The sequence below is a fragment of the Rhinolophus ferrumequinum genome, chromosome 17 (assembly GCF_004115265.2).
Source record: "Rhinolophus ferrumequinum isolate MPI-CBG mRhiFer1 chromosome 17, mRhiFer1_v1.p, whole genome shotgun sequence".
NCBI lineage: Eukaryota > Metazoa > Chordata > Mammalia > Chiroptera > Rhinolophidae > Rhinolophus > Rhinolophus ferrumequinum.
In genome coordinates, this window is record NC_046300.1 from 11,487,190 (window position 1) to 11,630,017 (window position 142,828).

Below are 142,828 nucleotides of genomic sequence, written 5' to 3' on the forward strand. Positions count from 1 at the left end.
TCCAGTCGCCGTTTTCAATCTTTAGTTGCAGGGGGCGCAGCCCACCATCCCATGCGGGAATTGAACTGACAACCTTGTGGTTAAAAGCTCGCGCTCTAACCAACTGAGCCATCCGGGCTTAGCGGCAGCTCGTTGTCTTCAATCTAGTTGTGGAGGGCGCAGCTCACTGGCCCCTGGGGGAATCAAACCGGCAACCCTGTCGTTCAGAGCTTGTACCCTAACCAACTGAGCCATCTGGACACCCTGACAGTCACTCCTATCCTGGCCTGACCACACCTGACTTGGGCGTCTGCAGGCTGCTGGGTTGGGCTGTCCTTGATGGGTCCCGGGATGGTACTGAGTAGCACAAAGCTTTGAAGGAGCCTTGCAGGCAGATCTGAGCCTTTGCCAGCCAATTCTGGCTTCTCTTTAGCAGTTTGGCATCCCTCTCCCGTTCCTGCAGCAAGACTACCTCCTTGCAAATTTGCAGGAAGTGGAAGCCAGAGGTCAGCTCAGGCAATGGCTTTGGAGACATCTCGTGCCGACTGATGCCATCTACTTCACCCTACTTACTGCCTCTGTGTCTAAACCTACTAGTCGTATTGTCTTTGCTCGCTCCCTTGTTTTGGTGACATTCGTTCTGCCCTTGATCTTCCTCCTCTTGGCTGAGCCCTGGCAATGGCAACACGTTCTCATCCCCATGTTCTCTTTGTCTGCAGGAATGACTGTGGCCTGTGAAATCCTTACACTTAACCATTTTTGGGACCGAGGGCAGCTCTGTCTGTTGTCTGTCTTATTGATCCAAGAATAGAACTGTCTCTTCTTGGCTGGATTTCGAGGGTGGGGGGACACAAGAAGGACCTTGTATAACTTCTTCACACTCAGGAGAGAGGATACCCTTCAATGAGATGTCAGGTGAAGGCCTTTAGAATTGTGTGCTCCTCACATGGAAATGCAGGATTCCCATCCAAAGCCAGAAGGGTGGCGGCATCTGGCTTCAGTGATAGTTTTGACCATCCCTCCTCCAAATGGGAGGAGATGGCCGCAAGTGGGAAGCCAGTCTCCATTTTAGGCTCTGTGGGACCGTCAACCATTATGAAAACCAAGCCATTCCCACCCAACATTTATTGTTGCACACGTTTGTAGTCGTGAGGGGAACTTCTGGCTGCAGTGTGGGCAGGAAGCCATGTGGCCACAGGGGTGCAGGGCACACACAGGATGCCACAACTAGCAGGTTCTTGTCCAGATGACACATGGGCCAGAGGACTCCTCAGCCACACTCCAGGGAGGGCCGGGTGGGAATGGTGTTGGTAGTGATAACAATATTAATGGTGATACAAATAACCAGCATGTTACAAAATACAAAAGGCAGCAGTTAAGAGTCTGTGCTTTCACTTCCCCATCAACCAGACCTGAGTTCAAACCCTGCTGTGTGACAAGGCAAGGGGTTAGGTGTCTGAATGTTAGGTCTCAGAGACCTTGACAGACAGAGCCATGTCTGCAAGAAAACAAAATGTCTGTTGGCCTGCACCTGCAGACAGAGCCAAACCTGCGATAACAGAAAACACCACAAAACAGCTACTGGCTTACAGGCAGTAGCAACATTTTCTGTTCAAACAATGCTATCCCGTCAGCCCCAATAAAAGCCTCCCCACCCCGTTCTTCAGGGCTGCAAGTCTCCTTTAGGCAGCCCGGACTATACCAGTCTTTACTCAGTCTGATATACTTTTCTCTCTTACAATAAAAACTTTCTTAACTTGCCTGACTATGCGTGTTCCTATACCGGCCGACCTATCACAAGGTACCTACTCTCAGTTTCCTTATCTGTGAAATAGGCACAGGAGTTCCCACCTTGCTGGGTTGATGAGTGTCCATCTCTGAGCCTGGTTCTAACAGTTGGCACATAGGCGGGCAGCCAAGGGCAGCTCCCATAGCCCATAGAGGTGGGTGGGTAGGGCGGGTGGCAGTCTCCATTGAATTGCTCCAGCCATCTGGGACCACTGCACTTCAGTGGGGACTATGACATAGCTGTGCTCCCCAGACTAGAACTCCATCTCACGACCGCATCTGTCTGAGGCAGAGACACTCATTCACCTTGAGGAGCTGGCAACTAAGAGGCAGACACTGGGGGAGGGGACTGCATCTTTAGAGAGATGCTTGAATGGCAATGCTTAACCCAAAGGATTTTGACAGCAAGGGTGGGCCTTCAGGCACTGTCGAGGTGGTGGCAGCGGGTGACCTTTCGGGGCATGAGCTGTCAGTCAAGTTCCCAAAAGCTTTGCTGGGGGGTGGGCGGTTACCTTCCTCTGATAGGTCACGAGAGGGGGCGGAGTCACTTGAAAGTATGCGAATTTCTTGCCTTTGATTGGCCAAGGGGGCCTTTGGAGGAGGAGTCTGACGGCTGAGCTCCACCCCGCACCTTCCAGGGTATGAGCTCTCAGGGCTCCTTCTTACTGAGCAGCAGTGCCGATCGGTCTATGCACGCTCCTCTCCCCACGCAGGCTCTAGAGCAGCGTTCTCCAGCCGGCGGGGAGCCGGAACAGCCTCTGAGCCCAGGGCCTGGGCTGGCCTCGCCCGGGCAGGCCTCTGCCCCCGGCCGCCCCGGCTGGGTGGGTGCGGTGCGGGCGGATGGGGCCGCCCTGGGTCCCTGGCAGTCAGAGCAGGGAGTCTTCGGCCTGGAAGCTGGAGGAGCGACGCCCACTGGGGCTGCCGCGGGTCAGCATGGAGACCTGTGTGCTGTATGTGGCCCCGTTGCTGCCTCCTGACGGGTGCTGGTATTTGCGGCCCCGGCCCAAGATGCCCTTCAGGTTCCAGCGCCGCCACTTCCGCCGCAGCTCTGCCTGCACCTGGGAGAAGGGAGGGTGGTCAAGCCTCCTCCACTGCTTATTGGGCTGCTCTCGATTTAGGGTGCTGAGCCTCCAGTTATATCCTGTTGGAGAGTCTAAATTGAGAGACTGGGATGCTCCCTTGGGGGGTGCAGAGTTGGGTGGGCACATGGGCCAGGGTCAAACCAAGGCCTTGGAGTAAGGGGAGGTGAGTGGCAGAGAGGATCTGAGAACGCAGTCCAGGGATGGACAGGGATACCGCCTAGGGGTGGCTGTAGCCCCATTTTTCTGATCCTTGCTCTCCAGCTCACTTGAACTCATCCAAGTGGGTTTCTGTGCTTTGTCACCAGGCCTTCGCCATCACTCAACCTTCACTTGCTACCCCTCGCATCTGCACTCACTCTGCACACAGACACTTAACGTAGGCACTTCTCAAACTGATGGACACATGAATCCCCTGTGGGGATTCTAAGTCAGCAGGTTTGGGGTGGGCCCAGAAATCAGCATTTTTAACAAGGTCCTAGGTGCCACCACCAGTTTTCTAGTCTGAGGAGTAGCAAGGTTTAACCCATCTTTTTTTTTTAAATTTATTGGGGTGACAATTGTTAGTAAAATTACATAGATTTCGGGTGTACAGTTCTGTATTACATCATCTATAAATCCCATTGTGTGTTCATCACCCAGAGTCAGTTCTCCTTCCATCACTAGGTTTAACCCATCCTTAATCTGCACATATCCCATCAGTGTTTCTGGGTCCTGGGCCTACCATGTTCTGTTCCCTGGCCCCCAAGGTCTGGGAGGGGCTTACCTACCTCACCATTGAGAAAGCAGTAGAGGATGGCCACCACAAAACCCTGGGGAGAAAGGGAGCAGGAGAGGTGAGGTAGACAGACCCCAGGAACTCCCAGCCTTGTCCCACCCCTGGCCCGGGCACCTGTGTACCCCTGGTTAAGCAAAGGGCGAAGCACACAACACGTGCTTAATCAATACTTATTACAGTAAAAGGACTGGAATCCAGTGGCAAGGCGCTAAGGCCCAAGGTTGAATTCCCTTAAATCCCAGAGAAGAATGCAGCTTAAGTCAAGAGTTCATACCTGGAAAGACCCCACGACGAGCTCAAAGACGATTTTCACGTCAGCCTTGAAGTTGTTGGGGAAGAAGGCAAACATGGTGTAGTGTACTCCAAACAGGGGGATCAACAGAAGGGTGGACTTGGTCAGCCTCCTGGAGACAGGGAGGGGCAGGCCGTGGGTAGGTGTGTCTACATATGAGGACACAATAGGGCCTGGTACAGGGACGGCTGGGGCGCAAAAGACGGGGACGATGACCAAGACCTGTTAGTATGGACTGACTTTTGGCTCCTGCAACTATTGCATCCGTATCTGGTCCTGTTCCATGTCTGCAGTGCTTAGGCCCTCGTGCCCCCTGCCCCTCCCAGAATAGAGGCCTCTCTATTCTCACCCTTCTGGAGTAGAGAGTATAAAGGAGGGCCAGTGCTGAAACCTGAGGATGATGCATAATCATGGTATTTCAGGCTCTGTGGCAGCTAATGGGAGAGCTTCTCAGGCTGGTTCCCCTCTCCTGGTCTCAGTTTCCCCAATCTGTACAATGGGGGTAAATGTATATTCTACATGGTCAAATTACAGAAATTGGGCCCCCTGTAAACTTAGAAATGCTTTGGATGCTACAAAGTGCAATGCATCCATGAGAGACCAATTTTCTGCTGGGAATGAGGATATTTGGGAAGGAAGTCTTTGTAATTGGGGTCCTGACCACATATGCCCAAAGGCACTTGGGAGGATGGTGGGCACTCAAGTTTGTGCTTGGTCATCAGGGATGACCCAGGGTCAACTAGTACAGCCCTCTGTCTTTGGCTTCTCTGCAGCACTCACTTCTTCAGGAGGTGCTACCTTTTTGGGGATTTCATCCCTCTCTGTCCCCACCAGCTCCCCACACCAATACACACACTTCCAGCATGCTCCTTGTGTGCAGGAGCATCATCAGCAGTCAGCCTTGTGTGCAGGGTCCACATTTACTCTGAATGCCTGGCCCTTTTCCTGTGGAGGAGGGCTCATCCTGCTTCAGGCCTCCCAGCCACCTGACCTCATAGGTGGTCAAGGCAGTGTGAGCCCATGGTTCCCTGGCTGAGGGAGGTTGGAGGGGTGGGGGGTAGGGTGTATCTGCTTTTATCAGTCCTGCCTTGGCAGTCAGTCCAGGGAAGCCTAGCCCTGGGCCTGAGGTCTCACAGCAAACTGGGGGCAGGGAAACTGGACTTGCCCCACCCATTCCTTCCTGGACCTGGTTCCCTGCCATGCTAAGATCCTGAGAACTGCCCACCCCTCCTTGGCTGCAAACCTATTCCACGTGCCCGAGGCTGACAGATGGAAGCTTTCTTTAAATTGAAGGCTTATCAGGAGGTGGAGAGTGGGAGCTGACAGCCCCTCCTCGGGAGCTCCATCTCCTACTCCCTACCCCCCACCCCTCTGCCTGCTGACAGCTGTTCAGTTTCCATCTCACCCACATGGACCTGGCAATGACCAGTTTTGTTTGCCTCAGATTCAAGCCCTTTTAAGCAGTCGTATGTTGGGAAAAATAAGGCCCTACAGGCAAAGTAGGGGGTCAGGGTGCAGAAGCCTGATGTGCTCCCCCTTGGCAGACTGCGGCCCCTTGCAGAGACTTCCGTTCTGAAATTGGAAGGGAAGCTCTGCCTATACACCCAGCAGGAGAGAATGCCGTCATACCAGGAATGTGAGTCTTACTCTCATCAGAGAGATCACAGGATTCTAGAATAGAATCCTAAATCCAGCAGCTCGTGACATTCTAGCCAGGAACCTTAAAACTGGAGAAGCTAGGCCAAGTAGAACATTCTAGAATCCCAGGACTAGAAGGCCCTTGGGGGATGCCCCAGGCTTGTCCTGTTGTGCAGCACTACTAATCTCCAGTTCTCACCTTCCCACAGCCACCTTTTTCCTGTTTCTTTTGTTCTATCTTCAAGCCTGCTAGTCTCATGAGAGCCTGTTTCTCCAGACCTCCCAAACACAGGAAACAGCCCTCACACCCTCCTAAGCCAGGAGCATGACTGCTGTCCCATGCATACTATGCCCTCCTCATGCCATGGTGTCTTCCCTTGGAGGAAGGGAATGCATGTCAGTTTCATCACCTGTAAAATGGGGACAATTTATAGGGGACCGTGTGGATGAAATGAGATGAGGCACGGTAACCCCTTAGCACAGACCTGGCATATAAACTGCAGATGCTGTTATTATTATTGGGGTGTCCTAAACCCTGAACATGGCTGTCTTTTGGTAGACTAGGGGCTCCCTCAGGGCATTCATCTACTTGCATTTATTGCGTTCCTTTTCTGTGCCAGGCACATGCCAGGAACTGGGCACCTGGTGTGAACAAGACACATGTTATCTACTGTCTTCTCAAGCTCCCTGGCTTAGCAACAGATGTGGACCCGGATCAGATCACCTGCTAGGTAAGTAACTGCAGGAGAAGCAAACGTGGGACTCATGAGCCTGGGGAAGGTGGGACGGGGGCAGGGGACACTCTTGGACTGAGCCAGGCCATGAGGTGGAGGCGGGCAAGAACAAGACTGCTTTTCGGTAACTGGAGCGGGACTTCAAGAGCATGTAGAATAATATGAGGGCCGGGGATAGGTCAGGGCACTGGGCCCACACTCACGAATATGGGCTGCTGTTACTCTTCCCAACATCTGGGGGCTGCAGTTTCTGAACCAGGATTCGGATGATGCGAACAAACAGGATGAAGTTCACCTGGCGGGTGGGGGCCAAGGTCAGGAGGTCAGAGAGGGGAGGCCAGGGTGTCCAGCCCCCTGGGCTGATGGCCTGTCTTTTTCTCTAGGGCCCTGATGCTCCTCTATCTTACCTCTCCCCTAGCTCTTCCCCCGTTGGGCAAGTCATCTGGGAATTCTACTTCATAGCCCTAACGACTAGGCCTCCCAATCCATCTTCTGGACTCTAGAGGAGGAACTGGTGGGAGAAGGGACAGGGACGATCCCACATTAGGCCCTGGGAAACCTAGATTTCAGTTCTGACCTAGGTACGAATTTCCTGTGTGACCTGAGATAAGTTGACTACCCAGTGTAGCCTCAGTTTCCTCATCTCTAGTGGTGGGAGCAGGCCTTACCAAGATGGAGGTGAGGATGGGGGCCCTGAGGATCCACCACAGTAAGGAGGAGTTGATGATGTCCCAGCATCTGGGTAGGGCACGGTAGGGGAGAAAGAGAGAGGTTGCCCTTAGCCACAGAGAGTCAGCACTTCTCTAGTTGTCCCCAGCTCTGCCCCCAAACCCTTTCAGAGACCATGGGTCCAGAGTCTGTTGCTCCCAGGCCCCCCTCATCCCACGCAGGGGATCTGCCCCCAGTGATGGCAGCCAGGAGGAGGGGGCAGGGTGACGGCTCACCCGTGATCCTCAAAATAGATCCTGATGATGGTCCACGCCATAATGAATATGCTGGGCAACCCTGTCAGGGCCAAAGGAGAGGGGAAGAGAGGAGAGGGCACGGGAGGAAAGGATAGAGGGCATGAGGGAGAGATTAAGGAGAAAGAAGCAGACAGAGGGAGGGAGAGAGAAAAGGGCGGGTTACCAGTGCTGCCCCAGATGGTTGCATAGGTTGTTCACCGCTCCACTGAAGGGGTGAAACTATGCCTAAGGGGCTGTGTCCCCCTAAAGGGAGAGTCTTTTTCTAATTTTGACAGAGGCAGTTTATAGACTAGCAGTGGCCCTGTGTGTTTCAAGGGCTGAAGGGGCAATACAAGGATGTTCATAGAATCTGTCGGTCCCACAGCTCAGCCCTGGTGCAGCTGCAGCCTGAGGGCACCTGCCCTGGGCCACACATTTGGGGGACTTTTATCAACCTTTGGCCGAGAAGCTTGCAGGCAAGACCTAAGCAAAACCTAAGACTGCAGGCTGGGTAGGCATCCGCCCCCTGGTGAGCTCTTTGGGCCTTACCCCCTCTGTGCCCAGCCTGGTAGCCCTCCCCGGTACCATACCCCAGCCGATGAGTATGTACCCCCAGAAGTACTTCCGCTCGGAGAAGAAGGAGACCACAAGCAGGGTGTGTAGGTAGAGGCCCTCCACCAGCAGCCAGAAGAAGTTGGCCATGACACAGTACTGGAATAAGACCACGGCTGCCTTACAGCCCACCTGCAGGGGGAGGACGAGAGAGGGAGCTCACTGGGGCTAGCAGGGGTCCCTGCCCACCCACTTCTCTGTCTGGGGTGACAAACACAGCAGCTGTACAGCCAGCTGAATCTGTGTTACTTTTGCATCATCTCCTTAAAAATGTATTCAGTGGGTTTTCAATTATCCCTGATTTTTGATCATCTAATGTTTTGGAATAAGCTTGTGGTTTTAATGATCCATCCATCAATTTATCATTGATTCATCTTCCTGTATACATATGTATCCACCCACCTACCCATCCAACCATCCACCTACCCACCTATCCATTTATCCATTTATTTACCCATCCACCCACTAGACATCTATCCATACCATCCATCACCTGTTCATCTTCCCATCTATCAGTCCATCCACACACTTACCTATCTGTCTCTCCACTCATCTATCTGTCCACCTACTGACATCCACGAGCGACCCACACACCTAGCCATCTATCCATCCATATACTTATCCACCCATCCATCCCCGACCCATTATCTATCCAATTTTTCTTACTTTATCCATCTATCCTTCCATTTACTCAGCCATCCATCTACCTACCCATCTACTTAAACCGCCACCCCACTCCCACCACCTATTCATTCATCTTCTTCCAATTAGGATTGCAGGTGTCTGGAAGACGTATGAGGCAGAAGTCTTGCTTGCATTTGCAAGAGTCCCTTTAAGGTGTGGGCTGTGGGCTGTGGAGTGGGGCCCAGATGGAAGCGTTGAGGGGAGATGGGGACTGAGAAGAGGGAAGTAGATAGGGAAAGGAGAAATGAAGAAAAAGAGGAGGGGGGGGATGGCCATTCCTCCTGGGGGCCAGAGGAGCTAGTGGAAGAATGGGTTCCCCAGGCAGGTGAGGACAAAGGAGGAGTCAAGGAGACCCCTGGGTAGGACAATCAGGGGCTATGGGTGGCCCACCTGGCATGATTAGGTCTTCTGGGCTCTCTAGGTCCTCGCTCAGAAACAGTGTCCCATTTCAAATCAAGCAGAGCTTAAAGCCACTTCCTCCAGGAAGCCCTCTAGCTTCCACTCCTCCCAGTACCCAGTTCCCACCCCTCTTTCCTGCATCCTTGGCTTTGAGACATCCTCAGAGAGCAGCCTATGGTTGAAAAGTCCTTCTTTAGGTCACTCTTCAGTCCCTCCTGCTCCAGGCTTGCCTGTTTCCCCCACCCTCCCACATTCGCTTTACAATGAGAATAACTCAGCTATTTAATAGGACAATTATCTGTGCTTCTCCGAGCCTTCCAAAAGCTTCACAGGGCTGGTAATGAACCGGGAAGCCAGTCTCCACAATTATCCTTAATGAGTGCTCTGGAGGCTGCAGGCTGCTCCCCAAGTTCTGCCGCTCACCCTGCGTGTGTCTGGATCCTCTGAGGAGCTCTGGGAATGGCCTGGCTGGCTCCCCTGGGTGTTCCCTTCTCCGTGTTGAGATTCCTGAGATTCTACCATCCTAAGTTCACTCTTTGGGGAGAAGGTACTACTGGCCCTGAAATCATGCACTATTTCTGCCATCTCTCATGAAGCAAGGAGTTACTGACCCCCAGGAATGGCTGGGAGCCAGGGCTAGCCTGGAGCTCTCTGTCCTAGCTCGGGGACACTCAGGGAAGGGGTCCTGAGCTCAGAATCACCTGGAGATGGACCCCTGAGTGACAGCAATGAATTCTTAGATGCTTTCTTAATTTCCCTTCCTGAGGAAGTCCCAGAACTTACTGGTGGCTGGGGAATAGGAGGGCTGTGTGTGTTTGGACTGGCTCCAGATGGCAAGGGGAAAGTGGGAAGGGTGGCATGGTGAGCAGAGCCCTGGGTCTGCAGATGGCAGATAGCAGAGCTGAGGCAGGGAATTTCCTAGGGTCACATGGAGACTTAGCAACAGAGGTGGGACGGGGGGCTGTCGGCTCTGGACATGAAATGTCCCATTTCCCACCAAGGAGAGGCGTTTCTCATTGGCAGGAGCAGGTGTGTGAACTCCCAGATGGCCAAGCACCATCTCCTGTTGTGGGGAGGGGAGTAGGATTTGAGGATCTGCCAGGCGGGGCCAGTTCGGGGGAGGGGGCTGGCTATCCTTGGAGAGAAGAAGAGAGAAAAGAAGAGAGGGAGAGAAGAGGAGGGAAGGGGGGAGAAAGGGGGAGAGAGAAAGAGCGGAGGAGAAAGGAAGAAGAGGAGGAAAGAAGAGGGCATGGAGGGGCAAGAAGGAGAGGAGATTCAGGGAGAGAAGATGAAGGAGAGACAGAGGGAGGTGGGCCTAGGCAGGGTCCTCACGGAGCCTTCAGAGCAGTTGTCCGACTCCGTGTCGTCAAAGAGGATCAAATCCTTGATGAAGACGGAGACAGCCCTCAGGATGAAGGACATGAAGAGGTGCATATGGATATAGTTCCGTGTGCAGTGCAGCTTCCTGTGTGAAGTGGGCAGAGCTAGGAGGTCAAAGGGGCCTCGGACCCCCACCCCAACCAACGTCGCCCAGTGCACTGAGTGAGGGCTGGGCAGACAGGCAGACGGGGCATGTGGCCTCCGAGGGCAGGCGCTGCCCCAAAGGGGGACCCTATCCCAGGTATCCCATCCCCAGGGGCAGCCTGGCCTCCAAGTGCCTCAGCTTCCAGGTGCACAGGCCCCACCCTCTGGTACCCCATCCCCAGGTGCAAGGCCATCATGTGGGGGATTAGGCTATGGCAGGTGGAACACCGAGTCACCTGCTATCTCTAGGGGAGGCTGGCCTGGTAGGGGGGCTGGAGCAGGGACTGCACTCCCAGGTGGTGACAGAGCAGGTGGGCAGAGCATGCCTCAGTCAGACTGGGCTCAAGCATGGGAGTGACCTGGCTAGGTTTTCTCTGAGGCTTGTTGCTGGGGCTGGACCTTACCTGAACAGGCTCAAGATGGCCATGGCGACCAGAAGGGTGGCGAGGGACAAACTGTAGCCAGTGGTGTAGCCAATCTTCACAGAACTGTAGAACATTTTCAGCTGCTGCTAGAGGGAGGTGGGTGAGCATCTTGGGTGGTGTGGGGGGAACTCACCTAAGGGTAGTGGCAGGGTGGGGTGCCCTACACACCTGCTTGCCCATCCCTGCCGTGGCAGACGAGGGGCTGTGCTGCCGCCTTCAGGCCCCAGGCCCCCTGCCCCCCTAGTTTTCAAGACGGGACAGAACTGCTTCCCAGGGTGGGGTTGAATTCCTTCCCTCGCTCTGCTCCTTCAGGGGAAATGTCAGTGAGGGAAAAAGCAAAGACCTTACACGTTCCATTTGTCCATTCATTCTTCAATCATGTGTCCGTGTGGGGAGGGAGAAGGTAAAGAAGACACTGTGGGGGTGCTTTCCCATTTTGGGGGAATCTCGGGGCTGAGTCAGCAGTATAAGGGCAGGACAAGCTGGATCCCAAAGGCTTCTTGTTGGCACCCTCTTGGTGCCCTCCCCAGGGAACACACACACACACACGCAGAGCCATAGTCCCTGGACAGGCCCCTCCTTCCTCTCTGCCTCCCCTGCCCCCAACCCCCAGTAGAGGCAAGTGGTGAAGAGGGATTTAGGGGTTCAAATCCTGCCTGATGATCTGGTGCGCCTTGACGGCCTCTGAGCAAATTGCTGCTCTCTTGGGAGGAGTGAAAGACTGAGAAGGGTGTCTGGGGTGGGACAGGTATCATCACAGACAGACACACACATACACACATGTGCGTTCACATACCAAAGCAGCGAGGGCCCCTGGCTGAGGACTCCATTACACTCTAGCCTCTCCATCAGGACCCCTGCCTGGCTCCTGGCCCCACATCCTTCCAGCGACCACCTGTGTGTCACCTGCTCGGGGCACATCCCTGTCCTGGGACTGAGAATGGTGGTCCTCTCCTGTCCCCGTTCCTGACTGGCTGGTGGGGATCCGAGGTGGGTTCCTTCCAGGATCTGCACCTCGGTTTCCCCTATGCACATGATAGGGGGGATGGTATCTGTCTGCCTTGCCATCTCCAGGGCTGGAGCCAGGCTCCCATGAGGCAGTGGGGTGGCCTGGCTGGGGATGAGCCCCCAGAAATACAGGCCTGGAGAGGGAAGAGGAATGTGGAGGGCAGAACCCAGGATTCCTGGCTCCCACACAGATGGCAGCCTCACCCCTGGGCAGGAGAGAGTGGAAGGAGCCTAGCAAGCCAAGGCACTCGGGTGGGGTGGGTGGGGGTGCTTTGAGGCCCACCTCATCCAAACCTGACTCCTTATCATCGAAGCCACAGGCGTCAGGGTAGGGGCCAGGCTCCAGGTGTGTCCAGCCCTCCTCAGTGCAGCTTCGGCTCACGTTGCGGTCTGGGTGGAGGGCAAGGGTGAAGAGGGGAGGTTGAGGTATGGAGTCTGGCTGTCTAGGCTCAGTCCGACTCCCACCGACTCTGTTGTGTCAGGCTCCAGCTGCCCAACCTACACCCCGGGGGAACCAGGGGCAGGGAAAAGCCCCTCCAGGACTTCCAGGGGACCCTCTGACACAGGTGACAGTCACAGCAAACATTCCTGGGCTCAGCCCCCCTGTCCCTTGTCATGACTGAACCTGAACCTAGGTGCCATGTAAACTCTGATCCTTGTCACAGATAGCTTGGATCCTTGGCTCAGAATGATCCCTGACCCTTTCCATGAGCTAAATGTTGGCCCTTGTCATGGCCACAGGAGCTGGTCTGGCAGACGGTTTCTTTGTCCTGAGGGTAAAGACAGCAGTCCTCTGGCTGGGGTGAGGGGACAAGGCCTGCCCAGTCCTCCTGGGTCAGCCTGCCTGGGCCTATCGGCCCGGGTTTTCTCCCACACCTGGTGGGGTTCAGATGTGCTGCTGGAGAGGGACCAAAGGTGTGGCAGGAGGTGCATGGGGTTGGAGGACACATGATAAGGGTGCAGCTCTGTAATCCTCATAAATGGAGAAGCAGGGAGTTCCTGGCAGAGAAACCTGTCAAGGTAAAGGCGTGTACGAGGGGACTCAAGCAGCACAGCGTCGCAGGATCTTGGGGCTGAACCACACTGAGGCTGGGGCTCCAGGGCACAGGACCATTGAGGGGGCATGTAAGGTCAGGGGTACCAGTGGGACTGCCCACTATCCAGCCCGGGGGAGGTGTCCTCTTCCCTGAGAGACAGAGGTGGAGTTAAATAGAAAATGGGTGAGCCAGAGTAGACCTCCCCAACTCCACCATCCCGGGGATGCGTGAAAAAGGCACTGAGCCCAGGGAAAAGCTGGCCTGTTAGGCTCATTGGGATGAGAGGAAGGTGGGAGGGAGGGAGAAGAAGAACAGAGGAGGAGAAGCAGGAGGGGGAGGAAAGGAGAATAGGTAGGACGGGGAGTAAAGGGATCGAGGAATAAGGAGGGGGAAGGAGAGAAAAGTAGGGGACAAGGTGAGGAGATGAGGAAGATCTGAGGAAGAAGATGGGTCCTGATATCCTTGCCCTCTGGTTTCTTTCTCACAGCACCACCACCAGCACCACCAGCACCACCACTGTCATCACCAGCACCATCAGGACCATTGTCGCCACCATCAGCAGCATAACCAGCATCAGCGTCAGCACCATGATCAGCTTCATCCCACGTTTTGAGAACTTTTCACATGTCGGTGCTGTATAGAGCACTTTAGGCACCGTTGTCTTACTGAACCCCCTCAACCGTCCGATAAGGAAGGGTCATCTTTCAGGCTGGGCGGCCTCTTTGAAGAGCCCTAGGACTGTGGCCCAGGCCTCACAGGGAAGTGCTCTTGAAGAGATCTCAAAGGCAGTCACCATGGAAGCCCGAGAAGCAGCCAGGAGTCTCTCCTCATTCTCGGCCTGGGAACCATCAGACCTCGTGTGTGCAGGGAAGATATGGAGGGTGTGCGCCAGGAAGCGGCGAGGGACTTGAACCCCACGTTCTACCAACCTCCTCCTGCTCACCATGGCTGAAAAAGAAGTCATGGCCCACCACTCCAGTCTCCATGTGAAAAGCACCACTCCGTGACCAGAGGTAGAAATCAGGGAGTCATTCTCCCTACTCTCCCCTCTCTCCCCCTATGGTCACCAGTCCTGTCCCAGCCTTTCTGTCTTCACCACCACCACCATCTCACCTCCCCTGACTTTAGGTAGGAACTTTCTGATGGGTCTCCCTGCTCTCCTGCCTCCTCCAACCCGCTCCCCACCCTGAGATAGCTGGAGGGATTGTCCCAAAACCTAGACCTGACCATGGCGCTCTCCTGCTGAAATCCTGTCAGTGGCACCCCGTCCCGGCCAGCCAGGGCAGACGTCTTAGGCTGGCATCAGTCCTCTTTCTGGCTTCAGATGCAGGGGGCGGGATGAGGGGTGGAGGTGTCCTATAGACCCAGTTAACAGAGGCTGCTGAGTCTTCTCAACCAAAATAACTATCCTGTTTTTTGTTCTAAAAAAAGTCTCTTCAACTATTTGAAGGTAAAAACACCGCAGATGAAAGACATGCAGACCACGAATTAAAGGACTAGGCCCTGCGAACATTTTGGGGACTTGATGAGCAATCCCTCGTCAAGCTAACCCTGATTTTGACCCTGCCTGAGAGAACGGCTTCTTTCAAACAGAAGGTCACACAATCCTTACCTTCTACAAGGTTTCTTCAGCTTTCCCTGTAGACCCAGGTCCCTTCCAACCTTTCCAGGGAGAACACTCCTTCCCTAGCCCTGGTATCCAAGGAGCCGGGATTGGCATCGCCCCTCCCCTGCACTTTCCTCACTCGCAATCTTCCCTCTTTGGAATTTAACGTCAGTTGCTCACAATTTCATCTAGTTGCCCAGGAAAACACACCCTCTTTACATTTTCAGCTCCTAACCCAGTATCTTATTTCTCGCCATCATTTTCAGAGACTAGGACCGCCAAGTAGAGTTGTGCAGGCTGTTCACTGCACAAGGGCATCTGGCTGATGGATGATGGGGGCTACATTTTATTATATTCAGCTTGCCACTAGGTGGGTCCTGGTGAGAGGCTGACTCCGCCTGGGGAAGGGCTGGCTGCCGGTTTCTTATCTGCACAAAGACCCCGTGTGGGCCCCAGTGAGGCTGATATCCTCAGGATTAAGCAGATGGTAGGCTGGAGTCCAGGTTCTCAAGTGAAGGAGCGGCCTTGACAATTCCAGCAGGACCAGAAGGAAGAGCCAGCGGGAGGAATGGAATTAGCAGAGCATCAAGATGGGATGCAATTAGCAAGCACTTCAGGATCGAAGAGAAGGCTGGTTGCTAGGTTCTGCGGATGGGACTCTATGAGAGCGGGCGGAGTAACTCATCTCCTACCTGCCCAGGTGCTGGGTTCCCCTGGAGGTGTCCTGGGCTAGGTGGGCTCTACACTGGAAAATGACACACCTGTGACTGCTCCCAGATTCCTTAGGCAGGGCATCAGGGTCTCTCCTTCACAGCTGAGCTCACAACACCGAACACTGGGGGGCAAAACTGGCCTGCCCCAAAGAAACTGTTTGGTCTACCTCCCGTGCCGTGCCCACTTTATAAACAGGGAAACTGAGGTCCAGAAAGGAAAAGGCCACCTGGACTGCGAGATGCCCAAGAGTCGTTCTGCTCTCCCTCTGAATCCGCATCTAGGTCCTGCCCTTCTCCCAGTTGCCCCCATTCCAGCTCGCCCCCTCCCCAGGTCTTCCCCATCCCAGCCTTGTTTCCATCTCAACCCTCCTCATCCCACAGGTGTTGATTGTCTCTTTCAATGGTCCCCCCACCAGGATCCTTCGCAGTGGATCCTTCCCCCACTCCAAGTCTCCAGCTGCCCATCTGCGAACACCTGCCTACATTGCGCCCGCCAGCCCTTCTTCTCCCTCCCAGCACTGCTGACCCTTTATGACACGTGTGTTTGTTGTCTTGCTAAATGTCTCTCCAACTAGAATGTTAGCTCCCTGTGGGCAGACAGTGAGGCTGTTTTATCCCCCACCCCTGCTACCTTGTGTTTGTCTAGCCGAGTGCCTGTCACACTAATATGTATTGAATAAACATTCACTGAATGAAAGAATGGCTGGCCACATCGTGCTGTAAGCCTCTTAAATTACTCAGTAGCAAGAAGGCCCACTTCCTCAAGCAGCTCCCCCTTTACTTTTCTTTTGTGCCTTATATATGAACATTCATTTAAGTAGACATGACAAGGTGTGTAAGCAAAGCCATGCAGTGGCTTCCTGGAGCCCGAGAGGTCACCAGCCCCAGGAAGGGAAAGACTGAATCATGAGCAGGCCAAAACAACGGGAACAAGGGAACCATAATTTAATCAAGTATCTGTCCATCTATTATTAATTGCTGAGCAAATATTTAGTGAGCCCTTCCCACTTGCTTATCTTTATGTGAAGAGCTAAGCAAATCCCACAAGTCCTTCAATGCCAGTGCATCCTCTTCCAGGAAGCCTCCCTGATTCCCCTGTGACCACTTTTCTTTGCCTTCTCACTTTCTTGAGAGATGAATCCCCACTCTAGGTGGGGTGCCACCCAGCTCCCTCATTTCAACCCAGGCTCTTACCTTGAATGGGGGAGAGGTTGAAGGGGCAGGCCAAGACGACCACCTGGCCCCGAGGGGTGGCCGGCCAGCAGGTGAGGTTGTCCCACATCTTGCTGCAGCCTGTGGGGTAAACGCAGAGGACACATGGGTCAGCATGGTGCCTCCAGCCTCGGGGCCTGAGCTTCCCTCTTCTGCGAGGGGAGGCACAGCCCTGCCCAGACTATACAGGGCCTGTCCTGACAGGGAGTGGGAGGAGGGCTAACTACAGCTCCAGGGTCCTCAGTGAGGACGGCGCGCCCCCGGAGGTGTTTGAACAGCAGTGGGGGTTTCATTTGTTGGAGACTGGGGGACTCACCCTGCATTTGACTAGCAGCAGGGGTCAGGTCCTGCATGGTCCTACACATTGATGAACTGTGCAGCTTCTGCTAGACTTCCAAATCAGCCAATAGGCCTTTGTGTTAGTGAAAACCTTTGGTAACAACCAGAGCCTGGACTCTCACTCCATTTCACTTATAAACACAGGGTACTTATGGTACAGGTTTAACATCATACACAGAGTTTTCCCGGAGTGTAGCTACTGAGTAAAGGGAAAGAAGGCTGGGCTTTGTTCTGTTCTGAACTTTACCAAGAGTTGTTTAATGTTCTGGAAAATCACATAACCTACAGCAGTGCTGCCCGTGATACGCGAGTCAGTGATGCATCGTGTAGACCAATCTGTAATTACAGCTCTCCCATCCCCTGAATTTGTGACTATATCAACCTTCATATTATGTCTTCTTATCTTTTAGGGTGTTCGGGCCTGAGTAGGTAGAGTATTTTATTATAAATCACTTTCTTTTCCATTACAACTAGAACGTCGTTTTAAAAAAAAACGAATGTGTGTGTCCTGAATGCATGTTCATTTTATAACAGTACAGGAGGTACTAGAAACTATATTTTATAAAAAGGAAGTGTTTACAGTGCGGTGGTGGATACACTGGGGTTCAGCTAGTTCTTGAAGAGTCTTCATAAAACTCACAAGGCAACACACATGCCCCCAACTCAGCCAAACTGTGAACTGTGATGGGCACGGTACAGGTCAGGGGGTGAGTTTGAGAAAACCCTGCGTCACAGGCTGTGTTCTCCATCATGTGCCTACTAGCCTGAGGGTCTGGCAGGTGAAGGGTGCACAGTGGGGTCTCTAGGGGTCTGCTTTAATAGGCAGATGCATAGGCCGTGGTTTCGTCAGTTCAGGATCGGGGTGCCCCTCGGGGACTAGGGTTCCTCTGGGTCCCCTCCCCTGAGGGAGGTTTAATTGTCTCTTTGCAACCCTGCCAGTCCCATAGATTTGCTCGGAAAATCCAACCCCTGAGCCAAAGTCAACGACAGCTCTGCCAAACCCAGCCCAGCCCAGGTCCGAAGGTTCATGAGTTCCCAAGAAGGGGGCCTGGGAAGAGGAGGTGGAGGATGTCCCCACTTGAGGAAGAGCTTCAGGACTCTGAATGCTGGAGGGGTCAGGCAGTGAGGAGGGGTACCTTCCAGGACTGCAGCAGCCAGGTGGTACCTGCTGCTGGAGGCTAAGAACACCTGGATCCCTAGGGCTTGGCCGAAGAGCACAGCCCGCCTTCCTTCGGGATCCCAACACGTCTGCCTCACCCTGTCCTGAGGCTTCTGTGGCCTCACTCTGGCTCCCCGTCCCTCCTCCATTTCTGTGCCAGCCTCTCTGGAGGCCACGGAAGGACCCTTCAGGCCAGTCAAATCCTGCTAGTGGTTCAAGACTGTTAATAATACCAGCCAACACGTACGTAGCTTTTTATGTGGGAGGCACTGTTCCACCCTCTTTCCGCAAATAACTTATTGAACACTTCCATTTTATGGATGCGTTCCTCAGCCATAGAGCAATTAGGTCACCAGTGCAGGGGAGAGTGGTGCAGTCTGTTCACATGCTCCCTCTCCAGCAAAGCCAGCACTCCGGTTCTGAAGTGCTCAGTGCTGATTCCCTGGGGATTTTGCTCTGCTGGGCTTTGTTTAGCCCTCTCTGACAGCGTTGGACACACCCTGCTTTGCAGGCCGATAGTTGTTGTCTGGGTCTTCGCCAGATTTTGGCTCTCTGGGTCTTTAGCTGCAGCACAGGTCAGGGAGTGGATTTGGAGCTGGTCTCTGGCCCTGAACTCAGCTTCTGAGCACAAAGGAGAGGGAGACCGGGCCCTGCCCTTGGGGAGGCCACACTTGGCCTCAAGGAATCACCAGGGCTGGACTGTGACCTGTGCCGGGGTACAGCGGGTAGGGCAGGGGAGTCAGGGAAGAGAGGCCAGCAGGGAATGTGGTCAGAGGAGCTTCCTGCAGGGGGCAGCGGGGTTGGGAAGCTAAGAAGGAGGTGACAGCCAAGAAAATGCTCTTTTCAAGAGGACAGGAGGGCCTCTTGTCCTGGGCTGTGCCCTGGGAGTATTCTCCATGTGCCTGACCCATGGAGACCTCACAGGTCCCACCACATGTGTCATCAGGCCCACGGAGACAAGGGCCCAGGCTGGCTGTGTGTGCCCACGGGGGCTGCCACCTCAACAGGAAAGAAAGCTCCACCTGGAGCCTGGGTCGGGGGTGATGAGACAGAGTGGAAGCCTCTGCTGGGTCATTTTTATAGACGTGTGTGTCCAGAGAGAGACACACTCTGACAACCCTCCCAGGCAAACAGAACCCCAGACACACATGCAAACATACACACATGTATGCTTACTTGGACACGGAAAGACCAGACACAAGCAAATACAGGCACAGACAGATACACGCACAACTCACAGACACACATGCATAGATATGACTGGGTGTATTGTAGATATTCTCACACACACACACACACACACACACACACACACACACACACACACACCCAAAACTCAGAGACACAGCCTACCAGGCAGACCTATCCAGGCATGTTCGGGCTTACACAGACACACATCCCGACACACAGACAGAGTCAGACATGGAGCTGTGGACCCCAGGGGTACAGACTCGGAACCAGACAGACATGGGCCAGGAGCACACACCTGGAAGTGCATGAACATGCGCAGAGCCCCACACAAGTCCTGGGCAGACGGACCCACTGCCCCTGACTCATGCCGGCCCTCCTCTGGATCTCAGGCCAGCTGCCCGGTGACAAAGTGTTGGCACCTGACAGACACCCTGTGCCAGCAATAACCTCATCGGGATCACGAGGGTGGCCTGCCCTGGGGTCCAGGGAGGGACGCAGCGCGGCCTAGGTTCTGGGGTTGGGGCCTCTCTGAGCAGCCTACGATCCCGGATGCCCCTGCTGGGACCTGTCAAGGCCTGTCTGCAGCCGGGTCCTGCCTCCCTGCCCTGGTGGGGTGGGGCGGGGTGCATAGGCAGTGGGCAGGTCCAGCTACCCTTTGACCCAGGCCTCAGCCTCAGTGCCCCAGGAGACAGGAGGCTGTCCCTCCTTGAGAGCCGGGGGAGGCGAGGCTACACACTCACTTAGGTGCAGGAGACAGAGAGCTGGGCACCAGAGCCAAGAAGGAAGGACCCGGGAGGGGTTACATAACTCAGCCTCCGAGGTGGCAGGGGCCTGGAGAGCCAGGAAGACGTTAAAGATGCTCCTTGCTCTTGAGCAAGGTTGTTATGTAACTTGAAGCTCGGCCTCAGGAAGGTGACCTGGGAGGGAGCCCCAGAGCAGGTACTTCACTCTCCAGCCCTCCCCCACCCTCTCAGTGAGCCTGGAACCCCAAACCCACCCCCCGACGCCCCAGGGCAGTCTGTCTCTGTGCCTCCCACCTTCCCAGCTCTCAGCTTCTCCAAATCCTGCCCACCCTTCCTAACCTGGCTCCTTTTGAAGGAAGCCCTTTGTATGTCCTCCCTTCTCAGCCCAGGGCGACTGAGCCAAGTGCAGCGCATTGTGGGGGGTGGGGGGGAGGAGAGGGCGGAGTGAAGAGTAGAGGGTGCTGTCATCTGATCCAATGGCCCTGCTGGGTGCTGGGTCTGGGCAGCTGGCAGCGTCGACCTGAAGGTGCCCTTGGCACCACCCTTCACACTGCCAGGCTGGAGCTCCCTCAGACCCCCTGAGGAGGAGTAGCTGGGGGCCCCCATGTGTTCAGCCTCTGAGTCTGACCTTGACTGGCCTAATCAGCAAGATAATGAGCTGATGGCTCCTCTGACCTGCCGAGGGTGGGTTGGGATAGAGAAATTGGTGTGTGTGCCTAAGGGCCCGTGTGTGTGGTGTCACCTCTGGGTGTCAGAGCCTAGGGTTGAGAGGAAGAAGCTGGGCCTCAGTCGTCCCCAGCCCTGTGGTGAGTATTCCAAACCTGTGCAAACTAGCTTACTGCCCCTTCTTGCTCTAGACTGCCAAGGTGGCTTGGAGTCTCCATATGGTCCCCAAATGTCTTCTGCTCTCCCTCTGAGATGCTAACAGTACAATGGCTTAATCCCAGAGTATGGTGTGCTGGGGCCACTTGTCCCCATCTCAGCTGCAACTAAGTCAGGGGCTGAGAAACCTGACCTAGGAGCGCTCCCACCAGAGCTACTCCAACCCTTCTTTGGGCTGGGCCGGGAGGCCACACTGTCAGAGGCCCCCACCATGCAGTGTCCTGGGCCTCCTACCTTGGGTGGGCTGGCAGCCATGGACATCGTCCCCCCCTTTCCTGGAGAAGAGGGGTAGGGACCCCCAAAGACAGAGTTGGCTCCACTAACTTTTGAGAACCCCAATTTACAATGCTCTCCTCTGGGAGCTGGGAGCTGCCCAGACCTGGGGTGGATGATGGGAACATGGAGGTGTGTTAGCGCCTTCCTTCTTCCATCTGGCTCCCCAACTTCTCCCAGCGTCCTCTCCTCACCGCCCAGAAGCAGCTTGGTGCTATCCCTCTCCAACAATGTGGACTGAATAGGATGTGGGCTCACACCATGTGTGGTGGGACTCCTTGGGGGTCTGCAGTGCCCGTCTTCCCACCATGGGGGCCTCACCTTCTATGTCGTCCTCCAGCTGGGCATCCTCCAGGCACTGCTTGCGCTCCGCCTCGATCATCTGTACATAGTCGCACACCTCCCACTGCAGCTCATATGCCCAGCCGCTCTGGGGGACAGAGACAGGAAGGGGACCCATCAGCTTCGTCCACGACCCACCTCTTGTCCACAAACTCCAGGAACATGGGCCAAGCAAGGCCCGGTCGCTGGACTGCTCCAAGTTCCAGACTGAACCCCAATCCCAACCGCAGACTGAATCCCGAGCCTCACTCCAGACTGAAGCCTGACCTTGACCTGGATATGTCCCCAAAATGGGTCCATCATCCCCAAAGCTTGATCTGCTTGAGGATCCTGTCACGGCTTCTTGGTGGCTCCCCCAACCACGGCTGTAACAACTGCGGCTGTAACAACTTGGACTCTGTGGGTAACATGACCTGGACAGAGGAGAGAGGGTCCCTGGAACCCCGAGCTGTCCATGGAGACTCTGCCATTCTCCAGCTGGGTGGGAGGGCTGGAGTCCTCTGTCCCTGCCTCAGTCTCCATGGACAGGTGGGGCCCAGATATTGCTGCCTCGTTACAGGAGGTGGACCCTGGCCTCTAGTGGCTGGGGCCAGGCCTGGGTGGAATACTGGAGTCCGGCTGCATCTTCCAGCCTCTGTCCCCTCTCTAGGAGCCTATGCTCACTCCCCTGGGTCACCAGCTGGGAAGGGCACACCAGCCCTCCTTGCCCAGACCTCAATGGCTTCCTTCTTAGCTTCTAAATAATTCAAGCTAAGTCAGATCTATTGAGGGGGGACATTTAAGGAAGTAAGAAAAACCCCTCTAGGAATGGCTCGCCATCCGGCCAGGCCTCCTCTGTGTCTGGGAGGAGAAGGGATGTGTGTGGGGGAGAAGGGATGGGAAAACCCAAGCTTCTCCCCTCGCCTCTCCTGCACCCATCAATGGTGGGGCAGACCTGTGTGTCGGGGACATTGGCTCTGGGGCCAACATGTGAGTGATGGATGAATGCCCAGTAGTGATGGATGCCCAGGGACAGCCAGAAAATTCAGGTCTTGGGAGCCGTTGGGTGCGGAAGGGCAAGTGAAGGGCTCCATGGAGGAACTGCTGGGCTGGTGGCAGCTTCTGACTGTCACGCTGGTTTTAGGGAAATGGCTGTCACCCTGAGAAACTCCATACCAGTTTCCTCATCTCTGCTTAGGGAGGAGAATGTCACAGTCCCCAACAGGGCTGTGGGGAAGAGTCCAGCAAGATTGCACCAGAATCAGAGATTCTCAGTGTCTCTTCCAATTTGTCCTTCCCACCATGGGACAAGGACCTCACCTTCCTGGACCTCAGTTTCCCTGTAGGCTAAATGGGTCTTAGTCATCTTCCCTGTTGACTCAATGGGTTTTAGCAGTGGGGGTGTGGGGAGACGTAGTGGTCTAGTTTTCCCTCAGTTCCTTCCTTTGGCGGGGGGGGGGGTCCCTCTCTGGCCTGTAGGCACCAAGGGTGTGACTCTGACCATTGTTCTCAGTGAGTTGACCCCACTGAGAAATAAGTGCCCAGGTACCAGTGAACTCTCCATTGCTGTAGAGGGAGTTGGGGGTGGGGGGGTCCAAGCTGAAGCTGGACAACTCAGTGCCCGAGAAGCCACAGAGCTGAGTCCCTTTATTGCAGGCTTTGATGGAGCCTCATTGTCACAGAGGTCCCCAGCTTTCCCAGCTAAGCACCACAGCTGACCAAACCCAGGTCTGAGAGAAGGCCTCCTTGTCCAAAATGTCTTTCAGACTCTCCAGCACCCAGACCTCACTCACCTATGTGCCATAGGCCTGGAAGTCACTCAGTGAATGTGGTTTCCATCTTGGACCGTTAATTTTACCAGCCAATTGGGGGTAAATACATTAGCTGGCAAATCATTTAAAACTTGGCAGTAACATGGATCTATTATGGAGCAGGATGCAGTTATTTGTATAACTGTTTAAAAGACAAGATATAAGACTTCAAGGGAACGTGCTGTAGGCCCTCTTTGGGTCATGTCCTTCCTCTTTTGCCCATAAGGGTTCCCAAGAATGAAACACTTGACATCTCTGTCTTAAGGGATGTGGCCAGCTCTTTCCGCTCAGGCATGGGAAGAGGGGTGGCCAGATGGGTCCCAGATGTGTCCTCTGGAAGAGGACCCTGGGGACTGGCCGTGCCGGCTTGTGTCCCACCACCTCACTTGCTTGGAGCATGCTTCTCTCCAAGGTACCTTCTCAGCCCCGTTGTCCTTCAGCAACAGGGTGCAGTCAGCCTTCTGGCCCCTCCGCAGCCTCGCCTGCCTCTTCTGCCCATTCTAACCTCTTATCATCCCACAACATGAAAGCAGGATGGATGGCAGTGGATATTGGTTGTTGCTCCTTTCTACGATCCATTACCCTCCTCTAGTGCCGTGTACTCATCTCTACCTGGGAAACCACCTCCTTCCCCACTCCTAGTACATGACTCCTGACGAACCCTCTTCTAGGGGATCAACATGTGACAGGCCTGAGCCGGTCAGAGCAGCCCTGGCCACAGTGTCTGTCGGCACATGGCCCAAGTCAGGCTACTCAGAGCCAGGAGGCTCATTCCTGGGACTCTAGCTTAAGCAATTAGGCAAGTGGATTTGTTCTTTCCCACTGGCCTCGAAATCTTAAGGGATTCAGGGGTTGGAGCTATTGCCACCATCTTGTTGCCAAGTGGAACACAATGATAAGACCACATTAACTGAAGGCAGACTAGAGAGATGGAGAATCTCTTGACATTATCTGAGCCCTGGCATGCAGCCATGCCTGAAACCAGTCCTGCTTCCAGCAACATGACTCAATACCTTTCTCTGTGGCTTAAGCTAGGTGAGTTTTCTGTCCTTGTAACCAGAAAAGTCCAGACTTGTGCTCTGAGGACAGGACAACGGATGTCCTCACTGGCTGGGCCCGCTTACCCCAGGGCTGTGGCCATACTATTTGCCCAGACATATTTCTTTTCCAATCACGGAAGGCATCGCAGGATTCATGACAACTTCTGCCTGCCACTCTCTGAGGGTGGAAGGGTGTTGGGTCAACTTCTCTTGCCGGCTCTGCTCCCCCAGCAGCACAGCCATGGAGCCCTTCCCGACAGGCAGTTTGCAGAGCTGGGAGCAAGAGTCCCCAGGAGCCTGGGATATCTCTGAATAAAGTGGGGGTGGTACGGAAGATGAGCTCTGTCTTCACCACAATTTAGTTGAGTGCTGGGCCCCATCTGGAGAAGGGTAGAGGAAATAGAAACCCAAAGAGAGACCTGAGGTCATCCAGCAAATGCACATTCCCAGAAGAAACTGCAGTCCGGACTGCTAGTCTGGACTCCATCAATCCTTCTCCACTGCTTTGCCTCGGGCCATCTGGTCAACCATTGCCCTTTGGGGGACGGGGCCAGGGCAGCTCCCTGTAGTCTTATCACTGAGGAATTCAGGCAGACTTCGGACTTCCTCTTCCACTTATTTCTCTGTTCTAAACATCCTTATTATCCCTCTGGACTCCAGACACACAAAGTTGGAAAACTCCCAGCCAGATTTCTGATCCATGGAAGAGTTCCAGGGTAGGATATAGCTGGGGTGTGGACTTCACAGAGAATGGGTAGTAGAGGTGGGTGGACCTCGGAGGATGTGTAAGAGATGGACAATTAGAGGTGGAGTAAGAGCATTCCAGAAAGCAGTAGCGGTGTGTACAGAAGCATGGAGGCATGAAAATGCCTAATGCATTCAAGGTTGCAGGAAGTCTGGTATGGCTGCCACCTGGGCCCCTGGAGGCATCGGGAAACAAGCTGGGAGATACAGACAAGGGCCAGGCCTCCCCAGTTCCCGGACGGGTGCAGCAGCTTTCAGCCCCACCACCTTCCCCTTGAGGGACCTTTGTACAGTGTGATCCCCATTCTCGTTCTCCTGCTTCAAATCTCTCCTGGTCCCCACGGCCTAGGAGTCAAAGCCCACACTTCAAAATCAGCATTCAAGACCCTTCCTAATCTCACCACTGCCCACCGTCTCTCAACTTGTCTCCTGACGCCCCATGTGGAGAGGAAAACGCAGGGCTTTCTTCCAAGCCCTCACCAATTTCTGTGCTGAGCTGAGCTCCAAGCGAGCCTAAAGTCAGCCTGACCTGCCAGTTGGTTTGAGGCTAGAGTTTCAGGACATACTGGGTCCCCAACACCTCCTCTATGACAGGAGATCCTGAATCCAGTAGAAGGGACCTAGGCAAGAGTGAAGATGCCTGCAGCATCTCTTTAATCCTGGTCCTCTGTGTCCCCTGCCGTGGTATTTGCCGGAGCAGGGAGGTGACCAGACAGTGAGGTGGCAGGAGAACCCTGAGTCTCTGATTGGGGGCAGGGATTAACCAAAATTTGTTAATTCCACCTGCTCAGCTGTGCTCCCTCTTCTCTATGCCCAGGGTGAGGGGCTTGGGAGAAAGCCCCGCACTCTCCTCTCCACGTGGGGCTCCTGAGATTTGGGGCAAAGGCTGGGGTTGTGGGTGCGGAGAGTGAAGATGCGGGAACTTGAAGCGGGGAGATGGTAGGGTCTCGGAAATACAGGGTGGGCCCACCTCCTGTGTTGTGGCCACACCCAATCGCCTCAAGGGGAGCCTGAGACCACAGCTACTGGCCTCAAAGCAGAAGCCCCAGCCTCATCCAGGGCCAGAGAACTCTGGCAGGTGGAACGGAGGGAGACAGAGCAGTGTGCTGGGGGCGCAGGAGTCCCTCCCAGGGGCAGCTGGTCTCAGAGGCATCGAAAATGCAGCTGGATTGGGTGAAATAGGAGAAAGAACTCCCTGCCTGAAAATTACCAAGCACTGGGAGCTACCATAGGGGATCGGGCTTTTGAGGTTTGTCCAAAGAGGGCTCTTTTTTCCTGCCCAGGATGGTTGGAGGAGGCCAGGGATTGGGGAATAACTGGAAGGGGGCTGAGAAGTAGTCCCACGTACCATTCCCCCATTACCATCTCAGCTTATGATTTCTCTAAGCCCTCCTGAATTGAAATCATGGGGCAGTGAAGAGTCACTGGGGGAAACTGAGGACCCAGAGAGAAAGCAGCGTGATCAAAGGCACACAGAACCACCGCCCGCTTCCCAAGCTCCCCCCTCACTTTGGCTTTTGTGTTGCAATTGGCAAGGACATGGATAGCCTGCATCAGAGGAGGCAGATGGGCGAGGAAAGAAGGATTAAGAGAAAAGGGCAGGGGACCAGGAAGGTAAGGTAGATCACGGAATCCAGAAGTCTCAGAAAAGAAGAGAAACATGCTTTGCAAAGGACAGGAACCAAGTTGAAAGGAGACCTCATCTGACTGGAAAGGGGCACAGGCACACTTTGTGGGGGGAGGTCATCGGAATGTGGAATCGCTTGGTCTAGGTAGTGGCTACCTGGGTGTAGACATGTGTGACCATTTCCCGAGCTGCCACTTCATATTTATGCATTGAACTAGTTAAAAACTGTCTCTAAATTCCCAGGGCAGCATGTGGCATGCCATAGCCACTTTGGAAGAAGCAGCTCTTCTTAATGAGATGGCAGAGCCTAGTTAAGTCCACAGATTCTGGACTCAAACTGCCACTTCCTGGATGGGTGACCTTGGGCGAGTCACGCCACCGCATCTATAAAACAGGGACGACAGCAACACCTACTTCTAGGGTTGTATCGAGGCTAACGTGTAAAGTATACTAGGGGACTACTAAGAAGTGTCAGCAGTAACTGCCAAAGCCCGCCCAGCCCCTCTCGCCAGGCTGATCTAACTGTCACCACCGGACCAGCCCCATTCTTAGTACCCAGGCAGCTGTGCCCACCAGAGGAGAGGCCTCGAGACTCACAGTTCTCCTCGCCCCTTCCTACGCTCATTTCTCTGCACCACCCTGTAGTTTTACATCCTTTCGCCAATAATCCGAATCTTCCCGTCTGCAAATTCATATTTTGCCAACCACGCCACCCCTTAGGGAAGCCTGAGCTCTGGGTAGGAGAAGGGTGGAATGAGAATTTGTGTGTGGGGGGAGGGGGGCAGTGAGGCAGAAGGGGAGACAGGGAGGCAGGTATGGCTGGGGGCAAGACAGAACTTTCCACAGCTCACAGTGGTACCACGACAAGGGCTCCTGCTATTTGAGAACGCAAGCAAAGAGACGTTCAGCTTGGGGTTGGGGTGGAGCCGGGTCTCATCTAAGGGCCCTTCTTGCAAGGTTTACTTAGGGACACAGAGTCTTTCAGGGTTTCTTTGCAGAGGCTCACGGTGGGAACGGCCAGTGAAGTGGGGACACCAGGGATTCAGGTTTAAATCCTGTCCCTTGATAGTCATCCTGGGCACCCCTGGGGAAAGAGGACTCAGGTTACAGACACGATGTCTGTGGGTGACGTTGGTGTTGGGGTCACCTATGGAGGGCTGGGCGCCAGTACAGAGAACCACGAGACTGGGAGTCCTCCAGACACAGCGGTTGGTTGGTGACCACGTTCCTTTCTCTGGGAACCCATCGTGCAGGAAGAACTTGTTTTTAAGATAGCGAGAGGCACTTCCTGAGAGATATGGACCCTTATATCATGAGCCACATCAGAGGGGGTGCATACAAAGATGGGACCCTGGCCAGGAAAGCTCAGCTCGATGCTCACGCACACTGCCCAAGGTCCCCCCGCTTCTCACCCAGCTCAGTCTACCGTCCCTTCACGACACAGGCAGGAAAGCTCCTTGCGGTGAAACCAAAGCCCCTGAAAATATCACCATGTGTCTTGTGATGCTGGATTCAAGGCTGCTTGGGGAGATTTGAATATTAGATGTTAAGGAAACCTATTAATTTTGTTAGTTATCAGTTATATAGGAAAATGTATGTTGGTTCTAGAGATGCATCTTAAAATGATTTGGGATAAGAGGTCATGATGTCTGTCATTTATCTTAAAAACTTCAGCCAATGAAAGCAAATGAGGCAAATATTAATTGTTAAAGGCTAGTAAGGGTCAAACCGAGGAATTGGGAGGGAGGAGTGCTAGAAATTCCTGTACTGCCATTTTGCTCATGTCACTGCAAGCAATGGGTATTTCCATGTTCATTATACTATTCTCTACTTTTGTTTGCATGTCTGAAAAATTTCAAAATAAAAGTTAAAAAAAAAAAAGCAACCATCATGTGGTGGAGAGGTTAAACTGTGTCTCTTTTTCTTTTTCTGAAATTTGCCTAAGATATGTGAGGGTTTGCATACACTGCACATTTTCCCAGGTGCAGTGAGAACTGCTTTGTGTTGGGATGTCACACAAGGGAGGGTGGAGTCTGGGAGGTTGAGCAGAAGGGGCAAAGAGAAATGGACGGGGCTTTGTCTATCCCCTGGCCCCATTCCTGCATCCACAGCCAGAAGGGCCCCAGTGAGAGGCCCGGGCGTGTGGCAGCCTCGGCCCAGGTTGGGTTGCCATGGACGCTGCCCGCTGTGACAGGGGGCACACTACCTACCACCGGCCCTCCCTGAGTGGACCCATCGCCTACCTGGGCCTGGAGCCTCACTTACCCCCCAAATTATCTGGCCACCTCATGAGGACAGCCCCATCCCCAGGTCTCCTGCCTGCCCTGGGAACCCCTGGGCAGGTGGGGGCAAGAAAGGGCTGAGAAGGAGACCACGAGGTTCCCAAGCTGGAGATCAAGAGGAAGGAACGACCTGTCACACAGTTCACTCAGCAGTTTCATCTCTCTCAGGTCTCACAGAAGTCCTGACAGAACACCAAGTCCGGTGCAGAGTTGTGAGCCTCAGGGGAAGATTAGGCCCCACTCAGGGTGGAGCTGCCTGTAGCCTAGGCCTCTTCCCATTTCTCCTGCACATTGGGCCAAGGGTTTTCACCCTCCCTTTTGTGATGAGAAACTGAGGCCCTTCCAAAGAAATTAAACATGTTCTCAAGGTCAACTGGCCGTTGCTGTGGAGTGGGGTGAGGACGAGGTCTCCTGGCCCCAGTTCAGGCTCCTCATGGAAGCTCCAGAAACGTCAGGGAAGGCTGAGATTCAAGCCACCAGGGTGGGAGGGTGGAAACCTCCAATGGGAGCTCGCTCTTCCAGAACAGTCCCCTAGAAGCCGTGCTCAGGCTTTACTGAGGTTGTCACTTCACTGGAGGAGGCCTGACCCAGCTGCAGCCATGTTTCCTAAAGCCCACAGGGTGGCCTACTGGGGGCCAAGAGGGCCTGGCAACTGTGGACAGACAGTCTCCGGAGAGGCTGGAAGGAGATGGCGGAGGCAGGATGCCTATGGCAAGGTGAGGCCTTCAGGGGCAGGTGGCCAGCAACCCACTTCACAGAGGAGTTAGAGGAGCCAGGCCTCCCCCACCCCTGGGCCACTAGCCTCTGTAGGGAGCTGGGGGCTTCCTCTTCCTTCTGAGGTCTGGCCCATTGGTCCTACCAACAGAGGCTGTTTTATAGTCTCAGCTAGAAGGTTGCCCATTTGGTCAAATTCTTCAGGGCATTGCCCTGCTTCCTCCAGGGAGTCTTCCCTGACTGCTCCTTTCAGCGTCTCAGTTCTGGGAGCCCACAACCACCTGGGCTCTTCTTCCTGGGTCACTGGCTCTGCTCTTCTCCACCAGGCTGAGAAACTTCCCAGGGCAGGGCTTGGGTCTGTTCCTCCTCTGTGATACCCTTCCCCCCACTGTTAGGTTGGGCATTCTCCTAATCAGTTTTGCTACAAGTGAGGAGCCTGTGCCTGCTGTCCAGGGGGTACAGGCAGTGGAGGGCTGGACGGGTGGCCTTGGGGAGGACTTCCTCTTCTGAGACACTAGAGGTTTTCTTTCCTCTTTTTTGCTTCTGTGTTCAGAGATTTCCCCTTCCCAGGCTGAGGTCAGGGCACCATAAACAGGAGTGATAAGGCCTTGGGCCTTCAAACTGAACTTTGCAGCTGCCATTTTATGGTTCTGATAACGTTCTCTCCCCCCCACCCCCTTCAAGTCCGGCTGGAGCAGGATTGCCTGATGTCCATTCAGTGCAGGAACAAGTGGCTGGTGAGAAGTAGAGAGGGAACTGGGGCCCTTCCTTCCAACCTGCCCTCACCCAGTCCTTGCTGAGTCCCTTCTCCTCCCTCTGTGGGCCCAGCCCTGAACTCCGCGATGGGGCACCTGGGAGGGGAAGAGACTTCAGCTCTTGATCCCGTTGGGATGGTTAGAAAAGCCCAGGCTGGGATGTGAGTAGGGCTGAAGGGCGGGGTCAGAGGTGGGAGGGCCGAGGGAAAAGGAGCAATCAGGGAAGGCTGCCTGCAGGAGGAGCTAGAGTTGGTTACAAAGTGAATAAGATGCATTTGGAGGAGCCAGACTTGGATTGTTGCAGAAGGTGAGGCAGATGTGATGTAGCATGAAGGGAAGCCTCACCAAAACCACTCCTCACCTGGGCTAGAGGCCTCCAGGGATGGGGGAATAGGGTACCAGTGATGGTCCCAAGATCCCTGGCACATCCAAGGAGAATTTGAGAGGTCGGAATCTAGGGTTGGGTGAGCCAGAGGATTGTTGTTGAGGCCTGGAAGCTCCATGACACTCAGGGCTGTAAGTGGTGCCAGAGCTGTGGCCTCAGGGCCCGAACTTCGTGAGGCTTTGAGTGCTCCGGAGGTGGGTCTCATGGCTAGCAGTGGGACGAGGGGGAGCTCTTGTCAACTGACATAAGGTCTGCTCCCAGGACAGGCAATGAGCTCCCCATCCTCAAGGTGTGTAAGACATTAGGTACATGGAAACCTGCCCTGGTGGTAGTAAGGGAGGTAACATGGGACAGCCAATATGGAGCTGGTGCCGGATCTGGTACCCACTTAGGTTTTAGACCCCGCCGAAGCAGCAACCCCAGATTCCTCAAGTCCTGGGGTCAGGGCAGAGAGAAGAGCAACCTCAGTCTAGGTCTGATTGGTAGGGGACAGGAGTGGCTCTGGTGTCGTTAGGCCTCACTTTGCCCATCTGGAAAATGGGCTTGGGTAGATTCAGTGAGTCTTGAGGTCTTCCCTGATCTTAGAGGGAGATGATCCACGTGTCTCCTGCCTCAACCATGATTTGCCCTGTAACCCAGGTGAGCCATCCACAGACACACACCCCCCCCACACATGGGGCACGCTGGCCCAGGTCTGGGGCATACACATACCCATGTGGGAATGAAGCAAAAATGGGAGGAAGAGGAAGGACACTGCTTGTTGGCTGTTTGATCCCTGCTCAGCTTTCCCCATGCACATGGCTGGCTCTTGCTGATAAACACCACCCCCAACCCCTCACTGCCCACCACCTTACACCCTGGGCTCCCTACCTTTCACCTCTGCTCAGTGAGAGGGCACAGGAAGGGTCTGCTTGTCACCCACCTAATCCCCAATATCCCTTTCCAGATCCCGGGGTCCCCAGCGCTGGATCTGCGGCTGAGCCGTCACTCCCCACGTAACACACAACGCCCCACAGACACCTCCTAACCGGCACAGCACCCAATGACGACCCTCACAGCCTCCCTCCCACTGTCTGCCAGACCTTCCATTTCATTCGATCACAGTTCCCGACCCTGCATCCACTAATCTCCCCACCCCACGCACACCGCAACCACAACACGGAAGGCAAGTGTGGAGCCCGCTCGCAACCGCAGCCCTTCCACCAGTGTCCTAGATAACAGCGCCGAGCGGGCTCCGAGCTGTGCGGGGAGGGACTACGCGCAACCGAGACCCCTCCCCTAGGGTCTATATCCGGTCCCAGGCGGAGCCCGGAGGCAAGACCCGGTGCTCTGTGCTCTTATTCGCCTCACGTAGACGTGCGCACAGACGGCTGAGCTCTCGCCGCCCCCACTCCACCCCCAGCAGCCGGGACTCTGGGTGGCCCGGCGGACACTCACCGCGGGGCGGAGGGCGCAGGCAAGGGCGCCGGCCAGCAGGCAGAGCCAGCGGGCGGGCGGCGGGCTCCGCGGGCTCATGGTCCGCCCTGAGCCCGCGCCGGCTGGCACCACGCCGGTAAGGGGCGGCCAGGCGGCACACCGCACGGCCGAAGGCGGGAAGCCTGGCAGAGTGGCGCTGCCGCGGTGGCCCCAGAGCTAAGAGGCGCCGTTCGGGGCTGGGGGCGGGCCCCGGGGGCTCGTCTGACCGGCGGCGGTCACAGCCAATGGGTCTTCAGAGGCGGGGCCACAGCGCAGGTGTAGGCGGGGCTGGGGGGGCACCCGGCGAGTGGGGAGTCCCTGGGTTCCCTCCGCCCATCCCGTACGTTAGTCCTCAGCCTCCAGGCATTGACAAGCCTTCGCGCCCTCGGACTGCATCCCGGGAGTCTCGACACCCTAACACGTCTCTTTCCTCCCTGCTGGGCTCACGACGTTTCCAAGCGCCTGGCTTCCGTCTCCCACTCCCGCACGCCCCCTCAGCCCTGCCCCAGGGCGCTCTGCACGTCCACCTTCGGAGCCACCGTCTTCAGGAGGCCTCCCGGTGCGCCTCGGAAGGCTGGTGACGCCGGGCAGGACCATGAGACAGGACATGACATTTATCCCCCAGGCGGAGGGCTGCGGGCTAAGCCGCCTGCATAGTGTCCTAGGCTGCAAGCGACCCGGACTAGGTGGGGCCCGTGTGCGCTCCATTTTCAGTCGTCCCAACTCATTCCTCGTGCTGGACAGGCCGGGCGAGGCAAGCAAGGGCGCGAGTGGGTCCCAACTGTGGGTTCCTCGGTGCCTCACCTGGGCCCAGGAACCTGGCATGGCGCCCTCGGCACCGGCTGGGCTCCCTGATCCTTCACGACCTGGAGGGTCACGCTCCAGGGAAGACTTGAGTCCGCGCCCTCTCGCATCTTCCTGGGGCACCTCCCGAGGGAGGCTGGGCCGAAGTTCCAGCGCCCCCACGCGGAGAGGGGAGGTCTGTTCTCAGCGCGCCGGCCAAGCTCTGCGCATTCTCCTAAAACCAGGGGCCTCCCGCCTGCCTTGTTTTACAGCCCGGGAAAACTGAGGTCCAGAGAAAGGTCCGGACCCGGGCCGCCTCTGGTGCCCCGCTTCCAAGGCTTGGCGGGTCGGCCGCCGGGTGACATCGGGCATAGGCCTTTCCCCAGATATGGGAACTGTGAGATGCCTCTGCCCTGGCCATTCTGAGGTTTGGACCCAATCCCTCAGGGAGGAAGTGTTTGAAGAATCCACCTCCTCAGCTATCCCCACTGCTGGGGGCTAGGTTAGGCTCAGGAGCCAGGGGTCCTGGCTTCCCCTTGTGACTCTGACAGTACTCCTCAGGCATCCATTCTCCAGCAGAGCAGTGGAATCTTTCGGGAGTCACCTCTGCTGGCGCAGTATCCCAGCAGTCCTACATGTGAATGGCAGCTCCATGGGCTTTGGTTCTCATAAACTCTTGCCCCACTCCTCCTGCATGCGCTTGAGTGCACATACACACACACACACTACCTAGCCCCTTGCAAAATGCTGATGTCCCACCGTTAGTACTTGTCCCCCTGTCCTGTTGAAGTTCTGCTCTCTCTGAGGACTGCGACCTTGGGTACTTGAGAGCTGGGGTGGGGGTGAGGACAGAGGAATAGGAGGGAGCCAGACCCAGCCAGACCCCGCTTTGCCAAGTGACCCTCTGGGGGGGGAGGGAATCTCAAGGCTCTCAGTGGGGGCAGGTAGTTAAAGAAGAAATGTTCCCTTCATCCCTCTGTCACCTCCTTGTTACGGAGGGTGGTCCACAAGAAACCCCCTTCTTAGCTCAGGGCTGCACGGGTGGGATGGAGGTACTGAGAATGACTGGCAGGGCTTCTTGATGCCCTTGCAGTACCCAGGCTCCCAGAAAGGAAGTGGTGACCAACGGAGAAGAGTTTTGGTGCAGATTCTTTGCAATGAAAATTGCTTCTTTGTTCTGCCACAATTGTTCTCCTGGGAGACCCACCCTTCCTTACCTAGCAAAAGCCACAAAACAAATTCAGAAATGAAAGGAGAGAAAAAAGAAAACAGCAAAAACAAACAAAACCCTACAAAAATTCAACCAAGGCTAAACTGGACCATGTTTCAACTAAGTGTCCAGTACTGTGTACGGAGGCACGGGGGTGTGTGGGGGGGTGGGGGCTGGGGTGGGGGATCAGCCATGGCCCAGTCTCGGGGAGTCCTGTGGGATCTGATGAGGGAGCCGTCCTTTTCACCTGTCTGATGAGCTGGGAAGGCTTCTTGGTGCGGGGAGGAATATAAGAAGCAGGACTTGGGGGAGCAGGCTACCAAGGGGGTGGGACTGGGCTCTCTGTTTGCCACCCCTTCCCCCTGTCCAAAGCCCGAGTCCTTCTGCTCTTGATTGCCTGTGTCCTCTTGCATGGATTCCCCCCAGCGCTATTCTGTTCTGAGGTCTCTCCTCCTGGATCCCTGGAACCTGTCTCTCGTCTCTGGCTCAAGCCCACCTCACTTCCAGATGCAGGAATCACAAGGGTGCAGAAGGTGGGGGGAAAGAGAGAGAGGCAGAGTCACTTGCTGTCCCCCATGAGGACAGGCACGACAGGCACAGTGGGGAGAGCATCCGTAGTTACTCATTTGGAGCCTGCCTGGCTTGCTGGCTGCCTGCCTCATTCCTGCAGTGGGTGCCACCCTTGCCTCCCCCAGTCTTTCACGCACCTCCCTGAGTCATGCACTCATTGCTTCAAGGCTCCCAGCTCAAGAACTCAATGGTGGCAGCCAGGTTCTTCGGGAGAGTAGGAGGAGTGTCTGGAGACCACAGTGTGGGCTTGGCCTACATGGCGGGGGCCAGGCAAAGTCACAGCTCCAGGATTTCCCTTCCAGAGCTATGCATATTGCTGTGTGGAGGCAGACAAGCTTTGCCCTCTGGGCCTCCGAGTTGAAGGGACCTGCACCTTTAGGTTTTTATCCATCGAGTAGGGATGGCAGCTCCAGGAATAGGAACTGCTCACCGTCTCCCCAAGCTGCTGCTTCTTGAGAGCCAGTTTTTCCTGTGAGGAGACACATCTCAACTCCAAGCTTAGCGCCCAGGTTTGGTGGAGGACAGGAGAGACCCAGGCAGGTAGTTAAAGAAGAAATGTTCCTTTCATCCCTCTGTCACAGCATGCAGTGAATAGCATTCCTTCATTCCTCATGTGTCACCACGTACACTGGCCTGGCCCTGTGATGGGTACTGAGGATGTCACAGTGACTTAGACATGGGCTACCCCTCCAGGGGAACCTCGTACTGCTTGAGTGGAAGGGGCACTTGAGGGGGAGAATATCTTCTGGTCGCGCTGCAGCTGCTCCTAGGAAGAAAACAGATGGGGAAAATAGGCAGAGGGACCAGCTCTGAAATGGCCTCCACTTTCCCTTGGTTCTGGAGGCTATAAGTTAGAGCTCTGGAGGGTGGGGGAGAAGGAAAGGGTCAGTGCCAAGTCTAGGTGTGTCAGTTCAGGTCCACCAGTGAGCAGATGCTATGATAGAGTTAAGATTGCGGAAGTTTATCGGATGTTATGGGAACCCTGTGAAAGATGAAGGAGGAGAAAGCAGGATGGGGCAGGGAGAACTCAGATTTGATGCAGCTCTGACAGAGCCTCTGCCAACCTGACAGTGAGCTCCAGACCAAAGATGGCACATAGACGCCTTAGGAACCCTTTTGCGCTCAGTCAGTGGCTGGGGCTGTCTGACAGAGCAGGGCCTCAGCTCAAATGCTGTGTGGGTCCTGAAGGTGTTCCCTCTAGAGGCTGTCAGCTCACTGCATTCCTCACTGCAAAGCGGCAAGTTCTTTCCTGAGGGGTGGTCCACGTGATGCATGTCTATGGCTACCACAGAGGGGAAACTGAGGCATGGAAAGTAAAGGGAGTGGGGGAGCTCCTGCTCCAGGAGACAGTAAGAGAAGACTAAGGTCCCACCTTTGGGGAGCATCAATGCTGGGCACAGCGAGAGATGACTTGATAAGGAACTCCTTTCCTCAAAAGTCCAGGACTCAGTTCTGTCCTGGGGGTCAGAAGTCTGTCATTGTGCAGCTTGGTATAGGGGTCACGGTGCAGTGAGTCCTGGAGACTCTAGAGGGGAGGACCCTTCCCCCATTTATGCTCCAACAGCAGCCACAGTCTCTTGGTCAAGTGCTTGTGGCAGCCTCTCTCTCTCTCTCTCTCTCTCTCTCTGCCTACATATAAGGGCATGTGGGTATGTGTCCTTGTGTATGAGCATAAGTCAGTACAGACACATCTGCTTCCAGCTGGGGTCTGAGAGCCGGGCTTGGCCAATGTGTGTTGGGAAGAAGTGAGTTAGGGGCAAGGTGCTGGGTGACCAGGGCCAGAGACAGGCTGCATCTCAGAGAGGATGCCCAGGACCACAGACAACACCAGCCATCTCTCGGAGCTCATTCCTGGGGCACTGGACTCCCGGGGGGTGGGGGATTCTCTCTCACCCAGGGAGAGCTCACACTAATGCCCTAGGAGATCTAAGTTCAAAAGCTCACCTTCTCCTCAGCTCCCAGCCCTGGGTTTCTATGCATCAGTGTGTACTTGACCCTGGGGAGAGATTCTGGAAAAGGACAATAATGGGGTGGGACAAAACAGACACAGAATTTAGGTAACATAATTGATGCCGTCAGAGATTAGTATGTGTATTAAAAATGTAAGGCTATTAACTGAAAAAAAAAAAAAAAGAAAGTCCCTATGTAAGTCCCAAAAAACTAGAAGAAGGAAAAGTAAAACAAAGAAAACTCCAGCAATCCAATAAAAGACTGTATGTATGGGGGGTGAGGGCATTAGAGACAATAATACATGATAAATATAAACAAAATCAGACATCAGGAACAATTACAAACATTAATCATTAAAGTCAATGTAAATGAAGGAGAATTTAAGGTGGGAAATTTAAGAGGAATAGTTCATATATTAGAACATTCATTCTGTCGAGAAGATGTAATAATCCCAAACATCTATGCATCTAATGAGATAGCCTCAAGATATTTAAAAAGGATATATATATGTATATATGTATATATATCCTTTTTAAATATCTATCTATCTATCTATCTATCTAGATAGATAGAGAGACAAAGACAGAGACAAAGAGACAGAGAGACAGAGAGAGAGGAATTGTCAAATCTACAGTCACAGTGGAAGAGTTGAACACCCTTCCCTCCTTCCCTCCGGAATTCCATTCAGCCATCAAAATAAATAAACTAGAGCGACATCACCCAGCAGCGATATATATCTCAACATATGGTATTGAGCAACAAAAGCAGGTTGCAAAATGATATGTAGAGTACACTGCTACCTATACAGAACTTAAAATCTGCAAACAATTTATGTATCTGATGGATACACAAATGTGTAGCAAAGTCTAAAAAATGTCCTGGAAGGATAAACACCCAAATCATGTTTTTTCTTCTGCAGAGAGTGAAGATGGAATAAGGGAAGTGTATTCGTTTTTTATTGCCATGTAAGAAATCACCACAAACACGGTGGCTTAAAACAACAACCATTTTTTATCATCTCACACTTTCTGTAGGTCAAAAGTCCAGACATGGGTTTGCTGGGTCCTCTGCTGAAATCAAGGTGTTGGCTGGGGCTGGGATCTCTTCCAAGTTCATCTAAATTATTGGTAGGATTCAATTCTTTGCAGCTGTAGGACTGAGGTCCCCATTTTTTCGCTGGTAATTGGCTGAGAGGTCACTCAGCTTCTAGAGCTGTCCTTAGGTCCTAGCCACATGAATCTCTCCATGGGCAGTTCATAACATAGATGTTTGCTTTATTTATTTATTTTGGCCAGGCCATCAAGAGAGCATCTGCTGCGGCTTTGGACTTCTCTGACTTCTATCTCTGAACTATAGACCCTTTTGAAAAAGGGCTCACCTGATTAGGTCAGGCCCACCCGCACTCAGTGAGAGGGATTATACAGAGTTATACAGGGTGTGCACACAAGGCGCCCGGAATCTTGGGTGCCATTTTAGAATTCTGCCAACTGCAGGAGGGCCCTCAATTGCACTGAATATTTTATTTCTCTAAAAAAGTCTACAGGAAATATGGCATTATGTTAAGGTCTAATAAAACTGGGTGAAGTATAGATTGGGTTTGATTTTCTTATTCTTTTCTCCTGTATGTTTGGAAATATTTCACACACGATATACAATTAATAACAACCAAAAGCACCAAAAAGCACTCTTGTAAGTAACTGTTGTATTAAAGACATCACAATTGAAATCGTAATTTTTTCAGAAACAAACAACAATGAACACTAAAACCTGAGAGTTATAGACATTATAGTAATTAGATGAAACTTTGTAGCTTTAGTTACACATAGTATGAACAAGAAAGACTGAAAATTAGTGAAATATGTTTACAACTAAATATACTAGAAAAGAAACAACAAAATAAATCTAAAGAAAGAAGGAAGAAATTAGTAGAGATAAAAGCAGAAAGTAATGAACTAGAAATAAAATATTGAATTAGTGAATGAAATAAATAAACTTGCCCCTCGAGCAGTAAATAAACAAAGGTTTAGCAAGCCTGATCAAGAATAGTGGAAACATATAAGACAAGGGACATAGTTCCAAGACTAGAGAATATTAAAAACTCAGATAATACTATCTTTATACCAATAAAGGTAATGATCTAGGTGAAATAGATGCTTTTCTAGAGAAATATAAATTATTATATTTATCCCTAATAAAAGATACCAGGCCTGAATAGTTTTACAGGAGAATGCTATTAATATAACCTTTAAGGGACAGAGAATTCCTATATAATCAAACTGCTCTAGAGTAGCATAGACGGAATGTTTCCCAAGATATTCTACGAAGTATCATAATACTGATATTAAAACAAGGCAGGGAGAGCACAGGTAAAGAAAACTGTAATTCCATTCTATAATTCCATGGATATTAATAAATAAGTAATTTTAGGAAGTAATTTAGTACACAATTTAATTTAATGTTTAATTCACGTTCATACACAAACATAGGAGGAAGAATTGAGACAAGGGAGACAAACCATGGCTGCTGTGGTGGGGAGGTTTGGGGCAGGTCTGTTATCAGCTGACACGCCTCAGACAGGACGCCGCCAGCCACTGCCTGGTCACTTGAGCCCAGGAGATGTGTCTGCAGAGGCAGGTCTCACCTGCCAGGTGGGAGTTGAGACAGAAAGAGAGGACCCTGGCTGGTAACATGGAGGTTGCTCTTGATAAATCAGATTTCCCAGAAAGGGACAGGCCCCAAGTCTGGGCAGCCATGGGCAGAGAAGGTGGAGCCCCGCCCAGCACTGCGATATGCCAGGTACAGCCATTATCCTCGTCCTTACAGGGCAGGGCTGAGAGCATCCAGATGACTTCATTTTCCATATCAGCAGGACCTAAGATCTAAGCTGGGGCCTTCGTAGTGGCCACTGTGTGACTTTCCAGAGTGGAAGATGGGATCCAGGACTGACCTGGGCTTATGGCTTGAAGATTGGACAGAGAGCAAGAGACCTGGGCTAGAAGGGGACAGCCTATCTTTGGTCCGTCTTCTGATCCCTACCCCAGGCGTCTGGAGTCCTCTGGCCTGACTATCCACAGGCAGACAGCCATACTCCTTGAATGCTTTATCACCTTTATTGCTCTATTTCTCAGAGTCCCGTGCCCAGGCTCTGCTCGCTGATCTCTCTGAGCGTGTGTCCACCCTCCCTGTGGAGACAGGCTAGTTCAGGGTCCTGAGGCCCTCCTGAGAGTGGCACAGACCCTGATGGCAGCCCGTCTGCTGCAAAGCAGGCTGGTGTACCGCCACTGTCCAGGGACTGTGGTCTGCAGTCTGGGGTTTGGTGCAGCCAGCCTCTGCCTCACTGGACCAGAAGCCCTCGGCTTCCTTCCCAGCCTTCCCTTTCACTTGGGTGGGAATCTTAGTTCCCAAACTCTTCAAATAAGACAAGAGATATGGCTTGTCTTATTTTCTAGAATTAAAATTAATATTGACCTTACACTGTCCTTACACCAGATGGGCAGAAAATATAACTTCTGCCTGTCTTGGGTTCCTGGGTAGTTTGTGCTGGGCAAGTCTTAAGGACCCCCTTCCTTCTGTCCTCCCCTTGGTCTTTGGACCATATTGGTTGGTGCCAAGACCTTCATGAGCCCAGCCTGCATGGTGCTGAGAATCTTGGGGGCACTGGGGGCCTCATGTCCAGGGGCCTCCTAGTGTATAGTCTATGAGACAGGGAACAGTTGGGAGCAGCAAAGAATCTAACGCTGCTCAAGGAAGTCCTCCCTTCTCCCCCTGCAGAGTCAGCTGCCAGGCTTGACACTTAAAAACAAAGGCCTGGACAAGACAGTGGGGCCACTTCCGCTTCCCTTCTCGCTGCTACCCTCTGTGGTGAGAAATCACTGCCCAAGAGAAACATCATGTCCTGGGAGAAGAACAGCGAAGACCATCTCACGCTCTCATTGCCAAGGTAGGCCCTACCAGCCACCCCCGGCCCACGCCCACCCCTCCTCCCTAGCTGGGGCAGAACTGCCTTAGGCTGAGGTGGTACCTGCTCTGAGGAGGAAGGGTAGCCCCCATAACACCTCTTTTTTGCCTTTGGAGGAAACTGGTGTGGGGGGGCAGGGGTGTCGCTCTCAGCCAGGAGAGAGCAGGCCCAGGAGGCTGGGGGTGGGGGTGGGGAGCAGCGACTGGAGGAATCAAACTGGAGCTGCCTGGCAACCCAGTTGCAGAGAAAACCAGCTGGGTGGGACCACCTGCGCCAGGCTGGGAATCCGACCAGGAAGAAGCCTGCTCTAAAGAAGAGAGGCGGGGGAAGCCGGCTGAGGAGGGAGAGATGGAGGAGGAGGGATGAGGAAGGGAGGGAGGGTAGGGAGGGTGGGTGGAAGAAGGAGAGTTGGGAGGGAGGAAAGGAACAAGCGAGACAGAAGGGGAAGGGACTGGAGGCAGGAGGAAACCAAATGCTGGGGCAAGGAGGGAGTCTTCTCTTGCAGGCCCATCCCATGCCCTCCCCCCACGCTTTCTTCTCTCAGGTCATCTTGATCTCATCCTTTACTGCTCACCTGCTCACCCCGTGCTTCCTCATAAGCTCTGATTTCTCCCTGGCCCTCAAGTCTCCAATCTCAGCAGCTAGGTTGTGTACTCGTATTGTTTTTTAATTTATTAAGAAGAGCTTCAAGACATAGAAAGTGGGTAAAATAATATAATAAACTCCCATGTACCCATTGTTTAGTTTGTTTCCTGTGCCCCCACCCAACCGTGATCATTTTCAATCAAATCACAGATCTATCATTTTTATCTCTCTCTATCAATATCTCTAAGAATAAGGATTCAGTAAAAATCCCCCACGATACTGTAATCGCACAATACCTTTTCTACACCTAAAAACGCCCCCAAATTCCTCAATAGCATTAAATAGTCAGTCATTATTTAATTCTCATTCTTTGCCTTATAGATGATTTTATTTTATTTTTTACCAGTTGTTTGTTTAAATAAGGTTCACACATTACAATTTAACATAGAGGCCTCCTCCATCCCTCTGCCCAGGCTTTTCCTTGCAAGTTCTCTGTTGAAGAAACTGCGTTGGTCCTGGCCACTAGCTTCCTACAGAGTTTGCTGATTGCTCCCATGTGGTGTTATTTAACCTCTTTTTCCGAGACTGATTATTTTAAAACACACTGAAAACATAAGTGAGATCCTGTGCTTCCTTAGTGGGAGTGCCTGCAGACCTGCGCAAGCCCCCATTGCCTCCCCCTTGACCTCTCCTCTTGGCTTGTCCGCTTCTTCCCTCCAGGCCCACTGACCCCTCTGCTATTCCAAGACCTCATTCCTAGCCCCCTCTTGCTTGCGGGTCTTTGCTCTGGCTGCTCCCTCTGCTCGGAAGACCCTTCCTCAGCTCTCCCCACCGCTCCTTCCCTCTTTCTGCAATGCCCCTTCTCCTACTTGACCCTGCAAACTGCTCACTCCCCTCCAGCTCCTGGGCCTCCTCACTCTGTCTACACTTTTTCCCTATTGCACGTGTCACCTTCTAAGAGACCATGTACTGCTCCTTCACTTCGTTGTGAATTTACCTTGCTGCATGTATTATCTGTCTCCCCTGCTAGAATGGAAGCTCCATGGGGGCTTTTCAGGTGTTTTATTCCCAGCGCATCTCAGATCCTTCAAACGGTGCCGGCACAGGGTAAGTCCTCTTTTATATTTATTGAATGAACACAGGAATGACTGATGCTTCCTAAAACCCAGAGCTGATGCTGCCCGCCCTTGGTCCCCAGGTTTCTCATGCCGCCCCCTCACCGGCTCTGTGGGAAAACCCTCCTGGCCCCTCTGTAGCCTGACCTGGGAGGCTTCTCCCGCTCCCATCCAAGCCTGGGCTCTGCCTCACTGAACACCAGCTCTTTCTGCCTCCGTGCCTTTGCCTGGGCTGTTCCCACTGCCAGGAATGCCTGCTGCACACATCTCTCAGGGGAGACTTTGAATCCCGCCTCTGGGGAGACTTCCGGGGGTCTCTGCTGGGGATGATAGGCACAGCGCGGGTGTCAGGGAAGGGTGGATAAACAAGAGAAATGGAGTCCCTCCAGGAGGCCTTTCCCTCTCTGACCTATCTCTGACTCAAGGCTAAGTCTGACCCTGGACCAAAGGCTCGTCCCTAACCTGGTCCCTGGACTCTATCCAGGGTTACCCATGATCATAGACTGATCCCTGACCCCTAACTCTGATCACAGGCCGCATCCATTCTAACCTCTGCTGCTGGTCACGGGCCTCAGCCCAGAGCGACCTGTGACCCCAGAATGACACCTACCTCTGATCACAGACTGCAGCCCAGCCTGACATCTGACCCCAGACTGACCCCTGGTCCTGGTTCCAGCCCCAATACGCACTGCCTGCCATGCGGAGTGAGACAGTGTGTGGCTGGCTCCTGGCAGGCAGTCTGAGTCTCTGGAGGGAGCCAGGGCCTCAAGGCTGGGAGCCTCTGGGGCACCTGGAGGCAGTTCTCACATCTGCCCTTCCTCTACCTATTTCTCCTTTCTGGCTCCTAACCCAGTGGGTGCTGCCAACCTGGTAAGAGACTTCGTGGCCAGGCACCAGGGGAGAAGAACTGGCCAGACCAGCCCACGCCTCTGTTTGCATAGGTCTGGGTAAAAATAGCCTCAGCTCTGCAAGCCTCTCTCACTTCCTTCCTATCCTGGATCCTGCTCAGGCTCGAGTCACTTGCCAACTGTTCTTGCCCATAGGCTCCTTCTGGCCTGAGATGGGACGGGGCCCAGCAAGATGGGGGCAGGGACCCAGACAGCTTCAGCAGCGCTGCTGCCGCCCAAGTAAATCCTGACCCTTGCTGCCACCTCTGGGAAGCCATCCTGGATTGGCTGCTGGCTCTCTTGCCTCATGGTGGCTCTAGTTATCTGCCGTTTCTGTGTTCAGGAATCTGGAAGCAACTTGGCAGGACAGTTCTGCCTTGAGATCTCTCCTGAGTTTGCGGTCAGATGTCAGCTGCAGTCAGTGGAAGGCTTGACTGGGGCTGGAGGATCCATTTTCAAGGTGACTCACTTGAACGTGAGTGGCGATTGGCAGGAGCCCTCAGTTGCTCTCCACCTAGACCCCTCCAAAAGGCTGCCTGAGTGTTCTTATAGCATGGTGGCTGGCTTCCCCAGAGTAAGGGATCTCAGAAACCAAGGTGGAAGTGTGATAAAACAAAATCTGACTGAGTAAATTTGGAGATCTAATTGGCTTTGTTAAGAGACTCACGAATTGGGCAACAATCCCATCTAGCAACGAGGAGGGTGGCTGTAAGGGGTTGTACAAAATGGAAGGTTTTTATAGGGAAAAGGGTGGGGCAAGGGAGCTATAACAAAAGAAAAGAGAGAATTATTTTTAGACCAGGACATCTTTTCTGGGGGAAGGAAATGGCAAGAGTTTTTATAATGCAGATTGCCTCTTCTTTCTATGGGAGATGGAGAGGGCCCGCATGACAGATTACCTTACTGATGGTGCTTGACCAGAAAATTCCAGATCAGTTGATTCAGATTACATTTCTAGGGAAGGTGGAAATAGCAATTAGGTTAGGTATTGCATCTAGGTTTAGTATCATGGGCTTTAGCACAAGTGACGCCATTTTGGGCCTGTAGGTTTTTCTTCAACAGAAACTACAGTGTCTCTTCTGACTAGTCTTAGAACTCACACACTGTCACTTTTCCCACTTATTGGACATACAGGCTACTCTCCTGATTCAGTGAAGGAGGAGGCTACACAATGGTGTGAATATGAGGAGGTGAAGATCTTTGTCCCCATGTCCCAAGGTGGCTCACCACCACTTCTGCTTTCCAGTCAGTGGGAAGGGTAAAGGGGAAGGAGAAGGCACACTCCTTCCTGGTAATTAGGAAGTGCCTTGGAAGTTGCATAGTCACCTCTTTTCATATCCCACTTGCCAAAACTTAGTCACATGGCCACGCACAGCTAAACATGCAGCTGGGAAATGTAGCCCATACTAGGGGCGATCAGGTTCCCCGCTTAAACATTCTATTACTCTGTGTCTTCGTTTGGGTCCCCCTGAGCAGAAGCTGGGAGAGGAACCTGGGTGCAGACAGTTTATTTGGGAGGTGATCCTAGTGGGTTGGAGGAAGCGGGTAGGGAGTGTGCTGTCAAAGTCTCTGCTTTAGGGGAGGAGGCTCAACTCAGCACGGGCCTCCCGGAGTGGCCCATGCTGGGGGTGGGAAGCTGGGGCATTTAGCCACAGGTCTCACCCTGGGAAACGAACTCCCCTGCACTTCCTGTCTGCACCCCCAAACGCCACCCGGCTCCTTAGGCAATGGGCTCACTCTAGTGCCTGCCCTGGAGTCCACTTCTCAACCCTATCTCACCAGCCCTGAGTGGCAGCCAACATGGGCCATCTCTAGGAAACCCCTGGAACTTGGTCTATATCACTCCCAGATCCCTAGCTGGGAAACTGAGGCCTGCCTGGTGGGCTGCTGACCACCACCTAGGAGCCCAGACTAGGAGGCCACAAGCCGGGGCCCCTCAGGCCTGCATTTGCCATCCCATCCTGCCAGGAACCCTCTTTGCCAAGTTCCATGCTTGGCACAATGGAAATGTCAGAAGGTGAAACCATAAATACAAGTTTTAAAAAAAAAAAAGTAGAAAGAAGAGAAGAGATGGCTGCCCAGATCTGGCCCCAGCACACTCATTTCTGGGACTTCCTGGCCCAACTCTGCCAGGGGTTGAATGAGGACCCTGCCTGACTCGAGGCCACTCCTTTCCTCTTCCCTGGAGGTCTCTCCTTGGCAGAAGTTTGGACCTTTTTGCTTCCATGGACCTTCTGGTAAAGCCTGTGGATTCTGGTTAGGATGATGTTTTTAAATGCATAAAAAATACAGTGTGAAGGATTACCAAGGAAATCAATGGAAATACAGCTTTCAAAACGTTAAAACAAATTTGTGTCATAGTGATGCATATACTTCTTAATTCATGTGTCAAATAACAAGATCGAGTGGCAGTCTGAATAACTAGGGTGACTTTAAAGAAGTGATAAGAATAAATGACATTTTGAGACAGCTCCACCAATGGGAATGTGAGAAGAAACTAGCTAGGATTTCTGTTGGTGACAAAGGCACAGCTTCTGCTGACACCACTGTGTTTTGTTGCCTACTTTCATAGTGGGAGAAAATGCTAAACTTCAGTTAAAACTTAATGGGAAGAATAGGGACGGCCGAGTGGCTCAGTTGGTTAGAGCCTGAGCTCTGGACAACAGGGTTGCCGGTTCAATTCCCACATGGGCCAGTGAGCTGTGCCCTCCACAACTAGATTGAAGACAACGAGCTGACGCTGAGCTGCTGGAAGGGCGGCCGGGTGGCTCAGTTGGTTAGAGCGCAGGCTCTCAACTACAAGGTTGCCGGTTCAATTCCCAAATGGGATGGTGGGCTGTGCCCCCTGCAACTAAAGATTGAAAACGGCAACTGGACTTGGAGCTGAGCTGCGCCCTCCACAACTCGATTGAGGGAACAACGACTTGGAACTCATGGGCCCTGGAGAAACACACTATTCCCCAATAAAATTAAAAAAAAAAAATTAAAATAAAAGAACTCATCCATCCTTCTTTCACATGCTCCCCCAGCTTCTAAGTTTCCCCACAGCCTGGCTCTCCACCTTACTGCCTTGTTGGGGAGGGAAGTCTTTCCAAAACACACAATGGATTGTGCCACTCCCCTGCCCCCCACCTTCAAGGGCTCCCATTGCCTGAAGAAGTTCCTTAGACTGACATCCCAGTCCCCGAGCTCTTGAAGACGCAGCAAAGCACTTTAAAATGGCAGCAACGCAATCTAGCTTCTTGGCTTGAGTTCCAGCTCTACCTTTGAGTAGCTGTGTGACTTTGGGAAGGGTTCTTAACTTCTCTGCATCTCAACTTCCTCATCTGAACAATAGGGATAAGAATAATCCCCCAATTCTGGGGTTTGTGGGAATTAAATGAAGTCGCACATGTAAAACACTTGGCATAGTGCTTGGCACATAGTAAGTGCTCAATAAAAGGTGCCCGTTAGTATTTGCTTCACCCCCCTCCACACACACACATCTACTGCTGCCCAATATTTTGTCATCTGACAGCCACTCTCAGCTATATTAATGATCCAAATTTCTAGCAAGACTTCCCGGTACAGCCCTCTAATTAGTTACCTGTTGATGTATAACAAATGATCACAAACTTAGCAGCTTATAACAATGAACCTTTTATATCTCACAGTTCCTGTGCGTCAGGAATCTGAGCAAGGTTTGGCTGGGTCTCTACTTCAGGGTCTCATGAAGCTGCCAGCAAGTTGTCAGACAAGGCTGCGGTCTTTTCTGAGGCTCAAGGAGGGAAAGGTCTGCTCCAAACTCACCTAACAACCCAATTGTTGACAGTATTAAGTTCCTTGTGGCTGTAAGACTGAGGACCTCATTTTCTTGCTCACGGCTGGAGGCCCTTCGTGCTATTAGCTGGAGGCTGCCTGGTTCCTTGCTGTGTGGGGTGCTCCAACGTGGCTGCTTGCTCCCTCAAAGTCAAGAAGGGAGAGCGACTATGGCAAGACAGGCACTACTACCGTGTTTCCCCGAAAATAAGACCTAGCCAGACAATCAGCTCTAATGCGTCTTTTGGAGCCAAAATTAATATAAGACCTGGTCTTTAATAATAATATAATATAATATAATATAATATAATATAATATAATATAATATAATATAATATAATATAATATAATATAATATAATATAATATAATATCGGGTCTTTCATTAAGTTTTCCTCCAAAAGACACATTGGAGCTGATTGTCTGGCTAGGTCTTATTTTCGGGGAAACACAGTATCTTATGTAACTTGTGTACATAATCATGTGTACATAGTCACACATATCCTATCACCTTTGCCATATTCCACTGGTTAGAAGCAAGTCACAGGTCCCACTCAAGGGGAGGGAATCATACAGGTGTCAACACCAGGAGGCAGGGACCTTGGGGACCCCCTGTCCACCATGGGCCCCAAATCTCTGTCTCTGCTCACGCTTCTCCTTCTGCCTGGAAGTCTCTCTTTCTATGTTCCCACCCTCCCACCCTCCTTCCCGTGTTTCCTGAGCACCCCCTCCATGCCAGCCCCGGGCTGGGTTCTGGGGCCACCAGAATGAATAGGACAGTCCTGCTCATGGGGTTTTCCCTTTCAAGAAGCTCCCCCTCACCACCCATACTTCTCAGCTCATACATGTGACGCTCGTTCCATTGTCGTGTATAATGTTGTAATTACACATTGTTCATGTAAACACTCTGTCTTGCTGGGTTCGGATTTCTTCTGGGGTCTTGGCCTCTGCCCTTGGCCTCTGACAAGGTCAGGGCAGAGTCTGGGTTAGGATCAGGGCTTGGTCTCAGGCCAGCCATGAGAAGAGAGCTCTGAGGACATGCGAGGAAGGGATTGGGCTTTGTTTTTTCCCCTCAGGTTGATCAATGAGAACTGATTGATTTGTTTTCAGAAACTAGTACGGATCTTTTCAGAGGCAGTATTGCGTCCAAAGCTGTTGAGACTGGGTTCTGTTCATGAGATACAATGATGGCTAACTGTGCTGGGCTCTGGAGATAACAACTGACAGCAGGAGCTTATTTTTCATACTTAGCAAAGCCTCTCTGCTTAGCTGGGGAATTGCTAGTTATCGGGGGCTGCTCAATCCCACTCCCTTTTTGGTTTACAAAACGGGGTGCATGATTCCTGCTGGACCAGGCCTGCAGAGGTGAGGGCTGTGTCTGAGCATGAGCCTCACTCCTTAAGATGGAATTCCAGGAACTTCCTGTGAGAAGGGGGCAGCTGGCCCAGTTTCCTCATGGCATGAGAATAAGTAGAGTGTGAGTATGGCAGCTACCCTCCAGGGCAGGGAACAGAATGGAATAGGTGTTAAGGAGAGCCTGGGCCAGGCCCTGGGCTCTGTGTATGCATGTGCGTACCCATTATATTGATGAGAAAGTTGAGGCCAGGACAGAGGAAGGGACCTGGGGAAGGTCACATAGTGAGTCAGGGCCCTTCCTTCACTGCTGCTCTGTGATGTCACGGTCCTTAGACGTTACGTGTGCACTTTGCTTTTTAGCATGTTCCTGGGGAAGTGAGATGTGGCTGAGAGATCCAGATGGCCCCAGGACTGAGGAGCTCAGTTACCTTCTGAAGTTTCTGAAGGCTTGGGGGAGGGCTGGAGGCTTTAGGCTTCAGGAAGCCACCTGGTGGTTTGGAATAGGGTTTGACCCCCTAACCCCTGCTCTATGGCGACACAGGACAGAGCAGTAGATACTCAGGGAGCCAACAGGTGACAGAGCTGTTAGAGCCAAGAGGCAGTTCCAGAGCTGGACAGCCCAAGAAATGGTCTGCCCACCTTGGAGGAAGCTAGAACACAAAAATGGACACAGAAGATCCCCAGGCTACACAGAGTGCGGCTGGGTTGAAATTGGTGTTCTTTTACCACTTCTGGTGATCTCTCTGGAGGCCCAGGGACCCAGGATTCATCCAGAAGCCCCTGAGTCCCACAGGAAGGCATGCCCTGGTGGCTGCTGAAGTTCTGGGTCATCGAATGTTTTGGTTAACGGAGAGCTATTGCTTACATGATAGGTGGATTTGAGCCCCACGAAATCCTGCTGCCCTGGAGGAGAACTAAACCCTTTCCATGGAGGTGGCCAGGCCCCCCAGCACCTGGAGCACCACCGTCTCCTGCCCTGGTGAGGTGTGGCAGGGCGCTGATGTGTTGGGAGTCACCAGCTCCTGTCCTCTCAGGGCTATGGATACAGGCCTGGAGTGTCCACGGTGGGCAAACGGCACACATTCCACCTCAGGGGGCGGTGGTGACCAGTCCCACCCACTTCACTCACATGAAACCCAAAGGGGCATAACTGCTTTTCCGTGGAGCCAGAGGGAGCTGGCTGGAAGCAGCAGGAGTGATTTAGGTGTATCACGGGGTGATGTGTAATTTTTGCTGCCACAGACCCATCCGGAAGGGATGAGAGGCAAACCCACCTCCCAGGAACCTAGTTCCAAGGCCTAGGTGCTACTCACTGCCAGGGAAGAATCAAGAGTCTCTTTGTCTTCCAGAGTAGGAGGCTGCCTGCAAGGGAGGGGTTACCCTTCAGGTCCCTCTAACCAGACTGGGGAGGGGGAGGTCCGGAAACTGGATGAGACCATTCTTCAGGAACAGGGAGACTTTGCTTGGAGGGTCAGAGTGAGGGTGGGTGAAGGAAGTGTTGAATTCCTGGGGTCTGAGAACAGGTTGAGGAAGTGGGTTGGCCCCGGGGCACAAGGCCAGTGGGTATATGTGAAGATCAGAAGAGAACAGCTCAGGCTTCAACTTTTCCCTCATCCATGGAACTTGGGTGTCCCAGGGATTTGGTGATTCAAGGGGGAGGGACCTTGTCAAGGGGGAGGGACCTTGGAAATCCATGACGAGTGCCCACCCAGATCACCTTCATCAGGTGGAACAGCCATCTCTGCGGCTGTAAGTGTGGTTCTGAGAGCTCACAGCTTCCCCCTTCTCTGGAGAATTAGCTTCCACCAGTGGGAGCCACATCACTCGGGGGGTTACAGCCCCCACCCCATGGGCAGCTCAGAGCCAAAGACCAACCACACAGGGCTAACACAAGCCTGGCTCCTTGCATTAAAGTGGGACTGAATGTGGTGCAATTTCTGCTCCCGAGCTCCCATGGGATCAGGCTGAGCTGGGTGCCCCCGCCCCCGGCTCACCCCACAAGAACCTGTCCTTACTTAGCTCCTCCCTTGCCCATCCCCCCGCCCCCTTCTCCTGAGTCCCTCTCTCAGCAAGCCTCAGGCTCTGCTTCCTGACCTGACACTGACCGGTATAAAACTTCTCAGCCATCTTAGTGGGTGAGTTTGAGTCAGAAAACTAGTGAGTGTGAATTTGAAGAAAAAAAGAGCTATGAAATTGTCAGCATGTCATGGAGCAATTTATGGCTGTCTCAGATGGTAGGGGCAGTGACAGAGGCGACTTTCCAACCCGAGGGTAGTCTGGTTGATCATGGAGATGGTGACTATTTCTTGGGGTAGGGCAGTTGAGATCCTTAAAAAGGAGGCTTTCCAGTGTGTTCTTCACCCCTGGGCATAGAGTGGGGCACTGCTGGTCACAGGCTGCAGGGGACCACAGGCCATGCCCCATGGATGACCATGCAGAATAGCCCAGATGTTAACTTCCAGAACTGGAAAGTGGTCACACCAAGGCTCACTTTGCTGGAACTGACATTTTAACAGGCAAAAATAAGGAGATAGTTGCCCTTCTACTCACAACGTGGGTATTCCAAATATCAAGAGACGTGATTACCAAACACAGTAAACGAAAACAAAAACAAAAATCCCTCACAAATTACAAGGAGAATAAAGATAACCTTTTGGGATCTTTCTCATGCAGAATAATTCCCTGGAGATTCGTCCAAATTGTTGAGTGTACCAAGGTTCATTTTTTTTTTCTTTTTAATCGCTGAGTAGCATTTGAAAGTATGTATGTACCCCTTGTTTATTTATTTATTTGTTGAAGAATATTAGGGTTGTTTTCCAGTTTGGGACAATTATGAATAAAGCATTTATGTACAAGTTTTTCTGTGAACATAAAATTTCATCTCCCTGGGATAAATGTCCAACACTGCAATTGCTGGGTCTTCCAGTAGCTGAAGGTTTAGTATTATAGGAAGCTGCCAAACTGTTTCCCAGTGCGACCACACCCTTTTGCATCCCCACCAGCAATGCAGGAGTGATCCGGTTTCTCTGTATTTGGTGTTGTGACTATTTATTATTTCAGTCCCTGTCTTGCCTGTGGATGTCCAATTGCTCCTGCATCATTTGTTGAAATGATTTGTTTGTTCCTTTTCTCTGTTGAATTGCTTTTGCACCTTTGTCAAAAATTGGTTGGATAAGTGTGTGTGTCTATTTCTGGAATCTCTGTTCTCTTCCTTTGATCTATGTGGCCGTCTGTCTCAATGCCACACTGTCTTGATTACAGTATTAAGCCTTGCCATTGGGTAGAGTGATTCCTTTCCCGTATCGTCTTCTTTTTCAAAATTATTTTAGCTATTCTAGGTCCTGTACCTTTCTATATGAATTTTAGAATAAGCTTGTCTATGTCTTATGATGAAACACTTGCTGGGAATTTTGATAGGAATTACATGAAACCTATTTTTACTATGTTGAATTTTCCATTTCTGAACTCCATATGTCTCTCCATTTATTTTGGTTTTCTTTAATTTCTTTCATCAGCATTTACAAAATTTTCAGGATATATCCAGTGCATGTTTTGTTAGCGCTATACCTACATATTTTGTTTTCTTTGGAATGACTAAATGGTATTGTAATTTTAATTTCAGTTTCTACATGCTCGTTGTTAGGATATAGAAATACAATTGATTTTTTTTTTAATTTATCTCATGTCCTATGATCCTGCTTAACTCACTTGTTAGTTCAAGGAGTTTTATTGTAGATTGCTTGGGATTTTATACATACCGTGTTTCCCCGAAAATAAGACCTAACCGGAAAATAAGCCCTACCATGATTTTTCAGGATGCTTGTAATATAATATAAGCCCTGCTGTATTTCCCCGAAAATAAGACCGGGTCTTATATTAATTTTTGCTCCAAAAGATGCTTTAGAGCTTATTTTATATTACGAGCATCCTGAAAAATCATGGTAGGGCTTATTTTCCGGTTAGGTCTTATTTTCGGGGAAACACGGTAGATAATGGCATTTCATTGTAAACAGGGGCAGTTTTATTTCTTTCTTTCCGATTGATATGCTTTTATTTCTTATTCTTCCCTTACTGCAATGGCTAGAGACATCCTTATCTAGTTCCTAATCTTAGAAGGGAAGCATTCAGTCTTTCACCATTAAGTCTAAAGTTAGCTTGTTGTGGGCATTCTTTATCAAGTTGAGGAAGTTCTCCTTGATTCCTAGTTTTCAGCGAGTTTTATCATGATTGGGTGTTGGATTTTGTCAAAAACCTTTTCTGTGTCAATTGTTATATGATTTTTTTTTCTTTAGCTGATTCATCAGATGGATTACATTGTTTGATTTATGAATGTGGAAACCATTTTGCATACTTGGAATAAATCACAGTTGATCTTGGTGCATAATTATTTCTGTGCATTGCTGGATTAAATTTGCTAATATTTTGTTGAGGATTTTTATGCTTATGAGAGACATCGGTTTGTAATTTTCTTTTCTCATGATATCTTTTCTAATAAGGTAATACCAGCTTCACAAGGTGAATTGGGAAGTATTCCCTCCTTGTCTGTATTCTGGAGAGATTGTATAAAATTGATGTTAATTAAAAAAAAAGTATTTGGTAGAATTCTCCAGCGAAACCATGTGGGCCTGGATGTTTCCTTTTTAGGAGCTCATAAATTACAAATTCAATTTCTTTAATGGTTAGGGCTGTTTGAATTATCCACTTCATCTAGGTTGCGTTTTGGTAATTTGTGGTTTTTAAGGAATTTGTCCATTTCTTCTAAGTAATTGAATTTAAGAGGATAAAGTTGTTTTTAATATTTCATTTCTGGTACTGGTGATTTGTGTCTTCTCTCTTTTTATCTTTGTCAGTTTTGTTAGAGGTTTATCTTAAAATGTTTTTTTTTTTCAGACAACCAGCTTTTTGTTTGATTTTTCTCTAGTTTTCTTTCCTTCAATTGATTTCTGTTCTTATCTTTATTATTTCCCTCCTGCTTGCTTTGGGTTTATCTTGCTTTTTTTTTCTTTTTTTTTAAGTTTCTTCAGATGGATGCTAAAATTACTGAATTGAGACTTTTTCTTTTTTTTTTCTAATGTAAGCATTTAGTATTATGTTTCCCTCTCATTTATGTTTTAGCTGAATCCTACATATTTTGTTAGTTGTATTTTCAGTGTAATTCAGTTCTCTCTATATATATTGAAAATCGTCCTTTGAGATGTCCTATTTGACCCATGGACTATTTAGAAGTGTGTTGTTTACAAGTGTTTGGAGAATTTCCTGTTATCTTTCTGCTATTGATTTCTAGTTTGATTTTATTATGGTCAGTGAACATAATTGCTAGGATTGTAATTCTTTTAAATTTGTTAAGGTTTGTTCTATGGCCCAGGATATCATCATCCTTCTTGGTGAAGGTACCACGGGTGCTTACGAACAATGTATATTCTGCTATTAAGTAGGGTGTTCTATGTATGTCAGTTAGATCCTGTTGGTTGTTTGTGTTGCTCATTTCTTTTATATCCTTGCTGATTTTCTGCTGAGTTGTTTTATCAATTGCTGCGACTGGGTTGCTGAATCTCCTAACTCTGCTTGTGGATTTTTCCATTTCTCATTTCAGCTATCTCAGTTTTTCTGTATTTTGAGGCTCTGTTATTTGGTGTGTATGCGTTTAGGATTGTTATGTATTCCTGATGGATTGACCCTTTTATCATTACATAATGTCCCTCTTTATCTTTAGTAGTTTTTTTGCCTTGAAGTGTACCGTATCTGATATTAATGTAGCCACTCCTGATGTTTTTGGATCAATGTTTGTGCTGTGTATCTTTTTCTACCCTTATACTTTTAACCTACCCATGTCTTTGTATCTGAAGTGAGTTTTTTGCAGATAGCATATTTTTGCATCATCTTTTTAATCTACTCTGTCAGTCTCTCTCTTTTTATTTCTGTATTTGTATTAATCAATGATTTACTATTTTATTATGTTTTCTTTATTTCTCATTATTTTTTTTTCTTAGCTTCTTATGGGTTATTTGAACATTTTTAAGGATCCCATCTTTATTTATTTATCATGTTTTTGAATACATTGCTTTGCCTAGTTTTCTTAGTGGTTGCTCTAGAGACAATTTTCTTTCAGTACTTGAAAAATGTTATGCTACTTCCACTGTATAGTTGTGGTTTCAAATGAGAAGTCCGCTGTCATTTGATTTGGTGTTCTTCCATAAGTAATGTATTGTTTTTCTCTGGCTCCTTTTAAGATTTTTCCTTTGTCTTTAGCTTTCAGAGGATTAATTGTAATGTATCTTGGCATAGATTTGTTTGGATTGAGCCCAGTTAGAGTATGTTGAATCTGTAAGTTTACATCTTTCACTGACTTTGGGAAGTCTTCAGCCATTTTTTATTCAAATACATTTTAAGTTCCCCTGTCCCCCATTCAATATTATGAATGTTATGCCTTTTGTTATTGTTCCATAGATACCTTTCTTTCCTCTAGTCTGTTCTTTCTGTCTTGTTAGGATTGGGTAAATTCTATTGATCTATCCTCCATTTCACTCATTTTGTTTCCTTTCATCCACTCCACTATTGAGCCTCTTCAGCAAATGTTTCCAGTTATTGTATTTTTTCAGTTCTATAATTTTCAGTTGTTTTAAAAAAATAACTTCTATTTCTTTGAGGAGATTTTTACCTTTTCTTTTGTTTCAAGAGAATTCACAATGACAAACTGAAGCACTTTTTTTTATTGACGGCTACACTAAAATCCTTGCTAGATAATTCTGATTTGTCTCCATGTTGGCATGTTTATTGTGTTTCTCATTCATGTGATTTTCTTGGTTGCTTGTATGATGATTGATTTTTAATTGTATCTTGGATATTTTGGAGATTATATCATGAGACTCTGGATGTTTAAAAAAACTAAAAATAAAAATTTAATGTTTTCAGCAGTTCCTCTGTTTAGTTGTAGCACAAGGGAGAGCTGGGTGAGTGTTATGTTCTGTTTCCTACTGGGCCTGGACAACATCATCCTGGCAAAAGTGGGGCCCTACTCGCTGTCGATAGATGGGGTGGAAGTTCAGTTTCCCCTCAGCCCCACTGACATCTAAGTAAAAGTGAGGCACCAACTCGTACTGCCTTGTTGCCTCTGAGTAGGGGTTTAGACTCCAGCTCCCCATGAGGCCTCACTGCTACCAGGGATTGGGGAAGAGGGGTCTGACCCGCATCACTTCATTGCCGCAAGGTGGCTGCAGAAGCTCAGCTCCCCACTGGGCCCTGGTGGCACCTGGGATGGTGGTGCAGGAGTGCTGACTGCATTGCACTGACTCATCCAGTCTCACCGCTGCTGGGTGCAGGTGGGGTTCAGCTCCTACCAGGCCTCAATGACACCAGGAATGGAGAGAAAGTGGAGTGATGACCAACCCCAATTTGCAGTGCCTTGTTGGGTTTCACTGATTCCAGGTGGGGGTGGACGCTGAGTTCAGTGCTGGACCTGGCTGACACCACCTTTTGGTGGGGAGCATTGGGGTACTGCCTGCTTCTGCCAGGTACGGAATGGAACTCACCAACACTACTGGCAGGAAAATGTGTTTCGCTTACTTGAGTGAGGGCGGTGGGTAGAAGATCACTTCCCCACACCCACCCCACATGGCTTTGCTCAAACTTCCAGGGACGGGATGTGGTTTTCCCTTTGGTATTTGGCTGGAGTAGGAAAAGCATTACCCACGTTTTCTGTTGTGAGACCACCATTTTTTCGGTCCTTTGGCTGGAGAGAATAGGTTTTTCTTGGAGCTTTTATGTCTGTGCCTATTCGTAGTCTGGGTTGGAACCGTTGGCAATACCCTGTCCAGGATACATGGGAGGCCAGGAGGAACCCAGGGGGCTCACCGGGGTTTCCCTCAAGTCCAAAGGTCTCCAGGCCATCTGTGCTCTTCTTTCCACCTTTCAGAATCTTCTTAAGCTGGTTGGTTGTATTATGTCCTGGGATTTTTAGTCCTGAGGCGGAGGACCAGGGAGAATAGGGCAATTCCACCTTGGTGAAACTGGAAAACTGCATGGTTGTCTGGTTAGTGCAAACGAGCTCAGTCTGAGACACTCTTCTCCAAAGTAACTTCTTATTGCTTGCTAAAATAATCTGTGAGGGATGTCAGCGTCACTTGAGCAAAACTAGAAAAACACACACTTCTCTCAACTACACTGATGGCTCTCAGCAGTATATGTGAGAACAGGTTCTGAGTCATACATTACTCTGAAAAGGAACCTCTTATTTAGAGTTAGAACAAGATAAAGCCACGCAGTGTTTGTGAAAACTAGAACCAAGTCACACAGTGTTCTCAAAAGCATTCAAATTCTTACTCTATCATCTACCTCCGCTTCCTCAGCTTTAAAGTGGGGATGACAACTGCAGCTTCTCCTGGCATTGTTGAGATGTATTCATTTAATTACAAATAATTTTTTTGAGTACTTGCTCTATGCCAGGGACTGTTCTAGGAGTTGAGTAATAGAGTAGTGAGCAGAATGGATGACATCTCCTCTACACAGGAGACAATGAAAGGAAAACCCATCACACAGAGTCCAGTTCACCGTTACTGTGAGAAGTAAAACCAGAGATCCCGACATTCTGTTAAAGGATAGTTTCCAAAAACTGGTAAAATCATGACTCTCCTACAGATATAAAAATGATTTTATTTTAAAGATGAAAGATTTTATTTTGCTCGTTAATAAGAAAACTGGTAAAAATGTCACAACTAGCTCAAAGGAGAATCCAAAGAACAGACCCATTTATAGATAGATTAGGAATATTGAAATAACTGTACAAATGGATGCAAAACTGACTTTTCCAAGAGAGAGAGGAAGGTCGTCCCTCCTCCGCGCAGAATTTCCTTAAATGTCTCTAGGCCAGAATGAATTTGCATTGCTATCAGTTAGCTACAGTTTACAGAGTTGCAAATTAGTTCCCAATAAAATCAGGATTAGGTAACTGGAAACTAGTATGCTGTAAACAATGCGTAGTTTTTCACTGACGCTCAAATTGTTCAGTTTTAGTGGCCAAGGGGATTTCCCATATAAAGTCAAAGGACTTCTTTCATTGTAAACCAAAAGATGCGTGATGGGAAGGAGCAGGACTCAGCAAGGAGGTGGCCTGATCCAGGACTGGTGGAGGGCCTTTTGGGAAGTAAGTCCACTGCAAAGTTTGTACCTCACGGCTGTTGTCTGGTGGCGGGGGACTCTCTGTGGCCATAGGTGACTTCCCAGAGAAGAGGTAGCTTTGGAATGTTAGCAGCCCACACGGCACTGGGGGTTGGGTGCACCCACCCTGACAAAGGGAATCTGGCCAGGGCACCATAGCATGCAAGTTAGGGCTGCCACCTGCACTTTTCTTTATAGATATCCCAGCCAATGTGAGTTCGGAATCTTTTACATCAGTTTCATAGTTTGAGAATGAGAGCTGTCTGATTCGTGCTATTTGGTTTTGGAGCCCACACCAGACCAATCAACTGCGGCCTGGAGGCCAGGTCAGGGTCACCAAGGTGACCGAGTCCATTATGCTTATGCAGATGGTAGTGGGAGTGGCAAGCATTCTGCCAAGTTGCACAAGCCCTCAGAGGCACCATTCATGTTCTAATCCACGGAGTTGTGCCCCAGAGATGCCCTTCGCACAGAATACAATGTGTAAGGTACTCGTGGTGTATGTGTTGCTGAGACTTTAGTGGGAGGGAGTGGAGGGGTTCCAGAACATGCCATCCCAAAATATGCCTCTTTGGCATATGGATTATTTTGAGCCAAAGGCCACTGAGAACCAGCAGATGCAGGAAAAGCTCTAGGAACAGGGCACAAGTTCTCCTTTTGTAAAGGAAATTTACATTTATTGTTAAGGAAATTTCCATTTGTCAAGATGTCTCCCTCTCCCCTACCAGAAAGTGGACTCTCAATAAGTCTTATCAATGAGAAGGTGCAACTTAAATCTGCATAGCCACCCTTGTTACCAGACTCTTTCTGGTCCCCTACCCATAACTTGCCTCCCCCACGCAGAAGCCCCCAACCCCTTTTCCTTTAGCCGAAGGTGGTATATAAGCCTGAGTTCTAAACACCCCTTTGAGTTACTCCTCTCTGGCTGCTCCCATGTGTTACATGCCCCATGCACATGTTAATACACTTCTGTTCATTTTTTCTGTTGTTAATCTGTCATTTGTTACATAGCCCCAGCTGAGGCTCCAGAAGGGTAGAGGGAAAAAGACTTTTTTCTTCCCCTATGGGGATGAAGGGCATTTCCCAGAAAGTGGGTCTGTGGGGAGCAGCCGGAGGGAGAACTATCTACCCAAAGCGTGGACCTGCCCGCGGGTGTGAAGTGGGGCAGGGGACACAAGGCTGGACTCGTCACAGGATCCAGGGCACAGAGGGCTTTGTATTTCTCATTCAGAATTTTCATCCACCAACTTTCATCCAAGTAGAGGAGTTGGCAAGGAAAAGCGAAATGGGGACACGATGACAAAGGGGGCTCTTACTTCAGTGCCTCCACCCAAATCTGACCTCTCGGGTGAGGCCATGCTTCACGTGCTTCTGAATTACATCTTTCCCCTCAAAACCTACCTGTCCTGTGTCCCCCTCTCTTGACTCTTCTGTCTTCTGCACAAGAGCTGGCTAGCTTGGTAACGAATCAACACAGTGATTTTTTAATAACGGGTGGAAACCTTGGCAAGCATTTGTCTCAAAGTGCCTTTGCTAGAAGGAGAGATTCTAATCGTGAGTCCCGAGCGCTTTGGGGACAAGGTTTCCAGAGAGACTTGGGGAACCTGTTGCATTCCATTGGTTGGGCTGTGGGGTGCTCCTCTGCTCTGAGGATGGCTCCTTCATCCTTGTCAGTTGTCTGTAGTGGAAACCCCAGTCATGGGTCATGTGGCAGCATCACCACCAGGTGGCAGTAGCACCATGTTCCTATGACCTCAGGACATTTACACCCCCCCAGCCCGGTCAGTTTACTGACAGTAAATAAAAGGAGGGGTGTGTAAAGGCATGGAACCTGGGCTTTGGAGCCACCCAGATAAAAATGGGAATTACTGCTCTGCCACTTAGCAGCTCCAGGCCTTGGGGAAGGCGCTGGATTTGTGCTTCAGTTTACTCCCTGAGAGAACTAATTGTGTCACTGAAACAGATTTTAAACAAAGCCCCAAATCTTCCAGAATCATAATTTATTAAGGGCTTATTACGTTTCAGGCATGCTTTAAGACCTTTACATAAATTAACTAGTTTACTCTTTAGAAAAGCCTATGGAGCACATGCTGTTATTGTCCTCATGTTCTGAATGAGAAAACTGAGGCACAGAGAAGTTCAGTAACTTGTCTAATGTCACACAGCACCGCTAGGACTTGAACCCAGGTAGACTGGCTTCAGAGCCCTAACTACTATACTATACTCCTCTAACACCAACATACATTCTAATCAACTTCCGTGTTACTGTCAGTAGCCACAGCTTGTGGCAGAGACTAAGTGTTGGGAAGGCAGTAAAATTAGAAGAAATACAAAGAGAGAAGATTCTTGATCAGGTCACCAAAATCTTTATCAATTTTTCGAATTCATTTCCTATGGACTAAGTAAGACTGTTGGGAAAGTCTTCCACAGACATTAATGTATATTGCATCTGGGAGAAACAGCTCTTACCGCCCTCTGCAAATTCCTCCTACACTGAATAGAGGGGTTCCTGCATCCTGCCTTCTTAGAGTGTGTGGAGATTATGCAAGGAAGGCATTGCTGGTTCTCTTCTGGGTCCATTACTCCCTTTGGTGCCCATCCCGGGTGTCTCAAACTCATCTCCTAATCCCACCTGCCCGCTAGCTGAGTCTGGGCTGCTCATCTACCTTCTTTGTCTCTCTTCCCTCATCAGGAAAATGGCGATAAAAGTGCCTGCTTCATGAGGCTATTGCAACGATTAGAGGAGTTGACAAACGAAAGTCTAATGCATTTAGGAAGTGTTAAGCATACAGTTCTGTGAACAGTTCCTGATCCATAGCAAGGGCTTGATAAGAGTGGGCTTTTACTGTTTTTGTGCAGAGCACACTGTGTGTGTGTGTGTGTGTGTGTGTGTGTGTGTGTGTGTGTAATCTGGTCTGGGTGACACCACCAGTGCTGTCTGAGGAGAATGCTGCCTGCAGATGGCAGCGGTGTCCTCCTCATCTGACTTCTGAAACCTTAGCCAGAGGCTGGCTCTAAGCTTCCCTCGGATGCCCAGCAAACGTTTTCCTTCTGCTACCACTGACTGCAGGGTGGCAATGCTCCCCGGCTGTCGCAGGCTCTGGGGCCGGTAGCCTCCCTTGCTTCTGTCCTCCCTGTCATGCTCACAGCCTTTTGGTTCACCCCCAGGAAGTGAGGTGCAATTAGGGCTGCCAGATTTAAGAAATAAAAATACAGGACACCTAGTTAAATTTGAAATTTGGGTAAACGATGAGCGGTTTTTAGTATAAATATGGCCCGAGTATTGTATTTTATTGTATTTATATCCCTTGGGCCCCCACGCCTGTCTGAAGTCTCTGTCATATTCCTCATCTCCCTGCAGGTTCCACTGGTGGGTGGGTCGAGGAGCAGGGCCATTTCCAGGGAACCCCCCCAGGGGCCACCTCTCTTGCTGTCCACGTGACTTCCAGAGGTGCTCCCTTCCTCCGTCCTGGGAACTTCCTCTCCTCTGGAGCAGGGAAAGCTGGCTCTGACCTATCGCAGGTCTTCGAAGTTTCTAGGTTATCTGTACATTTTATACCAAATCCTTCAGTTTCTTACAACTCAAAATTGACTTTTGACATTTGAAAGCTAAGCCAAGGTTTTGACTCTCATGGCCTCCCATTCCGTCCCCACGGGAGGTCATAGCTGTTGGGGCTGAGAAAGTAACAGGACGCGTGAGGAAACACAGCTAACATTTCCACCTATTCCCCAGCAACACACCGGAGGTTTCACTGAAATCTCCCCACTGTCTTGTCGTTATTCCTGTCCCTAACCCTGTTCTTTGTTTCCATGGCCACTGGCCGGAGGTGCGGTCATTGTACCAGTTGTCAAGCTCTTCAGGGACAGGTGTACCTGGTCCATTCCTATCCTCCTACTTGTCACCTGTCAGAAAATACAGCTATCAGCTCTTGGTGCTGCTTCCCAGAGGGGACTGTCATTGCATCTCTTCTGTCAGCCGATGCCACATGCATTGCATCAGAGAATCTCAGCCCATCTCTGCTGTGTGCTTGGGACCAAGATGCGAAGACAGGAAGAGGCTGCAGAGATATTTGTAAACCGAGAAATGCTTTACTGCACCTTCTGGCAGATACAGCTGCCATGTCCCCGAGTCTGCCTAACTGAGCACCGCTGCTGAGGAAGCTGGGAACGCGCATAGCCCCGTCTCTCCAGATGTGTTCAGGAGACAGAAGGGACCTGACCTGAGGTTACCTACATGGCACAGGGAACCTGCAAGACAGAGGCAAATGGGAATTTAATTCTGGCAAGTGTTTTTCCTCAACCGTCAGGCTAAAAATGTACCCATTTGTGTAAGACACAGGCCTTAGTCACCGAAGAAAATGTGACGAAGAGAAGTGTCCTATACTTGCCAAACTTGCTTCGAATTCACACTTCCTGAATCAAAGCCACTGACATTTTCGGAAGAGCCAAATTTAATCAAGGCGTTTTTGAAAGATCTAAACTGAATCAGAAAGACATGAGGCCCGATTGGCAGCATGAATCTTGATGACTAGTTGGAATTGCATTTGCTGCGAAGCATCGTTTTCACTGAAAATGATGCGAAATTCAATTTTGTAAGAATTGAAGAAAGAGGGCCTATTTTCATTTGTGTCATTAGGATCCAATCTGGAAAGAACATGTACTTCTGAGATGCCATGTTTGCCCCAAGATGGAGCTTGGAATGTCTTGGGAATAAAGTGGGTTGAAGTTTGGCCCTCTTGAGGATTGTAGAATTCTTAGCCTTGAGGACCGTGGTTCAATGAAACCTCATTTAAAGGCCAACATGCAAAACCTGAAAGTGAGCTGCTCTGAGGAGGCAGCCGGGAGGCCCCTGTCGTCCGTCCCTATCTGATACCCTGTCTGTCTGTTTCTCATGATTTCTCCCCTCACTAGAGTGTGAGTCCACAAGAGCAGGATTTGTGTGTGTGTGACTTGTTCACTACCATGTCTGCAGTGTCTTGACCATTGTCAGACGCCGGTAACCCCCGGCATGGATTCATTCAATGAATGAGTGAATGAATGAAAAGACCCCTGAAGTGACGCAAGACACATCCTTTATTACTTTTATTAATGTTACTATTAGCATCCATTTACTGAATGTGCTCTCTCCTGCGTTCTAATAGTGTATTAAGCAGGCCGTACACAGGTCTTGTTCAATCCTCACAGTAAGCCTGTATAGTAGGTAGTTTTATGGCTAAGGAAATTGAAACTTCCAGAGGTTAAATAACTTACCAAAGCCACATGGCCAGTAAGTGGTGAAGCTGGTATTCAACACAGGCCTGCTTGGCTCAAAGACTGTGAAGGACTGCACTGGTTCTCTCTCTCTCTCTCTCTCTCTCTCTCTCTCTCTCTCTCTCTCTCCCCCTGTCTCTCTCTCTCTCTCTGTCTTATTTTTATTTATTTATTTAAATATTTCCTTTTTCAATTATAGCTGACATACAATATTATATTAGTTTCAGGTGTACAACACAGTGATTAGACATTTATAGAACTTACGAAGTGACCACCCTGATAAATCCAGTCCCCATCTGACACCATACAGAGTTATTACAATACTACTGACTATACTCCCCCATGGTATACTCTACATCCCCATAACTATTTTGTAACTACCGGTTAGTACCTCTTAATTCCCTCCTCCTTGCACCCATTCTCCCCAACCCCCCCAATCTGACAACCATCAAAATGTTCTCTGTATCTATAAGCTTGTTTCTGTCTTGTTTGTTCATGTATTTTGTTCTTAGATTCCACATATGAGTGAAATCATATGACATTTGCCTTTCTCTGTCTGATTTACTCCACTCAGATACCCTCTAGATCTAGCCAGGTTGTTGCTGATGGCAAGATTTCATTCTTTTTTATGGCTGAGTAATATTCCATTGCATATATGAACCACTTCTTCTTTATCCATTCTTCCGTTGACAGACACCCAGGCTGCCTCCACATCTTGACCATTGTAAACAATGCTGCAATGAACATATGGATGCACGTGTCCCTTCAAAGTAGTGTTTTGGGTTTCTTTGGATGCTTCTTTGGATGTTTCTTTGGATGCAGACGTGGGATTACTGGGTGCTTCTTTGTCTCTTGTTACAGCCATTGTTTTAAAGTCTGTTTTGTCTGGTGTAAGTATTGCTATCCCAGCCTTTTCATTTATTTGTTTCTATTTTCATGACACTTGTTTTTCCATCCCTTTACTTTCAGTCTGTGTGTGTCTTTTAATCTGAAGTGAGTCTCTTGTAAGCAGCATATGTAAGGAAGGGTCTTGTTTTCTTATCCATTCAGCCACCCAGCATTAGATAATCACTGATCTACTTTCTGTCTCTCTACATTTGCCTATTCCGGGCATTTTACATAAACGAAATGATACAATATGAGGCCTTGGTGACTGCTTCTTTTACTAACATGATGTTTTCAAGGTTCATCCATGTCGTAGCACTTCTTCCTGTTGTATCAGTACTTCATCCCTGTTTATGGCTGAATAATATTCCATTGTATTCCATCTAATATGCATGGATAGAGTACATTGTGTTTACCCATTCCTCAGGTGATGGACATTTGGGCTGATTCTGCCTTTTGGCTATTATGAGTCTACCTTGTGCTGCTATGAACATTCATGTAACAGATTGTTGTGGACATATGTTTTCTTTCTCTTGGCTATATATGTACCTAGGAGTGGATTTTCTCACCATGGTGAGCCTTTTGAGAAACTGCCAGACTGTTTGTACTTGCCCCTCACCAGGATGCGTCTTCATCTTTCAGGGCTTCTATCTTTCTGGAGTCCTTCTTCACACTTCCAGTGACAACGCCAGGCAAAAATTAATGTCTTCTCTCAGATTTGACTGCTTTTATTTTTCTCAAAGTATTTTATTTTTCTCAAACAGGCCGCACAGTGATCGATCAGGCAGAGGGAGAAAGGGGACACCTGAGCAAGAGTCTTTATCATCCCCCTGAGGGGCGGAGGCCGTTATGGGCTCTGGATTGGTTAGTTTGCATATGAAAGGTGTTTTCTCATCAATTCTAAGAACTCATTAGCCCGTGAGGGATAATCCTCCCGGAGTTAGCAAGGCCTCAAGATATCAAAGCACCAAAACTACAGAATAAAAAGACATGATTAATACATCACTCTTAGGTAAGACTTCTTTTTATGCCATAGCCTGAGGGCCTGTGGTTGGCAGCTGTGTCCCTCAGAGAAGGAGTGGCTCCTGCTTTCCCCTCACCCGTCTCTCCATCCCTTTGCAAGGTGTTGTTTGCGAGACCTCTGAGGTTAGGTGGATGGAGCTAGGATAGTAAGAGTGGACTTGGGGTGCCACCGGCAGTGTGCCCACTTTCACAGCGTTCACCCCGGGTGGCCCTTTGCGCTCCCAACTGTCCCCTTCAGCAGGACTTAACATGGCCCACATCTGGTCCACAGGTGACACCCGCACACCTTTGATTTCCTGGGCAGGAGTATGACTCTAGGCCATCGTGCCCCCCAACCGCAGAGAACCCAAAAGAAGCCCTGTGGATGTTCCCACTGAAGCGCCCCATCTCTTGATGGTTAGCAATTGAGGCCAGGAGTTCTGTTTTCACATCCTACTACACAGGCATCGGGACCATGCAACTGCTCAGGGTTTCCTTTCTTCCTACTGCCTCCATATTGGGAGCTTCCTGATTCATGGAGCAGAGTTCCACTTTAGAGCAGAGCAGAATCACAAGTAGCAAGATGCTATTTTCCATGAATTTATGGAGAGATGTTACTTTCAGATCCTGTTAACACTCTGGTCTGCCCAGAACTACCTGGAGAGGGGCCAGAGCTGCTCAGGTGATAATTCCCTCTCCCTCTTCCCTAAATGTATTTACTAAAAAAACCCTATACTCAAGGAAAGCCCCAGAGGGCTGGCGGTGGTGGCCAGGTGGAGGGCCGATGGTTGGAGAGATCTCTGGGATCATGAATCTTAGATGGAACTGAGGATTTTTACTCTGAGATTGTATCTATTTATCCCCAAGAATCACTAACATCCATTTGGTTTCTCGGTTGGAAGTCTGCATTGAAACTCCCGAAAGCAGAGCTTCCTGTGTCTTTCTACCCAAGAATTGTAGGGAGAAAAAATGAGTAGGGATTTCAAAGACTGATTGTCCTTGATAAGATGTATTCCCAAATAGTTCTCTACTTTCCCAAACATTTTATGACTTTTCCTACACACACACACACACACACACACACACACACACACACACACGCAATCAGGCATTTGATGTTTCTGAAACCCAGCCCAAAGCAGAACCTTAAACAATCTCAAGTTGTGATCACAGTAGCGGTGGGCTCCCACTGGGGTTGAGGTTGTGCAGGGCATTTCATGATAAATGTATCAAAGCCACAGGAGCCAGATCTTTATAAATAATTCTGGCTCCTTCATTACGCATTATTTGCCGTCAGCCCATCGGGAGCAATTAGTTTCCATAGAAAGGAAAGGCTTCCCGTTTAGATAGTTGCATTCACAGCACTTTCGTTTTTATGAACCCTTCACTTCCTCAATCTCCAGATTAATTTTTGCAATGTTGGAGATATTTTATTTATGAAAACCCTGTAAACCAGCTGTGCTTGCCGCTGAAACTGCGAATACAGCCATCCATTTTTGGGGTCATCGCCTAACAAATGGTTCCCCCACTGTTTGCTGGGCACTGTGCCAGGAAGGGAATGCAAACCCTATGCAGACATGTCCCTGGACAGTGAACTGGAGACGTTCAAAGAGGTGAAAACAAACAGAGTTCAGTGGGAAAAATGCTGTCACAGAGGCCATGGAAGGCAGATACAAGTATGGGATGGATACCAAGAAGGTCTTTCAGAAAGAGTGTTTCAAGAGTCAGGAACCTGCTCCCTGGGCCACCATATGAGAAGCCCAAACACCCTGAGTCCCCTGTCAAAATAAAAAACAAATGGAGACCAGTCTTGAAAATGCCCTGAACAGACAAAACCAGCTTAGTCATACAAACAAAGCTTAATGTAGGCCTGGCCCAGCTATAGAGAAAGTCACAGTGTGACTTCTGCTGTAATATATTGTTGAAAGCAGTCATAAAGCCTGCCCACATGCAAGAGGTGGGAATATAAATCTTATCTTTTAAGGGGAGGAAGGTCAAAGAATTTGTAGCTATTTTCATCGGCCAGGGCAGGGCTCTGTGGCTTGCTCCCTTCCCGGGCCAAGCCCCTCTGAGAAAGGACGTAGGAATCCCCACATAGGTTTGTAGGATCAGTAGATTGGTACTACTTCTGGGGTTGAGATTGGGGCAATAGCAAGATTCTGAAAAGAGATGGCTGAGGTATGCACCGAAAGATGGAGCTTCAGAGAGAATTCCGAGTCCCAGCATGGTGTGGGAGCAGAAGAATGTTTCCCATATGTCCAGGAGCATGGAAGACAGTAATAAAAGAGTTGGCCCCAAAAGGCTGGCAGCGACCCCTGGGGGTTGACTCAGCAGGGACTAGTGCGAAAGGATCTCTGAGGACCATGTGGGATGTTGGCATCTCGTTTGGTGCCGTGTAAATAGATGATAATGAAAAAAGGTATCATCCCTCTCCCTACTCTCACCTTGATGCCTCGGGTTTATGACAACCCCTAGACATTAGGCATAGCCCAAAGGTAGCAAAACGGGGCCGTTCACAGGTTGGGTTCCCCAGGCAGAACATTCTGGGATGGAGATTAGCTTAGCCTGCAGAATGTTTATTAGGGTGTGCTGTCAAGATCAACTCCTATAGATGAGGGGATGGAGACAGGTCTGGGCACAGGGAGAAGCTGGGTGGCAATGTGGACTCATTGGAGACCTCAGCCAACTCTACGGCAGCTCCAGAGCTGGCGTGGACCTTTAGAGTTACCCTGAGTTGGGGTAAGATGGCTGGACCTGTACAGCCCTGCATTGATCAGGCATTGGATGCAATCCTAGGGAAAGGCGACACAACCTTGGGTGAGGTGGCTCCCTTTGGCTGAGCCAATCCCCACAGAGGCTGACAGCTGAGGCCTGTCTGCTGGTACTTCTACCAGCAGCTCAGCAAGAAGCTGGGGAATAATTTCTTTATTCCTGAAGGTCAATCTGGAAGGCACATCCCAGGGTCCACCATAGGACTTACCATAGAAATTAGAATGAGTCATAAAATGATGAAGAAAATGACATGTCTTGCCACCTGCATTTGTGTGATTCATGCCCCCAACATCTGAATTCTATGATTTCAAGGACAAGGAACTTCCGAGGTGTTACTCTAACATGACAGATGGTCTTCTGTGTGCCTTTTAGAAAGAGGGAAGGGCCCCTCATCTTCCTTCTCCAGAAACAAGAACATAAAAACTAGGACCCACACAATTGTTGGCCTATACACTGTCACGTACAAGCCAGGGGTGACACTTATTTTATTTTCCCTATTGAAAGGCTGGAGAAGCCCTTAAGACAAGAACTCCTTATTTCTTGGTTTTTTAAGACCCATGAATCAATTAGGGTAAGGGCAGAGCCCTTGACAATGGCCATGGCCTTAGCCTGGGCAGTAAATGAGCCCTTGGTCATATTGTTGCTGAGCGTGAGGTGTTTATCTAAGGCTAGTGTCCACTTAGAATTAAACAATATGTGGTGTCTTGGACCCCTTCAGATTTTCAACATGGGGGACACTGATTGTGGGCAGCCAAGACTGAAAATGAGCTGAGCGTGAAGATTGGACCTGCTGAACCCAACATAGTGTGGAAACGAAAACTCCTGGATCCACACCGGCAGAAACTTTGGGGGATCTCTGACCAGCAAGGAAGAGAAAGGTTGGCCTCATGAGGAGGGCGCAGGTCTCTCATTGCTGCTCCATAGAGCGTTCTGTGATGATGAAATTGTTCTGTTCTGCTCTGTGCAGGGTGGTGACTACTGGGCACTTGAAAGGTGGCTAGTGTGACAGAGAAAGTGAATTTCGAATTGTATTGGATTTGGCCAGTGGCTACGGTACTGGACAGTCAGGTCCAAAGTCTTGCTCTCGAAGTGTGGTCTGGGGAACAGCAGCGTTGACACCACCTGGGAGCTTGAGAAAGAATTCAGACTTTCAGGTCCCACTGCAGACCTGTACCCGGAATCTGCACTTCGGCAAGATTTCCCCGGGGGATTTGAGTGTCCACTGAAGATGACTTTTAAATTACTCCTCTCCTCCCCCAAAGCCTCCCGTTCATTATTCAATGATTCATGATTCAATATGGAAGAGAGTGAACAGAGGATTGGAAAAGAATGGCAAGATCCTCGACTTCAGAGTGAAAGAACGGGTTAGACACAGGCGAGTTTCCCAACGGGCTGAGTGTGAGGGGAGGAGGGTCCCACGAAGCTGGAGATTTTGCTGACAGCAGAGAATCTATCACAAGATCTGTTTTGCTTGCTTACAGGACAGCACGTTCTGATCAGAGTCCTGAGGGGCATTTCAGATGGCTGGGACAGCCTGAAAATACGTGCCTTCACCTCTTGCCAAATTCAGAATCCTCCCAGCTGTTTGGAAAAATCTCTTCTGTGCTCTTTTGGATCAAACACATTTTATTGTATCCTTTGGGACTCAAGATGCTTCTTTTCTTTTTTCCACTTCCCCTCCTTATTTCTACTTTAGTTCCTAGCTGTCAAGGCTGTTATTTCAACTCATTTCTACTTGTTTTAATTGCCACATCCATTTTTTGAGAAAACTGAAAGCTACTGAGAGTTCTGTCCTCCTTCCCCCGACTTCCCCACTAGGTTTGAAATCTGTCTGTTTTAGTAAGCATTTCTCGCTTTTGTACTTTCCCTTTGGGTTTTGTGGTTGCTTCTCTCATTTCTACTCTCCCTATGTTCTTGTTATTTATCTGCAAGAGCTATTGACTGTATGATAATAACACTTGCCCACAATGGAAGAAATGCTCAGCCTCATTGCCCTCTTGTGTTCTCCTTCAGGCTGTCATGTATGTTTGAAGAGAAGCTCATGAACGTATCTCGTTTCTCTAGGATCTCTCCATTAGCAAAACAGCAAGGCTTTTTGTAGCCCAAGCTGGGAGCTGGAAACAGGAGAAATCGCTGATGGCAGTCGCTGAGTGCCACCAAGTATACAATACAGAGCTCTTGATCAAATACCATCCTGTCTGTTTAGTAAGTACCCATTCATTTCTTCAACATGCACTCCTTCATCTCCCACTGGAGGCCACAAAGAGGCCTGAACCATAGTCTGGATCCCAGAAGCTCACAAACAATGGCAGTACCTCCCGGGGTGTATGGGTGGGAGTTGTGGGGAGAGGGTGGGGTGCCAAACAGCAGTGTCAACTAGGCCTTGGGAGCCCAGTGGAGGGGTGATGGATTCCTGCTGTTTTCACAGGAAGAGAGGAATAGTGGAGTAAACCCTGCCCTTGCCTCCAATCTGAAAATTGAGGAGAAGTCATTGGCTAGAGTGCTCTCCATTCTGGAGTAGATGTTTGTGGTTTGGGGCTCACTGCTGGAAGATGGGGTAATGAGAACCAAGTATTTCTGTAGGAAGGACTGGTAGGAGGGCATAGGGAAAGGAAGAGGTTAGGGAAGGAATAAAGGAATCGGGTGATAGGAAATGAATGGGGAAAAGGGGCAAATTACTCAACAGGGGAGGTCCACATAGGACCCCAAAGACCTTGGGTGTATCTCTATGGAAAACCCTAGGAGGCTTAACCTCTAGGGGACAAAGTGTCCAGATGGCTAATTGAATAAATGCACATCCTTTCCAGTGGAAAACTGTCCAGACTTTCATTAGGAACTGGGGGGTGTTCATTTTAGGGAAAAATAGTTAAGGGGGGATTGAAAGCAAAGTCCCTGGAAATTGATGAATAGAATGATCAGTCTCTGAAAGCTCATTGGTCAAAATAATATGAATAATAACAACTCTTTACTGATGCATCTCTGGTGCCAGCACTTTTCTAAGTATCCTGTTAACTCATTTTGTCCTCACAGCACTGCAAGTTGAGAGACACTCAATTATTTAGTAATTACAGAGTTTTTAACATGGATCAGGCACCCTTCCAAGTGTTGGGGATACAACAGTGAGCAACACAGAGAAAAAAAATCACCATTCTTCTGGAGATTACATTCTAGTGGGGACGTTGAGGGAAATCATAATCAATAGAAGGAAAACGCATAATATATTAGTAAAAAGTGCTATGGAGAAAAGTAAAGGTGGAAATAAAGAGACGCTGAGGAAGGAGGAGTGAGGGAGACCTAAGAAGTAAGGGACTATTATCATCACGATTGTACAGACGAGGAAAAAGCGAAACACCCATGAATTCTCCAAAACACTATCCATTAAATGCTTTCAATTAAGTATAGGGCAGTTCTGGGGAGCTGTTTTTCCACAGAGTCCAAGATAGGGTCTGTTCTTTATTTTAAACTAATTACAACTGTTTGGAAAAAAGAAACATTCACCCTTGTTTATGCTAATCCTTGACGTCTAAGACAAGGCAACGCGTGCAACGTCCTGCTCCCCTGCTCTCCAGAGCAATGAGTCTCGCCACTTCACCTCTGAGTTCCAGCATGTAGTATGGATGTGTCTTCAAGATGGAGAAAAGGTGGGGCTGGGGCGGGGGGGGAGAGACAGACAGCATGTGCAGTGGGTTCTTTACTTTTACAAAGCTCCTGGATGATTCTGCCACTGCAAGACTAGACCACAGGAAGAATAGCCACCATTTGTTGAATATCCATGGGCAGCCAGGCCTTGGACGGGCCTGCGGGATAAATGGAGGCTTCCCCACCCCCCGCCCCGCCCCGCCCCCAACGGGCCAGGGCAGGGGGAGAAACACTAGGGGTGGTTGCTGGGCTGCATGGAAGGTTCTGGATTTGCTGAGTGGGACAGAGAAGCTCAGAGGAGGAGTGGAGTCTACTGGGCCACAGAGGGAGACGGAGGAGGTGGGTTTGGGGAGGGGGGTAGAGGAAGGACAGATAAGGCAAAAAGAAGGGGAGGAGACTTGAGTGGAGTAGGGGTATCTATGGGGAGCAGTTAAATACATTTTGCAATTGCACCCCAACTCTCCATCCTGTTCCCAAACTTTCAAAAAATCTGTATTCGTCAGCAATGCTTGAGAAATTTTTCAACTTTAAAACAGACAATTTCGAACATATACAAAAATCGGAAGGATAAATATTATGAACCCAGAAGTACCACACATGTTGACTATGATTAACAATGGCCAATATCAGTATCTTCCCCCCTTACCCCTAGATTTTTTGGGAGCAAATCCCAGAAATTTAAAATTTTTCCGCATAAACATTTCAGTGTCTATCTAAAATAGATGAAGATTTCTCTTAGAAAACATACCCACAATACCACTGGTGCATCTTAAAGTTAACAATTCCTTATTATCCACAGTCAGTATTCAGATTTCTCTGATTGCCTCAAATTTATTTTAGAGTTGGCTCATTTCCATCAAGATCCAAATAAGGGCCGTGCACTTCCATCGATTGACATATGTCTTTAATCAGTCGATTCCCTTTCGATCGCTGTCTTTAATTTCTCGCAATTTATGTGTTGAAGAAACTAGGTTGTTCACCTGTAGAATTTCTCATGCTCTGGATTGTGTTGATTGTATTTCCATAGTGACATATAACAAGTTCCTCTGTCCCTTGTATTTCTTGAAAATTGGTGTTTGATAGAGGTTTGACCAGATGTTGGCTCAGTGTTTTTGGCCAGAACACTTCACGTGGTGCTGTGTTCTTTCTGGACACACACTGTAGGGTCTCTCTGTTTTTGAAATGTGAGCAGCTATTGATGATTAACACTCAAATCCATTCGTTCATTAGGGGTTGCAAACTGGTGAGGTTCTAGCTCTATATCCCTCCTTCATTTATGAGCTAAAATTCTCCTATAATTCTTCCTCTCAACTTTCCGGTTCCCCTGAGTTAGGCTGTGCACAGGAGAAGCATGATGCACGCTTGATTCTTTCCTTTTATTAATTTTTTAAAACAACGAATCAGTGCCCTAGTACTTTGGGAGTTATCTTTTTGGATGACAAAGAGTTGAACCTGACTACTGCAGGGGGAACCCTCAAATTCTCTTAGCAGTTTTGCAGGAGCCGTGTTAAACGTCCATTTTTATAAATGGGGAACTGGAGACTCAGAGATGGTATGAGTTAGTAAGTGGAGGAACCAGGATTTTATCTCAGATCTGCCTGGCTGCAGAGATCAAACTCTATTGCAAGGCACAACCCTTTTCATGGGTCTGAAGGGAATTCACGTAAACCTGGGATCTGGCTGCTAGAAGCCTCTTCTTGCCCTGGCTTGCTATAAATCAACATTCTGTAATCTGAAAAACATGACATGTGTATCCTTGAGGCCTAAGAATAATCTTACCTCAAGTTGCATTTAGTCACAATTGTAGCAATGCATTGTTTGATTTCAGAATACTTCTGTTGTTAAATAATTTCCTGAAAGTGGGACCTCAGGCTAGGCTGCTTTAATTGGATTGATATAATTCACTTATTGCAATAGGATATGATATGACATTACAATTTGTAAGTCTGTGGTACATGATAAACATCATTGGTACATGTAAGTGAAGGAATCCTGTATCAAAAAGGGTTATTTATAAAGAAGTCTGGGAGAAGCTGAGGATAAACTGTAGGAATAAAGAGATTTACTGAAACAAAAAGGCCAACATTAGGTCATAAACAACATTTGTATAGTGACGTTACTTGTTTAGTTGGTAGCTGCATGAAGAGCCATGAAAATATCCAATGAATTAATGAAGATTAGGTATCAGAGTTGCAGGTGACTCACACCGGCTTAAGCATGGGCTTACAGGTTTATTTGCTAAACCGTCCAGGGATTGATATGACTCAGGGCTCAAATGCTGTGTCTGGGACCTGGTTTCTCTCTCTACATCTGGGCTTTGCTTACTTTGTGTTGGGTTCATTCTCACAAAGACTCTCCCCTGGGGTCCCAAGATGGCAACTGCCAGCTTCCGGCTGCTGTGGCTCCAGCCTTCCTGTTTCACACCAATGGGAAGAGTCTTATTGGTCCCGGATGGGTCCATGTGCATATCCCTGAACCAATCACTGGAGCCAAGGGAATGGATGCACTTTGGGGCTCAGCTCTAGGCCAATGCTCCAGCCTCGAGCACAGGGGATGGAAGTGGGTAGATCCTGAAAGAATAAGTGTGGCATTTTCAGGAACAGCATGAATGATGAAAAGCAAAACCAGCAGAATTCCAGTTTAGTCTTATCCAGGACACTCTGGCAAGTGGTTCAGGGGCCTGTGGATTACCTGAAGTTGTAGGTACAAGTTTGTGTTTATGTCCGTTTTTCAGGGAGAGAGTCCATAGCTTTGATTCGATTTGCAAAGGCCAACCCAAAGAGTTGGTTATTCGGAGATAATGGTGGTTATTGAACCACACCGAAAATGTCTCATATTTGTACTGTCTTCTTGAATGCTTTCAATATAAGATGTAGGATCTGCTTTTAGCTGACTTTTAACAAAAGATGGTGAATTCATTGGGATTATCAGAGATAGTAAATACTGATTAGAATTTAGTTTATATGATTCATCAGGTTCTAGAAGGAGACCCCTTTTTTCCTCCCAAGAAAGCCCTATGTCTGGGGTCACAACAGAGGTTGCTCCAAGCTCTGTCACAGAGGACACACTCATGTCCCTGTTGGGCACCCAGCCACCACCTGCTCTCCACAGAGCCTGTCTCAGAGGCCCTGAATACCCAGGGGTGGAGAGCCGCTCATTCGGGGTGAGGAAAGTCCCGCTAGGGATTGCTTCCCTGTGAGGAGTCCCAGGCCTCAGGCGGGCTGCTGTTTTTCTGCTAAACCCAGGCCAGGGCCCAGCGTGTGTGCTGTTGACACCAGATAATGTTAGTCCTCCGGCTGAGAGAGTGGCGGATGAGCAAACATCGGGCTGCTAGCAGAATCCCCGGCTTCCTGCGCCGCCACAAGCAGATTCACTGAAGTTTAAACAGAGCGTGCGTGCCCTTTGCGTTTGCCCGGAGATGGGATTATTGGTGTAAATAGCCGTCCCTCATCCCCCGTCACACTGGCACTTTGGATATTAATCAGGTTCAAAGCCTGGCTGGCATTTTGCTTCTTTTCCCATCTGTAGGACCCACAGGCCAGCCCAGGGGTGCTGAGCCCTCCATGTGCCGATGAATCGCCCAGGGGTCCTGTTCAAATGCAGGTTCCCATTCAGCAGGTCTGGGTGGGGCCTGAGAGCCGCATGTCTAACCAGCTCCCCGTGGTCCGGAAGTGCCTCCAAGGTCCACATGCACAAAAGCAAAGGGACTAATACCCACAAGATCCATCCACCGCGGGTATTATGCTCAGTGCAATAAATCAGACTGAAAAGAACAATTACTGCATGATTTCACTTGTGTGGGATGTAAAGCACCACCAACAAAAAGAAGAACCAACAAAACAAAACAAAGACAAACTCATAGATACAGACAACAGAGTGCTGGTTACCAGAGGCGAGGCTTGCGGGGAGGGCGAATTGGGTCAAGGGGGTGAAATATACTGTAATGGAAGGAGAGCAGACTTTTGGGAGTGAACACCCCATAGAGATACAGGTAGTGAATTGTAATGCTGTACTCCTGGAATTTATATAATGTTATTAACCAATGTTACCTCAGTAAATTTAATTTAAGAAATTACAAATGAATAACTAGAGAAATATATAAAAGCAACCACCAGGCCAATGGCTTTTGGCCCCGGCTACACATCTGTCACCTGAGTTGCGGCAGAAATACTGAGGCCTGGGTCCCACTTTCAGATGTTCGGGGTTACGTGGTTGGGATGTGACTCCCCAGGTGATTCTGAGGTGCAGCAGGGTTAGAACTGCTGGGCTGACCCCCCAGCCTTCAGCCTCTGTCTGCTTGCCCCTTCTCACTGCCCACCTGACCTGCTCGTGTTGCCTCTGCACTGCGCTCCTGGACAATCCTCTCTCTGGTCCTTGGCATTCACGGAGAGTTTACCGTGGACTAGAACTTTCCACACAACCCGATGAGGTCAGCACTACTTCTATGCCCATTTCACAGGCAGAGAAACGGAGGTTTGGAGAATGAAGTAATTTGTCCTAGGTGACGCAGCTAGTGAGCAGCAGCTCCAGGACCTACCCAGGCCTTCCATCCCTGGAGCACAAAAACAGCAGCGCATGGGCTTACAAAGATGGCTTGTGGAGTCAGACAGCTGTGAGACTGACCGCGGACTATCCACGTGACCGTGGCCGGTCACCTAGATCCTACAAGTGTTAGCTCCCCCTTTGTGAGGTGGAGGTGAGGAGAGTACCCCCTTCTCAGGGCTATCAGGAGCACACAACGAGATGACCTGTATAAGCCATGCCCCCAGAGCCTGCGCCACAGGAAAGGTCATTGCCATCTCAACCCCACGTGGCGTCTCCACAGCACTTCCCATGGGCCCCTCTTCTTTGGCACTGGGCACAGTCTTCTTGATTGTAACTCATCTTTTCTGTGCTCACAACTCTTCCAATGGAAAGCAAATTCCTTCAAGGCAGAACGGTACAAGTATGAAATGCACGTGAATGTGATGTTTTTGACTCCTGGCTTCAGATGGATTTCCTTTGCCCCACGGGGCCCAGTAGTGGAAGGTGGTGGATTCACCGGTGTTTGTCAATTGATGAAACTTCTATGTTAGTCAATGGAAAATAATCACGTTGGAAACAGAACTGTCATATAAATATAATTACTTTGTTGGAGTCATTCATTCATTCATTCATTCATTCATTCATTCATTCATTCATTCATTGCCTTCTGTTCACACAGACCCTATGGAGTGACGGAAGACAACTCAGCCTGAATCTGCCAGACCACAGAGTGGGCTGTCTCTGTTGCTTATTTCACCTGTGGGAGGGTTGAGGTGGTGTGGGCTCCATCTCATGTGTAACTTATATATTCAAATAACTACTTTGAGTGGCTCCACCACCAGAACTTCCCCAGTGTGAATGCAGAAAGTCCCGCATCCCTTGAAACCCCTCAGTCCCAGACAAGTGGGGATGGTTGGTCACCCCCCCACAACCACAGAGGTCTGCGGTGATATCCTTTCCTTTCACAAACCTGATGGCTCCCTGCCTTTCAGCCTCCCTTCTTTGTGGAGGGTCCTTGGTGTGAGGTAGTTCCTGCAGGTTTTTCTCATCCCCTTTGTGATGTGGGCTTATAAGCCCCCTGGACCGGGAAGCTGATGGGCCTCCCACCACGCCTGGACTTGTAGGTCGTGATGAGTCCCTGCCTGCTCCCTGCTCTGCATTTCTCTCAGCACAGCCTGACATCTTTCTCCTTCCATTTCGGTGCGTTGTGGGTAGCCGAGGCAGGCTTTGTCCTGATGCAGGTAACAAGAAGAGTGTTCATAAAAGAAAACACCGCCACTGCCCTCCCCCTTTCTCAAGGCTGCGAGCACATGTTGCCTCAGACCAGCTCTCAGTGAGTACACAAAGGTGGGGCTGTTTTCTTTCTGATGAAATTGAATATTTTTAAACAAGGCAAGCAACACCACAGCTAAAAATGCTTGGATTTGAAAATAAATTGTGTGGCAGATTTACACAAATCCCTTGAATCACTTAGAGGTGCTTTCAGCAGCAAGTACAATTCGTGACTAAAGGGGGGTCACGCAACAGAGCTTTGCGCTTCTTGCATAAGAAGTCTGGAGGTGGGCAGCTGCTGATATTGATTCAGGGATCAGTGGTGTCTGGCTTGAAACTGGCATCAATGCCATTCTCTAGGTCCCTTCATGTCAAAAATATGGCAGCCGCAACTCCAAACGTCATACCTTGAGCAGCTGATTTCAAGGGGAAGCACAGGCCTTCTTTGCCTCTCGTCTGGAGGAAAATCATCCTCAGAAGTCCCCTCTCCCCAGTGCACCTCCCCTTACATTCTACTGGCCAGAACTGGATCAAACACCCACCCATAGGCCAGGGGCAGCTCCCACCTTCTTTGTAATCCAGGGGTCTCTGCACAAAACACTATCAGAGCTCTTTGGGGAGGGGTGGCTTTGGCTGGATGACCAAAAATGTATTCCCAGCCCTCTTTCTGTGGGTCTCAGAAGCTCTGAGTCTGGTCCTGGTCTCATTTCTGTCTGGCTCAGGTATGAGCAACGTGATGAACTGGAGGCCTTATCTTCAAGCCCCGATATGGAAGCAAGGAAGGTGAGCTAGCAGTGAGGGCTTCTGCATGAGTTTGCTTTTCATCAGGGGCTCCATGGCAAGAAACAATTTTGAACACAGGTAAACTAGATCATTTCAGAGGGAATGTCTGCCTCGGATGTTTCTGAGTTTCTGGCCAGCAGCTGGTCTCGTCTCCAGGCATTTTTTTTGCAGACACAGATATAGATGTAGATATTGACACAGATATAAATGTAATTATAGATTGTGTTATCTGGTCATGTCTGCAGAGCAGATGGAGAGCCATCTGTTGGGGAAGACTCCAGCGAGGGCCAAGGGCTGGGGCAAACTGAGGGGCGAGTGAGGGCAAGTGAGATTCGGGGGTTCAGGGCTGGCTCCCCATCCCTGAGTCAGAAGTGGCTGAGCCAGGCCCCTCTTTGGGGCCCCTGGCTCCTCTAAGGGACTTAGGACTTGAACCAGCCAAATCTATCTCATTGTTGGATTATAGTTGACAAATGAGCCTGTAAAAAACCCAAACTGCAGTAGAACACTTGGCAAGGTCTCCTTATTACACATGTCTGCATCTTGGAGCTGAAGGCAGCCTTCATGTATATTTAGGTGTTCTCCACTTGTGGGAGGAGAGATCCAAGCAGCTTTGCTGGAAGACGTGGGACCGAGTTGGTGAATGATTGATGTTTTTGTGTGGGTCACCAGGCCTGGGGAATGGCAGATGACCACCAGCCAGCGGTCCTGAGGCTGACACTGGTCTACTCTGGTATTTCCCAGGAAAACTTGGGTGGGGAGATCAGTGTGGCAGTAGGTAAGCAGCCTTCATTTATGGCTTTGTTAAATGCTTAGGTTTTATAACTCAGGATATTAGTCAACTTACCCTGCGAGCTCTGAGACAAAACCTTTCCCTAAATCTAGACTGTCCCGCCTAGGGGAGACTTTGCCTTCCTCCCCTGGCAGCATCCTCTCTCCTTTGTGTTCTGTCTTCATCAAACAGTGTGATATGAATTGGTGTTCTGGCGGGAGAAGGGCAGGGAAGCAATTTCTCTCCCTCCTCCTTTTCTCTCTTGCATCTTCCCCTTTACTTCCTCTTCCTCCTCAATCTCTTTTTGCTCCTCCTCTTTCCACCCTTCCCCTCCTCCTCCTCCTCCTTCTTATTTTAATGTTAAAAGCACTACTAATTGAACACCTACTATGTGCCAGGCCCTGTGTTAAGCATTTTACGTATGTTTATCTCAGTTCTCCCAACAAGCCTAGGAGGTAGATTTTGTTATTATCCCCATTTTATAGTGAAGAATTAAGCTAAAGAAAATAAACGACGTTCTCAAGGTCACATAGCTAACAAGTAGTAGGACCAGGACTGTCTGACTTTAGAGCCCCAGTTTGTTTTTTTCAGATTCTTCAAAAATTAGCTTATTTTCCAAGTTAACGGGGGTGGTGCAATGAACACCTGTAGGCCGCTCACTAGGTTTTCTGAGCATCCTGCCACTCCTGCTCCATGTTTCTCTCTCAATACATATATACACACGCTTCCTTTTTGCCCAACTGTCTGAAAGTTGACTGCAAGCCTCATGACGTTTTACCCCCGACGCCTCCCCAAGGAGTATGGCTCTGCCAACACCTTGATTTTCAACCAATAGTCTGATGTCTGACTTCAGACCTACAGAAGACAATACATTTGTGTTGATTAAGCTGCGAAGTGTGAGGTAACTTGTTACAGCAGCAATAGAACATGGACACACATGTGATGCTGACAGACCTCTCGCTGCTTCAGAATATTCCGGTGCATAGCAACTGATGTCATAGAAAGGATTCTAGAAAAGCAGGCCATGGAGGATTTCTGGTGTAGAAGCCTTTGGGTGAAGGCAAACTGGTTATCAAGGAAGTGACATCTGAAGAATCCAGGGATCTGCGTGGAGGGAGAGCAGCCTTCCTGGAACGAACATTGAAGCTGCTGCAGTGGCTGTTCTTCCCCACCCCCGAGGAGGTTGCAAGACCTGCAAAGGACTGGAGGACTGATACGCAGGTAGATGGTGGGCAGGAAGCAGGACAGGTGTGAGGACAGCCAGCTGCCGGAGACTCTGCTCAGCACATTCACTTATTGCTCATCTGATGACAGTTCTCTTTGGAAGACTAGGTTTTTGTTCATTCATTCACTCAACAGAGATTCATTGAGGACCTACTGTGCACCAAGCTCTGTTCTAAGTTCTGGGGATAAAGCAGAGAACAAAACAGATCAGCTTTCTGTATCTCTTGTGCTTACACTCTGGTATGGGAGATAGACAAGTGAATAAATACATGATCAAGGTAATTTCTGAAATTGGCATATTGGGAAGAAAATAAAACTATATTCTGTGATGGGGCAGTGGTCAGGGAACCCTACATGAGGTGGTGCGCTCATCTGAGCTGAGACCACGATCAGAAAGTGCAAGCTCTGTGGTGGTTGGGGGAATCATGTTCCAGGCAGAAGAGCGAGCATGTGCAAAGGACCTGTGGTAGGAAGGAGATTGGCACGTTCAGAGAGAAATGTGCAAGGTGAATGTGGCGGTGTGAGGGTGAACCAGGGGAGAGGTGTGAAATGAAACTGGATGGGTGCTCAGGCTAGATCAGGTATTGTCGGCCAGGATGAGGAGTTGGGATCTTATTTAAAGTACAAGGGGAGTCCACTGGTGGTGTGATGTGATGGGATATGTGTTTTTTAAGAGTGGATAGGTTTTGGAAGGACAGGAGACAGGCTTCCGGATGAACTGGCTGCTGGGGAAGAGGAAGGAAGAGAGGACTCTGCGTGCTTTTTATGAGTTGAGGTGGGGCCTGCCCTCTGGGAGACAGACATCGCCTGAATATTGTTTGCTTTGTTGGGCAATGTAAACATGGACTTCTCTCCTATACATTGAAATGCAGTTATTAAGCTACAGTTATGGAGTGCACCAGAACTCAGAAAGGGGGGTGTCTACAGGAGATTGGGTGCTTTGCATATTGAGCTCATTTACTCTTTAAATCAACACAATTAGGTGATCGTTACTTTCACTTCGGTTATAGGCGAGGAAACTGAGGCTGAGTATCTTAGATCACTCTTGGGATCACTAAGATCCCAGCGACTGAGGGGGTTGGACCCAGGCAACTTGACTCCCAAATCTGAGCACCTCAATGGTAGGCCGTCCTTGACAACGAATTTGATTTACTGGTCACGTCGGTAGCTAATGATGCAGCTTGAGAGTTTCAGCAAATGTTTGAAAGTGCATTTCTTCTTATTCATGAATATACTTATTTATTTCCAACTTTTGCCCAAGTTAGACATTTAGGTCATTGGTTTTCAACAGGGGGACAAGTTTGTCTCAGGAGACATTTGACAATGTCTGGAGACATTTTAGCAGTCACAACTGAGGGGGTGGACGTACTGGCATCTAGAGGTCAGCTGTGCTTCTCAACCATCTCCAATGCACCAGAGAGCCCCCCGGAACAAAGAATTTTCCAGCCCAACTGCCAAGGTCGAGAACCCCTGGTGGAGGTGAATATAGGCTGGAGGATATGCAAACACCTGTGAATGATGACAAACAAGAGGGTGGAATTAATTGTCCAGTTGATATATATTTATGCACTGTTAGGGGCTGCAGGGCATGCCAGGAAGAAGGTATGTTGTAATTTCCAATTGCACATTCTGGTCTGAGGGATGGGCCGTAGCACAGAACAGGATAATCACCGCTGAAGAGTTCTGGAAATGATTCTGAGGGCAGTGGGGGCTCAGTGAGGGAATGTTCTTGAAGGATTGCATCGGGCTTCAAGGAGGTGGCATCTGGGGTGGAGACCTGAAGGTGGAGAAACGTTTGGGTGTGGGGAGGCATGGTAGGGCCCTGTGTACTGGTAAGACCCACGCGTGAAGACACCAAGGGAAGAATTAACCGGAGCATGGGCGTTGGGGGTGTGGTGTGGGGAGGTGCCGAGAGGGTCCGAGAGGGAGCAACATGGGAACTCAGAGGCAAGAGCGGGTGAGGCAAGACGTTGGCGGGCTTAGAAAACCAAGTGTGGGTTTGCTATGTAAGGACTAGGGAACTAGCAGCAGTCTCAAAGTACTGCTTTGTTCATGCTTTGGGGACACTCCTCAGTCATGGTAGAAAACGCTGCAGGGAGGCGTTGGTGCAGAGGAGTGGAGCCCAGGAGCTGGGCGATGACTTACCTTGCAGAGATCAGGTGGGGAGGCGATGGTGATGAGGTGAGTTTAGCTGACGACAGCAGAAACGGGAGCGGATAAGCTCCAGAGCCAATTCTCGGGGCTCCCCACACGTTATCCCCCGCTTTTTACAGACAAGAAAGCAGAGGTATGACAAGGCTCAGTGACTTGTCTGCTATTGCTGATGACGGCTCAGCGAATAAGTGGCAGGTCTGGGCTGGACCAGCGCTTGTCTCCTGTGTGGACAGTGGAGTTTGGTTTGCAGGAAATCTGAGGACTGGTCTGTGTAAAGGGGAAGGCCACAACTCAGAGTATAGTCCAGGGTAAAAGGCAGCGGAGGAAGTCACTCAACATGACAGTGGTGGTTGTGCTCCCGTGGTGGGACCGTGGTGCATTTGCTTTCTTCTCTCTCTTTTTCTGTTTTCCAAAATGTGTTTAACGAACACGTTCTACTTCCACAATAAAGGGGAAGAGAGGGTTTGAGCATCTTCATCTAATGTGAAAGAGAAAGGAGTGAGGACAAAACCAAGTAGAAGCCATTGAGTTTTGCTGAAGGGAAAGAATGGGTGTGTGTGGGAGGGAGAGATCTTCAAAGGAGCAATTTCCTTAGAAAAATAGGTCAAGAAGGGGAGGCGAGGCGGGCCTCCGGGATCCTGGGTTTGCAGTAACTCGAATCAGAGAAAGGATGGGAAGAAGTGTCATGGTTGAGCCGGGCGGGACTCCCATTTTTCTGAACACACTGGATTGCACCCCTCACCCCCACAGTGCCCTTCTCTTCCTTCAGAGGACCCAGTGTGCCCGGGATCTTGGTAGAAATTACCTGTGACTCCACCCGCTCACCCAGCTGCTTCCGCCCTGAGCTGTCCGGAGTCTGGAGAAGATGAAGACGTCTGTGGTTTTCGCCCTTCTCGGCTACCTGATGGCTCCAAGTGGTGCTGCTGTCCTGGGGCGCTGTGTGGTGGCTAAGAGGCTTCAGGAAGGAGGCCTGAGTGATTATGAGGGCTATAGCCTTGAAAACTGTGAGTAGGCCCCTTTCAGCCCCCTCTCGCCTCACTCTCTTTCCCTCCGTCCGCTGCCGAGGTACCACCACTCCAGCCTTCCTCTGAGCCACACACCTCCGGTTCTGTCATAGGGGTGTGCCTGGCTTATTTTGAGAGCAAATTCAACCCCGAGGCTGTCTACGAGAATGTGCGTGATGCCTACGTGGGCTTCGGCCTCTTTCAGATTCGCAACACCAACTGGTGTGACAAGGGCCAGAACCTGTGCCACGTGTCCTGTTCCGGTAGGTCCCTCACCTGCCCACCCCCACCCTGTTCCACACTGGGGCACTGGGGGCACTGAGCTCAGAGGTCTACCTTCCTAATGACCAGAGTTGACAAGTTTGATGCAGGGAGGGGCTGGCAGGGGCTGGGCGGAGCCAAATCCAAGGCGGGGTCCCGGGGAGGCTGAGTGCTGCACTGCCAGGGTCCCCAGGGAGAAAGGGAGGCGGTGAGCCCGGCCCAGCGGCCTGGGTCGGAGCCATGAGACCCACATCCAGATGGGCAGAGAAAGTGTCTGGTGATGAGGAAAGGCAGGGAGGAGAGGTCAGACATCAGAACCCATCTGAGCCTGAAGGGTAAGCGTAGAGGGCTCCAGTTGGGTCTGATTTTACCCTCACATGGCCAGCACACTCTTCTTCAAGGAGGACAGAAGCTGCCACTTTGACAGGCAGAAGTGGTCCCTGGGACGAGACAGGAGCGGCCCAATCCAGAGGGAGCTTGCCCACCACTTTGAGGAGGTTCCATATACCTGTGGTCAAGAGGAGGTGGTTGCCCAAGGTTTACTCATCCCATGCGCGTTTACTGAGCACCCACTGAGAGCCAGATGAACGGCATATGATCCCCAAGCTGTGGGTATCGGGTGGAGCACCCACCATCAGGGTGGCACCGCCTTTGTCTCCTGCCTCTTACGTCTTCCATAGCAGGGTTGTGGAGGACAGAAATGGAAGGTAATGGTGTAGAAGTGGAAAGACATGTTCGGCAAAGTTGGACTAAGCCAAGGATTGGGGTTCTGTTTTACAGGCAACTAGGGGGCACTGAACTAACGTTTTAAGGGAAAGCAGTCAGACCAGATTAGGGGCAGGGGGAGGCTGTAGTGCAGGCAGGAAGAAAGGTATTGCCGCAGGACCAGGTGGGAGGTCTTGGTTTCCACCATCCAAGGAGGGAACAGAAGGATGAATGCGTAGACATGTTGGTTCCGTAGAGGCACCTGTGGGCCCCCTCATACGCTGTTCCTTCTGCCTGGAACAGTTCTCCTTCTGTGACTCTGAATCCCCTTTCCTTAGATGTCAGTTGGCCGGGTAACCCTTCCCTGAGCTGTCAAGTCTGAATTAGGTACCCCCATTCAATGCGCCCCCCCTCCCACTGCAGTGCCCACCATCCCAGGTATCCTTTGTATTATAATTGTCTGTAATCTTTACCCCTTTCCAGACCGCAGGCTCTGTGAGGGCAGGGATTTATCACGTTTGCCGTTCTACCTCCACTACTTCTTACAGTGCCTAGCACAGAGAATTCACTAAATATATATAGACTGTTAATGAAAATATTATTATAAAGATTACCAGGAAAAACATCACTAGATTTAGTAAAACGTGAGCACACCCTGCTGCCTCCCAGTACGTCTGAGGAAAATTTAGGGATAGGTTTATTCTTGGAATCACGTGGACGCCCCTCTAATGTGAGCACCTTGTACGTTCCCTGACATGCTCTGATGTGGCTGCCAGGTGGTATGGTATCATTCTACTTTATTTTCTCCACAGATTTATTGGATCCAAATTTAAAGAAGACAATTGAATGTGCCAAGAAAATTGTAAAAGGAAAAGAAGGGATGGGAGCATGGTGAGTGGCAGTCTACATAGCCTGTACTTACAATGACTCTCACTCGTTTGATCTTAACATTGGCCTAGTCTTGGTTGCTGTACATCTGTGGTCCCAAACTAGTGGCATCTTATTAACCAAGCTAAGCAGGAGAACACCATTGAGTTCTGCAACCCAAAGGCCACGGAAGGAAGGAAAGAATGACCAAATCGCCTTAACTTGAACAAGTTTTCTCCCGCAAATGTTGTTTAAGGTTATACAGGATGCTAGGATGAGCTTCCTTAAAATAAATATCTGTGTACATCTCTGATTATTTCTTTCATATAAATTCCTACAAGGGTTTTTGAATACGTTTAAGGTTTTTGATACAGGTTGTGAAATGATTCTGCTGCAAGCTTGTACAATTTATACTAATGTTAACCATTTAGTAAAATGCCTATTTATTGCACTCTCACCAATGACAAGACCTTTGCCATTTGAAAGGTGAATGACCATTTTGTCTTATCTTCTTTCGCATTTTATGATATCCCACTGGGAGCTTTTCCCATTACATTTGTTATACATTTATGTTCTTTAGTGACTTCCCCCACGCCTGTCCCTTTCCTTTGCCTATTTTTTATTTATGTCATCTTATTGGTTGGAAAGAACTCTTTATATATTGGATGCATTAACTGATTGTTATATATTTGCTGCCAGAAATGTCTGCAACTTTTTTGATTTATTCTTTAACCAGATATTTGCTTTGGAAAGCCTAAAATTTATAGGTGGTTGGGCCTGTATCTGAGTTCTTTCGCTCAACATTTTATTTGTTCATATTGTTCTGTGTAGTTGTAATTTGTTCATTTTCATTGCTGTGTAGTAGATCATTGTATGGATACACAGAATTTATTCATTCATTTTTCTGTTGGTGGGCATCTGGGTAGTTTTCACTTTTTAAATACTGCCATGAACATTCTATACTTATCTTTGGTGAATATATAAATGGATTTTTCCATTGATTATACAAGGAATAAAATTACTGGTCATAGGATATGCATATTTTCAGATTTGGCATATTCTGCTAAACGATTTTTTTAAAGAGATTTTGTTAACCTACACTCCCATCAGCAGTTATAGGTTTCAGTTGCTCCAAATTCTTGCCAATGCTTGGTATTTTCGAGTTTATTTTTGTGACTGTTTAGTGGTTTTGCATTATGAGTTTACTTTACATTTCCCTGATGACTAATGAGATTGAGCACTTTTTCAAATGTTTATTGACCATTTAGATATTGTTTATGTGTGTGAAATCTTTTGTCAAATTTCCTATTGTTATCTGTCTTTTTCTTGTTAATTTGTTAGGAATTATTTTTATATTCTGGATAATTTTTTTTTTGTTGGATACAAGTATTGCAAATATCTTCTTTCATTCTGGAGGTTACCTTTTTCCTTTTTAATGGAGTCTTGCTAAACGGAAGCTCTTAGTCTTAATGTAGTCTAATTTATCATTACCTTCCCTTTGTGGTTATTTTTTTTTTTTTTTTTTTTTTATAATTATTACTTTATATACCTTTGTGGTTATTTTTGATAAATCTTTGCCTAATCCTAGGCCATGATGATATTCCTTTTAATTTTTTTTCTCAAAGCTTTGTTGTTTTGCATTTCACATTGGGCTCTACGATACTTTTCTTTCTTCTTTCGGCCTTATTGCATAGGCAGTGAATGTTGAATGGAAGCGATGCTAGTGGCATCCGTGTCTCATTCCTCGTCTCACTCGTAAGAAGTTCAATCTTTTATCATTAAATGTAGTATTTTCTTTAAGTTTTATGAGCTACTCTGTCAGCTTAAGAATGTTCCTTTTCATTTCTAGTTTGTTAAAGGGTTTCTTTCTTTTTTTTTTTTTTAAATCATGAGTGGGTAATGAATGTTGGTTGTTACATTTTTAGTTCCTTTGCAACCGTTAGCCTATCCAGCTTCCTTGTAAAATTCAAACTATTTTATTGCTCTTCTTTCCTATGGCTTTCTCCAGAGGTCATGTCTGGGTGCACCTTATGGAGGATGTCAGTTTTAACAAATTTACTTCTGGATCCTGCCGTATGCTGTCTTCAGAATATTCGTCTGAATTTCATTATGATGCCCCCTTTTCTTCTTGTCATATTTTCCCATAGATCCTACGTTAGTTTTATCCTTCCTCGAGTAGGGACAGATTTACTCATATTCAGTATTTGCCAAATAGGTTGTGTGAATTTTTCTTGTCTTTGCTGTTACATGGGTGATGGTCAGATCCCCCTTCTCAGATGTCCATCTCAGCACAGGTTGGTGTGCATGTCTCTTGGCCTAATTTCCAACTTGGACATTTTTCTGGTGTGTGTATCTGGTTCTATCTCATAGGCGGAACCAGTGGAGTATATGAAACCCCTCTATTCCCAATATGTACTGCAACCACCTCCGTCTATGTCATTTATCATGGTGGGCCGCCGTTATCCAGTAGACACTGAGTTACCACCAATTTCTACCTTCCCTTGCCTTTTCTGCCCTCTCTTTCATCCCACATGTCATCATCAAATACCTGGTTGATTCTGGGCATTGTAGCCTCCAGGTAGATCTTGAAACCATGTGATATTTCCAGATTGTATAGCTTAACATATCTGACATTAGGGTTTATCCAAAATTGTTAATAAATTATTATTACATCTTGCAATAGAAGATAGTTTACGATAGAGGAAATCTGTTAATGACAACTACAGTTTCTTGGCTGCTTTAGTGTGTAGTCTTTGTAGGTTTACATAAACATCATCGTTTAATCCTCATAAATCCTTCTGCAGTGAGTATTCTTATCCCCATTTTTAAAATGAGGAAACTGAGGCACAGAGAGGTAGAATAACTTATCTCTGGCCAAAGCGTTGGAATTGATCCTGGATCTGTGCTATTTCAAGCCTCAGCTTTCCCCAGGCTACTCAAAGAGATGAGGGTGGTTTGCAAGGAGAGATCTATGCTCTGGTCAAGTAAGACGCTGTCCAGTTGTCCTGCGGGGGCAGACTCGGGGTTTCTGAGCAGGGGGGCGGCTAGTGGGGCAGGGTCAGACCAGCAGGCAGACTCACTTCACTAGTAGAAGCCTGAGAGACATTCTTTACCTACCATAACCCATAGGCTCTGTAGGCAGTGAAGACCTCGTCCAGAATCTGGCAACAGGAGATGTGTCCATCTCATAGGTTAGAACTTTTGTTTTTGCTTTTCTGCCTTTTTCTGTGTCTTTGGGAGTTCAGCCAGAGATTTGTGTCTGTTTCTTCTGCCTCTATATCTCCAGCACCAATGCCTGGCACATGATAGGTGCCTCCTAAATGTTTCTTGAAAGACCAAGGCTGCATTTGGGGCCATTATCCAGAAGCCGTTTTTAAGATGTTCACTTTCTAATTTATTATTTCTAAAAATAAAAACAATTCATATGTATTTAAAAATGAAAAATATAAAAGAAATGTCTTAGCAGCAACCTCCTTAAGTTCACCACCATTACTATGTCTTATGAACCAGAGAAAAATGTACATACAAATATTTTAAAACACATTTGAAATCCCAATGTGTGTACTGACCGGCACCCCGCTCTTTTTTCACTTATCAATAGAGTGTGCCAATCCTGGTATATCCCTACCCGGAGGTCGCTGCCATCCCTGTAACAGTGGTCAGTTTCCTCTGTTGTATGGATACTGCAAGGGATTCTCTGCCAGGTCCCTATGGGTGGACATTGAGGTTGTTTCTATATTTGTTGCTGCCGCTGTTTCAAACAATTCTACATAAACATGTTGCTCTTAGAATGTCTAGGTCCTTTCAAGTGTATCCTTAGGGAAATCCCTTGCAGAAAATTTGTTGGGACCCTTTGGGGCACCTCCAGCTACACTGTGTGAGGGGGGCCTATGCTCCCCCTCTCCCCCCACACACACTGGCTTGGAGCATTAAAACTTGTGTGGTTTTTGGAAATGGAGACATAAAATGGTACCATTCTGTTTTGCTTTGCATCTTTAATCTACAAAAAAACTTGAGCATCTTTTCCTGTCTTTGTTGACCATTTTCCTATGAACTGTTTGTTCTCGTTCTTAGCTGATTTTCCTATTGGGATACGAATATTTCCTTTTGTTTTTATTGATTTTATATATGTCCTAGATTAATTAGGGTTTGTAGACTTTTGTGCATCAAGTCTATGGGAACTATTTTTTCAGGTTTGTTATTCGTATTTTTACTGTTTGTGGTATTGTCATCATATAGGAGATTTACATTTTCACAGAATCAAATGCCTTAATCTTTTGTTTTGTGGCTTCTGAGGTTTTATGAAATCTCCGTGTTAGAAAAGTTTCTCATACTCCAAGACTGTTAAGAAATCAAGCGGTGTTTTACTTTATGTTAGAACAGTGCCTGGCACAAAATAAGCCTTATATTAAGTTCTTGTTAAACAAATTAGAAAATAGAAGTCTCGTGTTTTTCTACTTAAATTTTTGGCCTTCTTGGAATTCGTGTTGATATAAAAAGTGAGGTAGGGATGCAGTTTTATATTTTTCAAATGTCTAGTCGGTGGTCTCATACCATTTATCCATTGACTCATTTTCCTCGCTAATTTAATAGATTGCATTTTAAAGCGGATGTCCCGCTGTTAACGTTCACTTTCTTCAGAGTGTTTAAAATATCTTTCATGCATAGTCATGACTTTCCAATTCATTTGGAAGCTTGGCTGACCCTCTAGGATAAGCATGAATGAGCGAAAATCATCTTCATTGTATAGCACTAAGTCGAGAGATGCTGGACCAGGCTGACAAGGCCTTCTTCCTTGCTCAGAATTCTTATTAAGCTACTAAGCAGACACATCTTTTCCAAAGCTCAGCTGAACAGCTCTGCAGAGTTGCGGCAGACAGGAAGGAAGAAGACCAAGCAAGGCCTTGTGTGCCAACAGGAGTCCCGTCTGCGATGCCTGCCTGGGGCCATGGAGAGCCCTGTGATTTCTGAAAAGATGTGTGTGTTTTCCGTGCTGCGTTATAGCTATGAGGGACCAGGGGGCTAGAACCTCTTCTTCAACTGTAGGACAACCCTGGAAGAATCATGGAGGCCTGCCCAGCTGAGCAGTGGGACTAACAAAATAGGATTTCTAATGGCCTGCAGCTTGCCTGGTGACTCCCACAACTTCTAGGTGGGGATAGGAGGACCTAGGGTCTGGGTGCTGGCACAGGGGCTGGGAATAAGGGGATCACTTTTAGGGGCACCAGGAGAAAGAGTAGAGAAAGTCAGCCTAGCTGACCTAGGCAGGTTGAGGCACTGCAAGGAATCTTGGATGGTGAGGGGTGAGGCAGATGCATGGAAAGATGAAAGGCCCAGGCCCAGGGGACGAGAGTCCCCATGTCAGATCTAAGGTCTGCCAAGTACTCACCATAGGACCCTGGGCCCATCACAGAATTCTCACACTCACTTCAGAGAGGTTAAAAACACTGACTTTGCATGTGTTGGGGAGGATTTCACAGTTTGCCGTTCAGCCTGCCCATCTCGCAGTGTGTGTGCGGGGGAGAGGGGTGTGTATGTGGTGTGAGGATGTGGGGAGTCCCAGCATTCACGTTAGGATGGGGGGGACAGCAAGACGGACATATTCAAGATGCACAAGAGCCTTCAGACACGTACCCCGAGCAGGGGTGCAAGCTCAAATGCTGCAGGGACCAGGCCAGGAATAAGTGGGCCGGTGGGGGCTGTGGAACCCTGGAGATCCATTCACTCTTTTGGGTCTTCCTTTCTGCAGGCCCTCCTGGACCCTGAACTGCCAGTTCTCCGACACTCTGGCACGCTGGTTGGATGGATGTAAGCTGTAGCTACCAGGGTGGCCCTTGCAACACTCACCAGATGCATCTTTTGAATGAAGGTGCTTTCCTGCTTGCTACTCAATCCTGTTGATTATCTCACTGCTTGACAGGTCCAGATGGAAAAGGACAAAACTTTCCTTCACCCAGGGATGCTGGAGGCAGAATAAACCAGCTTGTTACTCAACTTAGGCCAAAGGTGTCCACTTGTATGGCTGTTGGGATTGTTACTATGATAACCATCATTTTCCATTATCACGACTTCTTAGGTTGGTGCCAGAGTAACTGCGGTTTTTGCAATTATTTGAAACCGTTTACACTGCAGTTACTTTGGTACCAACCTAATATTATTACTTCATCTCAGATGGAGGTTTTGAAGGAAGGAAACTATCTGGAAAACAAGATGTGTCCGTGAATGTCAACATTAAATAGGGAAAGGAAGGAAAGATACAGAGAAGGAAAGAGGAGTCAGAGGAGAGAGGGACAGAGGTGGCACAAGCAGATGTCCACGCTGACACTCAGGTGGACGTGAGGATACCGCAGAACGCTCTTTGCACTTCTATGGGGAGAATATAGTGACAGTTGCTCTTTCTTATAACAAGTTAAAAAAAAAAAAAGCACACACTCACATTAGAGAAATTGTGGAAAATACAGCAACACAGAAAGAGAGTCCCCACGTGATCCTAGTACCTAAGGACAATCACTGCCACGCCTTGGCTGCATTTCCTTTTGGCCTTTTTTCTAGAGAGTGGATTTTCTTTTTGTCAGCCAGTGCTGTCCTCATGCTATCGATAGTTTTGTACTTTGCTTTTCAGAAGGAAAAACCGTGGTAATACACCCTACGTGTATTTTGATTTTAAGCAGGAAGGGGGTTATTTCTGAAGCTTAGGGGCTCACAGGATGGGGCAGCAGGTGTCCGTGGGGGCTTCCAGGGCACACCTGCCTGAGATGTGGGAGTGGAAGCAGCAGCACAGGTATCTGCTCGTCAGGAGCCAAGGCACCTGCAGAACCGAAGGTATTATGGAGTTTAGAGAACGTAGTCCTTCAGAGAACCTTTCTGCCCTGCGCAGGAGAGAAAATACTGGGGTGGCGATGAGAGAGCTTGTCTGCAGCCTCTGCTGTTAGAGATTCTTCAACATGAAATCTTAGTGCTGGTTCACAGTCCATTGTGTGAATGAACCACAACTCAGTAACTTTTCCCCTGCTGTCAGAGTTTTAGATATTGCCATTTAAAAACCATGACAAAGAATGAGGTCGTTCCTGAGTGGGGCTGCCTCTCTTTTCATTTTCCATACTTTCACAATCACACAAACCACATACATTTGATGAAGAAAACTTGGGAGAGCCCAGATAGTCATAAAGAAGGAAATTAGATACCCAGCCTCCCCTTACTGGAAACAGAAGTTTCTGTCATTGTTGTGCAGCCACAGCGCAGAGAACCTCAACGGAGGGGAGGAGCGGTCAGTGTCCATCTTTCCTTGCGCACACTTCCCATTTCAGTGTGAGTGTGTACACATTCTTTTCCTTACAAACGTGGCCTACCACTGTATCTACAGGTTTCTATCTTGCTTTTTTTCAGTTAACATTTTGTGGTCTTACTGTTTCCAGGTCTATGACAGGGATCCCAGCGCTGGTTTTCACGACTCCACAGTGTCCCTTTATGCGGACAAACCATAATGTACATAACCCTCTATTGTGACTGTCTTCAATCTACACAAAAAGCCAATGACGTAGGAGAATCATGGCCACCGAAGAGGCAGGCAGAACCTAAATAAGGCAGGTCAGCCCTTCTTTCTGTTGGCATTTTGCTCACTTTCAGAAAGGAGAAGAAAGAGCTACACATTAGAATTTTAGGGGCAGAACTTCGACTCAAGTTCAGTAATGGTTGATCACCTTCATCCGTTAGTTTTGTGTGGCTTTCCCCCTTCTCTAGGGAAAAAGGTATTCGATAGTTTCCAACCACACAGATGAATGGGACAGTAAAATTCTGCTGGCACTGGCACTTGCTGTTAGGGTCGATGAGAAGCTTCTAAGACCTTGAGAGCAACTTCCTTATTGAGCTGGGAACCCCACACTGCTTCTGAGGATGGGTCCAAATGTGATAATGCACCTGATCCCAACCCAACCCCAACCCACACATAAGGGACAATCTGCAATGATTGAAAGCGCTATCTCCTCAAGTGCCCAATCCGGCGTGCTGCCGCCGCCTTCCAGCTCATTTCTCCCGCCATGGGACATCACTGTCCTCTAATGGCCACTTGTGTCAACATGGGCGTGAGGCTTGAGGTCAAAGCAAATGTTAGTGTATTGATTGGAACAAGCTCTCTAGCGTTTCCCAACACCGTCTCCTGGCTCGGCGCCCTCAAACCCACTGATAACGGGCATGACAGCGAGCGCTCCTTCTGCAGCCAGATCTCCTGGTCTGGTTGACAGAACGATGAGCCAGGCTGGATGAAGAAATCTCAATAACAATGACTCCTGTTACTATTACTTCCATCACCAGCAGCTGCCATATTAACTCCAATTTTACAAATATTAACTTTTAGGCTTTTACATACAATACTTTCAAACCTTGAAAAATCTTACAAGGGAGGTATGAACTGTAACCATGACAGACAGAGAAACTGAGGCTTGGAGGGACTAAATAATGTGTCTTGGCTAGAGATGGAAATAAAATGGGTATCTCCCCCAAACTGATAGCTCCTTCACACAACCGCACACCCCAAACCCTGGTACTGTGTTGGTGTTAATTCTCTATTCTATCCATTAGCTGGAAAATTGGGTCTCCAGCTTTTTAATTAAGACTTTGCATAAAAGAAGTTTTAGGCAACTAGCATAGAACAATGTGCCCAGGTCAGAGGCTGGAAATTGGGGCCATAAGAGATAAAGTGACTCTCAACCACACAAAGATAACCAATAGGGAAGGCCATGTGGTGACTTGCGGGTTTTCCAAACTGTCAGGATAAAAATCAGCAGTGGTGGCTGTTAAAATGCCGGTTCCTGGGCCACGCCCCGTATCTGCTGAGTCCCTGTTGCCACTTTTGAGGCCCAGGAATCTGTATTTTTACAAGTGTCTCCAGATAAATCTGATCTTTGGGAAACGGGAGAAACTGGTTTGTGGAAAGAGCATGGATTGGGAAGAGTCAGAAGACACAGGGATCAGTCTTGGCTCTGCCACTACTGAGCCATCTAATTCTTTGAGCCTCACTTCTCTTGCCTGTAGACTGAAGTGAATGCCCCGGGCTGCAGTGGCCCCACAGTGGTGGCGTTGAGCGTGCGGCAGGGAGGTGATGGGGTCTTCTGATTCCTGGGCCCTTTATTGGCTTCCCAGGACCATGTTGGCTTTACGAGTCACGATACAGTCAAAGATCTGCCATCAGGAGGGTCTGGAGTGGGGTGTGTGTGACCTTGCTGTCTGCTGCCATGTGTGTCCTGCCGTGTAGCTCAGCCAAGTCAGTCACTGGAGTAAGGAGCTGGTATCTCACCCTCGGGACACTACTTCCTAGAATTCGCCTGAAGTGCTGGCTGGTTTTTGTTTTGCGTCTCAAGTTCTACATATTTGTGAGCTCAGGTTGAGCCAGGCAGGGGCTCCTCGTTGCTTCCCACGTCCTCCCTAGACTCCTCTCGCTCCTTTGAAGCAAGTGCTGCTCCTCTGTTCTGCTGCCCGTGACCTTCATTCACAGAAGGCTTTGGCTCCCGACTCACTGTTTTCCCACGACTGCTGGAGGCATCCTGCTCGATGGCCTCGGTATGAAGGTGGGCAAGCCACCAGAGCCCTGACATCTTGAGGTCATCGCCTGCAAACACCTCATCCTCCACCTCACTTGAGCCATACTGTTCCTTAACCTTGTCACGACTACTCTACCACGTCCAAAACCTCAGTTCTGCGCACTACACTCTTTGAACATCACCTCATAGCTTTCCATGGCAGTCCTCCCAACAGTCCTGTGACTCGAACAACTCTTTGACCCCACAGGGATCTCTAAGGCTTGATGCTATCACCCTTGCTCTGTCCTCACTTTTCTCCTGCCCTGGCTCAAATTTCAGAGCTGCTACCATGATGTCAGGCATGCCTTCTCATCTTCCTTACCCATCGTTCCTTTCCCTGACATACTTACCTGGCTACTCAACCCAGGTAAACCCAACTCTCCACCCATTCTGCATTTGTACCCGTGTAGCTCTCCATATTTGGAGAAGAGGGAAAATATAAACCACCATCACACCATGTTGACGGGTGTCATTTGAAATTCCTGACAACCGTTATGGAGTGGGCCTTTATATTTCCAATCTATTTCACACTTTCTCCTCTCTTTTCAAGTCTCCAACACCTTCTCTCTCATCCACCCTCTGAACAGATGACGTTGCTTCTTATTTCACTGAGGAAATAGAAGCCATCAGGTAAGACCATTTGTACGCTTCCCTCACCACCTCTGCCACCCACCCACTCCTCTTCCCGTTTGTGGTTGCTCCTGGCTAAGACCAGCCTCTCCGTGTGGGTCCTGGATCCCATCCCCTTTTGCTTACTCTCAGACTTTACAAGGGACAAGTGATAACGCACTACCACTTTTTTTCCTTCCCTACTTGGTTGCTTACATCATCATAAAAACATATTGCGATATCTCCCAGTTAAAAATATCCCTCTCAGGGACCTAGTTCCTGCCATTTCCTCAAAAGAATCCTCAAAAGAATTGCCCAAGTCCTCCCTCTTCTCTGCCTTACCTTCTATTCTCTCTTCAATCCAACTCATTGGAAAGAACATCTATCGTGGGTACGAGTGATCTCCGTATCGCCACTTCCTGCGGTCAGTTCTCAGACCACATCTTGTTCTCAGCAGCCTTTGACATGGTCGATCACTCTCTCCTTCTTCAACCATGTACTTCACTGTCTTTGGGACACCATGCATTCCTGGTGCTTTTCCCATCTCACTGGTTACTATTCCTTCCCCTCCATGGACCTTCCTGGTCATGTTGGTGGGACTCAGGCTCAGTCCTCAGGCCTCTTCTCTTTTCATCCACTTCCATGACTTTAAATAACATCAGTATGCTTATGACTTGCAAATATGTATATTTCCTCCCCAATATTTCCCTCCAACTCCAAATTCATATATAAAACTACCTGTTATACATCTCCACTTGACTGTCTAATGGACATCTGTATATAGGACAGCAACAGCAGAAAATGGATATGAATTAAAATGGGCCCAGAGAACTCAGGCGCAGATCTCTTTGCCCTCGAGTTTCTGGGTCACACGGGACAGACGTTGTCTCCAGGTCAGTACCAGGAAGCCTGCTCATGGTGGGGGTATCTTAAAGTGAACTGGTCATGTCAGCATGCTCTAGCTATGTGATCAGCCTTAACCATTCAAATCCCCCTTGCCATCAAAACTAGGTGCAAACCGTCCATCCAATTAGTTTACTAAATAATGCTGACAAGAGGCTTCATCTTATTCCAAAGCCAACCATTGGCCCAAGGGTACAGATCAGCACTTTTCTTTAGTTAATACATTCCATACCGTTGGCCAAGGGTCACTTGCTCTAGTGAGAGACATGCAGTCTAGACCATTTGGGATTAACCCATGCTATGCAGATACCAGGACAATTAATAAGGCACTCTGCAAGCCTATGGATGGTAACGCTGACAGAAGCATTGCGGGCAGGGCCAGAGACTATTTCAGTGAGTATATAAGTAGCTGCTCGTGCTGTGGCCCAGGGTACTAAGCCTTCCACCAAGTGGTTAGCTGGTTCCCCTGGGGAACGGTGTTACATCAGGAACATCGGCAGTGGTCTCTGCTATTGGTAGGTCGGACAGGTTGGTCTTGGTGAAGAGAAATCCGTGTTGACATGTGTGACTTCCATCCCTGCTACCATAGCCACTTTGCTCATCAGGTGTGGCTAGGTAAAGGGCTGCTGACGTCCGTGCTGCATCTTGTCTACTGGAAGATTGACAGCCTCCTCTGCCACGGGAGCCCTGAGGGGAGCATTCACACAGGACACAGATATCGTCACATTCTGCTCCCATCCCAAGAGATCTGTCTGCAAAAGCTCTTCTCCAGACGTCTTTGTTACCAGTCTTTCCAATCTTGTTCCTCCTAAATCCCTCACCATCCAGACAAATGCATAGCCATTTCCCATAAATCAGCAGAGATCTCTACCTCTGACCATCTTTCTTTCCAGACACACTGGACAGCCCACGGTGTTACTTCAAGCTCTGCCCATGCGGAGGATTTCCCTGTCTGACACTACAGCAGTCCACATGTAGTGTGTGCAGCACCCTGTGTAGACCACCCAGGAACTAGGCCTGAGGTTTTCTTCCTCAGACAACTGGTCATAAAGAACTCCCCGTGGAGCCAGAGGTGAGGACTGAAGCAGCAGAGGGACTATAAGAATCTGAGTCACCTGCTAGGTGACCTACTTGTGCCTTCCGGACCTGATTGAGCCCAATATTGTATCTGCCACTTGTACTGGATGGTGGCTGCTGCACACATCAAGCCGCCTTTGTGGTTTGGGACGATCAGAACGCATGTAGTTCACGATGAGTAGTCAGATCCTATGGTCACTTGGTCTTCTAGTGAAACCCTCGTAGCCAGGTAGAAACTGCTTCTCAAAAGGAAAACAGTTATTTCTGGAACAGGCTCAGCTTTGCCTCGAAACCCTGGGGCACTACCATGGCATTCATCGCTGGCCAAACTGGTGGAAAAGCTGAAGGAGCAAAAGTCAGCCGCCTCTAGACTTACCACCACAGCCACGGTGCCAGGAGGCAGAAAATTTCTGCTTCCCCTAGGATGTCTGAAACGTGCAAGAAACAACTGCTGCCAACTTCCCAGTAACTCTGTAGGCTTGATGAGGTGCCTGGCGGGGAAGACGCAGCCTGTTGCAAGAACTCCGGCCTGCAGTCTCGACACACACTGGTTTCAGATGAAGGAGAATGTCTTTTGCCTCCCCCTGGCTTTCTAAATCTCTGTGAATGTTCTCAGTGGTGAAGTCAACTCTGGGAAGAACTCTGGGGGCATGGCTTCCTCCCAGGTCTCCAGCTTTCTACGACCAAGGGGACAACATGGAGGCAGGTGTAGGGCTCCTTACACCGTCTCTTCCTCGCCAGGAGATTCATTTACTTGAAAAGAGACAAAAAGGACTGTGTAGATCCTTAGAGAGGTCTGGTTTAATTAGGTACATTTGTTAAGTACGTCTCGAAGTGAAAAACATTTAAGTTAGTACAGTTTAATTGTTTCTTTTAATTATTCATTTTTGCATCAAGATCTATAAGCTCATAATATAAAGAGCGAAATAGGTTTTCTTGTGAAAATCAGCACTCTCTTATCTCTTTCTCTTTCGCTTTCTTTTCCTTAGGAAAAAACAGGTTCAACTCTTTCAGCCGATGCTTTTGGTCTTTACGTCAATTCTCTGAAGAGCACATTCTTATTCTACTTCTTAGTTTGTGTGAAATCTGGGGTTGCCTTCCACTAGGAACATGGAGGTTTAGCCTCTTTTGCTGCCCTTTCCCCACCATACACGTGGGCCTCTGATAGCCCCCGTCCTACACATATAGTCCAATTATAATTTGGGTTCTATCGATGTTTCGTTTTCGTTACGGCTATGAAAATGCTCTTCACAGCTGAGCTATGGAGGACACTCTATGGCTACTTGTCTTTCCTGAAAAACATGTTCTCTTTAGTGAATTATTGTCTGTTTCTGCTTCTTTGCTTGCTATGTACTTATCACTTATTCAGCCCCCAACTTTTCTCCAATTGTCCAGTCAGCCTCTCAGAACGTTCAGATTCATTAGGTTCTTTCCTTTCGGTTTGTCTTCTTAAAAAGATCTCTCTCCTGGTGCTTTCCGGCTGCTTTAATCTTCACTGGTCTTTTGCCTCATGCATACCTGCTGTTCTGGAATCCTCCTTCACCACCATCACTTTCGCCTCTCGCGTGGGTTAAATCACTTGTTTTTTAAAGCTCATATCTTCCTCTTTCTTGGTTTATTCCCTTGTTTTATTGGAGCATAGCCTCCACAAGCTTTCTTAGAAAGAGTACATGGGACTTTTTGGAAAGTTTCTGAGACTTTGCATGTCTGAAAATGTCTTGATTTCACCATGACACTTGGTTGATACTTTGGTTGGATTTAGAATTGTAGATAAAAAATAATTTTCCTATAGCGTATTGATTATATTGCTCTCAATTAATCGGAAGCCATTCTGAGTTTGGTTCTTTGTATGTGACCTGTCTTTTTCTTCTGGAAGGCTGTAGGATAGTTACCAGTATTTTGAAATTTCAGGTTGACACGCCTTTGTGTGCTGACAGGTATAATATAATGGGACCTTTCAATCTGGAAAACTATATTCTTCACTTCTCGGCAACTGTCTTGGGTTATTTGGTGTATATTTCTTCTTTTCTGATTGCTCTGTTCTCTCTTTCTGAAATTCCTATTATTTGGGTGCTGTGCATCGTGTGTTTTTCATTCATTCATTAATATTTTCTCTCTGTTTTCTTTCTCTTTGATTTCCCCCCCTCTATTTTCTGGGAAATTCTTTCGTCTTCTTATTTCAGACCTTCCATTGATTTTTCATTTCTATTTACATTCTTTTTAACCTCTAAGGGCTTTATTTGTTCTCTGAAATTTTCTTTTCTCTTTCTTTTGTTTTTATCAGCACCTTGTTCTTGTTTGGAATATGCAATGTGTTTGCATGATAGGTTTTTGTTGTCAGTTTCTTCTTGTAGCAGAGTCCCTCTTTCTTTAAACTTTTTTCTTGCTTTTTAGTTATGTATTTTATTTGGAATCTTTTTTCAGATGGCTCGCTGCTTTATATTTAAGAGTGGGACAGCAAGAAGCTGAATGAGAGCTGTAAGTGAATGTGTGTGTTGTTCTTGGAGAAGGCAGGCTTCCCCATAGGGTGGTCTGGCCGGCAGTTTCCTTGCAGGCATCACTGAGGTCATGTCTTTAAGTCTCCCCTCTTAGTCTGCTCCTAGTCCCCCGAGAAGCCTCCTATCGCTTCCTACCTGGAGTGTAGAGGCCTGGCTGCTCAATTCTGAGAGCCAGCTTGGGGAGAAGGTTGAAAAGTAGGCAGGGTCACAGCTTTTAAGTCTAGAAGTGTTTATGGAAACGCCCTGCTTGCAGTATCTACCCCGACTCTAAACTGTGCCTGATGTCTTCAGTCCAGAATGACAGATTTCTGCTAGAGTGGCGAGGGATGGGTACCTGCTGTGTGCAGTGGGAGAGGACGGCTGGGATCTGATTCTTAGGCAGTCTTTGCACCATTTAGCCCCACCTCTATCCATGCTCCCAGACGTACGCGGTGCCAAACATCCCTGCGCCTTGCGGGTTCTGAGGGGCAGCTCAGGCTACATTTGCCTCATGGCTGGCCACAGGGTCAGCTTCCTGGGTCTATTTTGCTACAAATGACACTTTTTAAAGTTTGAAAGTGCGTGTTAGAATGTGGCGTGATCCTGAAGATGTTTCTTTTCCCTCACAGAGAGCTGCGGTGTTTCGCTTTCTGTGCGTTAGGACGAGAACAGTCTGACTATAATCCACTTGGATTCTCGTGGAAGCCAGTGACCAGAACTCAGCCTTCAGGAGGTTTTCCCACTGGGTGTTTTGAAAGGCAAATGTAAATAACAATTCCTATGACTGTTTCTTTGGGCAAAGGCAGATTTATTTCTGTAGAATTTAATATTCTAGCGTTATCTCCACCCAATGAAATGGGATGCTGCAAACAAGTCAGTAAATCACTTAGGTTCTCCCATGAGCCTTAGCCTTTAAAATACATGTGGTTTTTGGGTCACTTTTTGTCATTTCAATTAAATTTCCCCTCCAGAAATTTCCAATTTGTTATCCCAGCAATAAATCCTGGCTCCTTTCAAATGCACTGTCATTTCAATGTTGACTTTTCATTTTTTCAGCTTCTTTCAAAGTTCAGAATCATATGTCAATTTTGAGTCACTTGGCTTTGATCACTCTACACAGCCAGGAAAGCATATGGCCCAGTTCCTCCTTTCCCCATTATTTTTGAATGAAATTCTTAAATAATCTGTTGATTTAGTTAATTCATTAGAAAAAAAAACTTTGTTTCGATGAATTACGATAAGATTGAAATACTGAAATCTAACAAAGGCAAATTCAAGATTTTATCCAGGTCTTGGAGTAGGCGTTTATGAAGAGGGTCAAGGAATAGTTTCAAGAACAGGACAAGTCCAACATTGGTCGCTATGTAAGTTAACTTTTGCCACAATGATGCTGCATAACAAACCATCCAGACCTCAGTTTGCAGTGGCTCGTTTTGTCACAAGAAAGGAATGGAATAGTCAGCTAGAGGTGTTTTTGTTTTTGTTTTGTTTTGTTTTCTATTGCTTCCAACCAGAAGATCAGTAGCACAGAGATTTAAACACTTCGATCTGGACTCAGGTTGTCTGGCTCGAAATCCTGCTTTGCCACTGGCCAGGTGTGACTTTTGGGCAAGTTCTCTCTGCGCTTCCATTTTCTCACTTGTCAAATGAGGAGAGAAATAGAAAACTAGTCCTTCTCATCAGGTTGCTGTGAGAATGGAGGTTATGCATGTAAAGTGTTTCATGTGATTCCGGCACGGTGAGCGCTGATTCAATCTCTCAGTATAGACGTGGGTGTAGGGAAATGGCTACCAGGTACTAGAGCTTCACTTGTGGAACCAGCTAAGCTGAGCTGGGGTGGGAAGAAGGTGAGCGTTCTCCTGACCCCAGGAGTGGGTAATCCATGAAACTACCTCTCACTGTCACCTTGGAGCCAGCCCATGTGACCTGTGGTGAAGAACTTGGGGGCAGATCAGCAAAATGCCAGAGTATTTCAGGGGTTGGAGAGCATCTATAGTCTGTAGTCGCCTTTCAGGAAAGAGACAAGCTCTAGGCAAGCTAGACTGGCTACCTGAAAGCAGAGTGACAACAACAGAACAGATAGAACTTTGGCAAGGAAGACACTTGCTGCCAATGTCCTGAGGCCACCTGGGGGTGGGATCATGTGCCTCCCTAAATTTCACAGCCCACATTCTCTGCTGGCCCTGAATGAGTACCCTGATGAATTCAGGAATAGAGATCCCCAGGGAGATAATAGAGAGCCTGAGGGGACAGCATGCTGAGTTTGCACCTATCTCTGCACTTCCTGCTGGGACCCTGGGGACTTTGCCGCCAGGGCACCTCTGGGAACAGCTCATAAATCCCTTGTGGGTGAACCCTTGTAGGTTTTGTCTACACTGCATGTTTCCACCCCCTTGGCCATTCCTGACAGATTCAAGGGAGAATCCAATCTTGGCTGCCTCCATCACATTCTCTGTCCTTGAATGGAGGAACTGAGACCCTGGGTTGCTGAGTTATGGTCCTGTCAGGACACCAGAGAGGCAGTCAGCAAACCTGCGGCTGAGAGCGCAGACCTGCCCCGGGCGCCTGCCCTTCTGCAGCCTTGGGTTGGCTTCCCTTTTTGACTATGTGTGATCCTGCAGTATTGCCACATTAATTACCGCTTTTTGTTTAAGCTACCCAGAATGGGCTTCTCTTGCTTGCCCCCCTAAGAAACGTAATAAATGGAGATTAAACAAAACAAGAGCAACAGCAAATGATTTACCCTATGGCTTGAGGTGAGAGTTCAAAGGGACGACTAAGTAGGCCATCAGTAGGCTTAACACATCCCTCGGCTCCCTTTCACCCGCTCCTTCTCTTGATAAGTGCAGGACCACAAGAGGCCAGACTGCTCTGGGGCATTGTTCTATTGCTTCAGGAGCCTGCAGCCTTCTGCCCATCGCATCTACATGCTAATGCAATTTCTGGGCATGATATATTGTAACCATGGCTAAAAATCCTGGGAGATTTATGATGTTCCCTAGTTCTATAGATCAGAGACAATTTTTTTTTATGAATTCTTGCTTTTGCTGAGCAGTTTAATATGCCATTGTCTAGGCAACAGAATTTTCCTCAATTAGATTTTAAAGCTAATATGGGGAGGAACTTTCCCCCTTCCTCTCCAACCAAGTTAGGAAAGATCATAAGTCCTGATAGAGAACAAAATTTGCTGGTGCCTCACGGGGAACTTCAAACCTGATTCTCTTTTGCAACAGGACTGCGTCCTACCTTCTGCTCCAGAGCTGATGTCCTCTGGAGGTGGTGGAGGCTGCCAGTGGGGAGAACCCACAGTCCCAGTGGGGTCTGGGTACTGGCCCTGCAGGGAGACCCCCACCAGGGTACACAGAACTTAGAGAATGAGTCATTCACCTGGGTCTGGCCTTCAGCCATGTAAGCTCAGAAATTCAATCTTCTAAGTCCCCAAAGTTATTGGATGCTTGAATAAACCACCACTGAGGGACCTGAGAACAAACCAGAAGGAAAATTTACTAATTTCAAGCAACCCGGAGGTTCGTATCAGCAGGGTGAGCACATTCTCTGACTGCAAGCATTGCTCCTCAGGAGGCCAAGTTATCCGATGGTGGCTTGGAGAACATGAACTCGGCATGCAGGGCTATCACTACGTAATGGGAACTTTGAATGGCTCCAGCTCCTGCTGGGCAGAGGGTGGACATGTGCAACCTCTGACCCCTTTCAGGCTTCTATAGTTCCTCAGCAAGCCATCTGGGACCTGTTCTTCCGGGGAAGGTTGATTCTATTGCAAGCCTGAGACTTTGTCCTCAGGCCTCTGCACTGCTGTTCACTTGGTCACAGCTGATTTCCTGGCTTAACTCCCAGGACGTCCTTAATTCCTTCCTTTCCGCACTGTTGGGGGGTCTCTTTTAGTCACCTTCATGCAGACAGAATCTCGGTTTTCACTGGACTTGAGGCTGGGGAGGAGGGAGGAGTTAAAGTTGGCTCAGGTTGTAGATTTGGGTGACAGGCTGGGGGGCGGTGTCATTCTGATCAGCAGAATCGTTGCTGTTTATGCAATCCTGTGCTAGGGATCTCAGCGTCATTAGCTGATTTAATCCTCCCAACGTTCCGAGGAGAAAAATACTAGTATATTTTCCAATTGGCTGAATGGCAACTTTGATAAATGTCCTTGCTTTGTGTCATGGTTTAGTTTTAGTTGACCAGTTTTCATTTTTGTTTTTATAACATCATGTAAAAAGAATGTTCAGTGTGTCCTGGTTTCTGTTCCCTGCTGCTGCCACTGGAGCCTAAGGGTGGAGAGAGGGGAGTTGACAGGGAAGAAAAATGTAATATATTCTTTAATCAGGAGAATTCTTAGGAACGTTCTTCATTCATGTTTTCGTATTCATAAGGATAACAACTTAAGCGTTTTCATGATAAAAAAAATATTCTCACGAATGAATTCTCCTTATGGACCCCCGCCTCCCAGCCTGCCTCTCTTTAGTGCCCTCTCTCTCCCTCAGCTCGTTCTCCCTTCCACCTCCAGCTGCCACATCAGGGAGCTGGGCAGATAGTAGGTGAATATTCCATAAAATCCTGTTATGAGGATAAGATGAAAGCTGATCGATGAAAACAGAATACTTCAAAGAATCAAAGCAAGGTAACTGGTAGATGGGAGGCTTTCAAGAAATGGGACTTGCGGAGACAGCAATCCTGGTCCTTGATAATAACGACCATTAGTATTATCAGTACCTACATTTAGAAACCCCAAGGAAAGCTCTAATGCAACTTGGCGTCTAAAAGTTCTTGCCTTGGGTGATATTTCCATGAGGATAGTAAGGCACCTTGATGTGCCTTTCTCATTTTATTATACTTATATTTGGAAGTCACAAAACCCAGGACTTTTTTGTAGCTCTATCCTCAAAGAATTCAGGGAACCTGTTCGGATCCAAACCCAGTGGGAATTTCTGACACTTGATGTATACAGTATAAAGCATCCCCAAATACTCCTTCCCACTGGCCTTTAAGGGAAGATTGACAAAGAATTCAGCCCCTTCTCATGCATGCACCAGGCTCCTTAATTCTGTTTTCTACCCTTCCAGGCTGCCCATCTTTTATTGTGCTATTCAGTTCAGCCCAACTTGAAACCATGGCATTTGATGGAGAAAACGGTTGTCCTCTAGGCTTCCATCCCAGGAACTGTACACATACACACACACACACACACACACACACACACACACACACACACACACGTGCCCACTCTGCCCCCACCGCCACTGCTGAGAGGCTAAAGGGATGGAACTGAGTGCTGGTGGGGGTATGTGTGGGAAACAGACACTCTTGTGTTTTGAAGAGTGAGACAGTCTCCCAACACAGTCCCAAGTTGCCCGACTCCTCCATCCTCAGCCCAACAGAGGGAAAGCTGACTTGCCTCCTGCTGTGGCTGGCCCCCAGGACCATAGGGCTCGGGCTTCCAGGACAGTTGGTGGCAAATGTCCAGAGCCCCTCACCCCAGGTTTGCCTTACTCCCATCTCCCAGGGCCACCTGCACCAGATCCTGAATTTTAGGTACTGCATCCTAATTCTAGCCCAGGCTTAGACCTGATATGACAGATCTGGCTTCTCTCGATGAGCTTTGGGTCCTTGTAGTGGGTGTTGTGGGTGCCCTGCCCTGACCGTTCCCGTGCCCATGGATCCTCTGATTTCCAATTCTTAGCAGCTGCAATTTGCTGCCAGAAGAAGGCTTTCTCTGGCTACTCACGTCCACTGAGCTGGTGCAAGGAGCAAGCTATGCTGACAAGTTAAGCCCCACCCCCAGCACCCTCAGCCAGTGGTGGATGGGAGTTGGGGGGAGTTAATACTCCAACTTCCTCACTCTGCTGGAGGGACAACTTTGAGATGTGTCCCACCCAGTCTCCCAGAGGTCCCCAGGGGGCTGAACTCCAATTGTTTACAGAGGTAACCTACACAGTAAAGCACCCAGTGTTGCTTTCTTACCTTCCCCACTCTCATACTGGGTTTCCTAGGATTACCTCTCAAATAAACTCCATGACTGAGGCTCTGCTTCTTGGAGAGCCCAGCCTGAGACAGACCTCTTTCTTACCCTGTAGAGTAAGATACTGCTTATAAACAACCTTTATGTGTCAGACACAGTATTTACCTCATATCAACTCCCTAAGGTGAGTGCTCCCCCCCCCCCACTTTACACATGAGAAAACTGAGGCCAGCACGTGATAGAACCAAGATCTGAACTCTAACATTTCTGGCTCCAAAAGTCCTGCCTCTCCCACCACATTACACTCACCAGGTTCCTTCTGTCCTGGATCTCTCCCCTGCCTGATCAAGCCTTCGCTACCAGGACAGAAGTGGGCATAGCTGATCAGTTACTGTGACACCAATTATTGCCACAAGTAAAGAGCAGGAAATTGTAATTCAGGAACCAAGTGTACCAAGACAGCTGGCTCCAGCCCACAAAGGCAGGCAGCACTATTATTTTAAGAATCCTCTTGGGCACAAACTAGCAGCCTTTGGTCTGCGGAGGTTGGTACAGGGATGGTGATATCATCCCCATTACAGAAGACCCAGTGGAAAAACCCAGCAGGACCCTCGCTGGTCTGATACTCCTTGGAACAAACAGGACTAACAATCTAATCTCACCCTTCCTTTTATTAGTTGTGTGAAGTTTGGCTTCTTGCTTCCCCACACTGAACCCCGGTTTCATGGGTGACAGGTACTGTAAAAGGCAGATGTGATCTCATCAGTTTGTAGCAGAAAGAGCCAAATGAATCTTAAGTGTTGGGTGCTTCATTTGGAGGTTTTCCCATAATGTTTGGCCTGTGGCTGACCCCAGACCCAAGTTCATCCTGGGCAGGATAAATAAGATGTTAGCCATGTCCCATCTCAGGATCAAAGTAAACACATCATTGGCCAAAAATATATTTCTATTATGTGTTTGTTCTGTTCCAGGATGCTAGAAAAGATGGACATTTGTTCATGCCTGCGTTCAAATAACCAACAACTCCTTAGAGCATACCTTTGTTCTAGGCCCTGAGGGTGGTACCATGGATAGAAAAATAGGTAATACAAGGCCCTTGTCCCTGAGTGTCAGGAAATACTCCTGGAAAGCGATGACTAGGAATGAGTGTGACAGAAAAGAAACTGATCTCTCTGCTGCCCCTGAGTGACAGCCTCATTGGGTTCCCTTTTACTAGGGAATAAAACATAGCAGCTTGTAGAGGAAGGTAAGCTCCATCTGGACTAGGGGCAACTGCTTCCAGTGTTGCCGAGGGAAGAGGGGACTCCCAGGAGAATCAGGAAAGACTTCATGGAGGAGGTGACGTTTGCGTAAAGCCTTGCAAGGTACACAGGACCTCAGCAGTTGGAGATGGGAAGAGGATGTTCCAGGCAAAGCCAATGTATGCACAGTCCCCCAGACCTTGTCCAGGGCACAAACTGATCCAGTTGGAGAGAGCAGAAGCTTGTCTGAAAAAAAAAGGGATGAGGAGAAAGGCTGGACACGACCAGTCAGATCACAGGAGAAAGCTTCTGAACTCAGACAGAGGAACGGGCAGTTCTGTCTAGGTGACTTGGCAGATGAGCTCCCTTAAGCAGGCTTCTTGGCTACAAAGCACAGAAATCAATTCCGTCTAACTGTAGCAAAGAGAAGACTTTATCAGAAGGATATGATACAGCTTGCAGAATTGAAGGAGAAGCTGACCAATTAGGCTTCAGAGAAAACAGGAACCGGGACATTTGGAAGGACATGGTGGTAGGGGCTGCTGCAATAAAGCTGCGTAACAAACAGTCCTTGAACCTCAGTGACTTACAGCAACGAACTTTTCAGTTTTCTTGTTCATGGGCCTGGGGTTTGGCGGGGATGGTTCAATTTCGGGTACAGCTAAGTTCAAGTGTATGATATGTGTCTCCTCATTCTCCTTGGACCGGTGGCTACCTGAGGGCTTGTCTTTTCACAACAGAAGGCAGAAGAGCAAGCCAAACCACCGAAAAACATTTATGGCCCTCTGCTCTTCTCATGCCCAGTAATATTCCATTGGCCAGAGCAAGTCCCATGAAGAAAGAGAAGGAAAAATAAGACGGTGGGAATTCATGAGGGGTGTGTGTGTGTGTGTGTTGGGGGTGGGGTGGGTGGGTAGGATTGTTTCAGGGAAAGATACTCTGACTACTGCATGGGGGCAGTTTGCCAGTAGGATTCCAACACTGGAGGCCAGCCGGCCAGCCAGAGCCCTCTGCTCTCCTCAGAACCTCAGTGGCTCCAGCTTTTCCTCACTCTGGCCGTAAGTCTCCTCACAATGGAGGCAGGGCACGCTGGAGGTGGTAATATTGCCCCCTAGCCTCACAGTGTGGGAGGGGCTCAAATGGTTTTGCACATTACTGCTCAGACCTAAATGATACAGCTGAAACCCCAGGGAGCAGCCTTCCTGCACAAATTCTTGGCTCCCCAGTATTGACCACTGGGGAACACCGGGGGTTCTAAGAGATTAAGCTACCTGTCTCACATCACTCAGGGCTTGAGAGGTAGAGGAGTTAGAACCTCCTTTCTGGGCCCAAGTTGGAAACACTCAGGGTGGGGAGCGAAGCTTCCAGAGGCTGTACCTAAAACCATCCCTGGCCCTAACTCTGCGTCAGGACTCCGGATACTGGGGTTCCTCCCGGAGAATGTCTTGGCTATTGCATCTTTACTAGATGCTGCACTTCTGGCTGCTATCTAGTTCAAGGCTAATAGTTGTCATTCCAACTGCTGATTTTCCTCTCTTGGCAAGGCTGAGGCTTATGTTTTTATAAGCAGAGCCCTGGTTGCTAGGTGATGTCCTTGCTCCTGGTTCTGGAGGCAGCCGAGGCAGGCATGAACTAAAGAGATCTGAAGCTTCCACTTTAAAGACAAAACTATGAAACCTAAAGAGGAAGTAAGACCCTAAATCAGCTGGAGGGTTATATAACAACCAGACCTGGTTCTCCTGTCCTCCCTACCACCCTGCCAAGACCAGTGGGTTATATTTAAACGAATTTTTCGAAATAGGGGGAAAGTAGGACGTCGAACTGATAAATATAGTTGGCTCTTTTGATTGGGAGAGAAAACTTCTAATTATGCCTTTTTTCTAAGCTCCATCACTCAGATCTCCACCTTCATTAGCCTCCAAGTCATTAGTGGAACTTATTAAAACAATTAGATCTGTGGAGAACTGCAGCCATCAGCATTTGTGACAGCTGCGTTGGGGAATTAAATTTTTCATTAAAATTAGATGGAGGCTCTTGCAAATCAATAAGGAGTAGAAGAACATTCCAAGTGAAAAATGAGCAAAGAACGTGAATAGGGAATTCATAAAAGAACCACAAATGGCCAATAAACAAGTGAAAAAATTCCCCAATTCATTAGCAACCGAGGAAATACTTTAAAACAATAAGAAAACATTTTTAATTTATTAAAGGGCTAGTATTTTTCAATGATAGTATATAGGATGGGCAAATATGCAGTAAATTTGCTATTTTCATACATTGTTGGTTGGAGTGAGGTTAGAGAAGACCTTTCTGGAATGCTATTTGGCCACATTTTGGAGGTTTTACACATGTACACAACTCTTGGCCAAGCAATGTGGTGTCCTGTTAAAAAGGGAGAAATTTGAAAAAACTATCTACCTAATAATGAAAATTAAATGATTTCTTTTTACTTACTTAATTACTTAATTAATTAATTACTTAATTAATTAAGTAAAAAGAAATCATTTAATTCCCATTATGAGCAAGGGTTAAGTTCCCATGGCATCTCTTCAATGTTATAACAAAACAACATTGAATGGACCGATGTTATCTGAGGGCCTGCTGTATAATAAGCTGGATTCCCACACTTTTTCTGTTCATGAGAAATTGAACAGAGTCTCAGTAATTCTTGCACAGAGCCCTTAGACACTGCTCTCCCCCGCCCCAAATAAAAACCTGACAGTTTGGTTTATTAAGTAGTTGGGTCCAACAACATCCTCTAGTGGTAGTTTGGACAGTATCATGCAGATGTTACTATGTTTCTGTCAAATGTTTCACACACGCCTTGGCGACCCTGTTGGTTAACTGTAGTGACTCTGGGTTGGTCAGCACATACTTTGAAACTGCAGCAGCTTTAAAGCAAAAGGTTACTTGTGGTTAAGCTCTGGAACCCAGGCTACCTGGTTGGGATATGGGCTCTCTCGTTTGCTAGTGAGTGACCCTGTCCCGATGATGGTTCTGTTTCCTGTACCTCTATTTCCTCACTTACTAAATGGAGATAATAATAGTATCTATCTCTCAAGGGTTCTTGGGAGGCTTGGGAAACGCTGTGTGCCTGGCGCTTGGCAAGAACTCAGTGAGTATCAGCCACCATTATCCCTCCCAGGGGACTGGAGGTGACTTATTTTTTTGTTTCTACATTTTTGTGTTTTCCAAATGTTACATGATAAATATATATTACTTCTGTAATAAATGAATTGTTCATTTTTGAATTAGAAAATGAAAGGAGGGTGGCAAGCTCACCCTGTCCTCAGTGCTGTGCCTAGCAGTTCTCAGGACAGAACAGGTCACAGGTGTCCGATTGGCATTCAGAGGCTCTTTCCATCCTGGAGATGAGTGGGGCCTTAGGAATTCCGCATCAAGGACGCCCTTCAGATCCTGCCTTGGGAAGGCAGGGCTTCCTGTGGGCATCTTATTCTTTACAAATACCGATCGGGTTAGCTGCCTCAGCTGCCATTGGTGTCTCCTTTGCCTCTGCTCATGCTGTGGCACCCGCACCCATCCTTGGTCTGGCTAGTTCTCACTCCCTATTCCAGACTTGGCTCTCCCCAGTTTTAGGGAGGTGTGTTGGGGGACACTGGCTTGCTGAAGAGGAACATTTTTGGGCTAGAGTCCACCCTAGCTGTGTGCTTCATGGTATACCACTTTGGGAGACCATAATGTCAGGATGACCTTTTTGTCAAACTCGCACCTACAAGGTAAGGCGAGGCCAACGCTAAGACCTGACTGGTGTGATCGGTAAAGATACAAGCCACTTTAGATTTCGACAGTATCGCTTACCAGAGACACTGAAAGGAAGTGTGCCAACGGTGCCAGCTCCCCATGAGCCTTGTCTCATGTACCAAAAAAACAACGACACTGACACAAAAGTGGCTGGATGACTGCAATGCAAACTGTGGGCTACCCGGGTGCTGAGGAGCCAAATGCAGACTGCAGCTAAGCAGCACTGTATTCTGCAGTGAGTGGCAGGAGTGGAGCGGAAGGCCCCATGCCCCATCAGAACCTGGGGGGTCATGAGAATCGTTCATGGCAGCCTTTCAGGGGAGATAGGAAGGCAAGTGGGAGACGGCCTCATGGCATCTCCTTACTGCCTCCCATCCAGCATTCCGCCAAGACCAGATTAGCTGCGGCCACATTCAAGGTCACCACGACCCATGGCTGAGCTGTTTTTCTGCACCTACCTGAGCGATCCTAGGTTTGACTACTGAGAGAAGGTGATGATGGTCTGAATTCCCCACTGGAAATGATCTGTGGGACAACCCGCTGGCACTGTGTGAATGTTTGGTTCCCCATCCACCGTTCATCTGATGATGGTACAACAATGAATAATCCTTGCCCGAATCAACCTTTTATAATAGTGTAGGTGAAACGATGTGTTTCTGTCTGCCGTCCCACCTACAGCTGTTAGCAGGCATTCTTTTGCAATGCAGGCGTTCCCTCAGCAACTGGGGCTTTCTTATTCCTCTGAAATTAAGTTCTTACTGAAAATGTGGGATTAATGCTTGATTTTTTACAATGGCACTGTCCAACTTTTGTTATTAAAAAATTGAAATATACAGAAAGGTTGAAAGAATACTACTGTGGACCCTCCTCTGCTCACCAGTTAGATTGAAAAACTGTCAGCATTTACTGTGTTTGCTTGATCTGTGTGCATATGTTTCGTTTTTGCTCAGAGTAAATTGCAGACATCATTATACTTCCTAATTATTAATCACAAAACTCCTACAAATAAGGATATTTTGCTACCTAAACACATGCCTTTATAACTCTTAAAATAATTAACATTAATCCCTGATATTGTTCAACAATCAGACTCAAATTTAAATGTTCCCAATTGTCCCTCAAATGCCTTTTTATAGCTGATTTTTTAAAAAGACAAAACCAGAATCCAGTCAAATTTTATGCACTACGATAGCTATGTCTATTTAGTCCAATTTAATCTAGAACAATCCTCTATCTTTTTTCTTATACCATTGATTTTTTTAAGAGGCTAGGCCAGTTGTCTTATAGAATGTCTCAAATTCTGGGTTAATCTGACTGTTTCTTTATGGTTCACGTGACTTATTCTTTTATCTCCTTGGATAATTTGCATAATTTTCACTTTAATGACCCACATTTTACATAGTCACAAAATAAAATTAGAGAAAAAAATGCACCTTAAATCTATGTAACTTTGCTAACAATTGTTACCCTAATAAACTTGAATTTAAAAAAAGAAAACAATGCAAACCCTAAAATTTAAAACAAATTTGGCTAAAGGAGCATAATGGCATAACAAATGAGTAACATAGCCATTCCAAGAAAAACAGTTTTTCCTCTGGTGCATGTCCACTATGAGATATGTTCTAAGAGCAGAGAGACCTGCAAGAAAATATCCAGCTTCACTTAGTAGTTATATTAGTAATAATAGTGGTGTTTGAATTTTGGAACAATTTTAGGTGTGTTTTAAGATAAAGCAGAGAAGTAAATACTTGGAACTATTTAATATATTTTATAGTCTAAAGCAAATGACTAAATATATTCTGATATTATAGGAAACAAACATTTTCAGGGTAAGAGAAGAGATTTAAATACAACATAAAATAGACTTAATAAGAAACCCAGCATTATTAAATTTAAATTGGATTAAATATAAGCCCATTATATATATGTATATGTATGAGATATATATGTGTATGTATATATTTATACACATATATAACATGTATGTATGTATGTGTATATATACAGAGGGTGCCAAAAAAATGTATACACATTTTAAGAAAGGAAAAAAACTATTAAAATTATGCTGATGGTAACCACTTTGAGCACCTCTTGTCATTGCAGAAGTCAAACGTGACTTGTATTCGTCTTTTGTTATCAGTATATATTGAGTATTACAATTTTAATACAGCTTTTTCCTTTCTTAAAATGTGTGTACATTTTTTTTGGCGCCCTCTGTCTATATATCAAGTCCACAGAGAACTTGTTAGAGTGACTTGTCCCAGTTTTAAAACCGAAAGACCCATGTCCTGGAAACTCCTATAAAAAAACCGTATCTATTTATATATTATAGTTATCCCCTGGAAGGGTCTAGAAGCAGTAACTCCCCAGTAAGAGCACAGCACACACCTTGATCTTCCTTCCTCAACACCACTCCCCACGCAAAAGGGCTCCTTAGAGAAATGGTTGATTCCAGGGCTGGATAGGGCACTGCAAGGGGAGTCTGAAACATCTTGTTGGTCCGGAAAGCAAGGAAATGCTTAACGCCTGATGGGGATGATGTTTGCCTGGGACTGAGGGAGTTCCCAGGATGTGGGACTTCTCCAGTTTTCAAACTGGTCACTCAGTCAAGTCCTCCTCTACTGGTAGATATTTGGACGGCGTCCAATGTTTCCCTATTGTAACCAATCTCCTGCACCCGTTGTTTTGCATTCGTGGAGGTGTATCTTCAAGGTGGAGTCCTGGCAGTGGGATTGCTGGGTTAGAGAGCAAATACACCTGAGGTTGTGTTAGGGGTTGACAGATGCTCTCCACAGAAGTAGAAGTTGTGCTGTTTTGCCTCCCAATATACGCCCCGGTACCCGACCCGTCAGAGCCAGAACATCTCGTGCCACAGGGAGGAAGACGTATGCAAACACCCCTGAGAAAGACAACAAGTAACTGAGATTGATTTTCAGGGAGCCTAACCTCAGCCTAAATGCCTAACATCAGATGCTTCTTTTCTAAATAATGGTTTTGACAGTAGGAGAAGGGGCAGGGAGGAGAAGATGCATTGACACCTTTGGGGGAGGTGCCAAGTCAAGACTTCCCCTGCACCCCGGTTCTGCCTGGGCTTTTCTGTCTGGGTTTCTCACACTCTGGTACCCTGCTCAGGCAAGCCAGCAGATTCCAACCCTCTAACTTCAAAACCCATTCTCTCTTTTGCCACCTAGGCCCCCTTCACTAATTAACACAGGGCATTCTCAATCACCAGGTCTTTCCTTTTGGACCCTTGGTTTACTTGGGCTGTCAACTTGGTACCTCCCTCGTCCATTCTAGCCCTTTCGCCTTTAACCCGGACACCGTGCTTCTCCCCTTAGGACTGTCTGTGCCCAAGAGAGGATGCTTTTTCCTCCCGGCAACTATAGCATTTACATTTTCATAGGCAAACCCAGATTTTGTGAAACCCCAACAAATTCTGCAAGGAAATAAAGCAATTGTCCATCCAGCCAGGTTGTTCCAGTCCTCATGAGGTTCTAGTCCTGGCTGCGGCCCTGCTAGGACAGGCTGTGTTTGTATGACCCCCAGGGCTCTGGACATAACTCTGCCCCTTCTTCCCACCTAAGAAAGCAGGGTGTTGACATGAATGACTACACTGGTGAGTATTTACAGGAATCAATCTCAAAGCATAACGCTGAATGAAAGAACACTGTTGCAAAAAGAAATAGAGTATGTATTGAAGACCCACCAAATGATACATTGTTCATAAAAACATTTGTTCAGCGGGTGAGACAGATGGTTGACGGCTGGTTACCACTCTGGTTGGTGCCATGCACCATACGGGTTGTTAAATCTCTTGATATTGTGTTCCCTTTCAACAATGGCAAAGTGTGAAAACAAAGATGGAAAAAGTACCCAGTAATGTTAGAGTAGTGGGTCCTTACACATGGCAGGCAGGCAAGGAGGGAAATGGCATGTGGGAGAGGACTTGGCTTTATTTACCTGTCACTTTTTTTTTCCTTTCTCTTTTCTGTTTTTAAGGATACGAAAAAATATGTCCAGATATTAGCATTTGTTAAATGAGTATATGGATGCTTGTTATATTGTTCTCTATATTTTTGGGGGGAGTTCATTTCTTTTCCCCTTGTTTTTAGTAAAATGCTTCAAAATGTCAGTCTGCCCCCACTGTGCTAAAGGAAAAACCTGTTCTTACCATGGAGTTAAAATGCAGGTGTTTGAAGGCCACAGAGCAACCGTGGAGCCTGGGGCAGAGGGAGCTGGGGTGGTGTTGGTAATTTCCCAAGGGGTGGCTGACGGGCGGGGGCAGAGGCAGGAACAAGTGAAGTTTCATGGCACCAGGTGGCACTTCAGCCAGGCATTGACAGAGTAGGAGGCTCTGTGGCCTTGGGGGTGGGGAAAGGGAGGTTGTCCCAGCCAGAGGGCACAGCATAAAGCAAAGACACTGTATCAGTTTCTTATTGCTGCTGTAACAAATGTAGTTACAGACAAATGTAGTTACAAACAAATGTCGTTAAGACAACAGAAACTTCCTGCCTTACAGTTCTGGAAGTCAGAAGTCTGAAATGGGTCTCACTGGGCTAAAATCAAGGTGTCTGAGGGCTGCATTCCTCTATGGACGCTCTAGAATCTATTTGCTGGTCTTTTCTGTCTTCTGGAGACTGTGAATTTCTTGGCTGTGGCCCTCTTCCATCTTCAAAGCCAGCAATGGCGTCATTCTGATCTCTGCATCTTTTGTCACAACTTCTCTGACTCTCTTGCCTTCCTCTGTCACTTACAATAACATTGGGCCGACCTGGAGAATCCAAGACAATCTCTCCACCTCAACATCCTTCATTTAATCACACCTGCAAAGTCCCTGTGGCCATAGAAGGTGACATATTCAAGGTTCGCAGGACTAGAGAGTGAACATCTTTGGGGGCCCTTATTTTGCCTAACAGGTACCAAGTAAGGAAACTGTCCCTGAAAATCAGGAAGAGTGAATATGGTTGCTCAAGCAGAGCCTGGCCTCACAGACCAGAGATGAGCTCTGCCCAGAGGCTGCTGGGAGATGGGCCAGGGCAGGGGCTTCTGTGCCTTTCTCTGTCTGCAGTGGGCAGACCCCAGTGCCATGTTCCTGGAGAAGGAGGTGGGAAGGAGGAAGGCAGGCCCAACAAACGTACTCTTACTAAGCCATGATCAACTGCTGGGCACGTGGCTTGGGGCCTGGACTGAAACTAGAAAAAACCATTCATTTATATAATCTGCTAATTAAGGTAGTTGTCTGAACAGCACTTTTTTGTGTGTGGTCATCAAAAAGCAGCATAATGAGCCTAAGAACAAAAGGATCTTTTATTTTTTCATTCATGTCTTAATCATCACTTCAAGTATCCCCGCCTGGTTGCTATAATTACAGGCTATTGGTACAGAAGTGAAGCTGGTTTCCCAGGGGACATGGTGTTCACATCCCTGTTCTGCCAGAAAGCTGCCCCAGTCCTGTTAGAAGCTTCTGGAATTAGGAATGCTTCTTTCTGTGTGCAGATTTACTCAGATGCCTTTTGATCACACGAGATGGACATTTCAGAATACCAGGGGACAGAGGCTGGGGGAAAGGGCTTTCCCTCCCTAGTCAGGCAGGGAGAAGTGACACTGTGGTAGATAAACGTGGTCCTGTAGTGGGGGCCGTGGGTGCTAGCAGCCCAATGTGACAACTGTCCTCTACATGCAGCATTCATCTGAACACGACAGAGTAGGATGCAGGGGCCGAAACAATGGGAAGAGATGGAGAAATAGGTATACGGGACACTTCAGCTGTCCCCACACCCACTGACAAGACCACGTCTAGGCGGCACAATCAGTGTTCATTCACATCTCCGTGGAGACCCTCACCGTTTCTGGGCACAATGTTGGCCTGACCTCCACCTGCCATCTTTATGGAAGGGTTACGCTTTCAGAGCCCACTTGGTGTGCATCCAGGAGGAGTGGGAAGAACCAGGGAATTAATATCTCCTTGGGCCAGCCCTTAAGCAATGACTGACAGGTGTGAATACAACCAGCTCCAGCACCTCTTGGCCATATCCCAGAGTTCCTCGCTGGATTAAGCTCCAATCGCCTAATGACGTAGCTGGTGTAAAGGTGCACTCCCACTGGCTGCCTTCACTTGCCCAAACACTTTCTGCTTCATCTTCCCATGTTCCTTCCACCTTCCACATGAACTACGTGCACTCAAGTCCTGGTCTCAAGGTCGGCTTCTGGGGGAGCTCAAACCAAGACCCATGGTGGGAACCTTGCTGTGAGCAGCTCCATTCATAAAGCATCGCACATTGGACCGTGTGATACATGCCATCCCCTCCGAGTCCTTATCGACCGACCGACCGACCACTCAGCCTCCTGAACTTGGCTGCAGGTCTTCCACTGTGTTCTGTGTCCTTGGAGGTGCCTCAGGAACCCCTTGGGGCAAGGGAGTAGGTAGTACTGGGACCCCTCACCCTGTACCAACCTGAATAGTTCTGCTTTCATTTGCTTTACTTATGGATTTATTCTGAAGAAAGGACTATGCTACTGATGCTGAAGAACAAAAAGTGACAATCACTTACCCAATGAGGAAATCTGCTCTTAATGAGCTGAGGGCCTTGGGATTCCAAGTTTACAAGTCTGCACCTTGGCCGGCCCCCAGGGTGTGTGGTGCCACCATGTCCCATCACCTCCACCCTGGCTTCACATAGCTGCCCTCATTTTCTGCTGCCTGAGCAAAGAATGTGGTCCATTGTCACTTCTGAAGAGAATCCAGAAAACATTTCTCTTCCTTCCTGTATTTCCAGTCTACATGTCCACGTCTTCCCTCTATATTCCTTCCAAACCACTGAAATGGACTATTCACTCTTCCTGATTTTCAGGGACAGTTTCCTTACTTGGTACCTGTTAGGCAAAATAATGGCCCCGAAAGATGTCCACTCCCTAGTCCTGTGAACCTTGAATATGTCACCTTCTATGGCCAAAGGGACTTTGCAGGTGTGATTAAATGAAGGATGTTGAGGTGGAGAGATTGTCTTGGATTGTCCAGGTCGGCCCAGTGTTATTGTAAGTGACAGAGGGAGGCAAGAGTCAGAGAAGATGTGACAAAAGATGCAGAGATCAGAATGACGCCATTGCTGGCTTTGAAGATGGAAGAGGGCCACAGCCAAGAAATTCACAGTCTCCAGAAGACAGAAAAGACCAGCAAATAGATTCTAGAGCTTCCATAGAGGAATGCAGCCCTCAGACACCTTGATTTTAGCCCAGTGAGACCCATTTCAGACTTCTGACTTCCAGAACTGTAAGGCAGGAAGTTTGTGTTGTCTTAAGGACATTTGTCTGTAACTACATTTGTCTGTAACTACATTTGTTACAGCAGCAATAAGAAACTGATACAGTGTCTTTGCTTTATGCTGTGCCCTCTGGCTGGGACAACCTCCCTTTCCCCACCCCCAAGGCCACAGAGCCTCCTACTCTGTCAATGCCTGGCTGAAGTGCCACCTGGTGCCATGAAACTTCACTTGTTCCTGCCTCTGCCCCCGCCCGTCAGCCACCCCTTGGGAAATTACCAACACCACCCCAGCTCCCTCTGCCCCAGGCTCCACGGTTGCTCTGTGGTCTTCAAACACCTGCATTTTAACTCCATGGTAAGAACAGGTTTTTCCTTTAGCACAGTGGGGGCAGACTGACATTTTGAAGCATTTTACTAAAAACAAAGGGGAAAAGGAATGAACTCCCAAAACACAAGCATGACAAAACTTAGTAACATAGTCAAATACAGTTTTTAATCCTAAAAATCCAGTAGAAGCAGCAAAAATCTCATTAGGGGGCTGGGATTTTGTGCTTGGAACAGCCCTGGGATACTATTCTGGCTTCCTGCCCACCTCCCTGCCTGGATCTGTCTGGATCTGGTTTCCAGAAGAAACCTGCCCCTCTTGAAGTTCCCTGAGGCCCTCTGGAGTCTCTCCCTTCTCTGGGCACCCCTGACACCCCATTAGCTCACTCAGTCTGAGTCTAAGGGTCTTAGCCGGGCAGCAGCCTTTGGAAGGCCTCTCCAGATGTACCATGGTGGGGGGCTATTTAACTTATTGTCCAAACTGGGACACCTTTGAGAGTGAAAGAGGTGATTAATAATTGTGATTGGAAAAATGGGCAGAAACACACTGTCATGGGGAAACCAGGCCATTCGGTCACCCTGGCATGAGTGGTCTGGCTCTTCCTGGCGTGGCTTGCTTGAGGACCCACCTGGGAGCAGTCAGGGCTGTAATCCTCTCCCCTTGCTTGTCTACTAGAGCTGACAGAGGAAACACCCCAACCTCACCGTAACCACCCAAACATAGGAGACTGACTGACAGCCAGACACCAACAGCAGGATTAACCAGTGTTCTAGGAAGAAACTGTGCTCTGAGCTCAGATAAGTCTGGAAAAGCTGGCTTCCACAAAAGTGAGTGAGTTTTGGTCTTGAAGTGCAGGACTTCTCAGAACCTTTAATCTGCTAATGTGGGTTATGAAGCTCCAAGAAGATAATACAGTATGCTACTGTTTCTCAAATGTATATTCCTGCAGCACATGTTCCCCTTATAATACACGTGGCTACCTTCCAGAAATCCCATTTGGCCCCTTGAGGAATAGTTTGAGGCAGATCTGAAGTATCAGAGTAGCTAGTATTCTCTGATTCAGAAATTCCCAGGTTCCCTTCACTTGGGAAGGTTCCAGAGATGGGTGGCCTATCCCTGAAGACTCTTTGGGATCCTGCAAGTCATCCTCCTCCAGATATGGTAGGAAAGTGTGCAGGGGGGGAGAGGCCGTTCTCAGGCATGGGTTTGGTGTACACTGTACCAGGTAAACCCTGGGCGCTCAGGGAGGGGCACCTTGCCTCCTGGGTGATGGCTGCTTTAACAGCTGCTTTTACCTTTTGCTAAGCAACCCAGGGAACTGTAGAATATGAGGTGATAACCCTGAGTGGGGTTTCTGCCTTCAGCCCCACCCTTGAACCTGAGGCCCTGAAGATAAGCCTGCCTCTTATCACAGATTCATTTCCACTGTCTCGCAAGCCCTGGACAACAGCTGTTTGTAGGTAGTGGTTGAGCTGAGCCTTGGTTTTGCTTTGGAGGAGCCCACGTCCCTGCATTCTGCACGTGACAGTCTTCGTCCATGACACATGAGGCTGGAGACCCAAACAAGGGGTCCCTCCATGCATGCGATGGCCTGTGGGAGTTGGTGATCCACACAGGAAAAACGAGGAACATTTTTCTCTGTAAGAGTTAGCATTGATCATCACTCTGTTTCAGTCATTGTCCTAGGCTTTCATTCCTATGCAATTTTGTACCTTTCAGAACTTCATGATTAAAAATGAATCAAATTCAACTCCCCACATCAACCGGGCACAGCACACACCCAGAGATTCAGAGGATGGTTGTGTGGTGTGGTGAGGAGAGTGCTGGTCGGGAAATGGAGAGATCCAAGCTCTGGATCTTCTCCTTAACAGCTCTGGGTCTCAGCTTGTTTTTGTTCCTGTTTTACTCTAAAAATTAGATATTTGAATAATGTTATAATAACTGAGTGTGTGGTATATCATTTGTGTCAACTGTAGCTGCAGCAAAGTTTAGCCACCAAAACTCAGACAGGCATAAAATGTAATTTTCTTGTGTGTGTTTGTGAGTGTGTATGTGTTACATGGGATAATATTAATATATCATAACCACGTCTTGCTTTAGAGTCATTTCCCTCTGAGGGCAGAAAACATTTACATTTACCAATTAGATGCAATTCTACCTCTTCTGATGGGAATGTCTCTTTGGTGTAAACATTCAGGTAATTCCAAGTTCAAACGTCCTGTCTAGAATGATGATGCCCACCCCCCAAGGAGCGTCCTTCCCCCCTTTTCCTTTCCGAGGGAAATGCAAATGAAAACCACAATGAGATAGATACCACTTAACACTCACTAGGCTGCCGTAATCAAAATGACAGATAATAGCAAGTGTTGATGAGGATGTGGAGAAACTGAAACCCTCATACACTGCTGGTGGGAATGGAAAGTAGTGCAGCCACTTTGGAAAACAATCTCGCAATTCCTTAGAAGGTGAAACATATAATTACATGTGACCCAGCAATTTCACTCCTAGGTCTCTAACCCCCCAAAATAAAAACGCATGTCCACAAAACACCTTGTACACAGATGATTACAGCAGCATTATTCATACCAGCCAAGAAGTAGAAACGATTCAAATGTTCATCGACTAATGAATGAATAAATAAAATGTTGTATAACCATACAGTGAAATACTACTAGGAATAAAAAGGAATAAAATACTGATTCGTGCTACCTGCAGATGGAACTTGAAAGCCTCATGCTAAGTGAAAGAAGACAGTCACAAGGGACCATACATTTATATGAATCGTTCAGAATAGGCAAATCAGTAGAAACAAAAAGTAGATTGGTCGAGTCTAGGGCCGGGGGTGGGAATTGGGGGAAAACGAGGAATGACTGCTAAAGGATATAGGGTTTTGTTTGGGGATGATGAGAATGTTCCAAATTGAGTATGATGATGGTTGACTAACTCTTTGAATATAGTGAAAACCATGGCCTAATACAAGTGGGTGAACTTTAAGTGAGTGACAAGTTTAGTATGTGAATTATATCTCAAGAGAACTCTTACAAAAAAAGGAAAGAGTTGCCCTCTTTGATGTTAAGCTGGTAGAACAAAAACCTCACACTGCTCATGGTCATATTTGCCTATGTCCGAATGAAGCCAACACAAAAGAAAGCAAAGACAAAAAGGGAGACAGTGTTCTGTGTATAGATATTATATGAGCCCCTGATTCAGCCATGCACTCCTGGACTTTTTGGTTATGTGAACCAATTAATTCCTTTGCGCTGTTTCATAAATGTTATTTTGAATTTTTCTCACACTGAAAATACCCTGACTTGTATAACAAGATGGGCAACTTGGTTTTGTAGGGTTGACATGGTTTTGAATCCGACTCTACTTTGGAACATGACTTCCAGAATCTTCTCAGCGACATAAACTCCGTGTGGGTAAGAGGTGCCCAACTCTGCACACAGGTGTGCTAGGTGCTGAGAGAATCTCTGCGGAGCCTGCTCTTCACCCAGGGCTGAGCAAAGCTGGGCATCCTGCGTCCCGGCCACTTATAGTCACATGTCGCCCTATAATCCAAGGCTGATTTGGGCTATTCCAATTCCTCCCACTTGTTATTTGAAAATGTCTCAAACACAAAGCATAGAGTAACTGAACTCATTAAAGGCGTGAAATATTTGGTGTGGGGATACAAAGTTACAGAAAACCAAGTTCGTTTCTGAAAAAGCTATGTGAAATTTATTCAAGTTATTCAATTTAGTGAAAGCAAGACCGTAAATATAAATGGTTAAGCTGGAAGAAATCTAAAACATTATCTGGCTCAGGGACCTCTATTTTATAAACTGAGTTGCTGAAAAAACAAAACAAAAACAAAACTACTTTCCTTCCTGTTCATTTGAAATAATAGCATTACATTCTTACTTCACTCCAAATATGCCTAGGGTGGCATGAAAAGCCAAATGAACATGGTTGGATGTCAAAGGTGCCATGGATTGGTCGGTCATGCAATGACGATTCAACAACCCCATTTTCTTATTCAAGTCAATCACCATCATCTTATTAAAATTCACTATAGGGCAGATTTGAAGTCATATTTTAAAATTTAATTACTCAGTTTGGATTTGTCAGGAAGCGACGATCTGAGGTAAATATAGGGCTGCTGACCGACAGGCAGTGGTCGGGCTCAGGGAGGAGGACCAAAACGGAGAGAAAAGAAAAGGTATCTGAAGTTCAGGAGGCAAGGAGTCCAAGGTCAGTCAAGGGTGGGAGAAGAGGGAGGCATTAAACCATCGGGTCTTGCATCCGGGGCTTCGGTGTAAGCAGGATATTGGGTAGGAGAGTAGAGAACAAAAAGCTAGGGTCTGGACACAGGTCTGGGTCAGCAGACATCAGGAGGGTGACAGGGGCCTTGGAACCAGGAGGAGCTCAGGGACAGCAGGAAGGACTTGCAAAGCTCTGAGAACCGCCTGTCACAGGCAGGAGTCCCTGGCTGGATGGAGAGTGAGAGGCCAGCTCTCCAACCTGAGGGCTCTTTTGAGGGCTCTCTTCCCACCTTGACTTGGCCCCATGCCCCCCAAGACTGGGGTGTGTATGTCCTGGCTTTGGACCTAGTCCCTGCTTTCAGAAGTCAGCGTCGGACCGGATAGAGCTCTGCCCTCCAATGTAACTCGCCCCACAGCTTGGAGTCAGAAACCCATCCTTTCTCCTTCTGTCAGAGCTGGTCCTAGGCACAGTTGCCACCTCACTGTCTCCAGGAGCCACTCAGCCTACCGCAGCTTGAGGGGAGAAGCTCAGGCCATCATCAGAGCTGCTCCGTTAGCCCCTGGACGGCCTGTGAGTGTTCGCCACCTGATTTGTGCACATGCCTTATCTCTCAACTAGAGTGGAATGACCCTTTGTGCCCACAGCCCTTATGCAGGGCCACATATACATGTCCTCAATGCCCAATAAATGTTTCCACTCAGGGAATGAGGCCGCTGGGTAGGGTTTGCTTTTTCACTGGCTTCCCAGCCTGATGGCAGGAGGCTTTTGCTAACAAGCTATTCTAAATGATTTGTATTTCAATATTTGGACCTGCTTACTGGGCTGTTGGTGAAAACAAAACCCAAGGGTGCCTTTTGAGGAAAGGATCTGATGTTTAAAGTCCGCAGTGAAAATAAAATAATGAATACCCTGGAGGGATCTTGAAATCAGGGCTGGAATTTCAAAGTAGTTATAATTATTTTCTGTCCAGCTATGAAAGCAACTCCGAATTTCCCTTAAATATAATAAACAGTCTCAAGTAAAGGGAACAAAGGACTGTCGCTGGCCCAGAGCCACATGGGGAGGGAAGTAAATGAGGACACCACCCCTGGCTCGCTAGGCAGAAGTGGTTTACCTGAACAACAAGGGGCTGCTTCTGGGCCGCCGGGAGAGGGAAGAGGAAGCAGATGAAAATGCAATGCTTGGTTTTGTAGAAAAGTACCAATTAGTAAAATAAACATTAAACAAAAAGTGATGATATTAGATCATTATTGAGAATTCTTTTCGGTGTTGATAATGGCATGGTGGTTATGCTTCTAATAAAAGAATCCTTGTGTTTTAGAGACACACTGAATGATTTATAGTGAAGTGATAAGTGCTCTGGAATTTGCTTAAAAGCAAAGGATGGATACAGGTAATGGGTAAATGGGAATTTGTTATACAATGTTCTCTACTTTTATACGTGTTTGAAAATTTCCATCATAAAAAGTGAAAATGAACAATAAAACTAATTATAAATGATCCCAACTTGCTGACTACTATACTGTTTGTTCACTTGCTGTGGCTTCAGAATTTTTCCATGAGCTGACATGGTATGTGTGGGGGAGGGGACAGTTGTGGGCTGGAGAGGAGATGGTAGCAATTTGATTGGCATGTAGAGAGGTGGACTCAGGAACTTGTGTGCAAAAAATATTTGTTGATTGATTAATTGACTGACTGACCGATCAGTTGGTGGCCCCTGTAGAGCCACGTTATTGGAAGGCTTGCCTGAGAGCAAACACCTAGCCTACGGCTAGTCACACTGGAAAAACAGACATCCCCTCCCTCTGGCCCCACACATTATTTACCCTTTGTGGATATCAAAATTGCGTAGAGCAATGCATGGAAACAGAATTTTTTCTCATTTCCATTTCCTTGCGTTGCTCTGTTCAGGTTCTGGGCTTAGTACTTCTTTGGCAGCTCAAATTTTAACAGTAGTTTTGGAGAAAACCTCTTACTTAGAGCTACCTAAACTCTGCAACCATGTATTTTTCCCATATATATATATCACACACACACACACACACACACACACACACACACACACACACACACAGCTGAGCAGTTAGCTCAGGGTCCTGAAGATGCAAAGTGAGTACTACTTACTTATAATAAACATGGGAAATGCACACCTAAAAGCTCACTGGGCCATTTACCTATCCATGAGGGGACCTGTCACTTCAATCTGCATGTGCTTATGTTTCTCAATCCACTTCCCAAGACCAAATATCGTCCCCAAGTTCTAGCTCTGTGTTTCACTGGTCTACGAGGCATCTCCACTCTGGAATGTCTTTCACAAGACTTAATTCAGCATTTCTGGTGTTGAATTTCTTTTCCTCCGAACTTGTTCCTCCGATTATCTGACTAGGGAGTTGGGTAGGTCAGAACCCTGGTGTCCTCACTCTGTCCTCAACAACACTTTGTTGTCCCCATGCTCAGTTGACTCTGTTTCCTGACCAGGTCTAGAATCTATTCACTCTCCTCAATCTGATGACCATTGATGGTTAAGACCTTCGTCATCTCTCTCCGAGATCCTGACAACAGACTCACAGCCTGGATACTTCCAAGTGAATGGATTTAGGGTATTTTCCTTGAATGACAAGAAGATAGATAATCTCAGGAAGACAGGGCAGGGCCAGGCCACAGGTGGCTTTTAGTGCCCTGGTGGGGACTGGGTCTTTAGCCATGATGTTTCCACTGTCTTCACAGGGGAGATGTAAGGTCCTGAGCCAAGAGAAGGACACCACGATACTGTCCTAGATGTCACAGATAAAAGGAGGATCATGGAGACGACCTTAGTCCTTGAATCCATATATAGTCTCAAATGTTAGCTCCACAGAACTTAGGAACCCTTGCTACCAAGAAATCTGGGAAATGTAGTTCTTAGTTTTCCAGAGGCTGAAGGACAAGAAAGCAAGCTGAAGACGGTGGGGTGTGGTGGGCAGGTTGTGAGTCTCTCAACAGGAGCTGCCCCTATAAGAACAGCTTCCCAAACTCTTCCAGTGAAACTTTCAAGAAAGAAGGTAAGAGGAGAATCAAATAAATGCCACCCAGAAAGCAGATAGATGAAGCCTAAAGCCACTCTCCACCGTTCCAACAATTCCTTGATATCTCACATTTTATCTTAAAAGTTAATGTTGAGGTTGCCTTCTACTCCAGAAAATGTCGATGTTTGTTTACATAAAATTGTGGGGTTTTTTCACCTGAAGTTTTCTGGCAAAATTGATACTCCAGATAAAAGCAGCACCTTTATATGACAGCTGCTCATACTCCTGAGACACCATGGAGCTCCACCAGAGGTGGGTCCACCTGCTCGGGCATGAGAGACCTGGGATGAGACCAACACGACATGGGTTTGAGACACGCAGGTCCCTGGGGCTCACCCAGGCCCCGACACCCCCAGCAAAGGAAGTCAAGGATTCCTTAGTGCTGAGTTTCCCACTCCGTAACCAGGCAAGAACCAGGAAGGAGGAGCCCACAGGGGGTGGCGAATGCTGTCCATTGCTCCTTCTCGGAGGAACCAGGGAAAGCAGAAGAGCATGGTACTTTTGTTATCTCTATTACTTTTCATGGGCAATTTCTCCTGTATCACACAGCTCCCTATCACTTTGCAAATAAATTCAACCTCTTTCCGTAATGGGAACTACTTCCCATTTGTAATTCTCAAGCTCTTGCCTGCAAAACATTTAACGGTCTTATTAAAGCTTGTTTAAAGATGTCTTTCTTTGATAAAGTGGCAATTATCAGGTATACGATTTGTACCTCAGGATCATTTATCATCTTACGATCAATGCGATTGATTTAGCTTCTGAGCACTATGGATCTGAATGTTTTCCAGCCAATGGTAGTAGCATCACGGAATGGCAACTGAGTCATTGTTACGACAGTGGTTAATAGATGAGCCCTTAACAGGACGGGGTTCAAGAACACAACTATTCCCTAGAGTCTTTCCTTTCAGCCTTAGAATCATTAATGGGAAATAGGCCAGATACTAATTTTGCTGTTTCAATATCTCTGCTCTGGGAATCCAAGGACATCTTTGTCAACACTGCCTAATTGCCTGGTTATACTTTTTAAGAAGTACATCTCTTGGATCAAGAGAAACATATGCATCCACTGCAGTATCCCCATACAAATCCCTGGAAATTTAAGAAAAATGTATCTTTAAAAAAATTCATAACTGTTTTGAAAAGCAAGAGAGGGTCCGATTAGTGGAAATTGTGAGGGATGCCTGCAAGTCAGAAGGCAATGGGACCAGGTTGAAGGAGAAAACCAAATCCCAAAACATGCAGAGGAAAGAACTCTTACAAATGAGGAAGGTATTCTAGCGGGGGCTCCAGTGGGACAGGTGGGTACAGAGATCTGAAGCGTTCTGATTAGGATCTGGCAGGAGAAACAGCCGGGTGGGGGCCCTCTTCCACATTCACTGCTTATGCCAGCAGTAGGTGACAATGCTGTCACTGTTCTGGTGGAAGTAGTGAGCGGAGATGCTTAGGTCAAGAAGCAATCAGTATCCTTCCCAGCTGATGCCTTGAGAAGAAACCAGTAGCCGCCACACCCAGAAATCTGGACCCTCCCCAGGCAGCTGCATGTGTTCCCTTGCCTGCACCTGTGAGGTTGGGCTGGGTGAATAAAGCAGACACATCTTTCAGGAAAACACAAATTCAGAAATGAACACACAACCTGAATTTACAATGATCACAGCTGGACCTAACTTTTGAAATATTCTTTTAGCCAGCTGGAGCATGAGGGGAAATTGTGTTTAAGGATTGTGTCAAAGAAGGACACACTTAGAGAACAGTAAGTAATTTTAAAGAATTTTAAGTATCAGGAGGGGAGGTTGCCTGTTCTGGGAAAGGCAGGAAGTGCAGAGGGAGACCATTCAGGAAGCAGATCATGAAGACTTCGCAGGCTGTGCGATGGAGCTTGGACTTTTTTCTGTAGGTATAGGAAACCATTGAATGTTTTTAACAAGGAGGATGGCATGATTAGACTTATATCTTAGTAAGATTCTTCTGGGGGCAATAGCCTACTAACCCCCCTAAGAAAGCATTTTAAACATGACCTGCAGATCAAACCAGACACCATCCAACTGAATAAGCCAGGAGAAAGAACAGTTAGGTCCAGAAAAATATATTGTAGCCATGTCAATTAAAAAATAAACAAAATACAATATATATAATATATAACGTACATATGAATATATATATGAATGATGGAGTAAGCAGATATTTAGGACTAAACATGAAGGACTTTCGCTATTTTTCTCTACCTCCAAAGCCTGAGAGTCCTGCTTGGGAGAGGCAGCTCTGGGAGACAGGGCTGAGTCTTCATTCGGCCTCAGTCTGAGCCAAGGTGGGCAGACCTGGTCAGGAAGAGCTCTACTTTAAAGAGCCCCCCAGCAAGATGTCAGGGCCCTGGGGGACCCTTATAGCAGGCGCCGGAGTTGCTTCCATGCACTGAGGACATGGCTTGCTTCTCTTTTTTTCTGTTTCCCTGAGTGGCGTGCTGGAAACAGTCAAACACAAAGCACAGCACAGTGGACAAAGAATATGATGTTTGTGTTCATGAAAAATTCAACCCTAATTATGCCTCCGGGAGCCCGTGGGAGTTATGAAATAGCGTGCCCAGGATGTTCTTCGTGTTAATAGATGGCCGGCCACAGGGCACTTATTTTCTGTGCCATTTATAAAGCCTTGGATGGACAGAGAGGAGCTGCTTGCGTCAGTCCACAAAATCATAAGATATAAAGGATATTATGGTAATTCTTTGGGATGATTTTCATTTAGTATCTGGTCTATGAGAATGCCTCTCTTCCTGTTAGTGCAATATTCCAGCAAATGCAATAGTCAGCTTAGCAGGAGCTCTCCAAAGTATATGCACTGACTTTGGCTCAGACACCAGTGACATATTTGCTGCCATTTAAAGGTTTGTTAAGGAAATGGTTTTTAAATTTTATTTCTGGCTCTCAATTTAGGGGTGATAACTCCACATGACATGGACCGACTGACATACAAAAGAAGGTCATGGTTTTGACTCAGCTGAGATGAGCAAAGCTCAAAGAAAGTTACCCAGTGACTAAGGCAGACCAGATACACTTTTTCCAATACAACAGCCAGCCTTCTGAAAGCAAATGAGCAATCAGGTGAGGTGAACACAAAAACGAAAAGGGAAAACTAGCTAGTCCGTTTGTCAGAGGACAGAGAATGCATAAGCAAGAGTCTTTGGCCTGAAACCAAGTTCAGAAACTCATCTTCAGGGACTTTCACCAATACTTATATAGGTTGAACCATACAAAACTCCGGATTATTCTCCTGGTTTTTGACCTCCAGAATCAGCTATTTCATATGGTTCAACTTAATGCTTTAGGAACAACAACAACACGTCTACACCCTAGAACGTGTCAAGAACTGTGATTGCTTTAACTGTAAAGCCTTAAACTTCCTGACTGAAGCCTCCTGTCCTTCTAAACCTCTCATGTCCCCACTTCTACTACAAATCAATGTCTGCAGCCCAGACCAGTTTGCAGACCCTCAGGCCTATAGAGCCAAAAGTCCCCCGGGCATCTCCACAAGGAACTGCCACAGTTACCTCAGCGTGATAGTTTTAAAAGTATGTCCACAAACTGTTTAAGAGGTAGAGTCTAAATCCTCTCCTCCTGAGTGTCAACTAAACTTAGTGACTCGCTGTTAAAATGAAAGAGAAGTGTACAGCTTCTGAGGTTGGGTCATAAAAAGCATGTGGCTTTTGTCTCGGTCTCTCTCTCTCTCTCTCTCTCTCTCTCTCTCTCTCTCTCTCTCGCATTCCCTCTCTCATTACTCACTCTGGGGAAATCCAGTGTTGTGAGCAGCCCTGTGGAGAGGCCCACACAGTAAGGAACTGAGTCCCTCAGCCAACAGCCATGTGAGCGAGCCATCTTGAAAGTGGAAAGTGGATCCTCCGGTTCCAGTCAAGCCTTCAAAACACTGCATCTTTGGTCAACATCTTGACTGCAGTCTTATGAGAGACACTAGACAGACTCACCCAGCTAAGAACTCCGCAAGTTCCTGACCCACAGAAAATGTGAGATAATAAATATTTGTTGCTGTAAGCCAGAAGTTTTGGGTAATTTGTTATAGAGCAATAAATAACTAACATACCCAGCCACAAGAAGTCCATATTTTAATTCTCTGTTGTATTAGTTTTCCAGGGTTATTACAACAACTTACTACAAATTACCCTTCAACCCAGGCGACCATTTCAGGAATCCAGAGATGTTTGAGACTCCTCCGTTTTACTCATCCTGCTCATCACCTGGTCACTGAGGTTTGTAGACTCCACCTGCTAGACACCTGTGATCTGCCCCGTCCTGCCCGTGCCCATGGTCACCGCCTCTGTTCAAGTCCTCATTTCCTTGTCGCCGGGTGGCTGGAATCGCTTCCGAGTGATCTCCTGCACTTCCATCTCACTCCCCATCTCTCTGCCTCCAAAGTGATTTTTCTAAGGCTCGTCGTGTCACTCTCCGGACTACACACATTCAATGACCTCTTTTTTCCTCAGGAACTCTTTGGGTGAACCCCCAAACTCACCTGTGACTTAGACTTCTCCACCTCACCTCCTGCCATTTTTCACAAGCATCTTCAGCTTTAGCGATACCAAATTTGCCTTCACACATCAGAAAAGCCAGGCTGTTGCATGCCTCCTTCTATTAGCAGGTGCTGTTCTTTCTGTCTAAAATGCCCGTGACTTTCTCCTTTCCCACCTTTATCTAGATATATCCAAATGTGCTTTAAAACTCAGGTTAAATACCATCTCCTCCTGGAAGCCTCCTTTGAGTCTCTAGGGAGATTCTGATGCTTCCCTGACAGTCTCCCCTGCAATGGTGTAATTCTGCAGCCATCTTTCCCTTTAAAAACTTCCACGAAATTCCAGGACCATGTCCATCTACCTTTTTATCCCCAGATTTCTGCAGTTTGTACCGGGCCCCAAGGGGGTCTTTGAGGGGGTGAGTGGGTGAAAATTCCACCCGTGCTGCCAGTCTGTCTTCTGATGGGCTCCTTTCTGTAATTCAACTGTCCAAAGGGGGAGCTCTTAGCAATATGCCTTTCCAGAAGGGGTGCCTTTTAAATTTTTGCCTCATGTGCTAACTGGGGCCCTGCTAACACCTCTGTTCAGGGAGGAAAGGGACGAGGTGACAGGGGAAGTCACATTAATTGTCTCCACGCCTCCAGGAAGGTTGAGGTTAAGCTTCCTCATCCCTGAAACAGCCAAAGGTAAACAGACTATTTGAGCTTGAGGGAATCCAAAAATTGTCCTCTGCTCCCAGAAGACATGATATCAAATGAAGGTGGAGACTGGAAAGTGTTGTCAGGTCTCTGTTTTGGAAAGGAGGCGGTGTCTCCTCTCCCACCAGATGGGAGGCCTCCATGGCCTCAGGGAGAGGGAGCCTTTCCAAGTTCCCTGCTCGGGCTCCCCACACGTGCATTTCCATAGCTACCTTTTCAACATCCCTAAAAACAGGGGCCAGGCTAATGCAGACCTCCACCAGATTCCACATGGGATCACCACACCCTTCAGAGACAATGCCCAGGAAGAGAGGAAAGGGGGGACGAGATAGTGGAGGAAAGGGAGACCTGAGGGTTTGAAGGGTCAGCAGAGGGAACCACCGGCTAGCCTGAGCGATCAGCCCAGGATGTCAACCTTGGGGAGCATGCTGGAGAAATGAGAAGGTGCCTTGAGTAACAGAGGAGAGGCTGGCAAAGCTCACCCAACAGGATGGCACAGGCTAAGAGGTGGCCTAACATATCAGGAAGAGAGGCCAGGAAGGTGCCAAGAGGCCAACAGGAAAAGACTGGGCTAGGTGGAGTGACAGAGTCTTGGGATCTTTACACCTGTGTCTGGGTCTTCCAGAGGTGAGCACTGTTCATTGGCCCCGATAAAGATGGCCCAAAAGATGCCCCTAAGTCTGAGCACGGGACAGGGATGTTTCCTGAGCAAAACGGAAAGAAGTTAAAGCCTGTAGGAAGGTCTGCAGTGCTGACCTTCAAGAATGGGGACAGGAGACCTCTGCAGGTTAGGGACAGTTGCTAGCTTCCCCCGTGTTCTTGTTTGCATGCTTTCATTTGTGATGCCATCTGTGATTCTTGAGTAAAAACTAAACCCTGTGAGATAGGGGGCCCGCAATTTCCTCCTTGCCTTCTAACTTTGCCCCCTTTTCTTTCTTTTTTGCTATGGAGCTCCTTCAGGTTGTAAACTTTGACTAGACAATAAACCACAGGGCTTGCAAAAATACTTCTTGGAATATTCTATTGCGATGGTATTGGGGTTACACCAATGACCTGAGCAAGGGCACAAAACCAGGCACAACCTCCAAACCCTGAGTTTCCATTAAAGTAAAAAATGGCTGCCTAAACCCAAACCACATGTTCATGCATTCAGCTTTCCCCTAGCCTATAAAAATCCTGACCCTGTTCAATCTGGGGTCACCTGTGCTTTAGATTCTCTCTGATGGGCATCAGTTGAATAAAGTCTTTAATCTCTATTCGAGCCACCTAAATAACTTCCTTTTGATTGCTGATACTCAGAAAAAATGGTCCTAGAATGTTACTTGGGTTGTCTGTCCTAAAGCCGTCTTTCGGCAAGTGTCTAGTGGGATTCCAGGAGGGCAGGATCAGCCTCTCTCTGATGGCATCGGGCTTCGTCTGACCTTGCTTGACTGAGCCCATGGCTGTATAGGATGGGAAGAGTTTGAGGGTGTACACATATGAGTTAGTGCGACCAGATGCTCACCCTGTCCAGACCCCATCGGCAAGGAAAGGAGGTGGGGTGGAGTAGGGGAAAGAGAAAAGAAGTTTGTATCCTTGGGTTGTGATGAGTGTAAATTTTATTTCATGAACTAAGGAATTCAAGAACTAGAACTTACTCTATATTCTTTGACTTGACTTAATTTCTCACTCAATCCCCATTCTGCCGGGCTACAGGGAAAACAACCTCAGTCCTTCCTGGGACACCCTACCCTCTAGATGGTCCCCAATCCTAGGGTGTTGCACAGTGCTAAGGTATTGAGGTAGGGGAAACCTACTTGGTCCTGTCATCAGTGCCTACAGGAAGTCACGATGACATTTGTCATCCTGTCTTACTAACTCCTTCAGGCCAGGTAGCTCTTGGCTACACCTGTGTCGGGAGCCTTTCTTGAATGTGTCTCTCTCTGGGGTCTTGCCACCTCCCAGCAGTGCTGCCAGGAAATAGGGTAGTGCCATCTCCACTCCTGGGACCACGGCCTCAGGCTTCCTCCTTCTCTTCCTAGTCTGGAACAATCTATTTTCAGTCTGGGGAAAGTCCTCTCCTTTCATGTTTCTTTGACTGTGATCATTCTCTCCTCTCTTCTAAGTCTAAAGCCCAAACCAGCAGGCCTTTCGGAGGAGGTCTATTTTCTGACGTACCACATGAACTCCCCTGAAGTGACAAGCGCCACGCTGACTTAAATGAGAAGGGAAGAGGGGAAAGAGATGGAAAAAGAGTGCATACGTTTATGTATCAGTTAGAAGTCTTTTGGTTTCTCCCTGCCTTGCGACTCATCTGCTCATGCTGAGGCTGGCAGCCTGGGGCTGGGAATTGGCTGTGTGTAATTCTCCCTGGAGCTGAGGCGGGGTCAATCCCAGCCATGGTTTAGATAGCAACAGGGGAGGGAGGTTCCCCCAAGTGAGTGTTACCACAAAGAGGGGGTCAGGGCGGCAGCAAATACTTGGCAGTCTTCTGTGACCTTTCCCCATCCCATAAGGACCAGACGCTTCTCCTCTGTGCCCCCAGAACACTTTCGTCTATAGCCACAGACTACGTTCTCCTGCAATGGCAGGCTTCATTCCTGCCTCCCTCTCTAGATAGAGCTCGAGCTGAGGACTTGTATTTGTTCATCTGTGTATCAGAAGCCCTTCCTTGGAAGGTAAAGATTGAATGAGTAACTCTTTGGAGTGTCACGGAACCCCTGTACCTGCTGCAGGTGACCGGCCATGGATGTCTGAGAGCTGGGTATGAAAACTGTGGATGACACCAACCTGTGCTTCTTGACAAAATAAGAATCAGTACAGAGGAAGCATGGGTCAAAGCAAGCCAGATTAAAATTTGATGCTTAAAGATATAAAATCATGGACATGAATTGCAAAATTCGGCTGGGATAGAGTTGATTTGATGAAAGAGTAGAACATATAGGCAAGATATAGGGTTTTTAGTTGTCTCCAAACTCAATATAAGTCAATAGTGTGATATGGCTGACAAAAAACACACCAAAACCAGGTAGTCTGATGTAAGGCAGCGTTAGGAGAAGTATGTCATCTAAAACAAAGGAGGTGACAGCCTTCTACTATCTCACTGAATGCAGGTGAAATCTTTCCTGGGATGTAACATCCAGCCCTATGCACTACGTCTCCTGGGACACAATGATCAAATAGAATACCTCCAGAGAAAATGAGCCATGAAGGTGGTTAGATCTCAAAACCTTATCTTGTCTTTACTTTAAATGGGGCTGGATCTACTGGATATCCACGTGGAAAAAAATAAGTGTACATAAAACTAACTCACACAATACACAAAATTTAACTCAAAATGGATCAGAGACCTAAACATCAAACTGAAAACTATAAACTGCTAGAACGAAACATTAAGAGAAAAATATTTGCAATGTTGGCATTGGTCAAGCTTTCTTAGGACATAAAAAACATAAACTATAAAAACAAAAAAGATTAACTGGACTTCTTCAAAATAAAAAACCTTTTTCTTTGCAACTTACCATTAAGAAAACAAAAATGCAAGCCACGGATTGGGAGAAAATATTTGCAGCACATAAGTAAGACAAGAACTCGCATCCAAAACACATCAAGATCTCTTACACTCAATACCGCCCATTGCCCCTGCTCTAGTGTATCTGAGGAGCAGTTCTAAGAGTTAGAACCGTAACACGATCAGTGTCACCAGTGCTGATTAATAACAAGAGCGAGCACTCATTTAGTACCTTACTATGGGTCTGACTGCAAGCTAGACACAAAACTATGCATTGTCCAACAGGCATGAAACCCATCACTTTGGGGGTGATCCTCTCTGCTGGACAGAAATCACGTGCAACTTATTCATCTTCTGCTGATTAAACACTGATTTAAAAAGGATTCTTAATTGAGTGAATTAGTTGAATTACTGATTATGCACTTTACACATATTAACTCATTCTATCTTCAAAACAACCTGTGAGATAGCAAGTAGTAGTATTCTCGTTTTACATAGGAGGAAATTGAGACACAGAGATATAACAAAAATTACCCAAACTCTGGGCCAGCAGAATGTTAGACAAATATTGGGAGAAATATTGGTGGTCAAAGCAAAACTATTAGAACCAACCTAAAAGTGTAGGTGAACAGTTAAATCAATTTTTTATGGAATCCTCTGAACCCCTATTTCAAAATGAGGAGCTCCTTGCAGTGCCCTGGGGTGGTTTCCTTGGTTCGTGGCGCTTGCACAGAAGCAGCACCAATGAATAAGTGGATGCGTTGTTGAGTGAACAAAAGTGAACGACACATAGGAAACAATTCCATTTATCGTTTTAAAAAGGAATTATTTCCTTTTTATTCCAAGATATTTGTTTATCACATCTGTAGAAACACAGAAAATATCTGGAAGGAAATGCACCAAGCTGCTACAGTGGTTACTTTTGAAAAAGAGATTGTAAAGACCGAGAGGGGATTTTTCACTTTAGAAAACAAATGAATCAGGCTCTAAAAAGATTAAGTATCCAAGGTGTGTAAAAACAGCAAAAGCAAGATATAAAACTCTATGTCAGTACAATCACACTTTTCTAAGACATCTAGCATATGTAGATTCGTTTGTAAAAGTAAAAGTATATAGGAAAAATGAAGAGCTGTCATTTTCAGATGGTGGATTATGACTGTTTTCTTTGATGCACTTGCATATTTTCCAAAGTGTCTGCAATATCGATTCATGACTTTCATCATACAGATCCATGCTTTTAAAAAGAAAATAAAGAAGCTAAACTGAGTTTTGATAGCATGCTGGCATGTTCCTCTCACCTGCAACTCAAGGGAAAATTGTCTGGATCTCCTGCCTGAGAAACAAGGAACATTCTCCCAGTGGCAGGTGATGGAGGGCCTCCCCCAACTTGCAGCCCTTTGTCACTGTTGCTCACAGGTGCCCAGACCGAAATGGAACGAACCTCCGTCATGGAGCTCCCCCAGCCTTGCTCACTCCACACTGACTTAATTCATCCACTGAGCACACGTGCTCAGGGCCCGAGGGCACGTACTCTGAATGTCAAGTCCTGTCTTCTGGCCCATTACACTGCTCCCAATAGTTAGGGATCAGCCGATTTTAAAAACAAAACCAGGCAAGTTTTATATAAACAGGCAAATGTCACAAAAATCGAGTTCTGTGTATATGTGTTTATGAAGGAGTGGCACCTATCCCAGAAGACAGTGTATAGGATAGAAAGCACGTTCAAATGCCACTAATGGTGGGCCTGCCAGCCAGGGAGCCTCTCCAGGCAGCGGTGCAGGCAGGGTTGCTACGGTGACCCCGCTGCTAAGTGCAGGTCTCTGGGTCAAGGCGGGGAGGGAAGTCTGTGGTTGCAGAGTTGATCCTGCTCCTCATTTGAAGTCTGTGGGTGAGCTGGTCGAGCTCAGCTCCACGGACCGGCAGTGAATGATGCTGCCTTTGCTAAGCTCTTGCTGGTCCAAGAATCATGAGAACATGAATCCATGTCAAGAATTCTGCCCTATTCAGTTTTATAAGATTCCCTAAGCCTGGTCCAACCCTCTCAAGACCCATGTAGTGGGTTAAATGTGCTCCCCAAAGATACATCCAAGGCCTAATCCCTGGTTTCTGTGAATGTGACTTTATTTGGAAACAAGGCCTTGCAGATGTAATTAAACTAAGGATCCTGACAGTAGATCATCCTGGATTCAGGGTGAGGCCTGAATCCAACGACTGAGTGTTATCAGGAGACAGCGGAGGAGACACAGGGACACAGAGGAGAAGGGGATCTGAAGATGGAGGCAGAGATGGGAGTGATGTGTCTGTAAGTCAAGCAGTGCCAAGAATTGCTCGCAGCCACCAGAAGCTACGAAAAAGTCACAGAACAGCAGACCGTCCCTCAGGGCCTCCACGAGGAACCAACCCTGCCCCGACACCTTTACTCTGGACTTCTAGCCTCCAGAACTGTGACAGAATAAATTTGTGATGCTTTATGCCACTCAGTTTGTGGTAATTTGTTTCAGCAGCCACACACACACCCTTAATACAATATCCTTCCACCCAGGCCCCCTATGTCTTGCTGACATACAGTAATCCCTTCGAGAAACTCCCCTGAGATGTGAGCTCTATTGTCCATCCAAGCTGTGGGGGGATCTGACTCTGGTTATTGTCTTGAAGGAAATGAGGAGTGGTGGGAGTGAGTCTGGACGAGAATTAGTATCTCTTTGTGAAGCATCAGTTCAGGTGAGGCTCACCTGGTCTGCAGCCGAGGGGAGACTGTTCTGCAGAGGGAGGAGGTGCTTTTGCCAACTGGGAAATTTCAAGGGATTTGAGACTACTGGGTTCAGCTACCGAAATATTTCCAACCCAGGTCTCGAGCTCTCGCTTTTTCACTATTAGCTACTCGTAGAGTCTTCTCTGTAGCTGTGCCCTTAGAATCAGATTCCGGGTCTAATCGTCAGTGCAATCTCACCTATGACGGCAGGTAAGGATCTCCTTAAAAGCTACCACAGAGGTATGAACAGTCAGGATAACAGTTACCTTTGGGAGGAAGGAGGCAGTGATTGGAAGAGGGCATAAGGAGAGCTTCTGGGGTTTATTTAATTTTACGTTTATTAATCTGGGGGCTGGTTAGACGGATGTGTTCACTTTGGAAATTCAGCAAGGTCTACACTTATGATATGTAACCTACAGAAGTTACATGTCAGTAAAACGTTACTTATAAAAACGTTTCAAAACTAAGAAAAATAAAAGCTGCTGTAGAGGCTCTCTGGCTTTAAATAGAGATTGGAAGTTGCTTGTCCTGAGTCAGTCATTCTCTTTTCGTAAGTCTCTAGTGCTGTCATAAATAGCCACAGTCGTTTCAGTTAATATAATTTCCACAGCAGTTAAGTGAAGCTATCGCCAGTCTCCTAGGACACTGCCTTCTCATGAGACCTCTGGAATTCAGAGTCTGCTGCAAGGATGAGAGTGCTAACACTTTATTTGGGAAAGTGCAAGCCCGGAGAGTGAGGGTGAGGGAAAAAGGAAGTGCAGCCAGGGAACGTGTGAGGGGCCATGCCAGGGCAGGGGATCCATCACTGCTTTAGTGACCCCAAAGAGACACAGCAGGTCTGCAGTGATGATTTTTATGCAGCACTTGGCATCTTCTCAGTCCCATTTCTGTCCCCAGCCACTCCCGCAGGCACAGTTCTACACAGGTGCAACCTGAGTGTCCTCTCTTGGGCAGTTTCTCCTGCCCCAGGGCTCCGCTGATGCCACAGCTTGGGATGCTGGGCGGAACACATTCAGCACTTCTGCATGCACAGCCTGGGAGGACCCAGAGCTGCCATCCGTGGGGCAATGGGAGCTGATGGATAGAGGCTCCTCTTCTGGGGCCCAGAAGGGCGGTTCTGAGATGCTTCACAAGGCTCCTTAGACCACCTCACATCACTGAGCACCAGTCACAAGCCATCGTGGTGCCGACGTAATGCATCTCTGCATTGACTTCCTCTCCTTCTCTGTTCCATGCCCCTTGTCACTTGCTCCTGCCCCTTGGAAATGATCACTTCCTAAGGAAATTATCTGCGTGCTTGCTTTGCCTCTGACTCTGCGTTAGGGGGAACTAACAAGGCACAATCGCTCAACAGGATGTGTGCCCAGCGTGCCTGATGGGTCGCGAGCAGGGAGCACACCTTGACGTGAGCCACAGGAGAGAAAGGAAAGTCAATCTGTCTGGATCCCTTATAGCTCCCATTTTTTACTGGTCAAAACTAACGCCACAAGAAGATAAGTCCCTGTCCTTGTACATTGTGTGGCCTGGCCCTTGGGGTGGGGTGGAAGGGTGACCTCTTGGGGTGGGTGCTGACTGATACCGAGGGAGAGAGGAGGGGATAGATGAAGACAGTGAAATATGGTACCCAAGATTAGTGGCCCATCTAAGGGAGGCAACTGCATGTGGAGAAGCAAAAGAATTGAAGGTTGGCAGAGCGTGAGAAGGGAAGGAATATTTATTTGGAGAATCTGTCAGAAGCCACTGAAGCTCAGGCGCTCAGCAGAGAGGCCAGAGCTGGAGACGTGGGTTTGGGAATAGCTGGGACACAGGAGGCCTGGAAGCCTGGATGAGGATGAGGCCCCTCGGAGAGAGGCAGCAGAGAAGAGTGGGGCACAGAGCTGGGGTCTGAGAGGGGGGCAGACGGTGTGGAGGAAGAGAAGCTAAGGAGAAAGGGCATCCAAGTGAGAAGGAAACCAGGATGTTCAGGCAGAGAAGCCAAAGGAGAGGGGAAGAGAGGGTGAAAGAAAGGCTGTGAAGACGTTAAGCAGAAACAATCTGGCCATTAGAAAGCAGCCTGTGACTCCCGCGAAAAATCCTCTGCAGCAGCAATGTGGGCACGTAGACCAGCCTGTGGTGGGGGGGCCAAGACATACCGGCCTCCATAGACGCTCTTAGAGGAAAGTGAGGATGTTGCCAGGGAGGGGAGGGGAAGGGGTGGAGGCCGGGGAGAGGGAAGGGGCTCATGTTTACTGGTACAGCACTGGGCGTCTGGCAAGGGTCTTCCTCCTTAAGTTCTCACTGACGGCGACTCACAATGCTGAATGAGAGAGGAGGAAGCAGGCTCTGCAAAGCTGACCCAATGTCCCAAGACCGGTAAAAGGGTGAGGTTGGAATTTGCACCCAGGATTGTCTGATGCTATGAGCGCTCTGCTACATTATCTCTGGAGAAGGAAGCCAAGCTCTGGGGAGGTTCGGAGGGGCTGGAGTCTGTGCAGAGAGAAAAGGAGCCAGAGGAAAGGGAGGCTGGAGGCCATGAGTGGAGAACAACTGGCCCAGGGGCTCCCAGAGGAAGTGGAGGTGGCGGGAGAATGCCGTAGGTAAGTTATCCGATGCAGAATTCAAACGACAAAACCATGGAAACATTTTCTAGTTCTGTCTTGGGCTTCCCTTCATTTTTAAATCTCTAAGTTAACAGACCGTCCTCAGATTTCCTTGTCCAGAACTTAGGTCGCATCCCTCACTAAAATAGCCTCGGGCCTGGAAAAGTGCCAGGGGGTGGAAAAATCCAAGGGGGTGGATTGCAGAAAGCCTACTAGTCACAAGCCCTGGGCCTAAACTATACCTTTCTAGGGATGACAACAACTTTATATAATGAACAAGAAATACCAGCACTGCTGTGGGAGTGGCAAAAGAATGTAAAAGAAAATATTTTTTTCCCTGTATGTAATTTTTAACTTTTTATTTGGAAATAATCATAGATTCTCAGGAAGTAAAATAAATAAAAGCTTTTAAATAAGATTGTATTTCTTTCCTGGCAATTGGCAAAAAATTTTCAATATTAATGATATCCAATGTTGGCAAGCGTTCAGGGAGGGGCTTTTGGGAAGACAACTGGGTTGTTCCTTTATAACCCATCACGCACATGCATGGACCCAGTGGCTCCAAGTGTGGGAGAGTTACTCACACACCTTCACAAAGAAGCTAAACGCTTCTTCCGTGGGGACATAATACATCAACAATGTGGAATTCCATTCGACCGTTAAATACAGAGGAGGGAACTATTAAGTTTCTCAAGATAGGAAGTTCTCCAAAAACATTGTTATCTGAAAAAAAGCAAGTTGAAAACGGTACTATAGTACAATCTGACTTGATTTAAATATCAAAACAAACGCAAAACCAAATTACTTGTGTGTGGTTATAGTTACAGTAATGACAAAGGAGAGAGATGAGACTGGAGGATGAGAGAATCAAGGGGGAGTTGCCTTTGATTAGTTTTGCTAGTTTGCGATGAGTATATACTCATGTATCATTGGTGTGTTTACATTTTTTTTTTTTTGGAAGGAGAACTTCTAGGATGATAATGGCTGCGTAAGACGACAGCATCTCTACTCTAATATTCCTGGCTATCGCACGAAAGCAAAACGAGATGCCTACTGTTCTCGCCCAAAGTTCAGCAATTTTTAATACATCAATGCTCCTCAATTTGTTGTTTGCCTTTGGTCTGTTCCAAAACCTTGAAATAATTATTGGTTGAAGTACGTATCTTGTCCAGGTTTAGAGCTGCTTTGGAGGGAGAGGATTTGCCAACCTTTTCAGCCACCATTGCTGGAACTCAATCATTTAACTTTTACTTGAGTTGATGATATTTTTTTTTTCCCCGAGCCAATGTTTTCATTTTTACAGAGTCTGTATCAGTTGCCTGGGGCTAACAAGGTACCACAAACTGGGTGACAAAACAACAGAAATGTATTCTCTCCCAGTTATGGAGGCCAGAAGTCTGAAATCAAGGTGTTGGCAAGGCCATGTTTCCCTCTAGGGGAGAATCTATTCTGTGCCTTTCTCTTAGCTTCTGGTGTTGTTGGCAGGCGTTGGCATACTTTGGCTCGTAGAGGCAGTCCTCCAGTCTTGACCGCTGTGGTCACATGTGACTCTTCCTGTGTGTTTTCACACCATCTTCCCTCCGTGTGTGCCTGTGCCTCTTCTCTTCTTATAAAGACACTAGCCATTTGGATTTAAGGGCCCAGCTTAATGGCCTCATCTTAAGTTCATCACATCTGCAAAGACCCCATTTCCAGGGCAGGTCACCTTCACTGGTATCTGGGATTAGGACACCCATGAATCTGAGAGACAGAATCCAATTTATAACATAGTTCAATGTATCAATCTTTTCTCTTAGGATGTCTGTGTTTTAGCTTCCGCCTAAGAAAGGCCTTTATGATTTGATTTTTCACATTTAAATTTGAGTCATCTGACATTGTTTTGGTGTAAGGATGCCACACATCTGACTTGGAAGTCAAAGGAGCTGAAGAACCAGATCCAGCTGGAGCTGGAGGAACTGCCAACCCAACTGCTGCCCTCTTCCAACCTGGTTACTCAGCAGATTCGTGACAACATGTGAGAGCCACCCCAGTGCCTCAGGCATCAGCCAACCCGTGTAAAGAAACACGGTTTTCCCTTCTGTCAGCCTTCCAAATCTTGTGCAAAATGTGATTTTAGGCCCATGCTAACTTGCAACTATGCCGAGAAGGGAATTCTTAGCGAGGCTGACACAGTAGGGTTTGAACAGAGCAATGGTGTAGTCTGACTTCAGTTTTTAAAGGATCACTCTGGCTGCTATTGCATAATTCAGGCGAGACATACTTGTGCCTTGGACCAGGGAGTCCTGGGACATAGTCATATATCTAAACAATAAGCAAAGGGCTCGCTGATGGATTAGATGTCATGTGTGAGGAAAAAAGATTAGTCAAGATGACTCCAAGGCATGAGGCATGAGCAGCCTGAAGAATGAGGTTGTCATTCACTGAGATGGAGAGACTTGGGGACCATCTGGCATTGGGAGGCTGAAGTTGAGAACAGGATTCTGATTGTGTTAGATTTGAGACGCTTACTAGACCTCGAGTTGTAATCCTGGAGATGTTGTAATCCTAGATGAATGAAGTCACCAGACAGTCGTCACACTTAGGAATGGGGGGAGTGAGTTCCATGTGTGAGGAGAAGGGCATATATGGATATCAGCGTGGCCTGAGCAGTAGACTGGGGCAGAGAATGCTATGACTACCGTCACCCAGCCTCCTTTTCTTCCTTTAGTAAGAGAACACTGAGTTCTAGTTGGACACTGAGCTTCTCAACTGGAGCTGACAATTTCCGGCCTTCCTTCCAGCTTTCTGAAATTCTGCGACAAATTGGAGCCAATGTAATGATACTAGAAGTAATGTAAGTCACCTCAGGTCATCATCTTAAAATGAACGGGTGGTTGACCCATCGCACATTGGAACATCTGCAATGCAGATGTGATGCCAAGTGCTGGAGCAGCCATCTTAGACCATGAGGTGGAAGCTACATGCGGAAGACAATGGAAAATTTTAAACATACAACAAAATAGAGAGATTACTATAGTAAACTCCCATATACATCCATCACTTATATTTAGCATTTGTTAACATGTTGCTATATTTCCCTCATTATTTTAAGGAAAATTTGTAAAACATGCCATATTATCCTTAAATTCTTCAGTATGTATCTCTGAAAAAATAAGGACATTTTCCTACATAATCAAAGCATCGTGATCACAATGAACAAAATTAGTAAAAATTCCTTCATACGCAATCTAATATTCATTCCATAACTATACTTCCCCAACTGGGTCGAAATGACTGTAGCAAATTTGTTTGAACACAACTACAATCAAGGTCCATTGCTTTCGGTATGTCTTTTAAATCTCTTTTAATCTAGCATAACCTCCCTCTGAGCCTTTTTATGCTTTTATGACACTGACCAATTGAAGAGACCTGATCAGATGCCCTACAGAATGACTCATCGTCTAGGACGAAAAATTAGTTCTAAATTTAGGTTAGAATTTGGGGCAAGAGCATGTCATAGGTAACACTGCGCTTCATATCGCATCACATCAGGACGCACGTCCAGTCCGGTGGTCCCATGAGTAGAAGTGTTCAAATTGCAAGTTGATTTTAAAAATCACTTTTGAAAACAATATAAAACACATAATAAAGA

General features: G+C 48.0%; 2 protein-coding genes across 8 annotated transcripts; one reads left to right on the top strand and one right to left on the bottom strand.

The window, feature by feature from the left end:
• Positions 1–1,093: 1,093 nt before the first annotated feature.
• VIPR1 (vasoactive intestinal peptide receptor 1) lies at positions 1,094–32,374 on the bottom strand. Of its 4 annotated transcripts, none has more exons than XM_033132188.1 (13): positions 32,156–32,373; positions 21,361–21,469; positions 16,435–16,533; positions 12,168–12,274; positions 10,856–10,962; positions 10,260–10,392; positions 7,823–7,976; positions 7,233–7,293; positions 6,957–7,026; positions 6,492–6,583; positions 3,899–4,028; positions 3,617–3,658; positions 1,094–2,825 (listed from the first exon to the last, which is right to left on the bottom strand). In XM_033132188.1, the coding sequence occupies exons 1-13, from the start codon at positions 32,231–32,233 to the stop codon at positions 2,634–2,636; spliced, it is 1,374 nt and encodes a 457-aa protein (XP_032988079.1). In that variant the 5' UTR covers positions 32,234–32,373; the 3' UTR covers positions 1,094–2,633. The 4 variants fall into 4 exon arrangements, 3 of the variants coding, with proteins under 3 accessions (XP_032988079.1, XP_032988080.1, XP_032988081.1); XM_033132189.1 differs by having other exon boundaries at positions 2,634–2,825; positions 10,856–10,959; positions 32,156–32,195; XM_033132190.1 differs by lacking the exon at positions 32,156–32,373 and adding an exon at positions 24,296–24,519 and having other exon boundaries at positions 2,634–2,825.
• Positions 29,514–90,628, top strand: LYZL4 (lysozyme like 4). Of its 4 annotated transcripts, XM_033132192.1 has the most exons (8): positions 29,514–29,580; positions 40,458–40,626; positions 42,260–42,336; positions 69,511–69,651; positions 82,581–82,815; positions 82,929–83,078; positions 84,594–84,672; positions 90,398–90,628. In XM_033132192.1, the coding sequence occupies exons 5-8, from the start codon at positions 82,677–82,679 to the stop codon at positions 90,465–90,467; spliced, it is 438 nt and encodes a 145-aa protein (XP_032988083.1). In that variant the 5' UTR covers positions 29,514–29,580; positions 40,458–40,626; positions 42,260–42,336; positions 69,511–69,651; positions 82,581–82,676; the 3' UTR covers positions 90,468–90,628. The 4 variants fall into 4 exon arrangements, with proteins under 4 accessions (XP_032988083.1, XP_032988085.1, XP_032988084.1 ...); XM_033132194.1 differs by lacking the exon at positions 69,511–69,651; XM_033132195.1 differs by lacking the exons at positions 29,514–29,580; positions 40,458–40,626; positions 42,260–42,336; positions 69,511–69,651 and adding exons at positions 76,580–76,942; positions 77,604–77,664.
• Positions 90,629–142,828: the final 52,200 nt, after the last annotated feature.

Excerpts from the sequence above, each read along its gene's own strand:
- VIPR1 (XM_033132188.1), bottom strand. The coding sequence starts at position 32,233 with ATGAGCCCGCGGAGCCCGCCGCCCGCCCGCTGGCTCTGCCTGCTGGCC. Across the intron at positions 12,275-16,434 it reads CAACCTCTCCCCCATTCAAG|ACCGCAACGTGAGCCGAAGC; the intron begins GTAAGAGCCTGG and ends CCCTCCACCCAG. Across the intron at positions 10,393-10,855 it reads GCCATCTTGAGCCTGTTCAG|GAAGCTGCACTGCACACGGA; the intron begins GTAAGGTCCAGC and ends CACTTCACACAG.
- LYZL4 (XM_033132192.1), top strand. The coding sequence starts at position 82,677 with ATGAAGACGTCTGTGGTTTTCGCCCTTCTCGGCTACCTGATGGCTCCA. Across the intron at positions 83,079-84,593 it reads GTGCCACGTGTCCTGTTCCG|ATTTATTGGATCCAAATTTA; the intron begins GTAGGTCCCTCA and ends TTTTCTCCACAG. Across the intron at positions 84,673-90,397 it reads AAAGAAGGGATGGGAGCATG|GCCCTCCTGGACCCTGAACT; the intron begins GTGAGTGGCAGT and ends TCCTTTCTGCAG.